The following is a 128,804-nucleotide window of genomic DNA, read 5'->3' on the forward strand; positions in this document are numbered from 1 at the left end:
CTCCGTCCATGCCTTTTCCAAGATGAAAAGCAAATGTCTTCTCTTTCATACAGTAAGGAGCTTTCATTGCCCCCAGTTTTCAGTCCAAATCCATACCACTGTCCTCTTTGACTTTGGTATTACCTGGCCCACTGTATTAGCCATCAGCCAGCTGAATTTCTCTTTGCTTTCACTGTAGCAGAATGTCCTGGCAGAGCAGGTAGCAGCAGTACAACTTCACCCTCTGCAACAGAAGCAGCCCACAACTGCTTGACTTCATACCTACATTGCATTTGCAAATGCAATGAAACACTGACTGCTTGTTTGTGTACCTCAAGTTTGGGTTTTTTTCTCCCATGGATGACCAGGCATCTGTGTCTCCATCATATGGAGGGAATTAATGAACAGATTTGCACAATTATTTCTGTTACTTGTAGCTGCTAGAAAGTGCACTCACAGTGCTGCAGTCACTTGTTATTTTTATTTTATTTTATATTAACTTGTGAGGTTATTGTAGTTTTGCACTCTAACAAACACCTCTCCCACATTTTATCCTAGATCTGGGGGTGTATTGCTCCCATCAGTTATCATAATCTTTATACCTGCCAATTCTGGTGCTAAATTCATACTGCTCAAGACTGCATTGCTACTGTCCAAAATTCCATAGCTTTCACGCAGTGAAGACAAGTGAATCTTGTAGTAACTGTGTTGTCTCTTCTACTATCTTCATGAAAACCCTAAAAGAACTGTGGACTTCAAATGTGTACCATCATGTACTTCATGTTTTCTACTCTAGCTCCATTCCTATTCAGATGAATATTGGTCTTTTTTTTCTTACACATATATAGCTAAATTTGATTTACTCTATGTCATCATAGAACGGTTGGAAGGGACCTTAAAGTTCATTCAGTTTCCATCCCACTGCCATGGGCAGGGACACCTCCCAATAGACCAGGTTGCTCAAAGCCCCATCCAATCTAGCCTTGAACACTTCCAGTGAGGAGAGACCCACAACATCCATGGACAACCTGGGCTAGTGTCTCACCAGCCTCATAGGAAACAATTTCTTCCCAGTATCCCTAAATTCCCTAAATATTCTTCCTAATGTTCCCTAAATTTACTCTTTTCCAGTTTAAAACCATCCCTCTCATCCTGTCCCTACATGACCTTGTAAAAAATCCCCCTCCTGTAGATCCCTTTCAGGTATGGGAGGCAGCTATAAGGTCTTTCTGGAGCTTTCTCTTCTTCAAGCTGAACACCAATGTTCTCTGCCTGTCTTCATAGGAGGGGTCCTCCAGCCCCCTATCATCCCTGTGGCTCTCCTCTAGCCTTTCTCCATGTCTTTCTTGTGTTGGGAACCTTGGAGTTGGACAGAGTACTCCAGGTGGGGGTCTCACAAGAGCAGAGTAGAGAGGGAGAATCACCTCCCTGACCTGCTGGCCATGATCCTTCTGCTGGATCCCAGATTAGGGTTGCCTTTCTGGGTTCCAAGTGCACATTGCCAGCTCACGTTGAACTTCTCATCAACCAAGATTTTTGAGTCCTTCTTCTCAGGATTGGTTTCAATCCATTCTTCACCCAAACTGTGTTTGTGCTTGGGCTTTCCCTGACTCAAGTGCTGGACCTTGCGCTTGGCCTTCTCGAGCTACTGGTTCCAGTACTAACCTTTGAGAAACACCACAGGTCAGTTCTCCATTTAGGCATCAAGCCACTGACCACTACTCTTTCAGTGCACCCATTCAGTCTATTCTTTCTTTGTCTAATGGTCCACTGATAAAATGCATACCTTTTCAATTCAGAGACCAAGATGTTGTAGGGACAGTGTCAAACACTTTGCACAAGTACAGTGTTCTTCCCTTGTCTACTGACACTGTGACCCCATCGTAAAGGGCCAGCAAATTTATCAGGAACAATTTTCCCTTGGTGAAGCCATGAGGGTTGCTAACATTTCCCTTGTACCTTAGCAGAGCCTTCAGGAGAATGTGCTTCATAATCTTGCTGGACAGAGTGGAGAGACTGACTGGCCTGTAATTCTCTGGTCTTCTTTCCTTCTCTTTTTGTAAATGGGGATTATGCTGCTCCTTTTCCTGTCAGGAACTTCACCATAATGCCATGACTTTGCAAATATGATGGAAAGCAGCTTTGCATCTTCCTCTGCCAGTTCCCTCAGGAGCTCTGCATATATCTCTATGGGTCCCATGGACTTTAGAAACTTCACGTTCTTTAAATAGTCTCAGACCTGCTCTTCTCCTACAGTGGGTGGAACTTCCTTCTCCCAGTCCCTGCCTTTGCCTTCTGCACTTGAGCTGTGTGGCCAGAGCGCTTAATGGAGAAGACAGAGACAAAGAAGCCATTGAATATCTGAGCCTTCTGCATATCCCCACAATACCAGGTGTTGTTGTTTTGCTACATTTCTGTTATGTTTCTCAATGTTTCAAAGTTCACACTTTTAAATCTGTAACAGATTCTTTCATAGCATTAACCAACTGCAGACCCTATGTGAGTTTTGTCAGTAGGATTTCATCGTACACATAAGGTGTCCAACATGACATTTATAGCCATTTAAGATTTCAGCATTTCCACTGTTAACATTTTTAATAATTCCTGGAGAGTCTGAGATGGTTTGTTCTGTGACTGATATTTGCTATACGTTTAAAAGCAGACATTGTAAAGACTCCATTAATTTCCCTTTTACCATCATAGGATACTCAACAACCTTTGTTCTCCTAATCTTCTGTGCATTTCCTGCCTTCTTACATGGCAAAGTTTGCTGTGCCTTTTTGTGTTCTTCTGAAAACTTGTTTTCCTGCATACCTCTTTTCAGCATGTCTTTGGTCCTAATTTCTCTGCCACCTCTCATCATTTCACTTACTTCCAAAACCATTCCTCCAGGCGTTATTAATCAATTTTTCATTAGTTTTCAGAATGTTTTGTGTTTTTTTTTTCACTGTGTGGCCTTGATGAGTGTGTAAAAGGAACTGTTCTCCTTTGTCAGGTCTAAAATTCAATGCAGACCATGGTTTTAGCTACTACTGTGTTTCCTTTGACATAATCTTACACCAGATAGAGGTAGATAAAATGAGATAAACGTTTATAGATTGAAATAAAGGTTTTTAAGCTCTTTTATATCAATGAAGGAAGTAGTCCTTTCAAATGGTCAAGGTAACTAATGTTTGTTAATTTTTAAAAGACCAAATATAGCATTTAGTCCTCTCTGCAGCAGCATTCTTTCTGGTTTTTACAAGTTTTCTGTAATTCATGGAGTCCTGAATCTTCCATGAATCATTATTTCAATCTCACAGTCATGAAGACACAAAGAGGAAGTTCATCCAGTTCTGGATGATTCCATCAGTTTTTGTAGAGTTCAGATTAATTGTATTTTTAATTAAATGCATTGTTAGTTAATTAATATTTGGATGTTTTTATGATCCTGACAAAACACAGGAAACAAATCTGGCAACCTAGGGTTGTAACAGGAGGGTGGGATGTGATAAAAAGGAATTTACTGTAGCAGACAAAAATAGCTTCAGTGGTTTAGGGCACTGCACATTTATCTGATGAGACAGATCTTCAAATTTGTCTCCTGGATTTCTGCTTAAATGTGGAAGTGCTTTGTTGTGGTTATACCCTTTTATATAATCTAGTATTTATTTAAAAACCCAGTGATTTGTCTGTATTTCCATTACACTGAAATTGCTTTTTTTCATACAGCAAGTACTTTAAATGAATATAACACTTTCTATTTCTGTCCACTCTTATGTATTTTCTATTAGTTGCCTTCCCTATACACTGAGAAACAAACCAAAACTGGTTATGCTATTCTGAACTCTTTGCAAAGCTGAAGATTAAGACTCTTATGTATTTACTAAAATGAAAACAAATGCTTTCAACCACCCCTCCTCAGCAAAATCCTTTTTGATATGCAAACTGGAACTCAGCTGAGTTGCAAAAGATATGTTATTTCACCATCAGATAGTAAATGTTTGTTTACAAATGACTGGTTTTATTTTTACACCAACATTACAATGCTTTGACAATTTTTTGTGTTAGAGAGAGTATATGCATGAATATTTTATTCTTCTAATGATAATTTTTGTGTGCAGAATGAAATGTGTCCTCAGTTCATATCTTTAACTTTTTTGCTTACTTTTATTCCATCCTTTTTCCTTTTGAAATATGACTCATTGACTCTTACTTTGGGGTTTTGTAGTCCTGACTCCTAAAGTAGTCTAGAGAAAAATGATAGATTTTTCTCCTAGGCATTGCCTAAGGATTTCAAAGAGGTGCTGCTTCCGTGAGAATATAAATTCTGTTGGTCTGGGCTTTTTGGTTAATTGACAAATCCTGAAAAATTAAAAACCTACTAATGTATGGAAAAAGTGAAACTAGATGTACCACAGAACTGACTTCCAAGGAACAGATGTATCAGCCCCTAAAGACAAAGTTTGCAAAGCATCTGTGCAGCCATTCACTATAAACCTTATAAAGATTTATTGGGTTGGTTTTCATTCTCCTTCAAGCACTGGTTTTGAAAACATATTAATTCTATCAAATTTAGGAGACATGACATTCTTTTAGCTTTCTCATATTCATTTCTTTATGTACTGTTACTTTTGCTTACCGTGTCACAGATATTTGACCTTTCAGATAGAAGTCTCAGTACATAGTGAGATGTATTAATTTTCCTAAGTGCCTTGAAAATGGTAAAATTTCGCAAGGTAAATGAAAATGCTTTTTGATGTCTTTAATAGAGTCTGTTTGCCTACAGACATGTAACTAAACTGTGATGACATAACATTAGTTATAGAAGGTTTCTATGTCTACTAGTTTGTGTTTATCTCTGACTAGGAAAATATTTTTTCTGCATAGAATTTGAAACGCTTTTCAATACAATCATTATATGAAATTAAGACAGAAATAGTTCAATAATATTGATGATCACGCTAATGATCAGTGTTTGAGATTTCCGATGAAAAAGTGGGAACAAGTGTTTGTTTGCACATGCTGTGATTCTGTTATGTAGGAAATTGGACATTGTGCAAGCCAATGAGCAAAATTATTTGTTCATCCACATGGATAACGAGGCAAAGAAAGGATATACAGCACACATCTGCAGCTGCAGCAGTCACCATAGTCAAATCAAGTGTGTATTTCCTACTGTCTGACATTGAAAATTCAATATTTACATTATTTCTTCTGCTTGACAGATATTTTCTTGTACTACTTGTCCTGGTTTATACTTTAAAGACCAAAGTAACTTATTGCGACATAAAAGCACTTCTAGTTCTATGGTAAAATTCAGGGTCTCCTGGATTCTAGAAAACAAAAGATCTGGAAGTATAAATCATTGTTTCTTTGTGCATGTTAATGCTCAGTAGAAATCTGTCTGAAATTCTGAAATTACCCCAGGAGAGCCAAGGTACTGGTAAAAGGATCAGAGATATCTTTATTAAGTCTTAAAGGTTTTTTTGGCTAACACATTGAAATATTGTTACAAATACACAGAATCAGGTTAATATGTTTCAAAGAAAGAATAAAAATTTTTCAGTTGACTGAAAATACAAGCCAGACCATTTAGTCTTGGGTATTATATTTGTGCTCTATGAATGTGAATGATGGTGTATTTTCATGTGTTGTGATACACAACAACAAAAGTCTTCAGCTAAGATCAAGATTCTTCATGTATTTAAGCAGTATGCTAAAATTCAGTTTGAGTCTTCCTAGGTATTTATGGGGAAGACTGTCATTTTCTTTACTGAATGATACTCGTGAAGTCCCTCCATTCCCATCTGCAAAGCTTTCTGATCAGTAGGCAGAGTTAGAGAGAGGCATTTTTTGGCTCAGGCTTGGTGTTATTTAATCTTACTTGTGGAGTCTTTGAGCATTACTTTATAAAGAATTATCTTCAAATAGCTAAAGCAAACTGATCTTATTGCTTAATCCTTTCTTTATGTCAGAGAATAAATGAGCCCTCTTCCTTTCAGTGACAGCAGGTGGTTCATTTGGTTCAGTGGCACTGTGGGATTTAATTTTTAGTGTTAAAACTGAAACAGATCCTGAGTTTCTCTATCTGTTAAGGTAACTGTTTGCTATTTGCAGAACAGTTGCTATGTGTGAGTGAGTGGCACATTTTATATTGCTTTCTGAAGTCAAGGCAGACAATTTCAGAATAAAAGATGGGGTGGCAAAGGGGACAAACCCCTCCACTGGGGCTCCAACTGGGGCCGCTTCTCTTCAGTAACTTTATCAATGATCTATATGAGAAGATCAAGTGAACTTTCAATAAATTTGCAGATAACACCAAATAGAGCTGTATGGATATTAGAATCAATATTCTATATTAACCACCCTGTTCACTACATAGAGATCGAATTAGATTTGACACAAGTATAAAGATTATATACTCCTTCAAGGTTCAAGAATCTCCTGAATTCTACTGCCAATATGAATCCATTCTTTGACTTGGTCAACTTCTGAGGGAGATGATTCCCCTAAAGCATCAGAGCTCCACAAAGCACTGACACAGGATATCCCAACAGCTTCATCAGGGGGATGAGGTGAAATCCACCACTGTGGAGTAAAGCTGCAGTCACTGCTCACCTTTGACTTTGTGAATGTGCAGTGCATGCCTAGAACACTAGAACAGAACTGAAGGATCATGAAGGTGATGACTTGTTTTGGAGCAGCTGTACTGCTTCCTGCCAGCAGTTGTCTGACTCTCCCATGTCAATGCCTGGTAAGGGGAGTGACAGCTACAGGGGTGACTCAGGTACTTGTGTAGCCACTGCTGATACATTGCAGGTCTGATAAGCCAGAACAGGCTTTTTTTCCTTTGATTTGACAACTGTAACCTGAGCACCCCCAGCTCTTCTGGCACAACAGATAGGAGAGCTAGCTGCCTGTGTTATGGGAGGATATACCAAAAGTGATAAAACAAGTCATGAGAGATGACCAAGAAGAGAACTCTATTATCTGGTGTGGCTGCTGAAAATCACACCTTCCCAGCTAATGAAGATAACTAGGTTGTCTGTAAAGGAGCTGTCAGTGATCAGATTTCAGGACATGTATTCTGAGAAGTGGTATGAAACCACCATTGGAAGCCCTCCCTCAAGCAGATCCTCATCACCATTCTCAAGGGGCTGCCTGGCACCTATGGAAATGACCTCATATGGCCCAGGGCCTGCATAATATAGAGAGAAGGACTGGGGAGCAGAGTGGGTGGTCTGCTCTGGTTATTCAGTCTGCTATGTCTCAATCATGCTTATAAATTTTCAATATAAATTGAAGCAGGCCTATAAAATGTATATGTTTCTAAACTAATTATGTTAAAATAATATACTTTGTAGTGTAAGTGGCAAATTTGATTTAACAATCACAGTTTGTTAAGCAGAAATAATGAGGAGTCTCTGAACTACTCATTAGGTCTGCCTTCTGTCATGTAGGTATGTAACAGAAGATTATTGGATGATTTCTTTGACCCATTTCCTATCAACTCATGTTTTAATGTATTACTTCTTATTACATGTACATTCTATCTGATATTCTGACATATATATTATCCATGGTTATGCACAAATAAACAATTTTCGTGAGTTCTTGATTTTATACTTCCAGATTTCACAAAAGAATACTTTAGAGAATTACTAAGAAATTGTTCAGATCCAAGTTCTCAATATTACATTTGTTAAATCTTATTCATTTTTCCTAAGGGGGCCCCAGTAATAATCTAAAATCTGATTAAGAAGGACATTTATAGCAGCAGCTGAACCAAAATAATATTATATGCTTAGAAAGGCTCAGGATAAGGAAGCTGGAGACGTTCAATTAATAGACAAGTTTGAAAAAAATTTAAAAATTTTAGTTCATGCTTAAGGTTTTGAGGTAACTGCAGTGATTTTGTACAATTCTTTATTTTGCCACTGATCCTCTCAGTAAGTTATTTATTTTTATCTTTGCTCATCTGAATAGATTACATCTTCTTCTTATACCTGTTCTATTTAATTTAAAAGCTCTGCAGATTGATTGTAGTCAGCCAAGCACATAAAAAACTAACTCTGTTTTCCCTGAGTGTTTCTGTCCAATAATAACAACCCATGAGTTTAGAAATAAATGCAAGTTAATATTCCCTGTATCATTATGAATAACCTGATCCATACATCATACTTTTAACAGTTATCTGTCAGTTTCTACAAAATTTCAAAATTTTTAAAGTTATTATCTAAATCATCCAGGAAAAAACAAACCAGAACAAAGCACCTATCTGTCCCTTTATGAAGATGGCATCTTAAATTTTTTAAAACATTTTTGAACAAAATCAATTTACTTGTGGGAAAAAAAACTCCAGTTTTTGTCTGTAGTATGATAGTAATTACCAAAGCTAGACTTCTATAGCACTAAACAGAAGTACTAGCAAAATAAAGGAGAAGCCTCGCCCTACAAAACAGGAATATTTAATAAACTTTGCTCCTCTGAGTTTGAAACAAGTATTCAGTAACATTTACTACCAAGAAAATTAATTGAAAACATTAAAATTTTACTAATTTCCTTATGTTTAAAATCCCATTAAGGAATTTACACAAGGAGTTAATAATAGCAAATAATAATAATAGCAAAATTAGAAACATACTGAGAAAAATAATATTCTCTATGTAGGAAACAGTGAAAGTTGTCTTTAGAAGGATTACCATAAAGTATTAATGAACAATTTAATCTAATTTTAAGTATAGATCTTGAATTTAAATAGTATTCATAGTCCACAATTCAATGGAATGGTTGCTGAGCAGAATAAAAAAGCATATTGTATATTTATTCCTGGGAATGAAGTTTTTATCCTTATTTTGTGAATTTGTATTCCATTATGGTGAAAATCTGAATTGCCTTCAAGTTTGTGCTTAAATGTTTATCAATCTGTAGAAAACACAATCCCTTATGCTCCTTTCTATCAGTAAGCAAAAGTAACTTGGTACTTGTAGTGTTTTTATTGAAGTAAGATCTAAGTGTGCCTGGCATATAGCTGGGACAGTCTAACACATCTATTTTTCTTTACCTGGAAATAACACTCACCACAAGTACAGGATAAGCTGCAAGCACGGCACCTGTGTCTTTATGTACATGTCTTAGCTTCAAGTCTCTAGCAATGCCTATCCCAGTATAGAAACCTTTATAGAAAGTCAGTCTCTATAAGGCAGTTTTGGGTCCATTCATCAGAAGAGGATCCATCCCTGTTAGAACCTCACCAGAGGTCACCATGGCAGAACCTTTCTCAGTTACCTTCTCCATAATAAGTACAAATAGAGCAGAGAACATACCAGCACCAAATCCTACACTGCAGTCAGAAAAGAAGAAATGTATGCTGTTCCTGTGGGGAAAATTCCACCATGCCCAGATTTAAAAGAAATAAAATACACCCACCAAAAATGCTCATTATTTTTACTTCTGAGACTATTTTGTAAACTCAGAGGTCTAGGAAAGGATGGCTGAATGGGAAAAGATTTAGTCACATCTCATCAATTTGAGAGATGTGCAGTTTTTTTCGTGGATTTTCCTGTTGGGAAATTGTCATCTTTATTCCTTAGAAGGTTTACAGATAATCGGTTATAAAATCAGTGTTGACCTTGGTTGTTAATAGGCTCTGATGTCAGCCAAGGCACTTCATCACTGCTTTGATGGGCGCAGCATTTTGTGAGCAAAGTGAATTACTGCTAAGTATTGAGTAAATGTATCATGTTCTTAAGACATTCACTGTGCAATAGGTGAGTACTCACCTGTCAGATACCTTTCATAATCTTTGCTCAGAGCTCAGGATACAGAGAGCTTTGCACAGAGCTTTGAATGAGATTTCCTCCTTATGCAGAGAATGTTAGGAGCAAATCAGAGAGTTTTAACTGTATAGTAGTAAGTTAATATGTTGCACTTCTGGGAAGATGTATTAATTTATTTGCACTTTGCCCTTTAGAAATGGTGAACAGTCTGGCAATATCGGTATCTTGCCCTTAGCCAAATCCACCACTCCACTTGTCATATTTGTCTGTTTGGGAGTCCCATCAGGCAGACTTCAGTTGTGCCATCTGGAAAAACATATCTGAGAGGAGCTACAAAGTCTGTCTGTGAGTAAAACCCTTGTCATCTTGCCAAGACAACACTACTAATATGTGGAAGAAAACATAGGGCCACTGAGCTACAAAAGCCTTAAGTTATTTATTGGTGACTGGCCAGTGAGAGAATAGCTAGGCCTTTTTAATGTGTTCGTGGGAAGGACAAAATTGACATCCACAATCCACAATTGACAACAGACGTAATGACAAAAGCCCTTGTTTAGTATTTTTGCACCAAAACCTGTCTGAAATGACAAAGTTATTGCTGTCTAATCATCTTTCGGCTTTCATTTTTTTACAGCCATGGAAGAAAAATACAGAAAGTTGTATGGTTGACTTTTGTCTCATACGGTTTGGAAGTTTATTTAGTCTTTCTTTGTGTGCAGACACACACCACAGGCCGCAAGATGCAGCTGCAGGACCGGTGCAAAAGACTCTTTAAAGAGTCTCCCTCTCTCTCCCTACTGACCTCTGCCAAGTTCACAGGAATTTCCATTCTCTACAGTTGTTTATCATCAATGCTTATTTTTTCAAAGGCACAGATTTTGCTTGGTAATCTCAGCTGCCCATGTTGTAAATCTGTCTGCTGCTCTTGACATGTCCCTGCAAATCCAGAAGTATCAAAAGATGAGATAGTTTTTTAAATTCAGCAGCAGCAGGAATTCAGCAGAGAGGTATACTAGAGTGGTAGTATGCAGTGGACACAATTTCAAAGAATACCCAAGGGTCTTTGACAAACAGCATTTTAACACTGGAGTTTGAACTGTGCAAGTGCTTGAGATGATGTATGCTACTCAGTCCTGAAACTTGACTCAGTTTCTCTTGCTGAGAGTCCCAGCCATGCTAATGCAGAAACCTCCCTTTTGTCACTTCCACTTTCTACTGCTTATTATTGTGTGCCTCTGCATGTAAGACTCCGCAGCCTTTTCCAATGAGAGACTGGCATTTCATTGAATGTAAGTATACAATTAGCAGCTTTCACAACTGGCAGAAAAAAATCATACCTCATCTCTGACTTCTTTGTGAAGTGAAAGTATCTTGCAATTCAGAGGGACAAGAAAATGCAGTCCAAAAATACTCTGCACATATGCATGTTTACATTAGCTGTGAATATGTTTTGTAGTCTTGATATATAGTCTAATTACATTCCATGTGGACTGTTCATTCATTAAGAACTGTTAGTTACAAAACCACAGAAACAAATTTCAATTTGGAAAGGCATTGTCAGAGCATAGAGGCTATTGGTCCTCTTAGAAGCTGGCTGCTAGGCTAGAATGCTCTGTCGTGCAACCCACTACAGATCTTTCATGGTCTAAGTGGGATGTATTTAGCCACCGACTTTGAAGTTTAGCAGGTATAATTTATCCACACAGTGCTAAACTTAGCAGCTAACACTAACTAAAATAAGCTCAGTTTTATAGTCTTGGATCAATAAAATGCCACCTGAAGTCTCTCTCTGTTTTTTTCTTTTCCTGACTTTCAACAGGTAAGAATAAAAATAAAATCAAAACCACCCAAAACCTAGCAAAACCAACCAACCATCCAAACAAAACCAAAACAAAATAACTCACCAAAACCAGAAATCTCCAGAAATCATGGGCAGCAAATTAAGAGTAAAAATGGCTACATTAAAATTTAGCAAAATAAAATTAGTCTTCTACAGAATCCTTTTAACAAAATAATGCTGGCCAAGTTGAAAAGGGGACTGTACCAACAGGATTTTGAAAAACACTACTTCAGTGGTGTAGGCTAAATATGAAATCTCAGACCAATTTCAGTGGCAAATTTCCTACAGATTATTCAGAGACAATATTTTTGCCTTAATCACACAGAGTTTTAGTCAGCATTAGGTTTACAACCGTGTCCCAAGAGGTCAGAGAAATTACAAATTGGGTAGACTTTCAAGATGACAGCAACAATTAAGCAAAGGTAGAGCACCATTGATGTTATATGTGGTTGTCAGGATGGAGAATGAATTTTTTTCCTAATCTCACAACCACTGTCTCCAAATCTAAAAAAAAAATTAAAATAAAAAAGACATATTCTGGCAAAAATACATTCTGTTAACATATTTATTAAGAAAAAAATTCAGACACTGCACTGGTAAGAGCTAACAAGGTCATAGTTTATTTTTGTAAATCCACCATACAGCATTGCAAGACTGTGGAGATGTGTCTGTCAAAACCGAGCAGTGCATGTCACAGCCACATGAAACAAAAATGGCAAAACACAAACACACTGAAAAAAGCAAAAAAGCTTGTTGTAAAGCTTGTAGTCATAAATGATCATTTAAATTGTTAACAATATATAGAACTTCACAAATTCATAGTAACACATTGATACTAGTGTTAACTTGTAATAAGTATGTTGTAAATTTGCATTGTCTATCATTTGCCACAGATCATGACATAATTACATGTAGAACTAATCTATGAAATAAGTAGAGCTCAATATGCTTACTATCCAGTAACTACAATCACTAACATCAGGAATTATTATCTCCTGAAATTATTTTCATCCCCTTCTGTGTATGTTAGCACATGTAAGTACACTTCTCTGAGTTAAATTACCTAGCAAAATTACTGGCAATATTCACTTTTAAATTATCATGCTCATCTTTAAAATCTTTACGCAAAATCCTTTGAAACTGCTTCTATAAAATTTGGAGCAGACATGAGTATTGTAAATGTGCAAATGATGGCAAAAAGGGTAAATGCAACCAGGCATAATCTGTCTATGACAGCAGCAGCAAACTTCCACTCGCTGCAGATCTCTTCACCCTCATCTTGCTTCCTGAAGCGCATCGCTATGAACTGAACTTCCTCCAGAATCTTCATCATCACTGGAAGAGTATCCATTAAAGCTTTCTTCTGAACAAGCTCAGTATCTTCTGGTAAGGGACAAGTAATCTTTCTGCTCTTGACACCCAGGTCATTCTTCTGAGGGCAGCATGGGTTGTCCATTGTATGGTAGCCACAGATGGTGTTGCCATTGCTGGACTGGTGCCCAGGGAGCACATTCATCTCCATACTGTTTATGCTCAGATGGCACTTGGGATAGCTGTATTTGCAAGAGAGGGGCTTTATATTTTCCCCAGGTTTTTTCATTCGTAAAAACCAAGCGCACCAATTCAGCAGGATGACACGGACCTGAAAGAGAGTGATCATAATAGAAATAAAGGGAACTTTTGTACATTTTAGAAGCTTTTTATGTGTTTCATGACTGTTACAGTTAGTCTGTGATACTCCAGAGGGATTCCTTCTGTGCTCTCCAGCCATCTGCTTTCAAATGCCATTTTTCTTCCCAAGAATGCCCTTTTTTGGGAACGTCTTGAACATAGTGGGTGTTCAATACCCGCATAGCTTATGAAGCTAAGGAGATGCAAAATCTTACTTTTACAAAATGGTTCTTGATGTCCTATGTTTAGCAAACAATCCCAGACCTCTGCAATTAAGCAGAGGGCAGAAAATTAGCTGCAGTGTTTTCAATAATTTCTTAGACAGTATGGAAAGAGATACACTTAAATATCTGGGGTTACCAATGTTCAGACTGCTGAAAAAAAAGCAATGCAACAGACTAACAGCTGTTTTTAGCACATTCCCCATCTCTATTGTTTAAGTCTCAATATAAACAGCCTTGGCTGGGTTTTGGGTTGGTTTGTTGTTGGTTTTTTTTTTCTTTTTTAATTGAAAGACATTTTGAAGTGCCTCTGAAGAGTTCAGACACATAATACAGTGGGGCTTTTTTTCTAAAGAAAAATCAATTAAATTGGCCAGTCTGAAATCTAAATAGTACTACTAACTGCTGTCATTTCCCTGTGCTCTGATTTATAAAGGTTGTGGACCATCAGAAGAGTTCTGTAACCTGCATGTGGCAGATCGTGCTCCACATGTTGCTTGTCAAGGCCACCAAATGTACAAACTCCAGAGAGTTAACAGATCTTCAAATATCTTTTCTGAAATCTGAGCCTACTATGATGATTATTGTTATCACCTTTTGCTGTAAAAGACGGTAAAAAGGCTGTGGAATCAATAGAATCTTGTATGAAGGGCTGCAAACTAAATCAGAAATTTCTTGTGATTATAAAGCCCTTCAAAATTTTCAGATTTTATTTATAAGAAATTGAAACTTTTCAATAAGATTGTGAGATTCTCTGCAGAAAGATGGGTGGCTTCTTTAATGACTTCATCATTCTAGTTGTAAATCAATTAGCCTGATGTCCAGGAAAGAATAATAATGACTTCTGGTTTAATTTCTGAGCCCAGGACTCCCTGTGTGATACTCTAAAATCTATTCATAAGGAGAGAGATTTAAAAAGCACAAGTTTCTTTCAACTTGAAAATCTAAAGGAATCCCATTCCTCCTGAAAGCTCTCTGGTGTTGGCACTAGGTCTTGCTGGGATCCAGAAACTCTTGCTGCACAGAAAAGTGGGTCCACATGCTAGTGCACTGAAAATTGATCAGAAGGCAGTAAACAAAATTGGTTTTCCACACAGACAAGTAGATGTGGTTTCAGTGAAAAGCAGATTTCCAAGCAGGGGAGTGCAGTGGTCTCAATACAGCCAGAGTGGTTCCAAGAGCTTTGCCTTTCTGGTTCTGCTGGTGGTAGAGAAGCAACGAGCTCCAAGCTGTGAGAAGCACAGCTGGGTTCAATGTTAAGCACCCTCACCATGCTGAGGTACTGGGGCTCCTGATCTCCAGCAGCTCTGGAAGCCAACTCATCATTGGAACTGTTGCAAGAGAGAAGTAAATTGGCTTCACCCGCTGTCTTTGTTACAGCTCTGTCATGAACTGCAGTGAGACCCTCTGTAAGGGAACCAAGCAGATAATATGCCCAGCAAACACCAGAAAGTGTTCAGTGCTTTGAAATGCGTTTTAGCGTGTGTCTGATGGATTAGAAATCAAAGGTGTTGCCCATGAGATTAGAAGCTGAAAAAAGTGTTCTGCCATAGCCCAACCATGCCATTGTAACTTCAAATAGAAAACCCAAATAACAGTTTCTAAATGGAAGACCTAAATTTAATCTTTGTTTTTCCCTTCTAATAGCAAACATAGGTGTCACACATACTGTCTGTAATTTATTCTACAGATTAAGGGAGAGCAACTTCTGCCCTCATCTGTAAATCGTTTATTACAGTTTTAACATTTTTTTTTCTTTCAGTAGACTGTCAAATATTTACCACCAAAGCTGCTTACCCATTTGGGCATCTTTCCTGCTTGTGGGTCATGATGGTGAAACTGCAGAACCAGCACTGTTACCACCACAGACAGACCAACAATGACCATGATGCTTGCAAAATACTGAGCTGGAAGTAAAAGGAGTAGTTTGTTAAGGAGAAGAAAAGGAAAGGAAAGGGAAAGGAAAGGAAAGGAAAGGAAAGGAAGAAAGGAAGAAAGGAAAGGAAAGGAAAGGAAAGGAAAGGAAAGGAAAGGAAAGGAAAGGAAAGGAAAGGAAAGGAAAGGAAAGGAAAAGGAAAGGAAAGGAAAGGAAAGGAAAGGAAAGGAAAGGAAAGGAAAGGAAAGGAAAGGAAAGGAAAGGGGAAAGGAAGGAAGGAAGGAGGGAGGAGGGAGGGAGGAGGGAGGGAGGAGGGAAGGAAGGAAGGAAGGAAGGAAGGAAGGAAGGAAGGAAGGAAGGAAGGAAGGAAGGAAGGAAGGAAGGAAGGAAGGAAGGAAGGAAGGAAGGAAGGAAGAAGGAAGGAAGGAAGGAAGGAAGGAAGGAAGGAAGGAAGGAAGGAAGGAAGGAAGGAAGGAAGGAAGGAAGGAAGGAAGGAAGGAAGGAAGGAAGGAAGGAAGGAAGGAAGGAAGAGAAAGAAAGAAAGAAAGAAAGAAAGAAAGAAAGAAAGAAAGAAAGAAAGAAAGAAAGAAAGAAAGAAAGAAAGAAAGAAAGAAAGAAAGAAAGAAAGAAAGAAAGAAAGAAAGAAAGAAAGAAAGAAAGAAAGAAAGAAAGAAAGAAAGAAAGAAAGAAAGAAAGAAAGAAAAGAAAGAAAGAAACCCCTCAAAACAAACATTTTATTTTATTTCTTGGCCATGCCTGTAGATCTATATTTTGAGAAAGTCTGCATCACATCTGAACATCCTCTTTTCCAGTATTTCATGCTGGATCATTTGAGGCCCTTGGGGCCCTCAGTTCTTACCTTTGCAGTGAGGTAAGGGCTAGAATCAGTAAAACATTTTAACTGCTTGGGTTTTGTTCCAAGAAAAGAATGTAGGGCCCCCTGCTTAGCAACAACTCCCTGTCCGCTGCCGGGATACCGAGATACTGAGCTGATCAGATCCACTGAATACCTGCATCCCCAGCTCTGGGCCACCCAGAGCCACCAGCAGAACTCATGGAGAGAATGCTGTTCTCCTGGTGTCACTGAACCCTCCCATACCACACCACTGATCCCAGTGATCCATGAGGCAAAATGTTGCTGTGTTTGAAATGGTACCCATGTCTACTCAGCATTTCTTGATTTTTCCTTCTAGGGTTTGATCCTACAACCTCTCTTTCCCATAAGCAGAAAAACATGGTCCTCCTGCAGCAGTTGGGAGAGTTGGTGGGGAAGAATCCCATGTTGCCCCCCATGCACTTCCCTGGAACCATGGCTTAATCCTCCTTCCAGTCTGATGGCTTTACATCTCTGGCTGGTGAAAGATCAAACCTATTACTTGGTGAAATATACAACCTCCAGCACCCCATATGATATGACCATGACTCAGTCTTCTCCGTCAACACTGTGAGCAGAAAACCCTGAGAGTTGCTGAAAGGATCAAGATACCATATGCACAGATAAGACTTTTCTTTGAGCCATGGGACTGCAGTCTTCACTCACCTTACCCTAGCCCCATAAAACTATGAATAAGTGAACTCTATTCCTGGGCTTCCATTGATATTGCACATAAATAGGATGCTTTCCTGTGAGCTCTGGCACGTGAAAGAAGCTGTAAAGAACAGAGCTTTGGTCTTCTAACACAGACCAGCCACCAGCCTTTTTTTGCCAGAATTTTGGGGGCCACCCTAAATTCTACAGCACTTACACAGTGCCACAAAGTCCTACCCCCACGTGTGTCTGTTGGAAAGGAGTAAATGCAAATCTGATTTTACAAAGAAGTCCAACCCTATTCTTTTGAACTCAAAAAGGGAAAAGCCCAACAAGTCTCACCAAGCACCTCTCTATATCCCACTAAGGAGATTCTGCTTACTACATCATTCCTGGCCCAGCTTGGAGGATTTAATAAACCACTTCACCATAGGCAGTCTGAGGAAAAGCAGTCCCAGACAAGAGTGTATATGGAAGAGGAGGGGCCTGACTGCTGTAAGCCAGTGGCTCTGAGGCATAATGACTGACACTTTCTGGAGGTGAAAAGGTTCATTTCCACTCTCTGCCCTGGACATCTGCCAGAGGCCAGGAAAAGAGAGCAGAAGACCTGTGTTTGGAGCCCCTCAATTTTCCTGACTTAGCAAAGTTCCCCAGGGATATGAAGGTCTGCTCTAGCCAAAGCTAAGTATTCCTCATGTATTCTCAAACTTTGATGCTGCTTTCTTCAGCAATTGTGTATGAAAGGAAAAGCTGGTCTGGATACTCAGTTGATTTCTTTCAAGTAGGATGAAATATTTGCATTTCTACAATTGGTTTTCTTCCCTTTCTTTGTCAAAGGAAGTGTGATGTAACACAGTACCTGGACAGCTGTTTTAACATCTGGGAGCTGTCAGCCTCTGTCTCAGCACTATCAAAAGATGACCAGGTGCTGTTGTAGCATATATGGATCTAACACAAGTACAAAGACCCAAGAAGTCTTTTTAAAAAAATCAGTGACAGTAGCTAGTTGCTCTTGCAAGCATCCTCTGATATCACCTCTATCAAAAAATTGAAATTCATGGCTTGCAGGTCTTCCATTGTCAGCTTTGGACCTTCTGGGCCATAATGTGATATTAAAGAAGCAATTTGAGATTATTCTAGAGGTGTTTAGGAGGATTTGCTGCTTGAGTGAAACTGGATTAATTCTGAGAACTATTAGAAGCAGATTAAAGCAGAAATTCTAAGAGAATCAAGATGATTCTAGCTGTATGATTTTGCATTGTTTATATTTCCACTGAACACTGGAATGAGAAAGGAGCATATTATCCACATTTATTAACATAGTAAATCATAGGATATGCAGAACATCTCAATGATGACAAGCTACAGTATTGCTGTTCCTATGCAATAGTGGGGGAAGGAGGAGAGTATCATGCTCAGGTATTCACAGAATCACAGAGTCAGGTTGGAAAGGACCTCTGAGCTCATCAAGTCTAACCATTGATCCACTACCACTGTGGTTACCAGACTATGGCCCTGAATGCCACACCAGCCTCTTCTTAAAAACCTCCAGGGATGGAGAATCCACCACCTCCCTGGGCAGCCCATTCCAATGCCTGATCACCCTCTCTGTAAAGAATTTTTTTCCTAATATCTGACCTAAACCTCCCCTCGCAGAGCTTAAGCCCATGCCCTCTTGTCCTACTGATAGCTGCCTGGGAGAAGAGGTCGAACCCCCCCTGGCTACACCCTCCTTTCAGGGAGTTGTAGAGAGTGATGAGGTCTCCCCTGAGCCTCCTCCAGACTAAACATTGATCAGTGATCAAGTTGTATACCTTTCACAGGTGTTCATACCTGTATTCCTTCTTTGCAGGAAAAGTCAGATTTTGAATGCAAAATGATGGACTGGTTTAAAGCTGCTATAAGTCAAGTCATTTCAGTCATTCAGTGCTGAGTGATTCTGGTGAACTCCTAGAAAGTGGGAGAAATGTCCCACAGCATGCACAGAATGAGATATTCACTGGCCCTCCTTCTGGAAATGGTCCAGAGTAATGAACCTGTGGAGGATGTAGGAAGTCTCAAATATCAACAGAGTGGCTTCCAACCACCCCTCTTCTCTCCTATGGCAGGGGCCAAGGCTGGTGCTGGGCAGATTATGTTGCAGCCTATGACAGGAGATGGAGGAATTTGTCAGAGCCCAGGGAAACAAAATGGTATATGAGAGATTACTTTGCTGGCTGTTTACTTTTGCTGGCAAAGAAACACAGAAGAGGACGTAGACAGGAAAACAGTTTCCACTGTTGTTGAGATTTGCTGCAGCAGGACACCTTGTGTTGTCCATTAATTTTCAGTGCCAATAGAAAACAAAGAGCATCATCTCAGTCCAGCTGGACCCTCATAAACATGGAAAGTCCTAAAAGAGTGAGAGACTTCAAGACCCTATGTCTACCATTTGGTTATGGTATACTTGTAGAGGGCACAGAGGAAGTGTTTTCACAATTCTCAAACTCTTCTCCTCCCACATGCTTTTGAAGAATTGAAATAGGTGTTTGAAAAGTAAAACTGTTAATCATAGAAGTGACAGTTCCTCACAACCATGAGCCCCATGTTGCCTTTTCAAACACTTCCTGTGTTTTCAGGTGTTTCACACTTTCTGCTCTGTTTAGAGCAAAATACAGATTCTTGATTCAAACCCAACAATGTTATTTTGGAGAGAGCTGGAAGAAAATAATGATTTACAGTATTTTGGAGTTACTGGGCATGATAGAGAGAAAATTATGAAGCTATGCTGGTTAGGCTTATAACTGTGTTGCCCCAATTTTGTTGCCTCAGTTTTTCAGAGCAATGGCTTTCAGCTGTGTCTGACTTTAACATGGGATGAGTTTCTGAAAAACTGACTGGGTTTAGTAGTGACTAAACATTACATTGGGAGGTTATATTTTTTAAGTCTGCAGGGTCAAAGCAGCAGTTTATACGGAGGCATTGATTTTTAAGACATTCCTACAGCTATGGAAGATGAGTGAGATTCTTGTCACTGCTTTACCAAGTATCACTGGATGGAGGTAAGCACGGCCACTGACTATGTAATCTTAAGGATGCTTTAGTCAAAGGACAGGCATGAAGGGGAAGAGTTACAACTAGCAGACTTAGGGGAACTTGTTTTTAGTGACTTCCTAATGCATGATTTCCCAGAATTAATTACAAGGCTGCTTTCAAATGGAAAACACAGCTTAATGAAGCAGGTCAGGGATATGGAGATTGTAAACAGGGAGGCATAGTGCTCTTTAAAAGAAGGAATTCAGGCATATGTCTATTGCCTAAGGAAGAAAGTCTTCAGATGTTCATAAAACCATTAACAAACCCAGATCTGATTATCCAGTGTTATTTACATGGAGCACATCATCTTTATAGAAATAAAAAAAAAGGCCCTTCCAGTTGAAATCTAAATGCCTCAAATGTATTCTCAGATGAGTTATCTAAGTCTTTAGTTTGAATGCACAGGACCTGAACTTGTACACAAGCTCTAATTGAAATAACAGTGTTTGTTTCATTTCAGTTTGGTCATTGGACCAGAAAATCAACACATGGGCACATGGATAACCCTGTAGTGGGAAGGGCCTTTCTTGCTCCTGAGGCTCGACGAGCTGCTGACCTCTCCATTGCCTCGCACAGGAGTGAGCTCTCTCTGGGTGTGGGTCCCACCTTTATTGGCCCCCTGGTCTTGCTCCTGCCCAACAGGGGGCCTGTCCTAACCAGGCACAGGTGGACTCACACCCACTCTTTGGCAACTCAAGGCACCTGTATGTCTTGTTTCTCTACATAACCCTTCTTCCATAATGCACTAGCCTTGGTACAATGCTCCAATGTGGTGGGGGCAGGAAGGTGCATGAAATCCCCATGATATTACTGGCATTCATCATGCAAGGCAAGTATGTGCATAACTGCATAGGTTTTTAAAAGCATAAAGAACAATTGTGTTCTATGTGAGCTGTATCATGATGATTTTTTTTTACCCAGAGATCAGTGCACTCAGACCAGTAACTTCTGGTGTGTAACACATCTGGAGGCCCCTGCATGTCTATATGTCCTTTTCTCAAATAACGAACTCCAGCTGTCTACTTACATAGAATTTTGATGAAAGCACTGTTAAACAGAAAAATTAAGTAAATCAAATCATGAGTGCAGCCAGACACACTTCCCATGAGGCATGATTAAGCTATACTAGGAGGGGTAACTTCAGGACACAGATGCTGCTGCATAGTCATGGTCTGAAAGTCTTTTTAAGCTACACTCCAGAGATTTTAAGTGCCAGAAGGGACCTCCAGGACCCTTTAGTGAAACAAGCCTTGTTCCTATAGTTGACTTGTGTTGGATTCTGGCCAAACTGTTGTGCTTGTAGATGTCATAGGACTTTGTGCTTTTGATCCAAATGGCTGAGCTGGTTGCTCTTGTGCATGGTTAATTTTTCAAGCAGAAATGTTTCTCAGTCTTTTCCTTTATTTAGCATTGTAGAGGAATTTGCAGAAGGGCAGGATTCAACTTTTGAAAGATTGCAGTGCCTTGCTTCACATGGATGCATGCTGCTGAAAGCTGATTTTTAGAAATATCAGGTCCCCCTAAAAAGGGAGGCTTTCCTAGAGAAGGGCAGGAGTAGACTTGCTGCTGGGCAAGGAGTAGCTGGTTTCTGATATAAAGAACCAAAGAAAGCTGAGTCAGAGTAGGGTACAAATGTATTGACACAGCCTGTCCAACTGAAGTATTTCTTGGCACTGGGACTGGTTCACTGTGGAATGGAAAGCTGTCCCATGACCTGGCAGTGTACAGGAGCAGCAGACTCCTTGTGTTGAAATGTGATGAACAGCCTGCTGTTGGTTTCTAGCCTAAGCTTTGTCACTTGTTTTTTACAGAAAAGAAGTTGTCTTGTTTTTAATGCATGTTAACACACTAGTCAATATGCTATATATAAATGGGAGTCCATCATGTGGTGATGTTGCATATGTGGAGTAAGGGAGCCTGCTCTGAGCAGCTTTAAGAACAGATAGAGAATGCAAAAGACACACCAAAGAGGTGGGGAGACACTTTCCAGAGAGGTAGGAAAAAGGGAAGTGTTTTCCCCCACCGGCTTGCTGATGTTTATTTAGGCTGTGAGGTGCTTCTTTTATTGTAAACTCAAGTTAAAGCCAAAGATATGCGACCGCAACTAAGAAGAATCAGGACATGATTTCCACATTTCTTTGCAAATATTGCAGACCTCAAAACCTGGTTCCTTTCTTGGAGTCATATTAAACCAGTTTTTCTTTGCTGCCTCAACAAAGACACTCCAAACTGGAGCTGTGAGAAATCCCCCATGTTGTTATATTAAGAAGCTAAATCAGAGAAAGGAGAACAGCAGGGTATGGACTTCAAGAGAACCAGATTCTTCTTTTAAGGGGAACCAGTAGCTGGGATCTTACAGGAGAAAGCTCTGAAAGCAGTACAAGCAAACAAGCAAGGTCTTAAAGTACAGCAGCCTCAAAGTACAAGAAAAATACCTTCTATTACTCAGAGAAACAAACAAACACATCAGGAGGTAATAACAGCTAAACTTGGAACTCATGGTGGCGCTCCAGGGTCAAAGAGGCAGGCTTTTCAGGAAGCTTGGGCGGGATGCAAAAGAAATGTTTGGAAGCATTGTCTGGTCAGTGGAGTTCGTCTTCAGAATGTTAAAACTCAGGAGCTGAGACTGCCAAGGGAGTCAAGTGAAACAGGAAGAGTTTCTATCACTATACAAACTATAAATTATTGAAAAAGGAAAACATAGGCCTGATGATGAATGGGGGGGGTGATACAGTGTCAGTGGGCAGACATAAGTTCAAGATAGTGGGTTCTTTTCCTCAGTTTTCACAACCAAGGTGTTCTATGTGCTTGGAGACATGGTTCAAGTATGAGGAAAACAACCAGCAGTAGATGAGGATGGATTCTGATTTTGAAATTTGAACCTGTCCATATCCTTGGGACCAGATAGGTGTCACTAAGATTCCTGAGGGTATTGATGCAAGGACAGAGATGAGGTAAGATCCTGGGCAACTGGAGAAAGACAGATGTTGCACCCATTTAGAAAAAAGTACAAAATGGTAATTCAGAGAACTACAGCCATGTCATTCTGACTTTGATCCCTGGTTCAAATGTTCCTCAGGGAACATTTCTTGAGGGAGAAGGTGGGGACATTGAAGGTTAAATCATGTCTGACATTCATGAAAATCACAATAGTTACAATAAAGGGTAGATCAATGCATTCCATTTGCAACAACTTTCACATGGCTTTTCACACAGCTTTCTGCTTCCCAAGGTCCTTTCCAACCTGAGCTATAGAGTGATCCTATGAAACAAGAGCTTCCATTGCACAGGAATGGTTGAGTTTCAGAGCACACAGTTTGGGTGCACCTCAGTGGGTCAAGGTTCAGTTTACTTTTAAGTTTGAACAGGGAAGCATCATATGACAGTAGTAGATTGTTTTAGATATCCCTCATCTGGACACCTGAAGTCAGTCTCCAAGGTGTTAAAAGCATCCACGTGCAATGATTATTCTTTTACAGTGTTTGACAATATAAAATCTGTCTAATGAGCAGATGAAAGAAACAGACTGTGTTTGGCCTACACAACAACGTTGAGAGGTGTGTTTCTAATACATTTGATATGCTCTAATTATTTGGGCATTAGGAAAACACTTGCAGCAATACGTGCTGCTAACGAGGCATAATCATGAGAAAAGTCTGCCTTACCTCCTTGACTCTGTGATGCAAAAAGGGTGAAAAGGAGTGAGAGGTCCTAATGGTCGAGCCAATATTCACCTGGAGCAGAGGGGCTTGATCCGTCCCTCACCCTTTGCTGATATTTGATGTTCACAAAGCTATGCTTTAACATTCAGGTTTAACTATTCATAGGTTTTCCTGGTATAAATCTTACTTTCCCTGATTTGGACTGTGTAAGTAGAAACTGGTTTGTTTAAATCTAGTGAACCTGGCATATGCAAGAGCACTCCTTTCCTAATTCCAAATAGCTATTTTTAGGTATAACACAAAGTAAAAATTATGTGAAGACAGGTCCAAGATGCATCATGTCTCCTCCCTACACAAAAAGTTTCACTCAAAATTGCATCTGCCTCTGTGAAATCCTAGGTATACGTTCAGTGATAGGTTTTGTTAGTTTTTTGGAAGCTCCTGTATGACTCAGAAGCAAAGTCCTGCTGACCTTCAATAAAAAGTACAAGTTATTTGGAGGCTTTCAGAACTCTTGCCTATGGGCCTTACTGTTCTGTAGTCTCCCTGATCCACACAGTTAGGTCTGAGGTTTTAATCCTCGAAGTGACACAATGAGGTTGTTGCTTTTTTTTTTTTTTTTTTTTTTTTAATATTCATGATGATATAACTTGTGCAAGGCTCTAATTATATCACCCACTCAGGTTTTTTTCATATATGCAAACAGAAAAGCCCAGGGATCTATTCCTAATAATGCTGAAATGCAAAACTATAGTAACAAAAAAAGAGCCAGTCCTCAAATAGGCTCTTGCATCATACATTGTATTCAGGGTAGAGAAAATCAACTTACCTATTAGTGGGACCGAGTCAGAAGTTGCAGGCATAATCTCAGCCACAAGCAACATAAATACAGTCAGGGAAAGCAGGACGGTGATACCTGCAGGGGGCGAACACGGAGGGGAAGAATGAGGAACATGAACTTTTCAGCTGCTCCTCTGATGTCTTTGCTGTTAAATATAACCTTGTCCTAATCTGCAGCTAAGCCAAACCCATGACTTCCTGTTGGTGCAGATGAGAACTTCCACAAAGTAAGTACATTTTTGTATGCAACTCTACCTGCTAGCTCTTTACTTTTCTCAGTTACACCCAAACCCTTGGGTCTGCTAAATTAATGGAGAAATCTTTCCTGCAAGGTGAAAGGAGGTTGCAGAACTGGTAAACTACATTGTTTTTCCAAAACACAGTGCAAACAACGCCCAGATGTTTATTAAAAGCTAGGAGAGACTTGCACAGACATGAGTCTAGTTTTTTTGCTGTTGCGTATAATACAACACACTCCAAAGACCTGCAGCCTGGTTTAAAATCAGCTCTTTGTTTGTCCTATCTGGGAAGACTGTTGCTAAACCTCCTGTTCTAGTATTGAGAAATCACATGGCAACTGCATGAACATTTATCTCCTATTTCTGTGTCAACACCGTACTTCAGCTCAAATAATAGAAGCGAAGAATTATTTGGGTTGGAAGGGACCTTAAAGATCACCTAGTTACAATCGATCATCTAGTTCCAATCCTCCCCTGCCATGGGCAGGGACGCTTCCCACTACAGCAGGTTGCTCAAAGCCCCATCCAAACTGTCCTTGAACACATCCAAGGAGGAGACATCCATAATTATCCTGGGCAACCTGTGCCAGTGTCTCACCACTCTCACAGAAAAGAACTTCTTCCCGATATCTAAGAAAAATTTATCCTTTTCCAGTTTAAAACCATTCCTCCTCATCTTATCCATACATGACCTTGTAAAAAACATTTCTCCAGGTTTCCTGTAGGCCCTCTTCAGGTATTGGAAGGCCACCATAAGGTCTTTCTGGAGTTTTCTTCAGCCTGAATAACCCAAACTCTCTCCAACCTTCTATCCAGGCCTCTTTGTGGCCTTCCTCTGGGCCCATTCCAACAGCTCCATAATGTTCTCATGCTTGGGACCCCAGGACTGGACAAAGTATTCCAGGTGGGGTCCTTTTCTTGTCTCTATCCTACTTTTCCTAGATAGCAATTGTATTCCCTGTAGCCTATGTTTCACTTCTTGCAAGATAGGCTACTCAGATTCACAATTGCTCTACTAACACTGAGGAAACTTCACAGGGCTTAAATGTCTTTATCCTGGTAGAATTGTGTACAAGAAGCTCTTAAAGTCTTGCCCATGTCCATCTTATGTATTTCAGGCTCTTCCCTGTGTTGTCTTGGAAGCACCTCTCCTGCCTTTTTTGACACACACACAACATTGCAGGAAATCTAATTTAGCCCTTCCTTGGCTGTCACTGTTATTTGCATTCATGAGGGACTCATCCCTTGTTGTTTTGGGAGCTGAACTTGGAAGGTGAAAATACAGTGTGCAGCTGCTGCCACTTGCAATCCTTCACTTTCTGTGTCTAAGTATGTCCTGTCTGAAAAACAGAGTTAATCAGCTGTGAGATGCACTGAAACATACTAAAACACAGAACAACAGGGATGACAGAGTGCTACCACTGCTGCTTGTGCCATTGCCAAGTTCTTTCTCACCCCAGAGTAAAATTTTAGAAGCATTAATATAGGATGTGTGTGTCATACTGAAAGCTCTTAAACCATATCCTGCAGCCAAACACATGCATAAAGCACCATGAGGTATTTATTTTCCATTTTCTAGGAAGGAATTAGCTTATTAGTGCTCACCTAAAGAAATCTTCTCCCCTGAATCAGCTGGCAAAAGGAAAACAAGCAGCGCCAAGCCGGATATGAGAACGCAGGGAATGAGCAGGTTCAAGCCATAGTAGAGAGTGCGTCGGCGCATGGTGATGGTATATGTGACATCTGGGTATGGTTCTTTACAGCATTCATAATACATTTCATTCCTCTTTCCTGGGACACCTATAGAGAGGGAAATCAGAGCAGTGGGGAGAGGTGCAAGGTTCCTGGGTACCATCATGGAACGGGCCAAGGGATTTACCAGCCAATATGTGGCACCTCCACCACACTTGGTGTGATAAACAGTGTTTCAGTGTCCTGTGGCAATTGATTAGGGAGAAAAGATACCCCCAAAACAATTACCAGGCAAAAGACAATTTGTAACACTTGTGGCCATTGATGAACACATGGATGAATAGATTAAAGGGGACAAAGGACAAGCTGTATCAGTTTAATATTGTTTGAAAACTGCAACACACCACAAAAGGGTTAAATCAGCTAAGATAACTCTTGCTGTGCCAGTGTCTTCAGCATCATCTGAAGAAACAGTGCAAGATGTCTGCTGTTCTTTGTTCACCTTCTGTGCTCCTAGGGTTTATTTTCATGCCTTCTGAGTCATTAGAACCTCGCTTAGCCAAGAAAGTTCATCTGGGTCAAATCGAAACTGTTCTAAGCATCCCAACCTCAATAAGGAAAGATTTACATGCAGTGCCCAAAGATTATCTCAGTCAAATGTTCATTCTGCCTTCCTGCGTCCAGGAAATTCTGAAAAACATCTGATATCATGTTGACTAGTCTATACAGTGGATTTTCTGTAGGACAAGTGCTACCAATTCTCATACACATTTGGCTTTTTTTTTGTTAGGAAAACCAAAGAGGATATGGCTTAAATTTCAAAAGTAATGTCAAGTTCAAGCATAAAGTCTATTAGACCTGAAGATAAGGGACATAATTATCCAATATAGCTATGCTGGAGGGTGGGCCATGATGACACAGAAACAATAGACTGTCTGAGGTGCTGTGTGGCCGGGACTACAGCAGCATAGAAAATGTCAAGGGAGCTGGAAGAACCTTGTATTTTTCATGCAATCATAGATTACCTTATTTTTGTTTCTGTGCATGGGACAGATGATGTGACAATGTGTGGATCCTTTGGCTCTTCAAAGGATCTTGCCATGGCTTATCTGAGGTGCTACTTAATACCTTGGCTGCATGAGGTAGATAAGGGCCAGTCTCTTAATCAGAGATGCCAATTTATTGGAAAGAAATACCCGCTAAAAAATAAGTAATGGAAAGTTGGGAGTGCCCTGAAATGGGCAGACTTTAAGAGGGCTTCCTTGTGTAGTTCCACAACTTCTCATAAAACTGAATATTAATCATGTTTTTTATTGTATTATTTATTAGATGCTCTGAACAGTAAAACGACTGCACCCTGTTGGTCAGTGACAGTTATCTTCTTGTCTGAAGATCCAAACAAGAAGATGACATGCACCTCCTGCAACCTTTCCTTAGGGTGGTCTAAGCTCTATCAATTTTCATTGCTCCTGAATTACATGTACATAAATAGGCTCAAAATAACTCACTAGGGGCTCACTCCAAATAAGTATTTCTGGGCACAGATTCCACTTCAAAAAATATATGTATCTTCGAAAGCACAGGAGTGAAGAGAGACAGACTGAACTGCAGTTATTTGTAGTCATTATGAACTGGTAGACACTTTGAAGGCTTTCTGGATGAAGGGGATCCATTGTGGTGTGTTGAAATTGCCAACAATTCATCTTTGTAAAAGTTGATAAGCTCATTCCACTTTTGCTGAAATGGTGTTTTTACACCAATCGGGTTTTTACTGATGCATTACAGTAGATAGGCAGTGGTGCTCTGTGCACCTACATGAGATCATGAGATTTATCCAGTATTGACAAACTGCTCACAACTGGTAGATTTAATATAATTTATGTATTCAGTTGCAGGCAATTGCTTTCAGACACAATTCAATTATTATGACTGAAAGGTTATGATTTTTTTTCTTTTTCCTTTTTTTTTTTTTTTTTTTGGTCAGACAATTTACCCACTAAATCCCATTCTCCATTTGAGATGTAGTTGGAAGTATCTGCCTCAAGCATCTGCAGGTCAATCAACCAGCCACTGTGAGTCCAGGAGCCAAACTTCAAATCACACTTCTGCACATCAAAAGGGAACCAGCGGACATCAATGTAACATGTGCTCTTCAAAATGCCTGTGGATAGAAATTAGTCAGACTCAAGTAGGTACAGGGTGCAGTTCATCTCTACATCTATCTGTCCAATTGCTCGTAAGCAACTTTCTAAAAGTCTGCATGGAGTAGTCATGGGATAACTGAACAACTGCAGGTGGAAAATGCTGCCATGAGTGGAATAGCTTCCCTTCCTGGGGCATCAGTGAAGATCCATTTCTCTTTGACTGCATACTTGAGGCAGATTGTTCAGGACACACTGTCCACTCAGGAGCAGCCCATCCTGTCTCCTGGTGATGTCTGGCAGATCACAAACAGGGCTGCAGGGCCTGGAAGGAGCCATAGAATGCATGGATGTCCATGCCCTGTGTCTGCAAGTTCTTTGAAAGGTGTTCCTCGTCAGGCCCTGCATTGCACCAACAGCCCCTTGAACATACATTGCTGTTAAACTTTGCTTTGTGTTGGTCTTGATCTTCTGTGTGTTAACCTGGGCCTTGACTTTCACTCTAGATGTCTAGTCCACTCATTATTTCATGTAACATTTTAAGCAGTTTAAGAGGTGGATACTGGGATATTGTTGCAATTTCATTATTTTCTCTTTTTTTATTTGAGAGGAGGAAAAAAAAACCAACAACCTAATGGATGCTCCAAACTTTCTTCTTGGAGCCACAGCTGTGGCTGTGGGACTTCCCTAGCACACTGGCAGCACATCAAGCTTGTAGAGTGGGGAAGATGATCTGTGCTGCCTGCATCACTGGCAGCTGGTGGCAAATCACAGTAGCCTTCACCTTACCTCACCAGTTCATCACGTGCTGCTCAGCTCAGTGGCACTGTGTGATAGAAAGGCGGCATCTGCTTCATTGGAAAATTATTTCTATTGTTGCACTGAGCCTACTTGTTTGCAGTAATGTTTTCTGTGTGCTCCTTAAAACTTCAGCTAATGTGAATACCATCTCTGAGTCTCCTAGCGAAGTAGAGTTTGATATTTTGCAGTAAGTTTTTGAGCTGCCCCTTCTGAAAATAAAACCTCCAAGACAGAAATCTTTAATTATTTTCTTTGTCTGCTGCTTCCAAAGGCCATGACCATTGTGGCAGAACCATGTGTGCACAACCATGTTCTTGCACAAACACTGCTGCTCTGGGGTGGCTGGGCTCCCTGAACTTGACCTGTACATTCCAGGGGTCTGACTTTCATGATCATGTCCATTTTTGGAGTGGCTACGTGGAGGCCTGCAAAATTTCCACAGACTGCTTTTAAACACCTTGGTTTCATTGATGAAGGAAAACTGCTTGTACATATTGAAAGCTGAATATTGACTTAAAAGGAACAAATTTTCTCTGTGCCCTACCTGGAGGAATATATTGGCAGGATCCAGAGTAATTCACCAGCACATTTGTGTGAAATGTCGCATCAAATCTTTCATCCGCACTATAACACAGTATAAATATAAAAAAACCCCAAACAACAACAAACAAAAACACACAAACAAGAGAAAAGAAAAAGAAAAAGAAGGAAAAACAAAGCTGACTTTTGAGTCAAGATGTAGCAACTGTCAACATAAAAATAATCTTTTGGTTTAATTTATTGCACAGAATGTCTGAAATAGGTCCTACACCTGTATAAAGAGATCATCCTTGATCTGTAAGTTGGCTTCTCATAGACACCACTGGCCTGCACCCAGTCATGATGGTTGCATGCTGCAATGTCCTCAAAGAAGTGAGAGTCAAAGCCATGGGATGTCTCAGAGCAAAGGCAGCAGTGAAAGGAGCAGAAGTGTCATAGTAGCTATCCAAAGCAGGATGAGGCTTTTCTGAGCCAGCTGACAGAATCAAGCAGCTCCAAGTGTAAATTAAATTGTCTGGTATACAGATATCTGATGTAAGCAAAATGGTGGACTGAGGCAATAATTGTGCAGTTTCTTAGGATGCAGAGGAGCCAAGGGTTTGCTTCAGGAAATGGGGAGAAATTGGTTTATATTTGGGGCTGAAGGGGAAAATGCATTTAGACTCTAAGAGCAGAAACCAGGTGAAATGGACCAAGCAAAGATAATTTACAAATAATAATTTAATAAATTCTGAGAAAAATAAGGGAAGGTCAAGAATTCTTGGGGGCTTGCTCCAGAGCATCTCTTGGGAAGAAATGAATTAAAAAGGGTTCACCTGGCTGATGCTGCAAAGACTTGCCTGTCATGGCTACATGACAGTCTATATTGCATGACTACACAATCTTACACACCCTCTTTCACAACCACACAAAAAAGGGGGTAAAATCATAAGGGCTAAGTGCAGAATTAATGATAACTATTAAATACATAAAAGGCAGAAAGAAAGGGTTTCATAAATGCAAAAAAACAAAAAAACAAAAAAGCCAACCAACCAACCAAAAAAAAAAAAAAAAAACCAAAAAAACCCCCAACAAAACAAACCTACGAAAACCAACCAAAAAAAAAACCAAACCAACAAACAAACAAGGAAAAGACAAAGGACCAAACAGATCCATTACCTGCTGTGAACAGAAAGGAAACCAGGTGCAGGGAGCTGCAGTATCCTGCACCCTTTGCACTTCACTCTTCACAAACTGTGTCTCACCATAAATAATTCTCTCACAGTGACAAGAGTCCAGGGCAAAACAGGGGAGGAGCAGGTTAAAGAAATGTAGATAAGGAATATTCCAGTTGGCAAGGCTGATGAAATTTACTCTTGAGAACTGAAGTAAGTGGCCGAAGTACCCTCTGAAGCATTAACAATTATCTGTGAGAGCTCGTGGAGAACATGGCAGGACTCAGTGAATTTAGGGAAGATCAAAGAGAATGCTGATTATTTTTTTAAAAAGATGAAATTATAGACACATCAACCAAACTTCAAAGATAATGTCACAGATTTGTCTAAAGCTAACTGTAGCAAGTCAATCTAATTTTCTTACTGAGTAAGAGGAGGCAGATGATTTATCTAAACTTCAGAAAGCTTTTGCCAAATTTGTTTGTCTTATAAACACACTATAGTAGTATGGACCAGGCTATACACTTGCCTTTTAGGGTCTGAAAAGGAATAGAGAGACTGAGAGGAGTAAAGCTGAAATAAAGAAGACCTGAACAATCAAGGTCACTCCAAGCCTCCTTCAGATACCTTGTCGTGAGGCTTTGGAATGGAAAATGCAGCTTAGTGAACTAGACAAATCAGCAGAATAAACTTTAGTCTTGTTGATTAGAAAGTATTAACATTAAAACTCTCAGGTGAAGATAGCTCAGTGGAAATCTAGTAAGGCAGCAAGGATGAGGTACAACATCTGGATTTTACAATAGAACAACAAAAAAAAAAAATCCAAAACTATAACGTTACTGAGAGAAAAAACAAAAAGGCCTCCTCCTGGAAAGCATTAATGAAACATATGTGTAGAGATCTTCCACACCACTCACCACTGCATAAGTGCTGGCTAGAGAGCTGCATTCAGCTCTGGAGGAGGAAAGACAGATTAGAGAGTGTTCAGAAGAGAAAAGGAATGATTGAGTTTTATAAAATATGAGTGATAAGGAAAGTAAGAGAAAATCCATTTCTTTACTTCAGGCAGAAACACTGTGGCAGAGACATGACAACAATTTTCCTGGACAGCCATGTTAACTGTAAAGAGAATATGGATTTTCTCTGCTCTAGCAAAAGGAAAGGGAGACATCAAGGAAGACTTAGATGGGCTAATAGAAAAAAATCTATTAGCTGGTGCTTGTTTGCTTTTATTGTTACAGTTTCAAGAGTAAGAGCCAAAGCCCCATGATGGCAATAGCCCCAGAATATCAGTGAAGTGTGGCTGATTTCTAGCATGTAATGTTTTGGTTCTAGGCTCCCACCAGCCTTTGCACATCTTACTTACCTGTTATACAGAAGAATGTCTGGTACCCAAATCTGGTCAGCTGGAAACCGCAAGTTCTGCACCCCTGGGTATTCATACTGATCCCAAGACAAGTAAACATCAACCCAGTACTGTTGGAAAATACATACATCAGATTAGATGAGCTGATGAAAGTATTCTAAGTTGTCTGCAATATGGGAACAGAACAGATTTTGCCAGTAGCAATAGCAGTAGTTAAATGCTCAGCTCTAATTATCAAGAAAAGTTGGCATCTACAGTGTGATGACTGAATGGTGTGAGCTGTATTTTAATTTAGTGTCTAATTAAAATACCTTGTGGCCTTGTATGTTATCCCAAACCCTCTCCTCCATGAGGCCTGCTGGTTCTGAGCTGAGGGGGGCTGAATGATTTAGATATCATGAGTACTATGTGGACCACGATTGGAGAGTCCCTCTTTGGTAAAAATAATTCAGTTTGTTACAAAGTCTGGGTAATTATTTTAATACTGACTTTTTTTGTGAGAAGTAGGCAAGTAAACTTTATATCCCAAACAATTGTTTCTAATACCCCTTTCTCCTCCCCAACACAAACTTTTAATTCAGGAAAGGCACGGGCACAGCTTTTGTGCTGAACCTTGTGACTTAGAGCAAAGCTCTATGGAAGGGCTGCAAGGGAAACAGTTACAGATGCTTTACTTGAATAACACCTCTGCAAGGAACAGGTTCTGTCCCAAATATCCTCTAGTCCTATAGGTTGGTCTGGGTCACTTTTTGCAGTAGAAAACAACTCATTCCTGCTGCAAATCCCAACAGGTAGCTGAGAAAGAAGCAGCCTGTTCAGTTGTACCCATTAACAAATAAACATTATAGTGTCTGGCTGCTAAAGTAAAAGCAGAATTAGTGCAATCATTCAAGTCTCCTACAGGCTTTTCCTTCCAGAGCTGCATCTTGTGCAAACCACTTAGGAGATGTGTTTACAAGCCAAGGAAAGACTGTATCTCTTTCAGTATCTGACCAACAGCAGACCTGACTGCAAACTCTCTTCTTCAAAGCCCTCGGAACAGAACAATTTTGCTTACCTTGCATGACGAGTGCAGGACTTTCTTCAGCAGAAGTGGGAGGAGGAATGTTTATGGATGAAGTTTGTATGGAGCTAGGGAGGGCAGTGTTCCCACTGATGTTCCTGAGCACTGCCAGCAGCAATGCAGCACAGGGCTCTGTGCAGTCCCTGACCACCCCACCACCCAGCTGAGCAGTCTCCACATGGCTTCACTGGCTTCTGTGTTCAGGGACATGTGCAGGGCATCTCTGTGCCCTGCCCTCCATGAAGCCACCAGTTGCTGTCCATTTCAAACAGAGATGGGGATTTTCCCAGAGTGCAGAATGCCTGGGCCTTATTGGGTGTCTGCCTTCTTGACAGCAAGCGGCCAACACTGGATTTGGACCCCTTGAAAAGTCTCTACTTCTGCTATGGTGTAACCATAACTTTGGGCTCTTTTGTTATTCAATTCCTACATCCACTGGTCTAAAAACACAGTTGGTTTCAACCTGCAAGGACCAACAGTACTGCCCAAATTGTAGTGTAGTCTTCTGGATTTTCTTTTTAAGGATAAAAGGAGCACTAGAGAAATTTTAAAGGACTCAAAATGCTTGCTTGTTTCACATTATAGACAAGTTAAAAGACAGTGTGAAAAATACGGGTTTAAAATTGTAGTTTATTGTTTTGTTGAGTGTATCTTTCAGTTTAATAATGTTTGTTTGGTCAGTTTGTTGAGGCGGTTTGTTGTGTCTTGTTGTTTTGGGGTGTATTTGTAAGTGTATGTTTACGGAACAAAAGCCAGAAAAACAGGAGTGGCCGACTGCAGGGGCCCGCGAAAAAGGGACGTAATGTGAAACCATTCCCCTCAGCAGCGGAGCGAAGCCCGCGAAACGTGAAACCGTTCCCATCGGCAACAGAGAGAAGCCCGCGAAGCAAGAACCAGTGCTGGGAGAGCCCGCGGTTTGGGAACCAATGATGAACTGATGGGAGACTGAGGGGGAAGGGCTTTATGAAAAGTATAAACGGCCGGCTTCACCTTATTGAAGGTGCGAGCCGGTGGTGGGGCTGCGGCCCCCCCGCCGCCCAGCATGCTGCAGCACGCTGCTTTACTTACATCTCTCTCAATAAAAAGTTTTTAAACATGTCAGCGTTTTTGACAGACAGAAATCTTGCTTTTCAGTAAAGAAGTCACATTCAGCAGTGCACTATTAGAAATTATTATTCTTATTTATTAACACAGAATACTCACCATTTGCAGCCAAGCGTTTGTGATCAACACCTGATTCTTCTCATCCTTTGAACAAAAGGAAAAGGAAGAGGGATGAGACTAGAGGTAGTAATGTTTTTAGAAAACTCATACTCCTGGGGTAAATAAACATATACTTTATGGACTAGATTTTGAGATCAGTGCAAAAACACTGAAATGCATTATACGGCTCAGACAATGGCTCTTTTCCTTTTAAAGCTACAGAACTCTTGCATTTATTATACTCATCAACAACAGAGGTAAAAATAATAGCTAAATTGCTCTTATTTTGCTGGAGACTTCTTACCAAAAGCACAAGTTTTTCCATCTAGCTAGTTGATGATTTTCAGTACCACAGAACATGCAGTAGTTGGAGAGATTTGATGTTTTATTTGCTGCTGCTGCAAAACAATGGTGAAATGGTGCTGAAGTGCTGTTCCTTTGGAGTGTCAGTGTTAAATAGCTTAGCTCAGGCTGATAGTGTTGGCCTTGGGCAAAAGCAAGCACAAGGCAAAAGCACAGAAATGCTTCCTGAGAAGGAGCTCATGTGGTGCCTGCACAGAGCAGACAGGTTCAGACACCTGCGTGCAGAGGCCTCAGGGAAGCAGCTGGGGCTCAAAGCAGAAACACAGGAGCCCTTTCAGCTCATCTCCCTGTGCTCTGGGGAGCAGCAGGGTGCCAGGCTTGCTGCAGTTAGCACGCAGTTGCAGGATGCTGCAATGCAGTGGCCACAGCAGGGATGGAGAAGCAGGGTGGCAGAGTTATTGTGGTGGGATACACCCCTGCCTGGCACCACTCCAAATGCCACTGTAGCAATCCCAGGAGCTGAGTCTGGGGTATTCACTGGGGTTGGCACACTGCATGTCCAGCTGCCTCCACACCAAGGAGCTGGGTTTCAGCCCCCTCAAAGCATCATCTGTGTCCAACGTTTACCTCTCCAGACAGCACTTTGTTTTGCCAGAGGTGCATCCTGAAGCTTGGTTTTGATGCTGTAGCTGGGGCCAAGCCTGACCAATTCAGCCAGTCTTCAAAAAAACTACATTCTTGGCCAAAGGCATATCAGAAAGCAACAATTTCCCCCTCTGGTTCAGATCAGATCAGCTTTTAAGCACATCTTGGAAGACACAGCTATGGCCAGACCACGTGACTCACTTGTCCACAGCAAAGTGGAAATGCATTCACCTTATTTTCTCCCAGACTTCTACCCCATGGTACATTGACTTGATTCCTCTTCCTATAGATGAGTTGAAATAAACTACGTTTTGGGCCCTTGAAACTCATATATATATATATATATATACTCATATATATATATATATATACTTTTTTTTTTGTTTAGAGGCAACATTTTGTTTGATAATTTTCTTCCCAACTTTCCATCACCAAGGAGAAACAGGGAACCCCTGCAGAGACCAGAGCTTAATTACATTACAAGAAAGATAAGATTGCTGAAAGACTGCTATGTTTTAACATCAAACAAAGCTGTTGTGAAACTCTGCAGCAAATCCTGTGAGGGCACAACTTAAAGTGTGGAAATATGGAGGCATCAACAGAATACAAACACTCATGGCAAGGATCAGGCAATTAATAGCCAGACAGGAAACTTCACCAAGGTGCAAGGTAATGTGTCTAGCAGCTTTGTAAGGATAATCTCCACTTGCAAACCCCTGGGTTCAGGCTCTTTCCTGAACAAGTTACTTCCCAGGCTCATGATGAAAACCACACAGTGCCAGTACTCAGTGCCTCCAGATGGCTGACCTACCCATTCATGTTTCTCTGTATGTTCATACTCTAAGAAGTACATATGGTTGTCTGCAGTTTTTAGGGTGGGAAATGTGGCAATCACAGACTGTTCTGGAAGGCATTTAAACCCTGCAGAATATACTGGTCAGGCATCTGGTCACATCCTTAATGTAAAAGATGAGTTAATGTGTTCTGTTGCTGTTCTCCATGGCAAATGTCTGTCTCACTACCACCTCTCCTGCTCCACTTGAGTCCTTCCTACTTCTACTCCTAAAAGTCACTGAACATCCAAAAATCCTGATCTCTAAAGCCACAAGGTAAACCACATCCCTGAAGTACCCTGGGATTTTTGGTTCACTCTGATACAAAATTATTGTATTTTTTGCAATACTTACAGGCAGTAAAGACAAAACTACCTTGTTCATTTTGGAAAAAACCCCATCTGCCCACCTATATCTACATTCATGATCTCTTTCTTCCCCCCATTCCTCCTCCAGAAATAGCCTCACAGTGCATTTGCAAAAAAACTACCAGGTAAGATTTGAGCTGCTCAAAAGCAGACTGAGCTTCATCACTAGGTGTGTACTTTCTTCTGTGAGGCCTCTGACTTTACATTCTTCTGAGACCTATGCAGAAACCGCTGAATAAGTGCAAGTTCCCAGGCTAACACATAAAGCAAGAACTGCATGGAGAAACCTCCTAATTACTGATTCCCTAGCACACAGGGTACTGGTACTGCTGAAACCTCAGCATAAATCTTGTCTGTGTCATGATCTCCTCTCTTCCCTCACCTGGAGCTGCTGAACCAAAAACCTAGAGAGGAAGACAACACAGGTCTGAGGACTGCTTATTGTTGGTTTGGGCACTGTGTGCAGATTTATCCTCTGCAGCCTGGCTCCTATCCCCAGGAAAAGGAAACTTCAGACATTAAACAGACCTTTGCCATAGTCCTGCGTGCAAAACCTCCTCTCCTCCTCAGAAGTCCCACTGAAGTCTGCCTCAGCAGCTTCTACTGAAAGGAGCTATCTCAGAACTACTAGATGGTATTTTATATAATTTTATACTTTTCATACAGTTTCCTTTCACCACTCTGATTCTCCACAAATCATGGCAGCAAATACGTATATCTCTGCACAATACACAACCTGTCTATCTGCAACTGCCTTTGTCCCCTTGGTTGCTATTGTGGAAGGAATTGCAAGGAAGTCCACTGGAAAATAAGAAAAGAAATACCACGCAAAGAACCAAGCTTGTTGAGACACATTTTTAATACGCTAAAGCATTTCAAGGGATAAAGACTGCCTTGGAAAGATATAAAAACCTAAAGTGAAAAAAATACAAAGCTGGTAATTAATGGAGTCATCAGAGTGTTAACTGATCTGGGAAATGAAAGCAACTCACGAATACAAAAACTGTGTTTCAGGGATCCTCAAAGGCCAGGTCTTTCTCATCAGACCTTCCTGGCCACCAATGATTCCTCAGGTGTCTTCTGTATATGGTGAACAAGATGCTTGTCTGAGTTGCTCATTAAGTCCTACCAAGATTTTGTGTTAGCCAATCAATAAAAGGTTTACACTTGTAAGCTTCTTGTGACCTCCCTGTAAAGTTTTTTTGTGTACCGCCAAAGAAGACTGAACACCATGACCAAAAAGATGGGCTACAACAGATCGGTAAATCTTTTCCTCTGCAAAATGAAGGATTTTCCTCATCTACTTTGTACCCTACAGGGAAGGGGAAGAGGGGACCTTCCTTCTTTTGTTGGCTACCTGAGAGCCACAGGAAGAGGCATAAAAATGCAATACAGACCTGGAAGGATTATGGGTTTCCTGCATTTGGAGATGCCTTATGTCAGAAGCCTTTCAGCTGTGTCACTGGACCTACAAGAAAACTCCCTTTCACCTGACATAGTGAGTTTAAACCATGTCTGCAAAGGAAAACCCCTAGGGCTGACTTCTCTATTTCACAAAACAGCTTGCTCTCCTTACCTGCCCTCCCTGCTGCACTGCTGTTAGCTCCTTGTTCAAAATCAGATGCAGATTACTTTGGTAATCAGCTTTGACTCATAGCAATTCATCTGCCATGTATTCCAGGTAGTGAGAAATTTATGATCTTGGGAACACTTTACCTCCTTTTTGTAGGGCTATTGTGCTCAACATGTTTGTGCTGCTTCTCAGATTTGTTCTGCTCAAAAGAAAGCTTGTCTATTAGGGTTCTCACAGGTTTATCTACAGCACAACAATGCTCTATATGGTCTTCCCTGTCTTGTTTTTGATAACAGCAGTCAGCAAGTGAACAAAGTCTAACCAGGGCTTTGGGCTGCAAGAAGAAACATGTCACTTGAGGATGTTTTCATGGCCATTCAGAGTTTATTTGCATCCTTACCTTGAAGCTGCTGAGCTTTCAAAGGCGGTTTGGCTTTAAGGACAACAAAACACAGAAGATGTTATTCCCATATTAAGTATGGGAATAGACGCAGCCTGATGGTTCCTTCTTATTGCAGGACAGAACAGAAAGTTTTTTGGACAAGAATCTGAATTTGCCAGAAATGCCTGGGTTGCAGGAGCATCAAGGTTCACTTCACAATAGGCAACACGTCCAGGCCAATTGTTATTAAGTCTCTTCTAGAATGACCCTGAGGAGCCTGGCCAGTGGAAGAGTGCATACTGCGGCTGCTCAGGAGGTTAGGGCTGTTGGACTCTACAGTCTGAATCCATCCTCTGTTGCAGCAAGAGGCTTTTAAGGGCAGAGATAATTATGGTGTTGTCAATCCTTGCAGGTGTAGTGGTTTACTGAGCCACCTAATTTTGCATCCTGTAAGGAAATAGTTAGGCGTTTGGACTGGGCTAGTTGCCTTGCCTTTCCAGAGCTGCAGAGCTCCCCCCTAGAAAAAAACTACAAAAAAACTCCCCCCTAGAGATGCTTTTTCAGCACATCACTGGAAATTTTCCAGAGCTGCAAATGTTTAGCTCAGACAAATCAATTTGGTTTTGGTATTCAAAAATTCTGAAAAAGCTAATGTGGCCACCAGCTAGTGCAATAGTTGCCTTGTAAATCTTTCCTGCTTTTTTCTGGGTCACTTTCTTCCCGTTCTGTCTCCAGCCTGACTCCAGTAAATCCTCTTCAGTGGGTATCTGCTTATTTCTACAACTACCTTTTCACCCTGTTACACACGGAGAGTGAGTGAGTTATTTTGTTTGTTCTGATGCACATGTTGTGATGTGAATGTTTTGGTTTATTCTTCCTTTCCAGACTCTCAATCCAAAGCTTACAATGTATGTAGGTCTGCCTGCCTTTTGCACCACTACCTGTCAGTAGGTTCTTCCTTGCCAGGCCAACAAAAAGATAAAATATAACTTCCCTCAGCCACACAATCACTTGGGTCATAGAAAATGGACAAAAAACTCTGGTTCAGTAGTCACATCACATGGTAATGTCATCTCTGTAGCTAAGCACTTTTTAATAACTGACTGACAGGTACCATTAATCCTTGCCCTCTCACAGAGCCACAGAACTGGGAGTTGATCAGCCATTTATTTATTGCAAAACACCGATCAAAAAAGTCACAGGTAGGCTTGTAAAGTTAGTTTTGGTAGTAGAGGCATTGGTATTGATAGAGGATTTTTATCACGTATATCAAAAGGAATTGATGAGGCTTTCAAACGCTCGTGCACTCAGTTTACAACTGCAGCAGGCAGTCCTTTCCATTGCTGAAACACTCATCTGCCCACAACCAGCAGCTGATTAACTAAAACTCCCCTTAAATACATTGTACAATTGAAGTCCCACAAAAAACAGACAGTTTGAGGGAAACCCAGGCTGCTTTGGCAAGATTCAATAGGTATCACTGGACAGTATATATTTTAGGAGTGTCATTAAAAATTTACAATAAATTTTGCCATGGTAACATAAAATTTTAAAAGATACCTGATGCTTAGGTTCTCCACCTCAATATTTCTAACAAAGCACCCCCAGAGGGAAGAAGGGAATCAGAGGGGATGGCCCAGAGTCAAGGTGAGAGGCTGGGGAGGGATACAAAAATACACTGGAATAACAAAAGATGAACAAACATCCACTGACACCTGCTGAGCATTCCTTTGCCCATCAAGATGGAGATAAGGCCAGGCCAGTGCTGCCAAGCCAATGTGTATATAGTTAAGAACTCCCTGCTGACATGACCTTCAATGACAGCACAGGCCTGTGAGTACCTTCCTTAAGAAACTAATTTTATTTTTGCAAGACACAGCTTCTCAGCAGTGCCTGAAGATCAGGACTGCTGTGAATTGTGCCTCTTTATAGACTCCAGCACTGGTTTTGAGACTGTCGGACCTCAAGTCCTTTGACAAAGACCTGCAAATTCCAGGGACTCCCACATGGCTATGTTGTCCTGGGGAGAGTGTAGCCACAAGCTTTGTCCCACTACTCCACAGATATTTCCCAGGGAAACCCCAGGAGCTGGGTCAGAAGCCCTCTCATGGCTTTCCATCACAGTGCTCTCTGACTTCTTGGTTGAATCATAGAATCATAGAATCATAGAATTGGCTGGGTTGGAAGGGACCTCAGAGATCATCGAGTCCAACCCTTTGACCACCGTTGCGGTTGCTAGACTATGGCACTGAGTGCCACATCCAGTCTCTTTTTAAATAGCTCCAGGGACAGAGAATCCACTACTTCCCTGGGCAGCCCATTCCAATGCCGGATCACTCTCTCCGTAAAGAAATTCTTTCTAATATCTAACCTAAACTTCCCCTGGCACAACTTAAGACCATGCCCTCTTGTCTTGTTGAAAGTCATCTGGCAAAAGAGCCCAACCCCCACCTGGCCACAACCTCCTTTCAGGTAGTTGTAGAGAGCGATGAGGTCTCCCCTGAGCCGCCTCTTCTTTAGGCTGAACAACCCCAGCTCTCTCAGCCTCTCCTCATAGGGTCTGTGCTTGAGTCCCTTCACCAGCCTGATTGCCCTCCTTTGGACCTGCTCCAGGACCTCAATATCCTTCCTGAACTGGGGGGCCCAGAACTGGACACAGTACTTGAGGTGTGGCCTCACCAGGGCTGAGTACAGGGGCAGAATCCCTTTCCTGGACCTGCTGGTGATGCTGTTCCGGATACAGGCCAGGATGCCATTGGCTTTCTTGGCCACCTGGGCACACTGCTGGCTCATGTTCAGCTTCCTGTCAATCCAGACTCCCAGGTCCCTTTCTGCCTGGCTGCTCTCCAGCCACTCTGTCCCCAGCCTGTAGCGCTGCAGGGGGTTGTTGTGGCCAAAGTGCAGGACCCGGCACTTGGCCATGTTAAACCTCATCCCATTGGAATCAGCCCAACTCTCCAGTCTGTCCAGGTCCCTCTGCAGAGCCCTCCTGCCTTCCAGTGGATCGACACTCCCCCCCAGCTTAGTGTCATCTGCGAATTTGCTGATGATGGACTCAATCCCCTCATCTAAATCATAAATGAAGATACTGAACAGAACTGGACCCAACACTGATCCCTGGGGGACATCACTAGTGACCGGCTGCCAACTGGATGCAGCCCCGTTCAGCACCACTCTCTGGGCTTGGCCCTCCAGCCAGTTCTTAACCCAGCACAGGGTGCTCCTGCCCAAGCTGCAGGCTGATAGTTTTTTCAGGAGGATGCTGTGGGAGACGGTGTCAAAGGCTTTGCTGAAGTCCAGGTAGACCACATCCGTGGCCTCCCCCTCATCCACCATTCGTGTCACCTGATCATAAAAGGAGATCAGGTTGGTCAGGCATGACCTGCCCTTCCTAAACCCGTGCTGGCTGGGTCTGATCCCTTGCCCATCCTGCAGGTGCTGTGTGATTGCACTGAGGATGATCTGTTCCATAACCCTGCCAGGCACTGAGGTCAGGCTGACGGGCCTGTAGTTTCCTGGGTCCTCTTTCCGGCCCTTTTTGTGGATTGGCGTGACATTCGCCAACTTCCAATCATCTGGGATGTCCCCAGTGAACTGATGTACCTGTTTGGCTCCTGGGATAAAGAATGTTATGCCACCATCCAAAACTAGTTAGTCATCCATTACAATCCCAACTCATCCACACATAACATGTAGGTGGTTTATATACTCTCCAGGGTAGACAACTCATCTCAAAATAGCCATCCATGTGTTTTGTGCACAGTCGGCAAATATTCCAATAAACAGGTTGAGACACAAAGTGTTACGCCAAGCTATGCATTATTCATTGCCTTTTTCAGCATTTGAAAACAGAAGGAAAGCAGTAGAATGGAAGCTGAGAAAGGTCCCAAATAGGCCAACCCTGAGCATTTCCTAGAGACTCACGTTCAGGTTGTGTGCAAGGCTGCCAGTGCTTGTTCTCCTATGTTTGCACACTGCTGTGACAGCACAGGGGGATGTGTTCCAAAACTCCGCTAAGCTCCTAAAACCTGTGATCAGGGATACAAAATGAGGGGAAAGGTTTCTACTATGGAGCTGAATTCACTGTCACTCAGGAGTTACACTCAGAGAAGACTGTTAAAATACTAACCTTCCAAACACTTAGACACTAAGAAATATGAGGTTAAATGCCACCCCAACAGCTTTGATTTAACTGCTTTATTGCAAGTGATAGCTTTAGAAAAGTATCTGAAGTGCACTTTGCCCATGCCAGCACCAGCGAGGCATTGACAGAGGATTCTTATTGCTTGGGATCCTTCTGCCTTCACAGAAAGGAGATGTAGAAAATGTTTTCCATCTCAAGCAGCTAAGTGATTCTCCAAAGCATGCCTTCCTTTTCTTGCCATTACTATTAAGTTCCTGAGTGATAATCATTAAAATCTCACTTCAAGTAAATTTTGCTTCTGTGCACGTCAGGGAGCTGATGTAAAACTTCTAAAGTACCTTAAAAATTCTTGATGTCTCAGACTAATTACCCAAGATCAAGAAATACCCATAGGCTCAAGATCTATATTCCCACATTTACAAAAAGCATAGCACAACCTTTTCACCGGACAAGCCGAGAGTTGAGGAGTTACTGTGACATACCCAAGTTGGATGACCACCAACAAAAAACACAGAAGGAAATCAGCCATTCTTTTGTTAGAGCCAGCTTGAGAGAAAAAAAACTGCTGAAGTGCCGCTCACCTAGTGAGTCCCCACTACTCTTTACCCTGAGCCAGGCAGAAGCCAAAGAACAAAAGCTCCAGGTAAAACTGTTAATTTTCTCATCATGCTTCATGCAGATATGTACTAAAACAATTAATATTATCATAGACTGTACTTGAATACGTAAGTCTAGCAACCTTTTTGTAATTTTACTGCCAGGAATTTTACTAAATACTATTAATGATCATGAATTGGTAATTTTCAGCTTTTGTGGTGATGTCCAGTCTGTTTTCTTTCTCAGTCGGTTTTTCTTTCTTTTCTTCTTGTCCACTCTGTTTTTCATTATTCTCACTGAATTTTCTCTTGCAAGATAAGACTGAAACTTCTGGTGGAGAAAGGTTACCTGGAAAGCTACATGGTTTAGCAGAATAGGTCTGTAACAGGAGAAGCAGAGTAAACATAGCTTGCAAAGGCTATGCTGGAAGCCCACAAATAAAAGAAAAGGGGATGGGGAAGTAGAATACTAGGGGAAGTAGGAGAAAGATACTTTAATCTAGAAAGGTTGAAAGTCAGTTCCTCTCTTGCTAGCATTTACCAGTGCCCTGTATTTAAATAAAATTCAGAGTACTTGCTTCATAATCCTTTCCTTATCACTTCTCTCTCTTTCATATACTATGTTTGAGTGGTCAAGCTTACGTTGTTAAAGTTATCTATCTGTAAAGGGTTTGTACAGGATGTTCTACTAGGATTACGGTTTAATCTAGTGAGCACCGACACTATATTGGGAACAATATATGAGCAGTGCTTTTGTGTACTGGTATATTTATATTTGTTACCTTTAATCACTTTTCTGTTGTTCTGGGTTTGCTACATAACAGCCAGTGCAGAGATTTGGACACCTGGTGGTATTGTGATGAAGGGTGGGAGGGGGTGGCCTAGCAGCTGTGAAGCCAATTTTGGAAAGGAGAGAAGAATTAGAGCTAGAAATTTAACCCCTCAACTTTCTGGCCATTCAGATCACCTGCAGAACCAGCCCTAGAAAGGCTCTCTCCTAGAGGACTGGATTTTTATAATGCTTATGTCCTGGCTTGCCCCAGGGCCAGTGCAGTTGGTTGCCGTCCTCCTCTGTCCCTGCAGAGGGACCACGGCCAGCACTGGCTGCCTCACAGCACTGCAGCACCTTTTGCCTCCTGCCACAGGTCACCAAAGAGGAAACAGTGGAAACAGTGTATGCACTACATTAGAGTCTGACAGAATGAACAAGAAATTTTTCAGCACTAAAAACACAGAGCTGTTTTCACAAGCAGTGGAGTTTAATATTGCCATTCTTGATCTCGCAGCTTATGAAACAAAAGCAAGGAAATCAGCTGCTGAAGGCATTCAGATATGACAGATTATGTGAAGAAACTGGAACTATGAGGGCTCTGTCAGACAGAAGGTACCACAGGGCTGAGCATCACCTTTCTCCTGCTTTCTCACCTTCACCTTATGACACAGTCTACTGACCGGCAGCCTCTAGCTTTAGCAGTTCTTACTAAAATGGAAAACTCTCCAGCAAAGAACTCATTGCACACCAGTTCTTGGGAACTGAGTTTAAGCATCCTGCTACCTGAGGAACAGATCACCTGAAAATTGAGCGGGCTGATGAGGACATCTCTGATGTGGAGATGCCTTCATTTAAAAGTTGTTCTTTCACCTAGCACTTTCTTATTTAAAAAAACAAAGCAACCCAAACTAATAATAAAAAAACAAAACAGCCCACTCAGGTTTGCAGTCTCTGATCTACAGAAAAAACAGAGTATGCTAAAGTTAGACCCCAACAGTTTGGTAAGCTCTTAAAGAGAAGATAAAACTGCTGGGCTGCTATGCTGCTTATAGTGGTAATGATTGCAGCTCAGTGCTCAAAGTATATGCAAAACTTTTCCCTGCACAGCAAAGCATAGATGCATTTTTCAGGAGAAACCCTGAATCTTTGTTCTTTCTTGTCCCACTGAAGTCTGAGACCTTGCCATGCTGCTTCCAAAACTTGTCAAGAGCTTTGATACACTGCTGCAATAAAGTCTTTGATACACTGCTGATTTTATTTGCAAACATGTCATCAGGATTGGGATGATTCTGTAGTCCTTAGGAAGTACAATCATTTTACACACTCTTCAATCAAATCAAGACAGTAGCTAACAAATATTCCAGAAATAGTGTATGCTTTGGGTTTGCAGCCCAAAAAACAGAAAAATGTAATTTTTTACTTCTAGAAGTGCGAACTGACTCATGGGTGGTCAGGACTTTTATCAGTATTTCTGTGCTTTCCACTAGGCATCTGTAGCTCCTCTTTCCAGTCATTACACCCTCTGAAATAGGAAGAAATTTTCACAAGAGCACCTGAACATTGATGTGGCACTGCCTACTCAGGCAGCCTCTCAGCTGCTGGGATGATTTTCTAGGTCAGTGGCAACTGGAAGGATGAACATGGAAGAGCAAACTACTACAGGACTTTGTCAAACAGCCTGGCCCTTGGGATATCTCTGCAGAAGACAACACTGTCAGAGACAGTGTGGCAACTAGGTCAGACTTTTTGCACCAGGCTAATGAGTGTGCTTAGCAGTATACAGCCTCTGAAAGGAAACATTACAGTTGTTACTGGAAACCTCAGAGATGTGTTTGCTTTTAGAAGGGCATTGCCAGGTGCCAGGCATTTATTATTATCTCTTCAGTATTGTGCATTTGTAACGGTCTTCTTAAAATTATGTTCTTTATTCAAAGGATTTTTTAATAATGTGATACATGTCTGGACATAGTTTCTTCTTCATATTCTTCTGCTGGTTGACTGCTTGGTTTCCTTTTCTCCTTGTGCATTTAAACTTGTAGTTTGAAGAAACATGTGGCTACAAGTCTAAGAAAATAAGCTTTTTCAGTGAGGTTGCAGTAGTAGTCATGCACTCACCCAAAAGTAATGGTAAATACTATCACTAGCAGAAAAAAAATGAAGACTGTATCACAGAATAACAGAATTATTGAGGCTGAAAAGACCTCTGAGATTATCAGCTCCAGCCTATGAATCTAACACTACCACATCAGTTAGACCATGGCACTATATGCCAAATCCAGCCTTTCTATAGAATATATATTTTTAAATACCTCACCAGTATTTCCACATAAAGGACGTAGACTCTTTCAGATAAGGTCCCCTGCAAATGCCAACTGGTGCAATTAAAGCTATCATTCAGTGAGACAAATGGCTTCTAGTTAGTAGGTTCCTACCACATTGAGCCTAGGGAAAAATGCTTGCATTTTCTCTACTGTGAAAAATGTCATGCCTCATTTCTTAATTGCTCTAGCATATACCAGTTCACTGAGCGCTTAAGACAAAATTATTTTGTTCCAAGCTCTCTTGGATGTGCTCCACACTTGCTTGGGTTGTCAGGGCCCTCTCTTTGTGGGAGAGATACAGGGAGTGCTGTCTCCTTCCAGTGAAGAGTGGAGAGCATGCTCCAGGTGGAAGTTGCCCTTAGAAACTGCGTAGATGTGAGACAGCTCATCTTGAAGTTATCCTTACACAGGAAGTACAAGGCTAACTGAACAGAGACCTGCTGCTAAACATGGGCTCTAACTGTCCCTCTCTAAATTTGTTTTCCCCTCATTTGTGTCTTGTGTGATAATATAATTTTGGAAAAAGTCCATATTCTGATGACAATACGTCCTTCATTTGCATCTGCCTACAACTGTAACAAGAACCTTTTCTTCATGGCTTCGCGTATGATGACTGACTTTGAGCACTAAAAACCACACAGATCCTGTGTAGACAAATACGTGCTGGTAGGAGCAGAGAACCTAATCCAAGCTAGTCATTAATTGACATTTTCTTTGAATGGATGATGTGAGAAGGTGAGCTATTTGTCACTACTATTTGGCAAACCACAGGTATGTAAGATTTGCCTTTCTTCTCCGTGTTGCAAAGTGAATCTAAGTTTTTACCAGTGCTGTTCTCAGTAGGATGACTGCAGAAGATTTCTTACATTACAATACATTATGCGTAGAAATGAGGCATTTAGATTATTTCCTCCCACAGGGACAGCAGTCCATGTCCACTATCTCATGTCCATTTCAATAACTACTTGCAAAACATCCCAGTGAGCCCAGCAGTACTGGTGGTAGGTCTGGCATACTCACATGAGCACACAGCCCATGTTTCCTTCCCAGGGACATCAGGTGACCTCAATTTGGGGCCTTGCCTAGCATCATGCTCTTTTATGGTATGCTAGATACACAAATCCTCAGAAAGAGCAGTTTTGTGCTTTATTAGTCCATACAACATTGCCAAGACTGTGATGCTGTCTATCCTTCTCTCTGAGTGAGAAGCAACTGTGCACCATTTGCTTTGTTTTGTGCCAGGTAAGGCAGCTGAGGAGGCAGAGTACTCACCCCCAGCCTCTCATCTGAGTAAATGGAGAGACGCTTGGTTTGCCTCATGATGTATCAGCTAATAGAGGCTACCTCTCCTTTGTACATTGCTTGCTACTCTTTACATCACTGTGGCTATGGCAACCCTCCTTTTAAACATTGTCTTTGGCAGCTGAAGCATCCAGATGCTTTAGTCTGTCCAGCAGCCATGGAGGCTGAGAGGCTGTACCCATGCTCACAGCCTACTTGCTACTGGCATATTCCTGCACTGCTGCCTGATTTAGGGACCAGTGGGAGCAGTGTTTTCATAGAATCATAGATAATGCCAAGCTGGAAGGGACCCATTAGGATAATCAAGTGCAACTCCTGTCCCTGTGTAGGGCACCTCAAGAATCACACCATGTGCCTGAGAGCATCATCCAAACGCTTCTTGATCTCAGGCTGTCTTGGTGCCATAACTGCTTCTTCCCTGGGGACCCTGCTCCACTGCTCAACTTCCCTCTGAGTGAAAGATTATTACCCAGGTTTTGTGGATTTTCAGGATGGTTGGTTTAGCCACTTGTTGGTATAACAATAACCCTTCTACTACAGAGACTCAGCTGCCAAGGGATTTTTTTCCCTCTCCAAAGAAGACAGGCACCTCTTATCATCATGTAAGATAAACAACTCAGGTGAGTCTAGGCATTTTTTAAAACCAATTAATGCAGTTTGAATGACCATAATCACAAGACAAATAAATAATGTTTTGAGCTGATTAACCTCTATCATGTGTAGTGTGTGCAGAGATGGAGGGAAACAAAGCTTTGTTTCTGGTACATATGACCATTTAGATTACCTCTTTCCTATTTGGAAGGGAAGGCTGGAGTTAAATTTGTTGTAATTGACACTGACATAATGTAGATAAAATGCTAAAAGAAATTATGATTTCTCAAAAGGTTGGGTTTCACACACGAATGTGAAACTCAATTGAGAAACAGTTTTATGTAACTCCTCCTGACTGACTTTGGAAATGTACAATCGCAGCCTTAAGGCTAAAAAGTCCCCTTTAGCACCCCCAACCGTAAATTACTGCAAGAAATTGTCATCAGAAAAAGAAAAGCTGGAACAAGATCTCTGGAGCTAAGATGCCTCTGTTAAACCTGGAACTGCTTGCTAAAATGTACTCAAATTAGATGGAGGATTTCTCTTTTCTTTTGTTCATGAAGAGGATTGTGAGCTCTTTCCATGAATGAGTGACCTTAGTTGAGATATCTCTCTTCCAGCTCAATGCAGTAGCTAACATTTCAAAACAGAAAGCTGCTTACCCTGCCCGAGTGGCTGCTGCCTGCCCCCAGGAGCACCACAGCTGTCTGGACCTGCCACTTGTGTGGCACAATGCTGGTGGACTACACTGTCAGGGTCCCACTTACTCCCTCCCTTAGGGACAGCACCTGGTGCACTGTGTATTTTCAGAAAGACTGTGATAGCTTTAAAGAGTTTAAATATTTGAGGCCTCTGACAAACTGGTTTGCAATTGCATAAAGTTTTGCACATTTCTCTCTATATTCCTTGTTCTTTCCATGACAGTCAGTGTATTGGAAACCAGCCCATAAAACTGACAATGGAGAGGGTAGGATGACAAAAGGAACATTAACATCTTTAGCTGTTTGCTGTGTTGATGGGGTGAAGGTGGCCAGAATTGTTACCCTGGCTTTTTTTTCCCAGGTAGATAAAGAAATTCTCTTTATATATCATGGGTTTTCACAGGATTCTCTTCATAACAAAAGTGATTTGGTTATATTATATTGAAATTTTCCATGGGTTAAATCACTAATTCCGAAAAAGCATTTTGCAATTAGAGGGCTGTGAGTCTAGGTTTTGCATTTATATATTTCTAACCTCATCTTGGAGCAGGGTCTGCTCCACCTTGGAGCTGCAGTGCATCAGAAACACATGATGGGAGAAGAGGCCAATGCCATTACAATGTCTAATGAAAAAGTGTAAGTGCAGTGATGCTAGCTTTGAATGCTGAACATGGTCTTCAGTTATTGCATCTCATATGGCTCTGAGAAGAACATACCATTAATAATTTGTAGTAACACATGCCTTCTAGTTTATTGAATATTTTTTCTTTTTAAATCAAATGGAAACAGCTACATAATTAATCTCCTTGGAGCTCATGTTGTATCAGAAATGGCCATGCTTTTAGGAGGATATTCACTCCTCCAAAGTGTTAAAGCATGTACTCCATCATTTAGGAAAGACGCTGAGCCAAAGCAGTCTGCTTTCATCTCTGATAGCCTAATTAAGAGGAAAAGTAAGGTCCCTAAATGAGAGATCAGATTTGTTATGCTGAATGGATGGAAATAGAGAACAGAAAAGTAAGTAACTTACCACATCAATTATCTGCAGCAAAGAAAGCTGGAGCTCAACTACAATGGGTTGGGAGTCATTCATTACAGGTCGCTCAAGACGATTGTAGTTTTTCAGCAGTTCTCTGTACAAGCGTCTCTGGCTTTCACCCTGCTGAGAGACTGTGGGAAAAGAAAGAAGGCAACTGTCATTTGGGCTGGTCATACTGTCCGCATTGATTGGTTGTTTTGTTAGAAAAAAACTTCCTAATAGGTTTGTAATTTGAAAGCTTTTGGTGCTATAAGTAATTGTCCCCCTCCCTTGCTGCCTCTTTTGCTGATGGTCAGTGGAGATGTGGGTCCAAAATCACCAGACATCTTCCTTGGAGGGCTGTCAAAGTGCTTTTATTTGAGACTGGCTGCTGGAAGCCAGTGCTGGCATTGCTGAAACATTCTGTATGTCTACACAGCATAAGTAAAAGGTGTTATTTCTTGGACCTGATATGTCAGGCCCTTTCCTGTGTTCAGAATACAGTAACAAGACTTCTTCATACCTTCTTCAATTTTGTGTGGCAGTCTTTCCTAGCTTTGGGGCTACTTCCCTTGTCTTTTTAACTTCCAATGGCAGCACACTTCATTTATGTATGTCACCTAATGAGCTGGTGGTATGAAAGCTAGAGTATTTGACAGCTGTGTATAATGATACTGGACTTCTGGTGTTACATGCTGAACTCTGCATCCGCATATTCAGCACAGAAACTGTCATGTAAACACATTAGCATGTTAAATACAAGCAGAATTACAGCCTATGCTTAAATTGCAAGATACCCCTGTTCCCCAACTTTAGCTGTGAAGAGCAACTATCTGATCTGTGTGGTCAGGTCTCCTTGCCTCAATGATTATGTATGCAGCAGGGTAGCTTTCATGGCTAGGGGCTCTTTCCATGAGAAACTGAGAACGTGGCTGGGACACACTGCCCAGGATCCTGGGTCCCCCAAAACAGTGTAGGTCTTGGTACTCTTGTTAGTGGCAGCCTGAGTTCTACCTAAAAGCTGTACATAAGACAGTGAGGGTCATGAGCTGCAGGTGCCCTGAGGCCAAACCCGTTCTGTCAGCATGAGTGTGTATTTCCTGTATGTCCTGAGCAGGCATTCTTCACTCTAAATTATTACTCTGGTCTCGAGCATTTTTTATCTACTGTAGCTCGTGGCCTTTGTGTGTGACTTTAACTCTTAAGCAAAGCTCTGTACAGTGAGACCAGGACTTCTGTCACAATGGTGATTAGTGTCCTTTCAACAATGCAAACGAACCATAATAAACAGTTCTGCCTCCTCCATGCTCTGGCTGTGCTCAGCAAATCTTGCAAGCCTTGAATAAGCTAATGCACAAAAGAATTTTCATGCTTTTTAAGGCTAATGATAAACTCAGCTTACAAATAGTTTGTAAGTTTGTTTAATTCATGATCCCTTCAGTTTTCTTGATAATAAATGGACCTTTGTGGACTTCCATTATGACGGTGCCTGGTGAGCAAGGAGGAAGAGTATTTTTATCTATTTGGGTAAGCTATACCAACACATCATCTCCCTGGACCCTCTCTGCTATTGCTCCCCATGATGCCCATGGCATCTGGTCCAATAGCCCTTGCTGACACATCAGTATTGGATGCTGGTTTTTTCACCATCAGCAAAGATAAGCTCTGGCTACAGTATCTTTCCTTTACCAGCTCAAGTAAGCTTTCCTGCAAGGTAGTGATTTAGGACCTGTGTTATGGCCTTAGTACTTGCTTTCCAGTGCCTCAGCAGACCCCAACTCCCTTGTAAGATCTTTCTGTGGAACAGAAACCAGTGAAAATCACTACACATTGCTCTATGGAAAAAAGGCACTGTGTTTGGAGCAAATTTGCTTTCCTTTCACTCACTCCACCACCCTCCCCCCCACTCTATTCCTGTGCTTTAGGGAAAATTTGACTGCTTGCTCTCATCTCAGGAACTTATGTAATATTTGACTTTAACCTTCCTTTTTAACTGGCTGCCTCAGTTTTCACAAGAGAGAAGTGCCCTTCTAAAAGTCAGCTGGGCTGCTAAAGTGCCCTGGTACCATTCCTGTCACTGTGCATTAAAACAGCTCCTCCCCAGGGAGGTCTGACTTGGAGAGATCTAAGCAAAACTCTTTGCTGTATTCTCTGGGAAGCCATCTTTGTACTGTGTGCTATAAACATGCTGAAGCCAGACCCCTTGCCATGTTAAACGTCATAAGCAAATCTGTCCCACTACTGCAGTTTTGCACCTGATTTTCCATTTGTTTTTCAGCTGCCTCCTCTGCAATGTGATCTCTTGTATCCAAAATGTATAACTTAGTTTTAGCTGATCTATTCTTAACTAGCTGAGCTGGCATGAGTGACCACATGTTTGTGTGTTGCATGGTTTGGCTTACAAAATGACATAAGAGCCAGAAGCACTGGAGCCTTTGGGGACATCCTGGCAAACAGCCATGGCACTTGTAGGTACCACGAAGACTTGGCTGGTCTAATCACTCTGCCAAGTCTTTGCTACAGCTTCTTTGGAGAAGAAACTGAGGTCAGTGACAAGTCAGGCTTGTGTTTTCATAGATTTTTCTCCTTAAATTGTAATCTTCAAATACTTTCATACTTAGAGAGATTTCTGCTTTTTTTTCTCCCCTAATGTTTGGGCTAATGCATTATGACACTACATCTCTGTGCTAAATGGAATGTTTGCTGATGATGGAAAAGTCTAGATCTCTCAGGATTAGTGGTAGAATAAGCTTTACCACTACCTATGCCTCAGTTACGGAAAACTACCCAAAAGCAGTAGCACTGTTTCATCTTTTAAACTAGACTGGAAGCTGGGTGTCAATATCTGTTACCAGGTGAGCCTTCCCAAAGCAATACCAGCCTATGTATGTTACAGGAAAGTATAAATAACTGCAAAAGGGCATGATGGTTTCTAGATAAAGGATCTTAGAGCAGAGAACAGAGAATCAGTTATGTCCCACTGCCTCAGGCAGTATCCCACTTGTTTCTGAATATCTTTGAAGGAGCAGGTAAACACAGAATCTCACCAGAAATTGAGAGGAGTATATGATGTTTAACTCAAGTTTATCAAGACTTTTGACACATCTCTGCAAACATCTTCACAGACATTTGTGTATGTGTGTAAGTGAACAGTGAGGTGGATTGGAAAGTGGCTGAAATGGCTCAAAGGGTTATAGTCAGCAGCTCAAAGTCCAGCTGAAAGTTAGCCACTGGTGGAATATTCCAGGGGCAGATATTCAGGCAAATACTGTTTAACATCATGAACGGCAAGGCAGAATGCACCTCAGCAAGTTTTCAGATGACACAAAACTTGGGAGGAGTGACTGCTGCAGCACACGGTTTTGCTGTCATTCAGACTGACCTCAAAAATCTGGAGAAATGGCTTGCAGAAACCTCATGAAGTTCAGTGATAGTTCAAAGACTTGCATCTAGAGAGGAGTAACCTCAGGCATGAGGATAAGCTGGGGGCCCACTGGCTGGAGAGCAGGCTGGCAGAAAAGTCCCAGGGATCTTTATCAAAACCATGTTTACCATAAACTGGCAATGCACCCTTGAAGCAAAGGCCACCAGCATTCTGAGCTGCATCAGAACAGCCTCAGCAGTACGTGCAGAGAGGTGATCCTTCCTATCTACTCACCACCGGTGAGGCACATCTAGAGTGCTGGGTCTAGCTTGGGGCTTCTCAGTATAAAGAAGACATGAAGTAATTAGACCAAGGACTATGTTGTCCCTCATGCTTTACTCTCTGAATAATCCGAAATGGTTCCCTAAACTACTCCTGGAGCTGGCAGGTAACTGAGAGGCACAAGGCAACCAATCTCCTAGTGGTTTTATGAAATGTTTTTCTATGCACAATGGATGGATTTAGGGCCTACAGCTCTTAAATCCCTTTCTGAATCTCATTTCAGGCTTTTGTATTTGCAGAGAAATCACCAAGAAGCTCACTGATTGGTCAACATGATCTGTATATTGCTGCTGATCTCCTGGAAATTCATGCTATGGCTGAATTTCATCTTTCTTTCTCGTCTGAAATCGCTGAGAATCAGACAGCAAGGGAACGTCATAGGACCTGTTTCTCCATGGGTAATAGATTATCTTTAAGGGCCCTTCCAACTGTAACTATTCTACATTTTTGTGATTCTACACAAGAAAATGGTGGTCCCTCCAAAGGAATTACTTTGAGAACAACAGCTCTCTTTCCTTCCACATGCTTGGTCTGCAGGAGAGAGTTCATCCTCCTCATTAAATGCAGTCATGTTGCAATGTGCCAGACATGTTAAACTGGAAGACTAAGACTGAAACATGGGATGACTGTATATTTAGAAAAAAAAAATTGAAGATACCACCTCAGAGCAAGCCTAGCAAGTTAACAACTGCACCCACATATCTGGACAAAATGTGGATTCATAGCTATAGGGAGAGAGGCATCTCTGATGAGGCTTGCATGGATGGTGTCTCACACCATCCCTCATTATATCTATAAAGGAGTTTGAATTCTCTGAAACATTGCAATTAAATTTGATCAGTCTGGTAATGGCTGATGCTCTAAACGAGCAGCTGTGCAAGCCCAAGCTCAAGCTCAGGCTGAACTCTTCATATCCTATTGCCAGTGATGGCAAAGAGAGCAGACTCATTTTGCCTGCATGTTTTATCATAACCTAAGTTATACAAATCTTGGTGTAGCTCAGATATCTGCTCTGGCTGCAAAGCCAGAATTAAAATAAATATCTCAAACCCCTGGGCTGGAAAAAAAAAGTAAATTGATCGAAGACATAATAACATAATAAAAAAAGGAAAAAGCAAACGGAAAAGGGAAAAGAAAAAGAAAAAAGGAAAAAGAAGAGAAAAGGAAAATTAAAAAGAAAAGGAAAATGGAAAAAGGAAAAGGAAATGGAAAAGGAAGAGAAGCCTGACTAATACAAGAAAGCCCTTCCTCCTTCCTTATGTGCTGTGTAAGACTCCACAGGGGCTGTTTGCACTGGGTTTTTCCTTTACAATTTTGCTTGGCTTATTGAGGAGTCAAAAGGCTCAAGACACACAGTTGCTGGCTGAAAACAAACCTCTTCCACCTTCTTTGTCTGGGTGGGTTTCTCTGTGCATGGGTTGCTTATTCCCTGCTTGAGTGTCATTCCATCCACCGCACTGTGCCACCATAAATCCTCCTTGTTTCTTCAGAGAGTTTGGGTAAGCATTTGTTGGGGTTGGATGCATTGTCCAGCAGGAAGGGCTGTCGAAATTGCAGGCCAGACCATCCATTCTCAGGAAAACAGGAAAACTCCTTTCCTAGTAGCTGTGCTGCCTGTCTGTTCTTAACCAGTCAACTCTCAGGCTCTGCTTTGCATGCAGAGTTTCCTGAGCTACAGGCCAGCCCTTTCCAGTTCCCCCAGTTTGCTGCAAAAGCAATCAGCTCCTTAACTGAGCTTCCCTGCTGTGGACGACATAATGGTTTGCTGTGCACAGTAAAGAATAAATAATGAAATAATAACAAGAGGGTAGATGAAAGTGCCTGGATTTCCAAAATGTTTTTAGGCATCATACCTTTATTTACCATGCCATTCCCAGTTCATAGTGTTCCTTGGTTTTACTTTCATAACCTCTGAACATTTTGTTAGGCCAGATGCAAGATGAATGATTAATAGCTTTAGCTCATTTCTTTGTCAGAGGCCTGAACCTTACACACAAGTTATTGCTTTGTTGATACAAGACTATGGAATTATTGTTACCTAAAGGACCAGCAGTTTCAGACCAAATATCACATTCTTCCCATAGCACTTTATGTTTACACACATGCATGTTAACATGTGTCTGAATTACAAAACAAGTTTTTTTTCCTTCCCTTCTCAAAAACAGTTCCTAGAGTAATTTGCCTACACAACCTCATTGTAGAGTAAGTTAAAATAAACAGCATACTCCTGGGTCCATCATGGTGTTGCTTTTGAGTATTTTGTCCCTACTACTTTATAAAAGGTCCTAAACTGCTGTGATACTGTGGTTGTGGTATATTTTCATTCCCTCCCTACTTTCTGCAGGTATTTCAATTTCACCACATCTATGCAGTTTTTTGCTACATAAATTGTTACTTTGCCACATTCCTTCATTTTTGGTTGTTGCTTGTTTATTTTACTGTTTCCTAAAAGAAATTCAGTGGAATTCTGGTAATTATACCAAAAGATAACCTTATATTTTGTTGTGTAATGGTTTAATACAATCCTGTTATAATTAGAACATTTACAGAGCAAAAAGACATTAGGAGAGCCTATGGGCATCATCAGACCTAAATCCTTGAACTTCCAATTATTTTCCTAACAACCTTCAGACTCTTCTGCCATATCTCCTCTTCTGTTGTTTATTTTCTTCTTATTTTATTACTGTACTCTTACAGGGATGTTTTTTTAGCTCTTTCTTTAGGAATACAAATAGAATGATTACGCAACACACGCTATATGCTGCTATGAATTATGAGGGAAGTACCAGGAGTAGTATCAGAGAAAAAACAAGTTGTTTCACAGGCAACTTAATCAGCATAAAGAGCTGGAATGGTAACAGCACTTACAAAAATGTCACTTGTCCTAATGCTTTGGTAACTGTAAAAAAACACCCACCTTCTTTTGTATATTTTGCAGATTTCTGAAAATGTAAACCATATCACTGCCATATGTCACTTAATCTCCCATCTGCTTTTGTTCTTATGTTCAGCTTGTTGCTTTTACTGGTGACTGCAAATGCATTATTTCTTTCCATGTCCTTCAATTTAAAATGCATGTCACCACCCGTTGAAGAAAGAGAGCTCACATAAGAAACAATGGAAACACATCAGCTGCCTCAGCCCTGTGTATGTCTGTGTCTGAGTGTGCGTGTTTGCGTGTTGTGTATTTGAATAGTCTTGTCCTTTAATACCTCTTTTTAATCTACTTCCCCCTGGGTAATCTTTGACTCTAATCTTTGGCTCTCTCTACACAGATTGTTCCTGCATCTTACACACAAAACTAATTAGGTACTCAGAGAAATGTGCGAAATGCCAGGTTTTCCTAGGCAAAAAGGACTTTATCTTCCTGATAGTGGTCATTTCTGTTCTTTCGTAGAAGATAAAAAGCTCCCAGTTAGAGATGGGTATTGAAGGGTATGCTAGAAAAGGTTTCATCTCAAAGACTTTAGACACATGACAACATGCTAAAAAGAGAATATAGGCCATTACATAATGAAAGGATGGGATTATATTTTTGGTCCTGCTGGCTTGGTGCAGATGTTTTAAAGACTGAGATATGTGTGCAATGTGAAGAGACACATAGTAGCATACTAACAGTGGAACGAGTCTCAAATGTATGATAGTTATCTAAACTACCTTATTGCTCCAGGTCAGACACATAACTGGCTACAGGCAGAAAGGAAAAAAAATTAAATGCAATGCTAGTTTACATTAGCTCCATACGATATAACTGTAATTACTAGAATACTAGATGTGGAGGTAGCACAGGGGGAGGGAGTTGGAGCAGTAGTGAAGAGAGGGACTCCCCTTGCTAGACGTATTACAGAGAAATGTGGCTGTCTGAAGGTAATCCTTGCCTGCTGTCCTGGGATTTGTGGGGAGCAGTAATGGAAGCCAAAGGAAAGAAACAAAATCAAAAGACACAACTGAGATACCGGTGATATGGTCATCAGTGTACTGGAGTGGGCAGCTGACCTTCCTGTCCCAGTAACTTGCAGATCAGATCTTCACATCCCTACAACTCTGCATCTTTCAGCACCCAAACCAGCAATCCAAGGAAAAGACATTCTTTGGAAAGCACTGTAAACTTCACTAAGCAAGCGCTGTCAATAAGGTAGCCATGACATTCTGCATATAATTCACATAATTTCAGAGTCAGGAGACCCTTTAAGTATTACAAGGAATCTGTACCTGCTCATCAAAAGCCTGCTTTGCACCATGTCAGATATATCTGGAAAAGCCATATGTGAACAGACAGGTGTAACAATGATTTCAGTGGAAACAGGCAAGTCTGGCTAGAGCTGAGAAGATGATACATAGGAAGAGGATTTTTTTCTGTAAACCTAGTGCAAATAGTAGCAGTGAGACAGGCTGCAATGAAATCTTCAGTATACTGTGCAACATAGTTCAGGCTCCACTGCACAAGCTGAAAATATTTCAATATAATTAGAGAGACGCCCACAACATGGTCAGCAGGATGCTGGAACAAGAGGAAGGTAAAGTAATCTCCCAGGAATAGAAAGGTAAGTAGTTCTGGACTCAAGACATGAAAAAAATCAAAGATTAAAAGATAAACTTACTTAGTTCTCTCAATTATTATTCCTCAGTCACAAACATGCCCTTACTAGGCAGAGAAAGCTTGTTCCTTTTTTCATTGTTCAGAGGTGAGGGAAGGATCTTGCCTCAAAACTATTGCCTCAATGTGTTGTTACCAAAGCAGCAGAGATATTGTTTAATTTCTCTGGGCAATGCAGAGGACAGGTCAGAGTGGAAATGTTACAGACAGCAATATTGTAAAAATGAACTATCCATTGTGCCCAAAGATGTTGCAGTGATTCCTTCCCCTTCTTCTGCAGTGCTGGTCAGTAGCAACGGTTATGATTCCAGAGATGGCTAATTTCCTGAGCAATCAACTTTCACCATGCATCAAAAATCTAAGCAGCAAAGATCATGAGAATGCAATAGACAAGGCTAGCAATGGCACATCCTTCCTTCCTTGCATGCTGCTTAAGCTTTCAAGCCTCAGCTTCCTGTGAGCAAAGTGAAAGCCTCACTGGCTGCAAGACACATACAAGGCACAGAAGTCCAAAGAAAACTTTAATCTGGAAATGCAGAGAAAGCTTGCCTTTCCAGTAGCAGAAACTCAAGTGCTGAATGCTGTGAAACATAGTGTTAGAGGCTCGTGAACAGGATGTGGGCTATCCTGATAGAAATTCTGACTGTATCTTGAGTGGCTGCTTATTTATCCTTCCTTTCAGAGTGCAGTACCAAAATTAGGAAATAGGAAGACATTTTCCCAAATCTGAAATATCTTCCCACTTGGGAAGTAAAACCTATGTAAAACATCTGTTGATGAGACTCAGCCTTGTTTTAAGTAGCACTGTTGAGCTTTCTTTAGGCCAGAGTAAACTTGCTGCCTGCCTATGTGTAAGATGCTGTGCTTCTAGCAGGCTGGTGATAGTTTGGAGGTTTGGGCAGCAGAAGTGAGTGCCGTCAAGACATCTTTTCCAAGGCAAAGAAGACTGAGGTTTTGGTGGCTCAGGTCTTCAAAATAAAGGGAGATATACAGTAAAATTCTCTGCAGGGAATCTGAATTTATTTCATAGTTAAAACAAAAGCCACTTCGAAGACTGTCTCAATCAGGTAAATGACTGGCTCTGAAAAAATAAGACTTGTGGAAAATCAAACAAGGTCTGTGAAGATCTGACCTAGGATACTTGAAATTTTAAGTGCTTTCTTTTGGCTGATTCAGCCCAGGTTTACTAATGTGCATATGAAATGTCTGTATCGTGAAATTTACTGCTTTTTTTTCCCAGACTGTGAATGTCATAGGGTCTCAGTGGCAGCTGTGCATTAGTTAGCCTTGATCAGCCTGTTTTCAGAATGCTAGATGCTAGCATCATTTCCTCAGGAACATGCCTCTAGTCTTGCTTTTGTGAAAATACGAAATATGGGACTTTCCTTGCAGCCTGCCAGCTAAACCTGCATTGACTGGGTCACTGATCCTGATTAAGCACAGAGTGAAAATGTGGTATTTCCAGACAATGATGGTATGGGGAGCCTGATTTTGTTTTAACATTACTATGTTGATTTTCTCATTTCAAATGCTTCTGAATCATCAGTGCAAAAAAAACCAAAATTGGTGCCCTGCACGTCCAAGTGGAGTATTACTGTCAACCTGTGACACAGTAGCAATGCCTGCAGATGCAGGATGTTTTGTCTCTGAGAGGGACCAAAATTAGCCTGGAAAGCAGGCAGCAGAGTAACCCTATGCTGTCTGACCTCACCTCTTGTATTCCCCCACATACAGACTTCCTGAGTCTGCTAGACCAGCTTGACGCAAAGGATAAATTATGTGCCCACTTGGGAAGGGGCTCCTGTGGAGAAGGATGTCTCCTCTCCTTACCCACAGACCTGCCTTCAGTCTATTCTTTATCATGCTGCTCTCTCATTGTCACTGTCAAGGCAACTGCACCTGATGACGGTGGAAGTGCTGAAGTGCTTGGGCTAAGATACTAACCCAACAAATTCTGCATACAAAGTAAACGGAAACTGGGGGCCCTAATATCTTTAAACACTACATTAGATGGCTTAGGCTTTGAAGCAAGCACTGCTGTAGAGAGCACACTGCAGGACAGCTGTTTGGATACATTCGAAGGCCAGTATTTTGCTTAGCATTCTTGAGGCTGTCCAGGTGTCTTTTATGAATTGTATATGAAGACTAAACAAGAATATCACAGCCATCACAGAGTGTTAGGGGTTGGAAGGGACCCCTAGAGATCACTGAGTCCAACCCCCCTGCTAGAGCAGGACCACCTCATGTAGGTCACACAGTAACATGTCCAGGTAACTTTTGAAGAGTATGTTCAATTCAAAGGTGTTGCCTGTTTGCTACTTGAAACATGGAAAATTGCAAACCATCCAACAACTGTTTGTTTAATTTTTATCTTATCTTCCTAATGCTACAGTTGCTAAAGCTAGATTTCAGCTTTATTATGACTTGTCTAAAATGACACAACATTCAAGGGGATGTATCATTTGTCATGACCTGCTCTGCAACTTTGCACACTCAAGATGAGCAAGTTTTTCAGAAAAACAAAATAGGGCTAAGAATTACAGAACATATTTTCTGTATGACCTCCTACTTCTGTTTTTTTTTTTTTTTTCCCCAACCCTACTGACTCAGAGGTGCATAGAGCAGCATCCTGCTCTATAGCCAGCCTATATTCAGCATCACTGAGACACACTGCATGACACACGATTAGCTCTACCTAATAAAGCCTTGCCAGGGCAGCATAAGGCATGCACTTAACCTCTTGAGTGACTGGAATGGAGGCCATGAGATAACAGGCCACTGGAGCACTGCATGTCCAGGAAGATGTGAAATGACATGCCTTTCATCATCTTGGGGATAAGAAAGCAAGGGAGACCTCTTTTAGTTGCCTTCAGCTGCCATGAGGAAGGAGTCTATGATGAAGGAGCGAGACTCTTCTGGGAGGTGCACAGGGACAGCACTAATCAGATACGAGTTGTGTCATGGGGCATTGCCAGGTATCAAGGGAGCCTTCTTTCTCTGAAGGCATTCCTTATCCTTGAAGATCTTCCCAGCTTGACTGCCCAAGAAACAAGCCTGCTCTGAGAAGAGGAACGTCCCTTCCAGTCAAACTTTGTATGTCCCTTCCAGACAAATTTTTCTACCAGTATACCCATCTGTATAGATCAGATCCTCTCCCACATCAGCTGCCACAAACATATCTTTTCCAATTTAGAACTTAATTTTCTGTCATTGCATGGTGGAGGTCTGGAGATGTAAGTGACCAGAGATACTTCGCCCTTGAGCCATAGCTGAACTTCAGGGAACACAGTCTTTTCAGCCCAGTCTTCAAACTGGCTTTAAGCTGTTCAAATCCTCCATGCAAAATGAGATCATCTCAAGTATGCACCTTCCCTCTAAGTTCTCTTTCTGTTGTAATAATGACAGAAATGAGGACTGTGGTTTTCTCTGAAACATTCCTGCACACAGTAAGGATTGCACACATCCATTTCAGTGCTTTGGTAACCACAGCTTCTCTAACTGAGCAAAGCCAGTTGATAGCAAGGTAGGACAGAGTCACCTGCATCACACTGCTGACATGCATAAGTAGTGCTGACTACAAGTTCTCTTTCCATTGCAATTTATTGCCTTAATTGCAAACCCTTGTTGGGAAGACTGTTATTTATAGCCACATCATCTGGTTTTGGTCTCACTCTAGATATCAGCTTCTTTGCTCAAGTACTTTGCTCAAACTTCTTTGCATAAAGTACTTGGTAAGCAAAGTACTGCTTTCAAGCCATGCTTGCTCAGGATTGTGTCCCAAAGCAGCAATAAATCCCTGTCTGACTTCTTCATTCCTAGGGATGCTACTGACTGCCAGTGATTGCCCTCGCCCTGCTTGTCTCAGGCAGACTTGTTCTGTTCCTTAGGTACATTATGCAGGATGTCTAGGCAATAGGCATTGTTGAACAGCCATGTCAGAACTGATGAAAAGGGGGCTGATCGACTTTAATTACACCCTACAGCTGGAGATACTTCATATCTACGTCCTTGCTTCTAATATACAAATGAAATTCTGTACTAACCCTTTTTTCAGGATGTATAGTGAAATTAAATGGTATAAGTTTACACATGTTCCCTTGGGAATCACAGGCATCATGTTCAGATGGAAATAATTCCTGGTCTGTGACTGAAATTAGCCCTTCTTAGACTCTGGAAAGTGTTACTCCATCATGTAAGTATGAAAAGTGATGCTGCTGTTCACTATTCTCACAGACATAAAGTAGCTCTTCACTGCTCAGAAAAACCTATGGTTGCTGATAAAATAATCCAATAAATTGCTACCATCATTAATTCACATTCCCCTCCATATGTCTTAGGAGAACACACCAAATGGTACGGTGCTCTCTTTCACATGCATTTTGTGTCTGGAATGGCAACTTCTGCTCTGGGACCATCAGAAGATTCCCTGTGCTGAGAAAAGGCTGAAGGCTCCCAAAGCACCACCTGGCACCATCCCAAAGAGCAGATGAATGTCACTTTCTTATGCACTGTATCTGCTTCTGGATCCCTCCCTACATTCAGAGTGCTATACTAGTAGGTGCATGTAACAGCAGCCCTGGTGATGTCAGGGCTGAGGTGATTTCTATGGTCCTTTCCACTTTTTCTAGTGAGATTTGAGGAGAGTTAACCCAAGAATATTTAACCCAGATCACTATCAGCAAACAGGCATGCAAATACCTCCGACTTCCCTGGAGCCTGGCAACTCCTCAAAAGTTGGGCCATCTCCACCATTGCAGCTGTGCCCATAATAACAGAGCAGCCTCAGAGCTGTGCCAGTCAATGCACACAGAAGATTTGTGACTGAACAGGCAGTCTGGTTCACAGAACCGAAATTTATCTCCAGAGGCAAGCATGCACAACTAGTTACTGTAGCAGCCAGCAGCTCACTGGAAATCTCCTCAGAGATTTGCCTAGGATTGTGCTAGTCGTAAATGTATTGACGTATTTCTGCACTAGTGTTCATTGACCGTAGACCAAAGGGACACACATAAACAGACGTGTGCTGTGGCAAGTACAGGCAATTCCTCCTACTCCAAGTGTATATCATCTCTTAACACAATCTCAGAATCCAGAGTGAGCAGACTCTGCTGTCTGTTCTACCAGATGTTATGGTAATGGCAGCAATCTGGCAGTAATTTCCCATTTCTACAAAGTGCATGTGGGGCACCTTTTTATCCAATATTGAAGAAAAGACCTACTTCTACGAGCAAAAGTCTTCCTGGTATCTTTTCTATTTTAAACGTGCATCAACTGCATTGTTATCTTTGAAACCATGTATCAGTGGAGTGATACACTTCAGAGTAAGAATACAGAGTGTAAGAAACTGAGGTGGATGGAAACCAGATTTCAAATTAAGAGAATGCACAATTCTAAACTAACTTGAATGCCTAATTCTAGTCCAGTAGGATCTCAAGGTGAAATGCCTTCACTTAAATTACCAGTAACACTACATTGTACTCTATTACGGCAAAAGACTTGTCACATCCATTCAACAGTATCTCTTTGGAGTAAACCAATTTGATTAACATAGCTCACTGCAGTTCCCTCAGTTCTACCCAGCTGAGGCCCAAAGTTTTGGCTCCACATATAGGTATTTAAGTAACAGCCTTGGTTCTTCCTGCTACACAGCTCTCTCAGAATCACAGAATGTCTCTGGTTGGAAGAGACCTTCAAGAAAATCCAATTCAGTCCATGACCAGCACTGTAAGCTCACCGCTAAACTATGAGCCTAAAGACCAGGTCTGCACACCACTTAAATGCCTCCAGGGGTGGTGACTCCACCACTGCCATGGGCAGACTATTCCAATGTTTGACAACACTTTCAGTGAAAAAATGTTTAATATCCAGCCTAAACCTCCCCTGGTGTAGCTTACATCCATTCCCTCTGGTTCTGTCACATGCCACCAATGAGAAGAGTCTGTCTACCTCCTCGCTCCAACCTCCCTTGAGGTGGCTGAAGAGAGCAATAATGTCTCCTCTCAACCTCCTTTTCTCCAGACTAAACACCCCCAGTTCCCTCAGCCGCTCCTCACAGGACTTGTGCTCCAGGCCCTTCATGAGCTTTGTTGCCCTTCTCTGGACACACTCCAGCACTTCTGTGTCCCTCTTACAGTGAGGTGCCCAGAAATGAACACAGCACTCAAGCAAGATGCAGCCTCACAAGAGCTGAGTACAGAGGGACGATCACCTCCTTATTCCTGCTGGCCACTGAGTTCCTAACACAAGCCAGGATGCCAGTGGCCTCCTTGGCCACCTGCACACACTGCTGACTCATATTAAGTCAGCTGTCAACCAATACCCACAGGTTCCTTTCCAACTTGCAGTTTTCAAACCACATATCCCAAAGTCTGTAGCTTACCGTGGGGTTGTTCTGACACAAGTGCAGACCTGGCATTTGGTCTTATTGAACCCCAAGTCATGGTCATCATAGTTCACATTAGAGAAATTGTAGCTTGGCAGCAGAATTTGGCCTTTTGGTACTGTCTTAACAATGGTACTCTTGCTGCAGAAATATCACCTCATGGCATAGAAGTAAAACAAGAACATTATCCTTGCAAGCTTTTGCTCTTACAGGTCATCAGTTGTGCTCTGATACGATCACTAGAGCTCATCTAAATAAGCAAAGCTTGAAATGAGTGTAATGCAGAAATTAAAATCTGTATTGTGAGTGACTCAATGACAAGCTGTTTTGCACTGGCTGGATACACCAAGCCAGGAGGAGTTACTTCATAGTTAACATATTTTAGCTGGTTAGCTCACTTGCAGCATTGCCTGCCATAGGATTTGTCACATACTGCTGAGCACTTACATTCCCACCGGACTGCAGAGGAAGGGTTCTGATCTCAGCTTGACTTTGCCTTTGTTGGGCTTTTTAAAGCCACATGGACTGAGTATGACCCTGGTGTCAGGCTGCACAGAACAAAGAAACTAAGAGGTCTGATTGTGCTCTACGTGCATGTGTGGAACTTCAGTGGTCTTAAAAAAAAAAAAGAAAAAAAAAAAAAGGAAAGCACAGTAATTAGAACACATGGGTTAACTGGAGATTAGAAATGTGCACGCTTAATTTCCCTGGATTTTCAAACCCAGCAGTTGACTGTGCCCTGAGTTGAAGGAACCACTCCTCAGAGATGTTGTGTATCCATGTAATCACTAGGACATGTTTCTCAGGAGGAGAATTCCCTTACAGGGTCATCTGCATCTTGGCTCCTGGATTGTGCCATGCTCAGAAAAAAAAAGCAGAAATGTGTCTGATTGTCCCTTTTAATCTCTACCTGGACCAGATTTTTGAAAGTCTCTCTGCCTGAGGTTGTTATGTAGCTCATGGGAGTCACAGGGTCCTTACATCCTCTGGGTACTCCTTCAAGCACTACATCTGGACTCAAAGAAATATCTTTGAAATATATCATGTGGAATCCAGGGAGGCTAAGGATCAGTTTTCTGATTTTCCCTGATTTCACCCATATCCCAAGAAAGCATCATTAGCTCTATACTCTTCAGGAAGGAGGGCTGCAATAACTGGACACGGATGACATATCTATCAGGGCTCTTTACACTTATCAAGTTGAAATAAAGCAAGCAGTCAAGTTAAAGTAAAAAGTTGTAGAAAGGATTGTAAAAAATGACCAGTTTTTCATGTTCTGTTTTATTTTGTTTTTTACTTAGTCCTTTTTACAACTTCCCTGTCAAAGAGCCCTGCAGGGCTTCTTTTCCCCCATCTATTCTTAGGAAAAGAAAAGAAGGAAGGGAAGGGAAGGGAAGGGAAGGGAAGGGAAGGGAAGGGAAGGGAAGGGAAGGGAAGGGAAGGGAAGGGAAGGGAAGGGAAGGGAAGGGAAGGGAAGGGAAGGGAAGGGAAGGGAAGGGAAGGGAAGGGAAGGGAAGGGAAGGGAAGGGAAGGGAAGGGAAGGAAGGGAAGGGAAGGGAAGGGAAGGGAAGGGAAGGGAAGGGAAGGAAGGGAAGGGAAGGGAAGGGAAGGGAAGGGAAGGGAAGGGAAGGGAAGGGAAGGGAAGGGAAAAGCCCACCAAAGTATCCACAAAGTAGAAGTCAAATCAGTCCAACTTAACCAGAGGTTCATTGTATTCTGCATTAGCACTTTTCTGTAACAGTGCATGCTTGTAAACTGTTGGTAAAAGCACCTAATAAAAAGATCTTCTGAATTATTTAGAAAAGCAGTTTGTGTCTTTATATACCACTCAGATAAAGTAAGCAAACCCTCCAATGAATTAGTGATTATTCAGTATTTAAAAGGCTGTATTTACATGAATCACAACTGCTCAAAATAGGATTGCACGCAACATGAGTCCTACCACACGTAGCTGCCATCACCTACCTGTTAGTTAAGCTCCTGAAGTAGAACATAAATGTATTGCAAACAAAGCTAGCAATGTTCTTTATTTAGCAAGGTGGGGACGAGTTTTTCTGCAATACCATTGCTACATCAGGCAGATGAAATAATTAGATGCACGGATATTTTGCAGATTTAAATAAAGTAATGAGGAATTATCCACATGGCATGAACAGTCCAGTGCAGCATCACAGATATGTAAGTTTCACATACCCATGAGCTTCTGAAATATGAGGACCACTTTCTCTGCTTTCAAAAGAAAAATTTTTTGCTTTGCATAGATAATGGGTAACACGCATGGTCCCTCACACCTGGAATACTCAATTTTACAATATTTAGTTGTTACAGGCATGCATGTTTCATATAACAAGCTCTTAGGGAACAACAGAAACACATTCTGTGTAGAATTCTGAACAACTTTCAGAACTGGGAATATTTCAAGCTCACTTCTCATTTAAAAAATTCATTATTGTTAGCCTTGCAATCCTCCATGTTTTGGAAGAATGACACACTTCCTACTTTTGTAACTTCAGAAAGACAGAAAAATTTATTTTGAAGTTGCCAACTTATATCTACTACTCCCTGGAAGAACTCCAAAATAATAACTATTTGTATTTATGCACCTACAAATCCTTCCAAATGAATCATGTAAACAGTTGAAAATTCTCTTCTTATAATTTTTCTGTGTAGAATACCACAACTTCACCCTCAGACCTACAAGGATTTTCATGGCCAGCCTGGAGTGACAACTTCTCATTCCCAAAACACACTGACAAATTAAATTTTGTAAGGAAAACAAAAGCATATTCCTTTTGAAACATAAAATCTTAATTTAATTTCTGAAGGGGAAAATTACTCACTTTTCATTTAAAAAATTTTTTAAAAATCCAAAACCCAAACCAAACCAACCAACCAACCAAACAAAAAACCCCAAACCAAAGCCCCCAACATGTACTTTCTTAAAAGAAGGTGCCCAGGATTATAAAATCTACAAACTTAGTCAAACTTCCTACAAAATGAAGTGGGATCAGCACTGGACTGTAGCAAATAATAAAGAACAAGCAGGTGAAAGTCCTTTTGCAAATATGGTTAGTGTTTAAAACATGAAAAAAAAAAAAGAAAGAAAAGAAAAAGTTATTCACACATAAGCTTACCTTTAAAGAGCAAGAGGAACAAGGATGCCCAAAGACATAGTCCAGAATAAACATATCCTAAGCACTTTTCTGTAAGCATTGCCAAAATAGGCTGGCTATCCTTCCAGAGCAGTAGGTGAAAGAGGATGAAGCCTTGGAGACAGCCCGCAATGACTGATGGATTTGGCAATTACCGTAATAAGGCATCAAACCAGCTTCCCACCAGGAGAGAGAAGTGCATTTGCTCTTGCGCTTCTCCAGTCCCCCAGGAGCCAAATCAGCTCAGTGCTGGCTCAGTAAATCCAAAAGAGAATGGTTACTTTGCTTGGGACTCAGGCTCCCAGGAACTCTGAGCCTCTTCTTGGTCAGACGCAGACGCTAGTGACCCCTATGCACAGCTGTGTGTGCACGGGAAGGAGGGGGAGCACGCTGCCGGGGATACGCTTTCCACATCCCCACAGATAGTACCTAACTCCAGACAGCACGTCTGCAGCGTGTCCAGTGCTTGCACTCGAGTGCCTCTAGAGCTGTTTCCCAGCAAAATGAGTTTGTGTTCCTCTCTGTTCTCTCTCGAGTGCCAGTGTAACTTGCAGCAAGCACCTGTGGCACGGTCCCACTGCCATGCACCTGCCTTTTGTCTCAGCAGAGGGGGCAGAGGAGATTCAATAATGCAGCAGCTGGGGAATGTGAAACCAGTCAGTCTCCTGCACTTTTTGATGCCTCCTTCCTGTGATCACTTTTACCCTTTCCTGGGTGTCTTCTTCCCCAGATGCCCACTGCTGCTGGCTCCCCTCCCTGGAATTTTCCACAGACCCTGTCTCCCTTCGTCGATTTCTCTGCATTCCCACTCCATTTTACCCACCAGCAAGGCAAAGGCAAGGGAAGGCAAAGGCTTGAATACATTTAATGACATCCATCACTCGGGCCTTTTTCTATTATTTTGCCTGTCCTGCACATTCACCCACTTCTCTTTTCACTGAAACAGGTGGGGGACTTTGTGCAAGTTATGACCCTAGGCTGGTATTTCTAAAAAACAAATGCATTATGTTAATCAACATTTTATCTAGCTTTATGTAATAGGTCAGTTACTTCTCTGGTTTGGTAAGCCATGCAGAAAGCTGCCACACACAAAAGGCAATATTTAAGGCAACACAACACACTAAGACCATTGCAGAGTCTCTCAAGTTTTGTTGTAAAGCAAATCCAAACCACTTCAGTAAAACTGAGATACATGAATCACCTCCTCCTGTCTCAGCAACCAGTTTTTTTACCACTGTAGGTTTGGCTTCTTCTTCTTTTGCATATTTTTGATGTAAACATGGTGAAGATTATTGTAAAGTGTATTGTAAACCACATTATGATGAGAAACTTCAGGAACTCACTTCCTTTTCTCCACTTAGTTAACAAGACATCCTCTCATTTCCCTTCCCTTTAGCCTTTTACTCTGCAAGAGACTGTAATGTGGTCCACTTCTCAGTTCTATGCAGTTATAACAGTCTGGACAATCTGTAAGTAGCAAGGTGGAAGACAAGTAAATAGGCCAATTGAAGGGGCTGTTGGTTCTCCAAATGAACATTTCCAAATGTTGTAACTAGAAAATTGTACCTTGACTGATTCCCACTGTTTAAAAGCCTCTTTTGAAGCTGAGTCACTTGCTTTGGCAGCCCTTGTTTAGTTGTAGTCACTACTTTTATGTATACCCAATATCAGCCAAATTCAAAATGATGACAAAGTACAAGAGTCAGGACAGAGGAAGACATCTGCTCTGCCTGTAGGTATGTGTACCAGATGGGCAGCGGTGCTTGTTTGTAAGATTATTTAAAACCAAGTTACAACATGTAGCAGGTTCATAGAATCACAGAACCATAGAATGGTTTGGGTTGGAAGGGACCTTTAGAGATGACTTGGTTCCAGCCTTTTTGCCATGATTAGGAACACCTTCCACTATGCCAGGTTGCTCAAAGCTCCATCCAGCCTGTCCAAGAACTCTTCCAAGGAGTGGGCAGTCACAAGTGCTCTTGGTAACCTGTTCCAGCATCTCCTCACTCTCATAATAAAAATATACCTAATCTAAACTCACTCTCTTTTAGTTCAAAAACATTGTCTGTTGTCCTGTCACTTCTTACCCTGGTAACAAGTCTGTCTCCATCTTTTTTATAAGCCTGCTTTTATACACTGAAAAGCCACAATAAGGCCTCCCCAGAGGCTTGTCCTGAACAACCCCAGCTCTCCTGGCCTTTCTTCATTGGAGAGGTGTTCCAACCCTCTGATTGTTCTTGTAGCCATCCTTTGGATATGCTCTAACAGGTCCATGTCTTTCTTGTACTGGGGAACAGGGATGGATGCAGCAGTCTAATTGTGGTCATAGGAGAGCAGAGTTGAGAGGCAGAATTACCACTCTTGATCTGCTGGCCACACTTCTGATGCAACTTAGGTTACAATTGGCTGTCTGAGCTGCACTGAGAGCCAATGTCTAATGTTTCATCTAATGTATTCCTGAAGTCCTCCTCTGCAGGGCTGCTGTCAATTCATTCACACTCCCCATCTACACTAACTGGGTATTGCTCCCAGGTGCAGGACCTTATACTGGGCCTTGTTGAACTTCATGAGATTCATATTGGCCCACTCTCCAAGCCCATAACTGTTCCTCTGTCCCTCTGAAGGGAATCTCTTCCCTCTAGCATGTTAACTACACCACTCAGCTTGGTGTCATCTACAAATTTGCTGAGGGTACACGCAGTCCCACTGTTTATGCCATCAATAAAGATACTGAACAGTCCAGATATTGGTCCCAGTCCAGACCCCTGAGGGATGCATCCTGCTACTGATCTCCATTTGGACTTCAGATCCTTGACTGCAACTGTTTGGGTGCAGTCTTCTAGCCAATTCCTTATCCATATCCTTGTCCATCCATCACATCTGTATCTCTCCAGCACAGACACAAGAATGTTGTGAGAGATTCTACCAAAGATCTTTCTGAAGTCCAAGTAGATGTTATAAGGGAGAGAGACTTATGGGTTGGAAACTAAACTACATACCTTTAATGAAATAGCAGTGATGAAAAGTGATTAAGTACATACAAATATACACAAAAGCACTATCACATTCGTCCTCCCTTTTCCCACATGAATGTTCATGTCACCACTCAGGCTGCAGAACAGGCACTGGGAAAGCCCCAGGCTCGGCTCCTGTAGTCAGTGGCAGATAGAAGCTGGAGGCAGAAAAACATGGATTCAAGAGGACAAGGATTAGGATGAAACACAAAAGCTTCCAGGATTCCAGCCATGGACAAAGAAGAACCTGACCCTCATGATCTCTCAAATTTATACCAAGTATGATGTGTATCGAATGGGATCGAATATTCCGTTTGGTCAATTTTGGTCACCTGTGTGCTCAGATCCTCCCTAAGGGAGGACGGCATGCATGACCCCTTTACTCCCATTCTCTTTCTGGAGCATAAGATGTCTTCCAGAACTGAGCAATGACCTTGGTTCTGCATACCATTCTCCAGCCATAGCTATAAACATGCAGTCCTAGCAGCAGTGACATAAACTTGCTGAATATTTCAGCATGTGCAGCTGATTAGAAGAGACGTAGTTGAAAGTAAAATTACAAGAAATAAAATTGGTTCTATTGGCTCAAACTGGGGCAGTAGGATTGCCACTGGGGGACAACCATTGTGAAATGTGAAGGCATACTTTTGCATGAAGATGTCAGGCATGGTTCTTGAGTTTTTACAGTTTGGGGATATTAGAAACAAGTTTATACCTTGCCACAAACTCAACCCATCAAGGGCACCCTTTAGCAAGGTCAGAACTATGTATTGACAGGGTAAGGTGTCCTAAGACAAGCCAAAATAGGTACAAACATGATTACAGACCAGGAGTTATGTTCCTCCTGGAGTAACCACATCCTCTAACACTATACCATGAAATTATGCTAATTGAACTGCAGTCCCACCTCAGGGCTGGCTGCTCACTAAATCCAATTCTTTCGCTGTCACAGGGGAACAGTGATCAACTCACATGGCTTAAAACCAGCTTTAATCAGTTTACTGGTTTCTCAGTTACATACAATTATGTTGTATGTAACTTGTCAAACTTGTATGTAAGTTGTCAATCAGCTTGTACTTTTAGTCTTCTAAGAGGCTGTGGGCTACAACTACAGAGAGCAGTGGGTCAGGCCTTACCTTAGTTTGTGTCCCAGAGATCACCTAGCGGAGATTAGTGCTCAAAGGCAGAGCAGAAAAGTCAGCTACAGTTGCGCCCTGTGGCAGGAAGAGAACAGGCTCATCACCATCCTGACCCAGGGTTAGCTGTCCCCAAGCCACAGCAACAGAAAAAAGCAGAGCCCTGGAGTATTATTTCCCTTCCAGGTTTAGGACTGTAGCACACAACTACTTCATTTTGTGCTCCAGGCACATCTGCCTCTGCTCCTAAAGATAAGGGCTTTGAGATATTGCTGGCTTATGGGCAACCATCTCTACAATTTACCTGGAAGATTTTGGGGTCATTCACACTGCCCCGTTCTCACACAGCTCAGCAAGGGCAGGGAGGGTACAAATGGCTGCTGGGGACAGAGAGAGACAACCCTTAGCCTCTGCCCACATAGGGGGCATTCCTTCCTGACTTCAGCTCTACAACAATTTGACTTTTCTCTGCAGGCAGGACAGGGGCACGCAGGTGTTTTACAGTCCCAGTGAGGTCCCTGGAAACAGGAGGGCTGGGAGCTGGAAGGTGGCCCTGGACCAACTCCGCAGCACTAGGATGCTGAGCTGCAGATATCTCTTCAGCCAACACGGGAGGCAGATCGGGACAACCCCAACAAGTGCCATACCTTGTCTTGCTGTTGGTTTGGAAAGTCAGGACGTCTCTATCTTTGTTGAGACACACAGGAGCCTTCTGGCCCCCGAGAGTTCAAGACTCTGTAAGAACCTTTTTTTTCAGGTCTGTTGGGAGCACTCACCAGGATGCAACAACCATCTGAAGGCACCAGCCAGCTTCAGGCCTCAGGCCTCAAGCCTGGCAACCCTGGCAACCCTTAAGCCCTGGCTGGTGCACAGAGGGCATTTGGTAGCTGGAGTCAGAGCCCTGATGTGCGTTGGGGGGCATGGCAGAATTCTTGAGCACTACAACCAGGCATTTGGTGCCTGCAAGCTTGAGGGGTTTTAATTGAAAATAAATCACCTTCCCTGCCTGTTTGCTCCCACCCCCAGCCCCTAAACAGACATTTGCTGTGCTGTGGCTACACAGCAACTGTCCTTCCTACCTCCTGCACACTGCTGTTGCAAGGTGTTTCTCCTGTTGTTGTGACCAACCATCTCTACAATTTACCTGGAAGATTTTGTGTTCTCACACAGGGCTGCATGAAGGGTTCCTCTTTGTTTCAAAAGCTTTCCTTATCTTGTGAATAGATGCCACTGTAAACCTCTGTTCCTATGCTTTGAGCCTTTCATCCTATCCGTCTTTGCCCAGTGTCTCCAGCATGGGATTATCCACTCCTTACAACAGGGCTGGAAACTTTTCCTCTACCACAGCTGAGAAGCCCCACTTTGATACTTGACTTACAAGAAGCTGGGCTGAAGAGGTGACTGGTCCACATGGATGGCAAATCTACCTATGTTACTCCTCACCTGCAGGCAGGAGACCCAGTTCTACATTTTCTCACTTCAAGCCTGCAAATGCAGCCAGTTGGGATCCTTAAGGTTTGCAGTCCAGCTGCTTTCTGTGCTCCTCAGCCCTTAATCAGATGCCAAACTTAGGCTACAAGTGGATCCTCGTAAATGCCTGGGCTGCTTTATTCCACAGCCATTTAACAACTCCAGGTGTCAGAGCACATCTTTGCACCAAATATATACCCTGGAGCCTAGAAAATCATACTGAAGAATCATCCATTCTGATTCTGGTTATGGGAGTGGTGGACAGGTATCTATGGATGCTTTTTGTATCACACACCTGTGGGGAGACACAAGCAGGGGGCAAGCCCTGATACCACAGAGTTCAGCTGTCAGCAGCTATGGCCAGGCAGGTGAGGACTGAGGATAAACGTAGGTTGAGGTGCTGAGGTCTGTGCCACTGGGGATGGTGGAAGTGCAGCTATCAGGGGCTCACTGGCCACTGGAGTCTGGGCACTGTCTGGCCAAGATGGTGCCTCTGCTTCTGTACAGTGCAGATGCAAGAAGCTCTGTCCTAGAGTCTGCTCTGGCTTTTCCGGCCATGTGGCAGGGCCCCAAAACCACCCCTGCTCTCTACTGATTTGTGGAAGAGTGACACACTGAGATGCATCATCACTTTATGACACAGCTGCTCTGGCCCCAAGCTTTATCCCTTCTTCCTGGCTTTGCCTGGCAAAGACAGCAGGAGAGACCAGTTTCCCCTGATACCTGCATGGAGTGGTGGAAGGGAAGGAGTCCTTCCTGTGGTTTGCAGGGGAAACGCATGGTGAAGCCCAGGACATGGCGCTGGAAGACAAGCTCCTGAAGGACAGCAAGACTGGGGACTTCCTCTTACCTGTCCTGTTCCTCATGTCTAGATTTCTTTCCCCATCTCAGTGCACAGTTTCCTGTATTAGGAACTCGGTGGCCAGCAGGAATAGGGAGGTGATCATCCCTCTGTACTCAGCTCTGGTGAGGCTGCATCTTGAGTGCTGTGTTCAGTTCTGGGCACCTCACTGTAAGAGGGACACAGAAGGGCTGGAGTGTGTCCAGAGAAGGGCAACAAAGCTCATGAAGGGCCTGGAGCACAAGTCCTGTGAGGAGCAGCTGAGGAAGCTGGGGGTGTTTAGTCTGGAGGAGGGTGAGAGGAGACATTGCTCTCTTCAGCCACCTCAAGGGACGTTGGAGCGAGGAGGCAGACAGACTCTTCTCCTTAGTGCATTGTGACAGGATTAGAAGGAATGGATGTAAACTGCATCAGGGGAGGTTTAGGCTGGATGTTAGGAAACATTTTTTCACTGAGAGGGTTGTCAGGCACTGGAATGTCCTGCCCAGGACAGTGGTGGAGTCACCATCCCTGGAGGCATTTAAAAGGCGTTTAGCTCTGGTCCTTAAGGACATGGTTTAGTAGCCGACTGTGCTGTTAGTCAAAGGCTGGACTGGATGATCTTGAGGTCTCTTCCAACTTACAACATTCTACGATTCTGTAACTCCTTTGTGTTCCTCATTCATTTTTCTCTCTGCCCCAATCTGTTTTTCTCACTCCCTCTGTTTTGGTTGCATCCCAGTTTCTCTCTCAATCTGACAGGCTCTCAGACTGTTTCTTCATTCTTTTGCTCAGTTCCTCATCTCTGTACTTCTGCCTCCATCCATCTTTTCCTGTCCTCATCTCCCTTTCACTCCTGCCCCTCCTCCATCAGTCCTGGTCCCAATGTCACCTTCTCTACCGCGCTTTGCCTCCCAACATCCTTTCTGCCTTTCCCGGCCCCCCTTTCCGCTGTCTATCCCACTGTCCTCACGCCATCACTATCCCCCCCAAAGTCCCATCCCACCCACCCCTCCTGGGGCCGCTCTCCACCCTTCCCCTCCCGCCCTGGCTTGCGCAAGCGCACCGCTACCCCGCCTCCGCAGCGCGACCCTTTGCTGCCCCACCCCCCCCCCGGGTGCTTCAGTACTGCGGGCAGAGCCCCGCGCATGCGCACTGACCCTACCTTCCGCAGCACCCGTGCCGCAGCCGCTGTCCTGCGCATGCCGGGCGCCCCCTGCCTGCAGCTTCTCCTCTCTACACCCTCTCCGCGGATGCCCCGCAGCACCCCCGCCAGCTCCCCCACGCCTGCCCGCTGCCACTGGACGTTCGTACCGCTCCCCCACGCCTTGGTAACGAAAAAAGAGGCTGCCTGCTGCTGCCGTCCCTGCCGCTCGCTGCCGGGCTGCGCGGCATTCCCGTGGATGGGAATCACACCGCAGCCGCTCCGCCTTCCCACCCCCCCCCAAAAGCCGCCACCGCTCCCGCCTGTCCGCAACGCGGCGCTGGCGGCCGCAGAATTGCGGATGCGTGCGGGCAGTGACTGCCGTGCCCGGCGTCCGCCCCCCAAGTGGCGCTTCCGAGCGTCTCACGGAGCGGGATTCGAGACAGAGACCCGGAGTCTCCGAAGCCTCTCAGTGGATGATCAAAGGCTTCCCCCAGACACCCTGGGACCTTGCTCTCAGGCCTGAAAAACACTTTAAATAAAACGCGGGTAGTTCCAAAGTTTCAACTAATACGGCCCAAGCAGCCCCAAACGCCGCTCCGGTCTCCTCAGGCCACCTTTGTTGTTGCCTGGGGGTGGCCTGAGAATCTGTCCCAAAGCTTCCACCAAACTCCAAATATCCCCGGACATGTCGTAGTTCTTGCTGGCTCAAAGCAACCCAGAACCCTGCCCAGTTTTCCTCAAAAATTATTGTTTCAAGGAAACTTTGCCCTAGATAAGTGCCTTCAGAAAGCTTCCCAAAACCCAACAACAGGATCTCAAACACTGTCACAAAGTCTCCCAGCAGTGCTGAAAGCCCTGCATCCTCCCCAGTGGCCTTAAAGAATCCAAATCTCATTCTTTCCTCCAGAACCCCAAGGGAAAGACCCAGAAATACCTTAGGTTGACCCTTCTAAACCCGTGACCAGACCTACTGAAGACCCTTAAATCGTCCCTAAAGATCTCCACACCTGAACTAGGACCCCCAAGCATCCCAAAACTTGCTTCAGGTCCTCCAGAGGTGTTTTCTAGACCCCAAACCCTGTTCCACATTCCCCCAAAGCCTGCTAAAATACCCCAAGGACCCTGAAACCCAGCCCAGTGATGGAAAAAAAGCAGTTTCAGACCCTCCTGAGATCTCCTAAACACCCCTGAACACTGTACCAGCAATCCCAGCACCCCTAACTCTGTGCAAGTTCTCCCAAAAATCTCTGCACTCAGCTTCAGTTCATTATAAGACTTCCCCAAAACCCTAACACACTGTGTTTCAGGTATCCCATTTGCTCCAAACAATACCCAGATATTCCTAGAGTCCCACTGTCCTGCCCAGGGGCTCCAAATCACCAATCAAAATTCTGCTCCAGGACCCTCAAAGACCCAAACCCCTGTCTCACACAATCACAGAATTATTGAGGCTGGAAAAGACCTCTGAGATCATCAAGTCCAGCCTATGAACTAACCATGGCACTACGTGCCACATTCAGCCTTTCCTTAAACACCTCCAGGGATGGTGACTCCACCACTTCCCTGGGCAGTCCATTCCAATGCCTGATCACCCTCTCTGTGAGGAAGTGTTTCCTCATATCCAACCTAAACCTCCCCTGGTGCAGCTTCAGGCCATGCCCTCTCGTCCTGTCACTAGGGAGAAGAGCCTGACCCCCACTTGACTACAGTCTCCCTTCAGATCCTTGCAGAGAGTGGTAAGTTCCTCCTCAAGTCTCCTCCAGGCTAAAGAGCTCCAGCTCCCTTAGCATCTGTTTGCAAGACTTTCCCCTTTGTCCCTTTACAGCCTCGTTGCTCTCCTCTGGACCCACTTCAGCACCTCAGTGTTCTTCTTGAAGTGAGAGGACCGATACTGGACACAGTATTTGAGGTGGGGTCCCATCAGTGCTGAGTACAAGGGTAGAATTACATCCGTTGTCCTGCTGGCCACACTGTTCCTGGCCAGGATGCCATTGGCTTTCTTGGCCACCTGGGCACACTGCTGGCTCATGTTCAGCTTCCTGTCACTCCACACTCCCAGGTCCCTTTCTGCCTGGCTGCTCTCAGCCACTCTGTGCCCAGCCTGGAGCTCCCCATGGGGTTGTTGTGGCCGAAATGCAGGACCCGGCACTTGGCCGTGTTGAACCTCATCCCGTTGGAATCAGCCCAGCTCTCCAGTCTGTCCGGGTCCCTCTGCAGTGTCCTCCTACCCTCTGGCAGATAGACACTCCCCCTGCTTTGGTGTCATCTGTGAACTTACAGAGGGTAGACTCAATCCCTTCAATCCCTCCATCATCAAGAAAGATTCTAAATAGAACTGGGCCCAGCACTGATCCCTGAGGAACACCACTGGTCACTGAATGCCAACTGGATGCAGCACCATTCACCATCACTCTCTGGACCCTGTCATCCAATCAGTTTTTAACCCAGTCCAAGCAGAAAAGATCTTTCTTTTCTTAGTAGTAACCTATAGGTGATGAGAGCAGCCCAGCAAAGGTTTGCGTGCACATTGAGGCAGGTTGCAAGCACTCATTAAAAGCTGTGGCTTCTGGCAGAGCCAGGGCAACTTTCCGCAAGACAAGCTTAGCTCAGTGCCCTGGTCTGAGGGGTCTGAGTCAGTGCAGTTCCTGTAGAGGCAGCATGGCCACAGTAGGGTGGGGTCTTCAGTCTCATTTAAGGGCAATGCAGAGAGCAGAAGAACGTGGAGGAGTGGCTTTGTGCCATGTGTAACTCTGCCAAAGCTTGGAGTCCCTCCAGCCTATTGAGAATCTCAGCATTTTAATGTGGTCTTCCTGCTAGAAGAGGATGTGCTGCAGCTGCCTTCCCTGGATCTCAAGGAGGATTGTTCTTCTAACATGGACTTGACAGACTGCTTTCAACACTAGGGTCTGCTCATTTTCCACCAAACAGGGTCGCAGTGGGCATAACATTTTGCAATTACCTGGCAGATTCTGTGGGAATTTTCTGTAAATTTGATATGTGATCACAGCTCCCTTCAGGGGAGAATATTTGAGCAATTCAGTAAGCCATATCAGGGATGCCTCTTCCTGGAGCCAGTTGTGCTGACGGGGGAGCAGCTGTATCAAAACTTATCCTACCTTGCTCTTCTCACCTCCTCACAGGAGTAAAAACTATACCATAGTTTTGGCCATGTTTTCTTGGGTTTTGTTTGGAGTTTTAAAACATTTATTTTAAACCAGAAGTAACTCACCAGATGGCACAGCTTCACAGGGTGTTGCAGTTCTGTGGTAGTACTCACCTTCAGCCACTGGATGTAGCTGTCCTCCCTCTTTCTGGCTGGGGACCGCTGTGCCCCTGACAATAAAAAAACCGAGGCTTAAAAACTCAGGCGCACAGGAGTGCAACTGCCACAGGCCCTTGAAATTCCTGAGAAGTGATGGAGTGATACCAGTGATAGATTTAATCGAGGATGCTTACCCTATAAATTTTTTATTTTTGGATATGAACCTTGTTAAAGTTTATTTGTATCCCTCCTCCAAGCAAAGTATCCTGGCATTTATTTTAGGGGTGCAAATGGAAGGCGCCAAGATGGAACAGGTAGGAAGTGCTGCCTGTGAACAGGAAGGGCCATGAGGATGAAGAGTGCTAGGCAAAGTAGGTGAAGCAGTAGGTATACAAGGGTTACCCATCGAGATGGAGGGGCTGCAGCTTTGGCTGCAGGAGCTGCTTGCACCATTACCGCATGAGGAAGCCCAGGAAAGCCTGGGGACCCCTAGCAAAGAACAGCTCCTTTACAGGCTTGCTGGGAGGACTGGTCAGGGAGCCAAAGTCCCCTTAGACATTAAGCTCTCTGGCCTAAAAGATCCTGTGCCCCTGGGAGGCCCCCACCAATGGGAGGAAATGTTGTTTGGAAAGCAGACTCTGGCTCTGGCTGGAGATTCCACCCTGCTGTGGGTGGACAGGCCACCCCTTCCTGAATGACATTGTGAGGTCAAGGCTCTCAGAAACAGCATTCCCTGAGCAGGACATCCCTTTTGCCCACGCAACTTGACTGCCTATTATCTTCCTGGCACTTTCAACCAAGTATGCCTAGTAAAGGACAGGGTGGGCAGGAACTGCTTGGCCTTCAGGCTGCAGCACATCTCACCCCCAAGCTCACATGAAATGGGCCTTCCTCTGCCAGCCCCACACAATACCCAAGAGAGGCTACAGAAGAGGGCAGAGACAGTTGGCTGTTCTGAGGGTCTGCAAGAAGCCTGTAGGAGTATCTCACCAAGCAGGGTTGCTCTAGAGACACATGGTGATAGTGTCCTGTAGAAAACTTTTGAACTCACGTGCTCCAAGAGCCTCAAGTCTGGCTGCTGTGCAAGAGGAAGAACCCTTCTTGCAACAGAAGTGTTGCCTTGGCCCCAACTGCTCTCAGGAAGATAAGAATGCATCTCTGCCTGTGTCAGAGGGCTCCTCTATAATCCACATCTGTGATAGAAGAATTTGAATGGCTTCTATATTTCCTCTGGGTTTACACAAGCAGAAGGTCTCCAGTAAGACTAGACAACAGCCAGGACCATCCACCTTTGCAGGAGGCTTTTTGCAGTGCCCGTTTTCCAGTGACCCCTACAGACCTATTGTTGAGGCCTCTGCTGGGATTACTGGTGTGACAGGAGACTTGTTAAGGCATCCAGACCATTCCTTTGACAGTGGGAGGACATGGGCCCACTACCTTGCATACCAGGCCCAAACCTTAACAAAGTTCCTCTGTCGTATTAAGATTTCAGCTTCTCTCACTTTCCATAGGTTTTCCAGAGAAAGGCACATCTAAATGTGAGCCATGAGTAAAGCATCACTGAGTGTACAGCAGCAAGCTGACTTCAGCTTGGTAGTAATTACAGACTAACACAGCAATTTGAGCTTCTTTTGCTCTAAACACAAACATGAAGCTGGTGAGCCAGCAGAAAGGGCTGACTGTGCAAGGTAGGTACTTGTGTGAGCTGCCCAGCCTCACTGTTAGCAGTGCCATAACAGCTCCATGGTGTGCTGCCAGGGCATGACAAACCATAGGCAACCTGCTGCTCCACTACACGTCAGGAATTCAGAATTAGCCTCACACACCTATATGTCTGATGCATTAGTAGACAGAAGAATCTGCTCTGTCAGGTATCTTTCACATGCTTGGCATTATGGTTTAACACTAGGATGGTGATTAAACAAATGACATGCTCTCCATTAACCCTTCTTACCTCCCCTGTAGGAAAAGGAAAGAGAGCAAAGGAGAAAGATTGGTTAGAAACTAAAATACTCAGCTGTAATGAAACAGTAGTGATGAAAAGGAACATTATGAAATAATATACAAATATATAAAGAAGTGATATCACATTCCTCCCTTTCTCCCTCCAGTAATACTTGTGTCACCACAAAGGCTGCAGGACAGGCCCTGGGGAAATCCCAACTGGGCTTCTGGGGAAAATGGCAGTCAGAAGCTGTATGCAGGAACACACAGATTCAGGGATGCACAGAGCAGGATCAAAGGCAGTTGAATAGACCGAGTCCTCCCAGGATGGCAGCAATGGACAAAGAGATCTTGATCCCCATAATCTCACAAATTATACCAAGTATGATGTGTATGGGATGGAATAGTTTGTTTGGTCAATTTTGATCATCTGTGTGATCCACTTCTCCCTAAGGGGGGGGTCACAGATGTGACCTCTTTACTGCCTTTTTCTTTCTGGGTCATAATGTGATTTTCAGAGCCAAATAGTAGCCTTGGTTCTGCATATCATTCTCAAGCCATACCTTTAAACATCAAGCATTATCAGTCTCTAGAAGCAGACGCTGACTGAGAAACATGCTGGTTATTTCAGCATGTGTAGCTATATAGAAGAGACTTAGTTGAAAGTAAAACTACAGGAAAGAAATTTGGCTTAAACAAAGATAATTGGTTAAAGATTTAGAGTGTCTTAGCGGGTACAAGACAGCTTCTCTGACCTGGGCAGTGGCAGATTTTGGAAACATTTTTTAACAGTATTTATTTGCTTCTGTAACATATCCTTCAAAATAGAGGTAGCTGTAGTTGAACTCACTGATAACTTCACACTGTCATTTTAAAGATCTAAGGTACGGCTTCATACCATCATTTTCAGCACAGCTTAATGCACATGGCAATATGCAGGCTTCTGTTTGTTAGCATGTGTTTGTGCTATGTAGCAGATCTGATGCACCCTTGCATCTATAAAATACTCCATAAAGTTTCATACAGTAAGAAAGAAGATTAATGTTTTCTTAAACCACCCTTTATTACAAAAATCAAACATAAGCATTTGTAAATATATAAAATTATAAAGTACTCAGTGCTTCTTGCTTTTCAGTACAGTAGGACTCAGGATTGGCACAAAAATTTGATGTAAATCTGTTTAGTGTATTAGGTCCAGGACTGCAGAACTGACCAGCTAGTTTTGCAAAGGACAGATGATTTCATTCCTCTCTCAGGCTGAAATTGATTTTGTTTTACCTCAGTTTCAGACCTTCTTCCTGCTCCTTCTAAAAAATTTCACTGTTTACTCCTGAAAGCAAGGCTTGAGCTACAGGAAGTAGCAGGTTCCCTGAAAGGATGCAGGTAGGTGTTTTACAAAGGCAGAGATTTCCAGTTGCTAATGGAGAAAAGAATACAGGCACTGAGAGAGCTCCTCTGTAGTGTTCCTCAGTGCATCCTTTGCTTTGGACTGAACAAAGCCAGTCACAGGTCTAATATGCCTCAAGTTCACTGAACTAACATGTACTCAGATCCCCTTGTAAAATGCATGAAGAACCACCAAGTCCCATTCATCTCGATTTTTTACCCCTGAAATGTTATAGGGTAAAAAGTTCTCAGGTTGTACACCAAGACCTGGACACCAAGGCAGGACACTGGACTGCTGTGGAAGTACTGTAAAATGAAAAACCCAGTTGCAGCCATTGCAATTGAGGGTAACTGAAATTCAAATGGGATCTTTTGCGTAACTTCCCCTCTCTTCTAAAACTGAAGAACGTCTGTCAGTTGCAGAGAGAATTGGAAGGTGCTTGTTGATGTTTTTTTCTACTCGGTCTTCCTCCCAAAGGCCTTATCATCTGCAGAAACTTATGATGAGTCCCTGCATTCTCTAAGTGGTCACCTTTGCCAGTTCTCCTGCCAGCTTCCACTACACCAGGCACTCCTGTGGCATTTCCCAAAGAATGAGTTGCCTTCTCAGTGTTCCTTTATTGAAAAGATTTACTTGGCCTATGGAAGGTGCAGTACCCTATTTTTACACCACCAGGTGTGTTTTCTTGTGGAAAACTTAAACCACTGGAATTGCAAGGGAGATGGAAGAAAACAGAAGCCCAGATAAAACAAGCTCATTCTGAATGTCTCAGCATCTGACAGGGCATAAGAAGGGTGAGGAAACTGCTGTATTTATTGTCTGCTTTTTTTTTTCATATGTGGCATTGCATGCAAGGCTTTTCTTTTCCTGTTTTTATGAGAGGACAAACTGGCCCATTGTAAGAGACTTGTATCGCAGATCACATTCTTACACTGTCCTACTGCAATTGAAGTATGGTCCAGTGCCTACCAACCTGCAGCCAAGAGGCACACTTAACTCTAATTTTTGAGTGAAAGAGTTGTTAAACAGAAGTTTTCCACTAGGTTTGTGATGAGTGTCTTCTACCCCTCTGAAAGCTTCATCCCTGGTCCAAGTACATGAAAACGAAAAAATGAATGAATGATGCTCCTTTCCTTTGCAACATTTCTTTAGCTTGAATCAAGTCAGATAAAGATCCCCATTATCTGCATAGTTGTCCAGTCTGACTTTGACGATTCAAGCAGCACAGTCTTTCTTATAGCCCAGACTCACAAATAAATACAAGATTGACGAAAGCACAGCTAAGATGCACCATAACTCTACTCTAGCCCTTGCTCATTGTGCAACAGGACCCAGATATCCCAGTGTGCCAGCTGAGCATTTTCAGTTATGGTCCCTGCTCACAGGCCTAAGTCGTTCCCTTACTGGGCCCTTGGCATCCTGTATTTGGCCTGGTTAAGCTTCAGGAATATCTGCTGTTGATGCATCTTCTGCCTTGAGCAAATCACCCCTGTTCTTCTCAGCATGGAGTCGCTTGTAGTCAGTGTGGAAGAAGATGACATAGGAACAAGCCATAGCACTGCAGAGGCCAGCCAGCACCAATACTGGAGCTACAGGGAAGATATAATTTTAGGCAGTGAATTCAGAACTTCCTATGGGTGCAGAAGTCTAGAGGCAACCTCCCCAGCAACTGCACAGCCTGTTTAGTGTATTAGGTCCAGGACTGCAGAACTGACCAGCTAGTCAGTTCTCCCAAGGGCTATTCCTGAGAACACTGTGCAGCTTGCAGTGGGGCAGTGCCAAAGCTTTTCTCATATAATCATGTCTCATGACATAGGAAGGGGATTTTGCTGAGAAGTGGAAGGCTCTTTTCTTGCATAACCCCACAGGTTGGAGGTTTTACAGAGTGTGTTTGTAGGAGTGTGCTTCTGCATGTATGTATACATTGGTGTTTTGGGGTCATGCTGCATAAAATTACAAGAAAAACTGAACCAAAACACTTGAGCTTTGTAAGAGAACAGGTCCACATTGGTAGCACTTCTAGTTACACTATTCCAGAGCACAGTGTAGGAAATGCTCACCAAAGATAAACCTTTAATTAAAAAATTGTGTTGAAAGACCCTTTTCTGAAGAAAAAGGAAAAAGAAAAAGAAAAAAAAAGTAAAAGTCTGTACAACAAAGTCTGGAAGAAGTTACATTCTCCTTCCAATAGTGTCTCAAATGAACACCTTCATGCCTTTCTCCTACAGATGTCCCTGCATGTATCAGACCACGAAATGAGTAGGAATGGATATCTAATCACAAAATCCAGCTCTGATGTGATGAGCCAGGTTTGCAGGCTCCCTGACTGTAAGATCTGGAGGAGTGTTGGGGTTACATGGGGTGCAGCTGAGTGTCCAACATCATTTCCCATGGACATACTTACTTGTCCAGTCCAAAGCTCCATCCTGGTCGAGGGCACAGGTGGAGGATGGATCCTCAGAGACGCGCATGGTGAGGGCTTGTAGCAGAATCATTAAAATCACACCTTCGATCTGACTGAGGGGAGAAGACAACTTGCAGTCATGGCACCTGCCCAGTTCATCAGCGCTGGAGACAAGCCCAGCTTCCCCAGTGGGAAGAAAGTGAGGCCCCTATCTGAAGAAGGGTCGTTCTAGCACAGAAAGCTGCTGCTAGCTTCCCCTGGCCCAGGCACTTGATTCACTGGCCCTGGCTCACAGGGTGTCCAGACCAGCCTTCCAGCACACCTCCAGACACAGGATCAGTGTGGTAGGACTACATCCTCCCTCTGGAAGCAGACAGCTGTTGAACTACAGCTGATAAGGAGCTGAGTCTTAGTCACTGGGCAGAGAGTTGGAAATACTCCTCGCTGCAGGGCTGAGGATGCAAAAAAGTCAGACTATGACTGTAGCCTCCTCCTCATTCATAGCTGGCTGGCAGCAGCAATAAATCCCACAACCAGTAAGAGACAACAGCCTTCAAATGCCCTTCTTTGGTGTTTCTTGCTGACATACACACATGGCACCAGGAGGTCACGTATGTCATTCCTTAGGGCTCCAACAAGTCACTCCTGCTGTAGTCCCATGCCAACCCTAGGCAACTAAACTGATCACAGGAAGGACTGTCACTGTTGTGCCCAGCTGCCCTGTGAATGATGAGCCCCATCTCTCTGAGCAGAGCACAGACCCTGAACTGCTATGGGAATGGGAGCCCCTCTCAGGCATACAGCCCCCACCTGCTTCAAAAGTAGGTGATGCTGGGCACGGTTAAATCCCACTTGGTGCCAGACAAGGAAAACCATCTTCCTCCTTGCTTTTCTTATACTGGCTCCAAATAATATTCCTTGCTTTAAAACCTTAAGCTCTTCAGTTCTCTGGCTCAGCCTGCCAGCTCCTGCCTTATGGTCATAGGCACCAACACCAGAGAGAAGTGCATCAAGATAGCTAGCACTGATGCCCATGCTCTTTTTTATCTGCACCTATACCCCACTGTGTGTGTCTGAACCCAAGCTCAGTTGTCAATTGAATTACCTCCAGCTTACCTTGCAACAAAAATCAGGCCTGTAGATGTGCCCTCTCCCACAGGGTAGGAACACTCCACAGCCAGCTCCATGGCAATGGGATAGATGGCAAAGCCGAAGAAACCAAAAAGTGAGCTAGAGATGGCCAGTGTGACAGCCTGATGTCTGAATCGAGAAGCCTGTAGGCAGAAAAGCAACACCAAAGTCTCAAAGTGTCACAAAGACTCAAAGTGTCAGCCCTACTGCACACAAAGTCTGAACCTATATCCTGCAGGAAATCCCAAGGGCTCACTCTTCCCACCAGTAGCTTCCTACTTGTTTATCTCTTTTACCTCCAGCATTCTTGAGTCAACAAATAGCTACACAATGATTTATCTGTTGAATAAAAGATCAGGGGGAGAGAGGATCAACAGAATTACCTGAAAAGCATTGGTGTGCTTGTATTACTATGACTTGACTTCCTGATCAGTAACTTGCCAGCATTGAGTTCAAACTATCTCCAGCACCAAGTAAAAGACACACCTTCCTCCCAATGCAAGCTAAAGTTTCAGAAGAGGTGTTTTCATTGGGTTATATATGGGAGAATTCGCCAGGTTGTTGTATCTCCTTGATAAGGAACACTAATCCTTTCCATGCCAGACTCATTTTTGTAATGCTGGTGTTTTACCATTAAAAAAATAACCAACCAACTGAAAAAAAAAAACCAAACTCAATCCACCTAAAACATTCACACACTCTTAGTGAAGTGCCTAGAAGAGCCTAGTCTCCAATTCTGGAGGAAAGAGCATGGCTTCGTTCAGCCAGTGCAAATAATGTCAAGGGCATAAATCATGCAGTCAGTGTTAGTACCTCTTTCCTTAACCATGCAATAAATCCCTGCAGAGTAACACGAGACATCTGTCCTGGCATGGCTGCAGCAGGCTTAGCCTAGTTAATTGGTAACGTCACGGAAAACTGTGTGCCTACAATCCAAGTTCAAAGCATCAAGGCAACAAGCAGATTTGAATGTGTGTTTTTTTGTTTTACTACTTTGAATGTGTAGTTCATCTTCATGGGATGAAGGGGAATTGAGGGAAGGGGAGGAGGGAAATGTTTAATTATTGTTCCTGGTGCAGCCTTTTACCTACTCTGTGCCTTACCTGACCCCATGGATGCTTACTTGTATTCAGACCATTAACCCAACAAATACCAGAGAACTGGAGGGGAAAATGCAAGGTCTACTGTAGGCACTTTTTCCTGTACTGAGAACATTGGTTTTTCTGTCTCTTCAAAGCTGTATTTAAAGTCTGGATTTTTCAACACACAAGAGAAATGTACAGCACAAACCTGATGGGAAAGCAGTGGCCTGCAGCAGTCTGGGTCCTCTGCAGTGGTAGCACCCCTGCCTCCTGCTCAGGATCCTGAGGCAGGGATGGCTCCCTTTGGCAATCACTGTGCTTGAGTGCAGTACTTGCACTTCAGCCACATGGGTGTAAAATCTGCATTCCTCTCCTGGATTGATTTAAGTTTCTCCCTTTTCTGAATCTCCCTTGTCATGTCCTCCTCAAGGAACTATTGCAGAACCAGACACATACCCAGTACCCTTCTGCTAATCTTACACTCCTGGCAGCCACCACTGTTAAAGACAGGTGTTGGGGAAACTATGGTGTTCTTGTTCATTTTTGTAAGATGGATATTTAGTAAGCCCATTTATTTTTGGAAAGAATACTCTCAGGGCCAGTAATAAAACATGGTGACCCAGTGTAAAGGAAGTAAATTGCTAATTTATTTATATCCTGAAGCAGTCTGTCTCAGGCACCAAAGTGACAGTGAAGAGTTGTTCTTTAAAACATTCCTTGCCCAGGGTGATAAACCCAAAGCGTAACACGTGGCTCGATAAATACTATGACAACAAATGACCTCGCTTTGAGTTGATGATTTATTGGATGGCCACAGAACTAAGCCCACAGGTATGGTGCAATGCAAAGGAGAACTCACCACAGCGAACATGATACTGGCAAGGGCACTCAGACAGAAACAAATCTTCGTGGACTCTATGAACTTCCTTGTCCGGTCGACATACATACCTAGTAGGAAAGCACCCACCAAGCCACACACTGTGAACAGTGCACCATTCAGACCAGCAAATTCCTGGAGAACAGAGAAAAAGTAACTGTGAAGCTAGAGAAGTTAGGAAATAGGTTTTAATGTTCCTGACCATTCTCTACTACTAATGGGCCACCCACTGGGGAAAGCTTCCTCGCCTGTTGCAATAGCTGAGGCCTCCTCAGGGTTCCAAGGAGAAAACACCAGAGCCCAGGATCTGGTACAACCATGTGGGGTCTCAGTGGATGAGCACATTTGTAACCACAGGCAAGGGAGGCTTCATACAGAGCAGCAGCATCAAATGCTCCAGCCCAGGTCCCAGACTCTTCTTGGCTCCTTTGGTGTAGTAATGTGGCTTGTCCACACTGGTGGTAACACATGCAACTATTTTGGGACCTGCTTCTGTTTCTACTTGTGTTCCTGGCCCTTTTCTTACCCAGCATCAGGGACATGCTCTAGTGGAATGCCTTGCACAAGGCTGGCAGACCCAAAGAACATTAGATGAGACACTACCTGACTGTAGCAAGGGTCTAATTAGAGGCAGTGAGTGGTAGTTAGGAATGGGTACATGCTCTGCTGCTTACAGTGACTACCTTTGCTTATTCCACTCCTTCAGGCCTGTAAGAATTCAAATGCAGACACAAACTCTGAAAGAAGGGAAACTAACAGATTTGGGTAAATGTTTCTGGGAGCCTCGGGGGCACACTGGAAGGAAAGGGTATCTGGAATAACTTCTGTGGGCTAAAGGGCCAGGGCAAGCCAGTCACACACACAAATGCATCCTGTTGCACAGGCTGCAGATTTCTGACTGCTTTCCAGTTAAAATCCAATGGAGTGTGCAAATGTGACCTGGCTATAGAGCACTGAGCCAGATATCAAATCTGGGAGTTATGAGAAAGTGGACAGAGATCAGATGTGTAGATGTGCATATGTAACAGCCTGAGAAATGTTTTAAGAGGACCTTCATGGGGATAAAAGCAGCGGGACTGAAATGCTGCCTGAGGGGAAACACAGGAACTGGGGCAATCCCTTGCTATTGAAGGGAAAGAGAAGAAGAAACCAGCTGTGCACACACTGTGCACAAATTTAGAAGTGGCATCTAGTCAGTGTCATGGGAAGAATGGGGAAAGGTTGTCACAGTACCTATGACTTCATCTGCTGCCCTGACTTTGTGTAAGACTGTTTAAAGAGGAAAAGGCTCTTGCATCAACCTGCCTTCAGCTTCACTTTAGGGCCTAACTGGGCCCTATCTTACTCTGAGGAAGGAGTCAGAAATCTTCACAGATATTGGTGCCTTGGAGTGGCTTAGAAAAAAACATAATACTTTTTATTTTCCTAAAAAGTGCTTGATGAGTAAGGTTTTTCCTTTTGTAAATGGGATCCTGCCTGGGCATGGGCAGTAATGAAAATACAGATCATCCCACTATACTGAGAAATTGTGCTCTGGATTAATGTAGTACTTATTCTGTATTAGATAACGTAAGCAAGTAAGATACGAGATAGTGCAGTATATTCAGCTGTCTTCATTTTCTCTGAGTTCCTTATCGGGGAAAATAATTTTGATTGTACCATAGAGGATGTGGACAATGGGGAGGAAAGGAGGCATACTCACATTTGAATACCCCTTTTCACAAAGGATCTGTTCCAGCAGAGCTGAAAAGCAGGTGAACATCCCAATTCCTCCTCCAAAGCACACTGCCAGGATGATATATGATTTGTTTCTCAGTAGCTAGAGAAAGAAGTTAACACATTATTTAAACAAGTGCAGAGGAAAGAAGGCCTGGGTAACAGTAAACTTGATGGTCAGTGGCTCTGACCCCTCCATTAGAAATGTTGACAGGACAACTCTGTGATCACTAGAGGAGTCTAGCTCTCCTGTCACTTCAGCCAAAGGACAAGTTAAAATGGGAACCTAGTGAAGAAGAATCACTTCAGGGCCCAAATTGTTCCTTCACTTGGCCATGTTCTGTCCTACCTGTTAGCACATCTGCCCAAAAGGCTCAGTTTGTGTGGTCCTTTTGGGTATGCCCAGGTGTGCCTGTTTGAGCTAGGTGAACAGCAGCCAGCCCACTGCTGAATGATCAGATTTTTTCTCTTGCAGCTTTTCTGTGAGCAGCGTCCCTCTGAGGCCCTGATGAAGGAGGGGATCCTGGTCTCCTTCAGGTGGCTATCCATGGCAGGTTTGGTGGAGTGGAGTTTAGAGTCTGCTTTGTCACCTGATTCTTCAGTATATCCCTGCCAGGCAGGGCTCTATCCCTCACTCCAGCACTGGTCTCTCTGTGCTAAAGCACTTACCATTTTGAGCCCCGTGAAAAATGGCTGAGAAGTGGAGTTAGTGGCACTGGCAGAAGGAGGCGTTGGAGGAGCCTTCTCATGAATCCCCACAGTTGCTAGTACACAGGCTGTTACTGCTGGGATGGCATAAAAACCCAGCTACACAATACAAAATAAAGGCATGTTACCAGTCTTTCCAGCTCCACTGCCTCCAAATAAATAAATCAGCTGGACGCAGATCAGCCCAGCAGGGTGATTAAAGCAGTTTTTATTTACCATCAATGGGATGTGCTTTCCTTCAGGTACTAGTGCAGGTGACAGCATGTTTGCTATAAAAATACCCAATGGATTGGCTGGAAGGACATAAAACAAAGAGACACATTTTTAATGCAAGCAGTCAGAACCATGTTGTCACTCCTACTGCTAGTCAGCACTAGAGCTGTAGTGTGCAGCAAAGCAAGACAAACATAAAGAGAAAACAGGGTGGAAACATTTGGAGAATGCTGGCTGAAATAATCTGTTTCCTCACACTCATGAAGCCCATTCTATAAATCAGTTTCCTGACAAATCCTAACTTCTGTAGACTTATTTTCACCTATGAATTACAGTGTTCTCATTCTCAAAAGGCTGCCTGAGCAAACATTAAGCTGAAGGGACAAGATCAATATAGATGAATCCATGTCATCTGTCCTGAGGTTATATAGTAGTAGTAACAAGAAGAGGTGCTTTCCCTTCTTTGCTCTTCCTACACCATTAAGAATGTATATATAAAGGTAAGATCCCCCTGAGCTTTCTTAAGGGTGAACAGTCCCAGCTCTCTCAGCCTTGGCTGGCATGACAGATGTTATGTAACCTTAATAGCCTCAGAGGCTGTTAATTGCACTTACACTCATATGTTCATATCCTTGGCCTTCTTTGCCAAAATGGCACTAAAAGCAGGAAAGCCCTATGACAGCTCTCTAAGGTGACACTGGGTCTTTCTTGACACCTATCAAGCAAATACATCTCTTCAGTGAAGCCCACACTGGCATATGAGTTGAACTCTGCTACCAGCTACAAAAATTACATGGCTGAAGAGAAGCTTGGAAACTTGTACTGAAGTAGGGGGCTGCATTATTATGGCACTGGAGTTGAGCAGTGTGTGAAGCAGCACTCCTGGGACGCAGCTTGGGAGCATCCAGAATTGCAGGAGACAAAATTTGAACTTTAAGATGATGTTCTGCAAACAAACAAACAAGTTAAGTTGATTTTCTACTAGTGTGCAGAGATAGGGTTAGGAAAGCTGAAATCAACTTGGCATTCAATCTGGTGAGAAGTTCAGCAAGAGAAAAAGTGAAGTCCTGCACCTTGTGAAGACCAACCCCACCAGTATCACTGGCGGACAAGTGGTAAGTAGCTCTGCAGAGAAGAACCTGGGAGGATAATAGGGGTCCTGGTGAACACCAAATTCACCATAAGCCAGCAACACAACCTTATGATAAAGAAGCCCCTCAGCATCCAGGGCTAAATTAGGCAGAGTGTTGTCAGCTGGAGGTCATCCTTTCAGTTCAGCACTAGTGAGGCCACATCTGGAGTACTGTGTCTAGTTCTGGGCTCCCCAGTATCAGAGAGTCATGCACTTACTGGTCCCTCAAATACAGCTCTGTCCAAAAGTCTCATAGATACGTGTAACAAACCAGTGCTTTCAAGGCCCTGCAGGACAGGAAGGCATTTCCATGACGTGGAGCAAGAAGTGGGCATTAGCCACATCCAGTGGCTGAACGCTGAAAGAACCTTCAGGTAAGCTTCAACATCTCCATCCTTGGAGACAATCAAAACCTAACAGACCCTGGGCAACCTGCTTAAGCCAACAATGCTTGAGCAGAGGGTTGGATGAGATGATCCAAAGAGGTGCCTTTCAGCCTTCTATGTTCTATGATTTTTCTGCATTTACATTTGCATCATTTACAGTGCTATAGCACACAACCACCATAGCATTTCTGCTCTGTACTAGCCTACAATCCTGGTGAAATATTACCTACTTCTAAGCACATGAACACAATTAAGAAATAGCTTCCAAACATGTGTATTAAAGCTTCTCCACTGGGGTAAAATGCATCTGTGAATTGTAGGGGACTGAATGAAATCTACTGCCAGGTGTTTTCATGAACTATCAGCATGCTGAAGCAGTTCTAGAAGACATAGGTGAGGAGTGGAAATGTAAGTGTTGTGCTAAACTTAAAAATACTGAGACTAATTGAGTAATTACAAAGTTTCAGCTGCCTTCTCTTTCTGGGAAGAGAAATTATATAAATCTAGACTAAGAATGGAAAAAAGATCACTGGTGTTAATGAACTGTCCATAGGACCTCATAGATTAGCGTGCAGTTCTCAGCAGGCAAGCTGTGTCTTTTGTGGACAGTGATGCTGATGCACTGAAGCTCTGCAAGGTACAGAAACTGGCATGCTGACAGACTGCAGGAAATGAAGAATCCCAGGGATGAAGCAGAGGCCACTTCAGTAGACTCAAGTAAGTCTTTTGTCTCCTGACACAGGCTAATTTCTCATGGTATTCACAGAGGATCAGTTCTTGGCTGCTTCTCTACACTGCTTCTCTGCGAGTAAGCCTCTACAAATGATGGGGAAGACCAAGATACAGTGAATACACAAGGATACAGCTGAGTCACAGTGATTTCAGCTGCTCAGCAGGGTTCTGGGTGCAGGGTTCATTTTTGTCTGTATACAAGCACAAAGAGGCCTACTTAGAGGCACTAATAGGGGCTCTGGGGATAGTGACAGGAGGCTGTAGGGACAGTTTCTGTGTGCAGAACTGACAGGGACAGTACAGCAATGCTGAGTGACACTCTGGCATTAACAGAGCAAACAGGTATTGATAAACTGGAGCAAGCTAAGAGGAAAAGCTCATGGGAGCAACAGGGAGAAATGGAGATGTGGGAAGAGGCAAATGGAAAACGTGGCTGAAAGATGACAGTGCTGGAGCCATTCAGTCTTTCCTAGACAAGGAATTGGTGACTCTGTCCATAACTACCTGTCAAACAGGTGCAACAAGACTGAATAGCTGGGGGATAATAGGCATAGAAATGAGAAGTATGATGTAGACATTTGCCAGTTGGATAATTAACCACTGCAGTAAATTACTATGGCAGTGGCTGATGTTCCTTCTAGGCAGTATTTAAACCTCCTTGAAATGAAACTTATTTGGTACAGCACACAGTAGTGGGTGTAACCAAACATTATTAATGGAAGCCCTCCACACATCAATATGCAGATCCTGCAGCAGATAATAACCAGTCAGCCCTCACACTGATTTCTCAACATGCCACAGACTGAACAGCTTCATGTCTTAGGTTTCCAGTGTTTTTCACTCTTCAGTTTTAGTCTTTCCCATAGTTAGATCCATTTGGGCCTACAAGGTCTGAGGACACTATTTGAAAGAAATGCTCTTTGGCTGCTGTGATTGGTCTTTTGCTTAAAAAGAAAGAGCTGTCTGTGGGCTGGGATCCTTGAGGGCAGAGAAGAACCTGATGGCCCCTGGTACTACTTGAATGGCTCCACACTACAACGGATCTCCTTTTCCAGCAGGGAAAGTGAGGATCTAGCTCAGCCCTGGGAAAGAACGTGAGCCATCAGGTCTACCCTATTTGAGGGAAGACAATGAAAAAAGAATATGTTTGTTCTGACATCACAAATCCATTCTCACTAAATAACAGGGCCTAAGGTTTGCAGAAACACTGGGAAAGCTGTGCAAGGGGGTCCTATACGGCCCTTTTCCCACATCTGCCCATTTGGCACTCCAAGGCAGTAGGGAAGGAAGGCAGATGACAGCTGTTTTGAGGGGAGGGCAGGTGGGGCTCCCACACAAATGTGCACTGTAAGAACTTCAAACCTGCAGCCAGGGCACCAGGTTCTGGGGCACATCTCAAGTCCTTGGAAAAAAGAGGAACAGATTTCTTCTGGCTGATGGAGAAAATGTCACACGGAGGGAGGAAATAGATCTGTCAATTGCAGTATACCATGTCTAGCAGGGCTCAAAGGAGCCAGGAGATGAATGACTTTAGAACAAGTGTATCTGATGCCTCCACTCCAGTTTCCCAGCTTCCAGGCACTCTGCCAAGGCAGATGTGGTTTCTGCATGTTTAGTCCTGCTGCATTTAGCATCCAGTACATGTTTGTGTGACCAGCTGAGTATATTTTTTCCGTGTGTGCATACATACCAATTAGGAACACATGCTCAGCCTTGCTACTGGACAAACAGGTGGACAAAATTGCTGCAGCACCCTCACATCTATCAGATTAGAGAATCTGACATATGACCACTGGAATCACATGCAATTCGGACACTTTCCTAACAAGCTGCAGAACTAAGGCCACTACAGGCTTTAGATTTAGTAACACTGAGGGCTGTCACCAACCTCTGTGCTATTAAGGCACAGATGATCAGCTCATTGAACTTTTTGCATCTGGGTGCAGCTAAGTCCCATTTCTTGCTCCCCAGAATGGAAATGCCTGTCTGTCTTGCAGGGCCTTAAAGGCACTCTGACTTGTTGCACATAGTTATGAAATTTTTGGGTGTACCTGAATTTGGAGGGGCAAATGGCTGCAGTACAGAGGGATTCCTTTTTCTCTGAAAGGCAGATGAATGCTAGCAAGTTCTGGGAGGTGGCAGTACTACTTTGCAGCTATCACTTACACATTGATGCAATCATATTTGCTGTTGCTCTCTGGTGGTCTGGGAACCACAGTGCTGCCAGTTTTGTTGGTGAAAAGATGATAAGTGGCTGTGCCAGTGCACAAAGGCACTGCCCAATAAACAGGTACCAGTAATTCTGGGAACCCAAGCTCAGGAACTTCAGCACACTGAACATCCGGATGATGCTACCCGTCCCATTCAGCCATGAACTCAGGATCACCTGCAGCAAGCAGAAGCAACCAGGGATTATGTGCTGAAGCCTGAAGGGGAGAACTTGATACAATAGAGTCTCAGATACATTAGAGACAATGGGTGCTGATAACACATGGAAAGTTGCCTGCAGATCACCCCCCCCCCCCCCCCCCCCCCCACAGGTCACTGCAAGATGTTCCTCATCCAACAGTATGCAAGTCACCTGTCACCTTAAGGAGCAAGGCAGCTGTCCTGGCCCCACATGAGAGCTAGAGCACAATATAGCTTATGAAGGTATGAAGGCAGCAGATATTGTTGTGAAATTGAAGAGAAATTAAAAGCTCACTAATTACACTCTGTTAGCCATCACCTGCACTTTGCTGCAACAATCCAAAGATTGTGGCAATGAGTCATCTAGCATATGGATTCTTCAGCTGCTCTTCTAGACCACTAGCATGCCAGTGTTTCACTATCACATTCCACAACATTCTTGCTTCTGGGAAAGAGTGTGTGGAGATCCCAAGCTGGCTTAGCACAGCCCCAGCTCTGAGTGAACAGGCACCCCTTGCTTGAAGCCTGCTCTGCTGCTCCTTAAGCTGGCTGTGCAGATAAAATATCTGTGCTAGTGCTTGTTCATAGCAAACCCTACCCAACTATAAGAAGTTCTTCACAGAGTTAGCTCATAGCATCTGTCCCTGTCAGTTGGCTAAGACAATAGAAACAGAAGGCAACTAGGGATATAATGTCATTCTGACTTTTCCCACTGCTCCCTACTCCAGAGGTGATGCGACAGCTGTTACTGAACTAGGACAGGGCTTCCCACATGCTCATCCTCTGCAGCATTTGGCAAGACTCCCATTCACAGTATGAATGTTTGTGCTTTGTGCAGCCACTGCTATCTCTAGGTAAAGCATCCTCAGGGAAACAGAACAGTTCAACTCACAGCACATCTGAGCCCCACGCTGTCAAGAACCCATGTTGCCACCAGACCAAATGGGATTGAGATGAGGAGGTACACTACTGAGAGCCAGTTGACCATCTCCAAGGAAATGTGGAAGTAGCCAGCTGTCTTATCAGCCACAGGAGCAAATGTCAGCCACAGCTGCAGAGTAGAGAGAAAAGATGGGTAAGCAAAGCCACTTCAACCAGAAAAGAAATTCACTATCCCCTCACAGACTCAGAGTTGTAAAGGGGTTCATTATCTTAGTCTCTCCTTGAAAGTAGGATATTAAGGCTGGTAATAAAAATTCAGTTTTTGCAATTACACATCCTGGGACTGTTTTACCACTGCTATCATCATTTTCTTGGCCCATCCATTTCTACTCCATCCATTTCACCACCTAGTCCAGCCTTTAGGACCTGGCAGAAATGTAAGTCAGGCCTTTTGTTTGTCCCCAAGTTAAATATGTTGGCCCCTGATGCAAACCACAAGCAATCCTTCTTTGTTGACAGAAACACAACAGCAGCCAACATCTTCTTTCTGCAGCTAAGTGCCTCTTAAACTTAGCCTTGTATTTATGGTTGTATTGGTAACCCCTGGATATAGTTTTATAAGAACAGCTTTGCTAAGTGTCAGCCAGGAGACACATTATTTTATGCTACACACACTAAAAGTTCTACACACACTAAAAGGTTAGCAAGTGGCCTAGAAATGTCCATTATTCAATATATTAAAACAAATAACAGGAAAACACAAGAGGTACTTTAAAAGGTACTTTAATAACTACTCGTCTTTTCCTTCCAGTGCCATATTTTTCACTAAACCTTGTTTCATGCACTGGTTTCATAAGGTCTGCTTTTGGTTTCTTCTGGGAATGACAAGGTTAACTTTGATCCTGAGATCATGCCCACAAGGAAAAAATTAGGGTATTAAATTAGGTACCCCAAATTTGTGCTTTTCAAAAACACTGGTCTAACCTGAGAACAGGTTTCGATGGTGTGGATGTAAGATACTCCACTGTTAGAAGATGATTTTGACACTGCTGAATATTCAGGTTGATAAAATTTACAGAAATGTGAATAAAAAATTTAGCTATTGTTTCCTACAAAAGAACTCCACCCACTGTCTCTTTACAGATCCCTTTCTCTGCCATCCCAAACTTCCTTTTTACAGCCTGCATCCTGCAGACAGCATCAGCTGTGGCCTTAATGGGTAACTGAAAAAAGCCTTCAGTAGCTTCAGAGGAAGGTGTTCCTACACTCTGCTACTTGTTATCAGTCAGAAGTATTTACTTCTTACACACTAGAGACCATAAAAACTACCACATTAAATGGAAGCACAAGGGGAAATGGGCTTTTATTCTCTCTTAGTGTCACTGTGTGAGAATAGACACATGCAAATAATTTTTTAGAAAAGCTTTTCTTCTAGCAGGTATGCAGTGAGTATACAGCAGTAACAGAGAAGTTTTGAATGTATTCTCAATGTCCTAGCAAGGACTTCTAGCATAAGGCCTTTCCTCTTCTCTCAAAGCAGATGATAAACCAAATCTCCAACATTCAACAGAAAGCTCACATGGCTCACATGCTGGGCTCAGACACACTTATGTGGGATCAGTCAAAGATGTGGTACGGGATGGATTTGGTTTACTCAGCTTCTACAGCCAGGCAGATGGAGATTCTGGGCACCAAAGGAAATTGCACTCATCTTAGAGAAAGAGAAGGCTGTTCCAGATCACTGTAATTCTTATAAAGAATTTTAAAAATCCTCAGAAAAATAGATTATAGTGGAATTATGCTATTGGCTTTCTCAAGAAGAAATTTCACTCACCTTTGTTTTTCCAGAACTGATCTCCATCAGTCTGGGATGGGAATTTAAACCTTTAATGCTAATTTAACTGTGCTTAATGTTAATGCTAATTGTTGCAAATATCATTAAGGCATAAGCACTAGCTTTAGTATGGGACAGTAAGCTGCTGCTAAACAAAACCCAGCTGTGTATTTCCACCGCTAGCAATTCCATGTTCCTCATGGCCTTCCAGACGGGGTGTGTACCAGGAAACTGTGTATTTAAAGCAATGATACATTTTGCAAGCCACCCTCAGGTACATCTACACCCCTCCTGTTTTTCCACACCAGACACTCACCCCTGTGTGACTGATGGCCAATGATGCCACAAGGCAGAGCAAAGCATTTTGCATTCAGTGGCTGTATACATCTAGGCAAGATGAGATTAAGCATGTTGGCGCATTTCTATTAGATGAAGTAAAACCATTTCTTCCTGAAAACCAAGAATTTCTGATGCCCTGTATTTCTATGCAAAGGAAAAGCTCCAGTTATACCATGTGTGTGAGAAAAGAGAAGGTGGGGAGTTGCAGCCTGATCAAGTCTGAGTTTGTGCTTTAAAACAGGAAGCAGCTTTTACATGGGTCTGGAGAGAAAAAATGTTTCTTTCTCCACTCAGACAGGAGTTGTTTACCATGTGTTTCACTGTCAGACAAACTCATCCCTCTTCTACCTACATCTTCTAGAGGTTAATTTCCTCAACCCTATTGCCTTCATTGTTTTCACTTTCCCTCCCCCCACACCGCTAAACTCTTCAGGACCTATTTTACCAGTGGGACAGTTTCCCTCCACCCATTCCAAGGGACCCCACCACTCAACCTTCCTCCCACTTGTGCAGGAGGTTACTGATGGGCCCCGAGCCACCAGTTCACTGTCAGCAGTGGTAGAAAGGTTATGGCTAAAGGCAGGTCTCCATGCAGACTCTACATTTTGCTGAGCATTAGGTGAGCTTCAGAAAGCAGCATAAATAAACACAGGCTCAGCATTTTTGGAGCTCAAAGAGGAGTAATGATACACTGATGCATCATGCCTGTAACCAGGCACAGCCCTGCCAGAAGCAGCATCAGAAATGTTTTTCATACAAGATAAGCTGTTAACCAGTATCCACCCCACTCACCAACAAATGAAGATTCTAACAGTGAAAAGCAAAATCACGTGCAGAATGGCAAGTAAATTCAGTCAGGCAATATGGGAATGAAGCCATTTTGCCATGCCAGTGGTGACATCAGCTAGCACACATGTCTGGCGTAACGTATAGCTGTGCAGTGTAGCAATGCCTCTGTAATACCTTTTATGTACAGCCTAAAAAGAATGAGCCAAGGGTGGTGACTTGGATGAAACAGGACCTTCTACTTTCTCACTGGCAGAGCTCACCAGCCCCCAATCAAGAACTGCCTGCAGCATGCCCAGTCCCAGCATGCTGCCTCCGTTGCACCCGGACACTGCTTTGAAGGTGAAGTAAGGTGATTTCTGAGACACACAGACTTGCTCCTCCTCCCCTGGGACTGGTCTGTGTAGTCCTTACACCAGACTCCCCATCTTCAAGCTCAAAAGGACCACAGAGTCTGGAAGCAAACAGCCCCTGACCTCAACTCATACTGACACAGCAGCATAAGAAGTAGGAACAGGGACCTGACTTTCATAAAGGCCAGATCCCTGCCAAGATGTCACTTGTAGCCTTTACAGGAGGACTAGCAGGACACATCAGCTAGGCAGCAGCAGCCATCTGTGCAGGTCTATCTACAGGGGCACTGCTGGAGCAAGCAAGTGTGGGCGAGGAGCATGTGCACCCTGTCCTGGAGCACGACCTGGAGCACTTGTGCTGCTCTCCTTCCTTTCCCAAGTACATTAAGCAGTGGTGGAAGTCCTCAAGGCTGGTGAGTCAGAAACTACCAAGCCAAGCATGAGCCACCTCCAACCCTCTGCTGCCCTCCTCCTCTCCAGCTAGCTCACGCTGACAAGCACAGAACAGGGAAGGAAGCACTCTCAGTATCATTCTTCTGTGCGATTCTCTTTCCCCAGAGCTAAAGCAAGGAAAAAGTCCCTCCCATGAAACATTAAGTTCCCACTTGTTCAGTTTCACAGGAGGGTATAAACAGGGAAGGAGGTGTTTGTCTCAGCAGTTTGCTTCTAAGGGAGCTGTCAGCATTCCACAGATACTCTTAAAACACTAAATCTTCAGATTAAAAAACACACTCAAAACCACAGCATCAGTGTGACAAAATAAATCTGGGGAGCAACCACAGGTGTATTTATGTCACCCTCACCAGGAGTGCTGCAAGAGACAGCTGAAGAGCAATCATCTAGGCTTAGCTGTGGTCAGCCATTCTGCCCAGCACTTCAAGCAGAAAATTACTTATACTGATACCTACTTATAGCTTTCTTAAGATAATTCAAGGACTTCTAACACTAAATTACCAGCTAGAAACTTCCAGAATAGCTGTATTTAGGAAATGCAAACCAATCCCTAGAAGGATAGTGCCCACTTTGTGCAGCAGGTAAAGACAGAGGCTTTTTAACTCTCATCTGCAATAGAGATTTAAGTAAAGGGCTATTATTTATTATTGGTGTAAATACCTCCCTTATATAATATTTACCTCACTGTGCTCCAGTTAAAAAAAGTGATTTCGCATGATGACGCAGGGCACGAGGAAGTAGGGATGAGCGTCTCTTTCATCAACGCATGGTCTGGCCTGGCTTTGCTCAAGCACCATGCTAAAACAGATGAAACTAACAAATAGTGCATCCCCAGCCTGCCCTTGCTGCATGAACAGGTGCACTTTCCTGCAGCTAAGTTGCTCCTATCTCTCCTTCCTGACACTGATGGTCTTTCCCTCTCTGGATTATCTTCTGTAGCCAGCTGTCTTATCTTGCCGCTGTTAGTGACACTGAAGGACACTAACAGAAAGCTGCATGTGTGCATGGAAGTGAGGAACACAAGGCATCATCCTGGAAAGCTGGTCCAGCACATGATGTGATCTTGTCCCTTCCAAGTCCGACAACTCAAACGTCATTTGTTCTCACCATCTGCACTTTGCAGATCACATCACACACGAATACACAGAAAAAAGTGCTGCATGCAACATCTGCAGAGGAACTGAGGACACATCTTAATTTGCAAACCAAAAGTGCTGCATCCAACATCTGCAGAGGAATTGAGGACACATCTTAATTTGCAAAGCAATTTTCACACCATAGACCTGGTAAATTAATCTTCCCATCTGGAACTTTTAAACAGCGACCAACCACTTTGATTTCATGGCCTTTCAATCACTCCCTTCATCTCAGTGTGATTCTTTCTTATCAGGAACATTTAAGAGGAACTTTAGCACCTAGAAAGGTTTGGTTGCAACTTTATATATCAGTATACTTTCCATTCCATACCTTTGCCATAGCTTAGAAGCAGTATTTCTACCTGGGATATTTACTAAGCACCCAGTGGTGAAGTTCTGGCTTGAGTTCATACTGAGAGAAAAGAATACTGTGGACAGTCAGGAAGGTGGCAAGGGTCCAAGCAGTACAATCTTGCAGTGGCAACCTAAGTCAGGACACACTTAAACTTGAAGATGCATCAAAAGGACCTTTTAAAGTAACTCCCCAGTTTCAGCGTTAAGGTTTCAGTAGTCAGTCTGACAAGACATCCTAGAAAGGTTCTTGTCCAGCTTCCTTCCACCCATGCTGTCACTGTTCACTTCTAGCAGGGTGGTGCTTCCTGCAATATAATGTGCTTGTCAATTTAATTGCAAGCAAGCAGCATGGGCTTCACACTGGTTTTCTGCAAGACAGTTTTTTACAGTCTTAAAAGATACACTGATATTCACTTGAAAAGGTGCATTCATTTTTAATTTTCCATTTACAGCCAATTTCTCACTACATTTTCCATTTCTGTACTCCAGCACTCTTACATCACAGAACTCCTACTCTTCCTTCCTAGCATTTAAACGTTTGTAGTATGTGGTCTTGGCTGCCATACAGCCAGCATTTGCAGCATGGTAGTCCTCAAGAACATGAATAATTCTGTTCTCAGTATGATAGTTATCACACCAATGACAAAGATTTGGGCTTCCCTCTTGGACAGTAGGACTTGGTAAAAGGAAAACCTTATCTGTTTATCTTGACAGTTACTATCTTAATTTTAATCCGTGCAGCAGGTAGGGTGTGATCCCAGATCCCTTTTTCCAAGATCTTTCAGCATAAAGTACCTACAAGCAATAGGCATACCAACCAGTACAAACCAGTATCTTTAATGCAGAATCACTCCTATCCTGTTCTGTACGTGCAACAGGTTCCAAGGAGGAAACGGACTTGTTCCTTTTTCTGACCAGACAGATCTCATGTCACGGGGCAGCAAACTTTGTCTCGTCTGCCCGAGGAGTTTCAGCACTGTTCTTTTGTTCTTAGACCCCCACAGATGCTGAATACCTTCTGTGCCTCCCCACGGCCTGCGAGGCATATTCGTCAGCAATTTCAGAACACCGTCCCATCCATCCCAGCCCGGCTTGACGCTGCGGTACTTCCTGCTGCTCCCTCCCAGACGGCACACACCCGCCCGCCCCATCCCGCCCTTGCTCCGTCACCACTCCTCCCTGACTCGGATCCCACCGGTCACTAAGCGAGGAGTGCGGGCCTAACTTGAGACAAAAAGCGCAATAGAAAAAGCCTTTGGTTTGGGCCCTAAGGCTCGGCCAGGCTGAGGCTTCTCCGCTCTGTGCGAATACAACCGAGTGCCGATGCTTCAGGGATGAGGGGGTGGATCTGAGAGAGGGCATTGGGGCAGAGCCCTGGAGATGGCCTGGCTGCTTCTAGGAAGAGCCGGGAGGTGATTTTGGCTTAGGTGTCACCCCATCCTGCCTGGGCAGCAGCAGCCTGAATTGCTCTTCAGAGCTACGGCACAGGTGGGCCGGAGAGAGGGGCTGCTTTGCCCCGCCTGCTCTGCGCCTTCTCCCGCGCTCACGGCTGCCGGGACACCTCGGGGCTGACGGCAGTCGCCCCTTGGCCCCCGTACCCCGAGGCGGAGCAGCCCTCGCCCTTCGCATGAGAGTCTCCGCCGCCCGGTGCCGCCGCGGCCCGCGTACCTCCGGCTGCGGGGGCTCCGCCAGCAGCACAGCGGGACCGGCTCCCCGCGCACTCACCATGGCGTTGGAGCAGTTCAGCAGGCAGACGGCGGCCAGCAGCACCCACCGCCGCCGGTAGGTCTTGAACTGTGCCAGCTGGCCCAGGCCGCGCTCCCCCAGCAGGGTCGCCGCCTCGCCGCCCTCCATCGCGGCTCAGCTCGGCTCGGCACAGCACAAGCACAGCACGGCACGGCGCTACCCTGCCCGGCCCGGCCCAGCCCCGCCCCGCCGCTCTCGCCGGCCTCCCCGGGGCGGCCCCTGCCGAGCCACCGCCTGACGCCCGGCACGGCCCGGCCGGCACGGTACAGCACGGCCCGGTACGGCACAGCCGCTGATGCCGGTGCCCGGGGAACCGTGTTCGTCCTGTCGTTCTTAGAAGAGGGGCAAATCCTGGTGTTTCGAAACGCGATTGCTGAGGTCCTCGGTGAAGGGAACTCTTTATCGCATGTGTCGTTGAGACGACAGCATCACTAATGATAGCTGATGGGTCCTCGTTACCCCAAAAGCTACTCACGACACCGCCTCTATCAGAGGTCATTTACTGTGAGCAGTTCAATCCAAGTGCTTTAGACATATTTGCAAGCATGGTCAGGGGGAGTTGTCCTGCATGCCAAGTATTCTCTTGGAAACAATTTTAGTTGAAATTTTCCATCCCTGGAAGGGGGGCGGGGGGAGGGTTGGGGTCAAAACCCCCACTTTGAGTCTGCTTCGCAGGGTAGAGAGAAGCATGTGCTGTTTGTGCTAGTGAGCAAGCTGATAGATTCTGCCTTACAATCTTCCTCAGATGGAATTGGAGGTTGACATTTAGTAGTAGCAAGTGGTACTGCTAAGGTAGTAGTAATGATTGACCTGTTCCATGTCTACAAATGCCTGACCAAGTTTGTTATTTACAAGATGGTGATGAAAGAGCACTGCTGTTCCCGTGCTGTGGGCTGATACACAACAACTTCTGCCCTCCTCTGTAGAGACCTGCCTTGACCTGGGTTGTGCGCATGAGTTAGCTGCACTGCACACCCGTCAGTGCTGACACGTGGAGACACACTTGTGCATCAACGTGCTAGAAAAAGGCTCATGTGTAAGGGACAGCAGAAAGACCCAGTGGTCAGTGCTCACCAGGACAACCATTGTTCCCCACCTCACCTCAGTCTCTCCTGTTGGCTGGCAAGCCTGGTATGAAAATAGACTTCTTTGAGGCTCTGTCTGCTTGGTCTGTCAACCATGCCCATTCCTTTTTTTCTGCTCAAATATCTGATATTATCAAAGAAGTCTGAGAAATGCTGGCAGAAACCAGGTTCCCCTTATGACTTCTGCTCTCTGCTGTCCATTTCATTAGTAAAGTATAAAAAAGACCCAAATTGCACATATTTGTAGATTTATGTTGTGTGAGCATGTACACTGAAGGGACCGTGCTATTCAACTTGTACACTGGACTGCCCCTGCTGTTAAAAACAAACAAAGGAACAAACAAATTTGTTTTCTGTCAGGGAGGGAAATGCTGAGGCAGTAGGTATATGAAAGAAGATTTTCATAAGTGGGGCAGCTGAAATGTCTGTAGCTTTGTTGTAAAATGGGTGTAGAACAACATTAGTGTTGGGAGGAGGATTCTGCATCCAGAGCATCTGTCCAATACTGAGCAGTCATGGTGGGAATCACTGGATCGTTCAGGTTTGAAGAGACCTTTGGAGATCTCCTGTCTAGTCTTGTATTTAAAGCAGGGCAAGCAATGAAGTCAGACTAAGTTTGCTTAGGGCTCAATCTGGTCTTAAAAAATTCCGGTGATGGAGACTGCACAACCTCCTGGGCAACACATTGTATTTCTGTACCAGGCCTAGGATAGAAGCCACAGTATAGCCTTCAGATAGAGTACAACTTATTAACAACAACCCTCTGACCCACTATAACTGGTACTTAATGGATCCACTTGGATATATGCCCAGACCATAATGTCCTATTTCTAACAGATATAACAATACTGTGGGAGACAGTGTTGAAAATGTTGCTAAACTCATGGTAAATGATGTCCCCTGACCCACAGATCCCATCCTTTTATCAAAAAAAGGCAATCAGACAGGTTCTTCAGGTATGATTTATCTTTGGTGATCTCATGCTGATTGTTCCCAGTTGGCTACTTCTCCTTCATGTGTCCACAGATACCATCAAGAGAACTTGATCTGCAAGCAACCTGCAGTTGCCTGGGCTGTCCTTTGAGTGCTTTTTGAATATAGGTGCAACATTTTTTCAGTTGGCAAGGCTATGCATGGCCTCTCAAAAATGATTGCAAGTGGCCTTGCTGTGGCATCAACCAGCTCTCCCAGTACACTTGGAACCCCTTCTGGTTCCATGGACTTTTGTACACGAGTCCTGTGTTCTCCAGCAGTCCGTGATTCACTGACAAATGGCCATCCTACCCCGCTGTGAATCCCAGGCCTAGAGCCCTGGTAGGCCTTACTGGTGAAGATAAGGTGAAGGTGGCACAGAGATCCTTAGGTTTGTCTGTGTCCACTCTTACTAAATCCGTTTATTCAGTAACCTCACGCCATTTTCTTCAGCCTTTTACTACTAATTTGGCAGCCAAAGCTTTCTTGTTTCCCTTGACATGTGAGTTGAAACTCCAACTGAGCTTTGGCTTTCCTGACACCATCCCTACATGCCTGGGCAATGTTTCTAAATTCCTTCTTTGTAGCCCATCCCTGCTTCCATCTCCTGTACACCCTTCTCTTTCATTGGAGTTCTGCCATGACTCCCTGCCTACCCAAGCTACTCTGCTGCTGTCTCCTTTTTCCTGAATACAGACATGACATGTTCTTGCATTTGGTTGAAGCTCTAGAGACCGTGTCACTGATGGAGACAGTGATAGAGTGAAAGGCTGTTGCTTCCCCTGTTGTGCACTGAAAGAGGCAGGGAACAAGATGTCCTGAGCTGCAGAGCTAAGAAGCCATATATCTTTGGGGTGCATCTTCGGGGTGCATTGTTGGGTTGACTGGCATTAAGTTGCAACCTTTCATCACAGTTGGGGCATTAGTAATATCCCCCAGTTGCACATATTATCTCCTTGTTGCTGACAAGGTTTTCTATGCTGAGCTGCTAATAGGTTCTTTTCTCCCTTCCGCCACAGATTTTCAGGAAACTGTTGGAACTTTGCTGGTTTTGAGAAGGTTGTCCCTCTGTCAAGTTCCATTGGAATTCACTGGCAATAAAAGGAAGGGGAAGGAAATAGGCAGACATACAAGTTTTGTGCATGCCTTACTATATAAGTAAGGTAGCCCAGGTAAAAATGGTGCCTGGAAGTGTAATTCAAGACCTTGTAGGCTCATTAGCTGCAGAGTGGAATTATGAGGGTGGAGGTGGAAAAAGGAAGGACTGCTCAAACAATTATTTATGTATTATTTTAATCTGGCATTTCCTAATGTTCTAGAGTTTAAATGAGCAAGCCTTAATTAATGTTAATTCCACAAAAATACAGTGAAGAGTGCTGTCCCCCATCCACTACTGTTCTGTCTTTTAGCCTAATATTACAAGCACAAAGAGACCTTCCCAGGAACTCCTGGATTTTGGTTAATCTGGGCCTTTTAATGCAAGTTAAAGTGTGTATTTGTATGGTTTGCAGAAGAGAAGGGTCCAAAGACTCATTCTGCACACCTGGAGGCCAGTATCCTGTTTGTTTTCATAACACACTCTCAAAAGTGAATAGGAAGAAACCAGTAAAATCTTAATTTCCAAGACTGTCATGATTCAAGTCTAAGATTCTTCATGGAGCAGAGTTTTATTTTTTAAAAAAGCAAACCAAAAACCAAATAAATGAAAAAAGGTAACCCACTCTTATGCTTACAGAGTGAAACAGTGCAAAGGATCTCCCAGATTGGAAGAGACTATTGCATATGCAAATTCTGTAAAACTGGCATGTATGGAGAGAAAACAGGAATGCAGAAGTCACTGCACTGGCATGTTCACAGACTTCTGAACCAGACTTTTTCCTCCAGACTTGAAGATTAGTTGCTTGCTTGGTCAAACGGAGCAAAACAGCCCAGTCAAATAATGAAGTGTCTTAGGAGACAGCACACGTCTAGTACAACATGGAGTCATCTTTGCTTGATCCCCCATACAATGGCAGTGTTCTGTTCAGAAGTCATCAGAGATGTCTTCAATACACAAGCAGCTGCTGTATTTCAGGCACAGTGCTAATGAGACAAGCCAAGACAGTCTTTTTCTCAGAAACATTCCCAGATTTATCCTTTGTTCTCTGCACAAAGAAATGTGTTATATCAGAGCTAAAGAACAGCGTAAGCATCCACAGATTGTAAACAAGATTGGATGCCTGATGGTCCCAGAAAGCAACTGCTCTAAGTCTAAGTACACTGTAGCCAAGATGAAGGTGAGAAGATATGATTCTACTTGGAAGTGAGCTATCCAAGTAGAGCACATGAGGGGCTTTGTTAAATTTACTTGGCAGGGATGCTGTGCAGGTGCCATATTTATTGCAGTTACATAATTATTACACATTACAACACAGCTTTGTTCGTCTTCCCAGAAAGTTCTGCTGCCTCTGGACAGTGTCTCTGTGTTCTGCCCTTCTCTCTCTTTCCCTCTCCTTCCTCCTTGCTTCTCCTTCTTTTTGTAAGACAAAAAAAAGATTGAATGATTTTTCCATCCCTCTCCTGCATGTTTGGCCACCTTAGTTCCATTTCTGGTACTTGGAAGACTTGTTTTGTGGTAATTCCAATTTCTCTTCAAGTGCAGTTCAACATGTGACTGGATGCAGACTGTTTCAGCTGGACATTTACCTGGAATGGAATTGCCTTCCCAAAGATTTATTTAAAAGACCAAAGATAATGTTGCCATTTGTGATTGCTAGTAACAGAAGTTCTCAAAAACTTTTTTTTTGTTTGCCTTTCAGTAGTCAGATTCTAATGTATTCCTTCTGCTTTATACAGTTTTACAGATACAGAGAACAGCTACAGTATACAGATTCGGTGAGGTATATAAATATAGACTGGCAAATTTCAGACACGTCTGCATGAAGCTCTATAAGCGCATTTCATTCTCTTCTGTTTTGCCTCTATTTCTGCATACCAAAAATTCCCAGCTTAATCTCTCTGCAGAAGAATACAGAGGACACACAGTATGTTCACACACCCACACCCTGCAACACATGGAGGTATGCATGTTTACTTTACTTCTGGCCTTTTGCTGTCAGTCTGTGCAATTTCAGAAGAGCAATTCTATATTTTCATTACTTAGTGGCTGCAGGATTTGGCATGTGAAAACTCCAGAGAAATTCAGAAGTAACTACCCTGTTTAAGAGGAGTCTCAGCCCTTTTTTTTTCAGAAATAGCTGTTGACCAGAAATGACTAGTAAATCTACAAGGAACCAAGTGAGCCCTAAACCAGCTCAGAAGGATGAGAAATGGTGCAGTGACTATATTGGCAACAGATCGTCAATTTCAGAATTAATTGGAACTCAGATTATATTATTTACCCACAGAACTGTAAAGCATTTCTTTATGAAGGAAATATTAGAGGGTTTTGGGGGAAAAGCTGCACTTCATTCTGCAAACTTTGCACACTCTTTCCCATTAAAATTTTCTATTCTGGATTTAGTATTTCCTTAATATAATGAAGGATTATTCAGAGGAAAGAATCACACAAAGTTCCCCTTCTGTTGTTCCCTGGTAACACCCACCCACCCACCCACCCACTGCCTTATTTCCTGGTGGCTTTTTTATTACCACAGCTTCCCCAACTGCATCCCTTCTTTTTTTTTCCCCATCAGACATGTGTTTTTCAGTGCTGACTCAAGAGTGCAAGGAACTATAGTTTTGCTCATCTTGAAGCTGCATACTTTGTCTTTCTAAATAGGGACTGTCCCTTTGTCCTGTGCTTTGGTTTGGTTTTATTCTGGATTTTTAATCATGTCAGGTTTTATGGTATAGTATACTCTGCTTACTTTTTTTTTCTCTTTTCATTGCTAAGGGAGTGATCTCTTCAGAGTTTTAATATTTTCACATGAGAAGCTGTCCTGACTTTTTAGTCCATTTTGCTTTGGAAAAGGGGCCTATGCTTATATGCTACCTGCATGTACCCATTTTCTTAGTCCCTCTCTGATAGTTTCATACCTGCTGGCCAGACAGTCATGCTAGATGGTAAAACCTGGAACCTAGGATGACAGACTGCTGCTGCTGTGTGCAAGGGAAGGCAGAGGGAGGTCAGGTACTCTCCTCTGGCCATCTCTCCAATATTTCAGAAGCAGAGGTAACCTGGGCTCTTGTTCCAAGGCAGCCACAGCACATACTACATCTTGATTCCTTGTCCACTCAACAAAGAAGAGCTTGGGGTCATGGGAAGCAATCTAAGTGTTACAGGGAGACAAAAAAAGAAAATTAATGTCCAATGGATACTGGCAAGAAACCTACAGAAAATACAGCTTATGTAGAGAGGTCAGGTGGTTTGTATTTTTATTACACCGAACTAGACAGTAAAAAACAGCAGGTTAAAAATATGCCTTTTTATCTTGTTGCATTTTTCATTCTTCGTGACTCTTGGTTTACAGGATCACGGTTTCTAAGAAAATGTGCAGGACATAGTTTACGTCCTATTTTAAATCTAGTAGACTAGGATGGATTTCACAAAGATTTTGTTTTCTAGTTCCATGCTGAACTTAACAGTTTCATCACACCTTAAGCAAATACCCAGTTCTTTCTACAATGCATAATTGACACATCTGAAAGCAGAATTAATTTCTAGAGATCCCAGTTGTTATAATGCTAAATTCCCTTTACAGCCTGGCAGAATCACTGAAGTTTCTCTTGAAGTAGATCTTAATTCACATCAGAAATTAACCACTCAGAGGCTGATTTGTTTTCTATTCTGTGGTGTCACACATGCTAATATAGTTGAAAATGCAATTACACCATTTAAATGTTTTTAGTAGCACAAGGTTTAAAATCAGACTTGTTACAGATAATTTTCAATAGCTTTAGGGAGTAATTACCATGTCAATAAATGATAGGCTTTTTAAATCCTGTGGCTTCAGTGTAGGAAGCTGGAATAATCATTTGACTTAGAAAACCTGATATACTACATACAATGCAAAATTCCTGTGTAAGAGACCTGAATGCAGTTTTCATTCCAGCAGAAATCTTGTTCAGATTTAACCATCATTATGGCCTTACTGTACTGATACACAGAGGCAGCATAAGGAGTTGTTTATTCAAAGAGCATGGGATAAACTTCATAGGTCAGACGCCAGTAAAGATAATCCATGTAAAACTTACGGCTTGTAAAACAAATGTGAGCTGCAATAATAAAGCAAATGCAGTCAGCCATTCAAGCTAATGTTGCAATGTATTATGCTGACCCATTACTAAAAGAAACAAACAACTACGTGAAATAATTTCCTAAAATCTTAGCACATTAATGTTCTAAAATCCATCTGTGAACATCCACATGAAAGACGCAACCAATTGCATTTTTAGCTGGGATCCCTCACTGACTGAAAGGTTACCAGTAAGATTCTATATTTTTAATGTAAAGGGCAAGATGTGCCCACTCATTTCATAAAGGTGAGGTTGCTTACTTTTTACGTATGCACTTAGAAAATTAATTCCACTGTTGGGGAAAAATGTGCCTTGATCTTTTCCTATGTCAAAAGTCCAGTGAATTATAACAGAAGATTCTGTTGCCTTTTGAGACACCAGATTTCCACATTAGAAGAGATAACTTCCTTCTGACAATATATCAGCTTTGTCTCCAAGAACAGTCAGTATGAGCTCCACAATAAAACTGTTAAGTCTGCCTGCTTACTCAACAGCCAACAAGGCACAAGGATTTTGATTGCTAACATAAGCTTTCAGTCTGACACTGAAATCTTGAAAGAGGCCCAGGAACAACAACAAACAATGAGTGGAGAAGGCTGCACCTTAAAATTCACTTTCTTCTTCACAACTTCCTTTCTTTTGCACCCCAGCTAGGGCAGAGATGATGTTACTCCTGTATTTTCAAGAGGCCTTTCTGGTGAAAACTTTACATTCACATTCAGTCATTCAGTGCCATGAGAACTATATTTCACTGCAGAGAGACCTGGGCTGCAGAAGGGTATGGAAATCTTAACTCCTATTCACAGCAGTCTCTGCATTGTTCCATATGTTTTTCCTTGTGGGTGTTTTTTATCCAGACTCTTGCTTTGCATAAAAATTGTTGATGTATTGTTTCCTACCCACATCTCTAAATCACTGTGTTCAGGAATTTTATCTCTTGCTTCTACTTAATCTGAATCAGCTTCTGAAGTGTGTTTGTTCAATTTATGTCCAGCAAGACTTGCTGGGATAATATTTTTATAAGCATCCTTTTGAACAGGGTTTGCATAGAGCACAGAATGACATCAAGTTCTTTTTGTTGCAAGAACATTAAAGAATATAACAAATTACATCAGCTATGTTTATGTTATTTCTGCATATAATCTGTGCAACTGCCCTCTGAAATAACTTCAGAGAAGAAATGTATTTGTTCACATTAACAATGTACTAAAGAGTATGGAAAATTAACTGAGGCTCAGCTTGTTCTACACCAAACTGAAGGTTCTGTTTCTGATGTGCAGCCTGTTTTTCCTGCCAGTAGTTTGCTGTGGGTGGGCATGGGAGGACGTTTGGAGCGTGGAAATGTTATTGCAAAGGCAAGTCAGCACTCCCAAAGTCAGAGCTCCCAAAGCCTGTGATGTTTGTGAAGGTTTCTTTTGTTTGTCACACTGGCTGCACTTGTGCCTCTTGTCAATAGTCCTGCCCAGACAGTGCAGCTTCAGGCCTTGAATCATGCTGCTTGTGAGCCTGTGGACTTTAATTTTCCCTGCCTCAGCAATATATCCCATATGCTGATCATAATCACTTCACTGAATCCAGCTGATGGCTTAATTGGCGCAAAGATCTTCTTCCCATATGCAGAAACAGCAAGCAAGGAGTTTCTCAAGAACTGCTTCTTCTGCAAGTGTAGTTTCTCTTCTTCCATAACAAGGTAAAGCCATCCTCATTGTCATCACAGACCTCCAGAGGAGCAGCTTGTGTCACCTGAAAGACAGCCCATCTCGGATGGAACCCTTTGTTTTCTGGGCTTCTAAGCTTTGGAGTCTCCTTCATCCCTGGAGAATCCAGGGAATGTGTGGGGCTTCAGCTTTGGTGGCACATTTCTGCTCTGCAGCACAGCACCCTGCGTTGAGGTGAGCACCTCACCATTTGCACACCCTCTTCAGCGCGAGCTCCTTCTAACTGACTTCAGCTCAGCAGGAAATGCTTGGTCCTCTTCCACTCAGCCTGTGCTGGAAGAGGTTTTGCTGCACCCCGATGTAAAGCAGGGGCAGAATTAAGTAGATGGGTCCTGACCTGGGGTTTGCCTGGGGCCCTCCCTGCCCTGTGCAGGGAGCACAGTGTGGCTGCTGACAGCATCTCCTTATCACCATGGTGGGCATCACAGAATCACCACAGAAGGGCTGATGTTGGCAGGGATCTCTGGAGGTAGCCTGGCCCAAACCCCTGCTCCAGCAGAGCCACAGAGAGCCAGTTGCCCACGTGAGATATGAAAGTGAGTTGGAATTAATTGCTGCAGGAGTTTATATTAGACTACCTGCAATTAAAGGCAGCCAGTGTCTCCCAGAGCAGTGTTAAACACTTTGCAGACAGTAATTATATGTGGCTTCTCACTTCCCCATCATGTGGGAACTGACACTAGAAGACTGTGAACCATAAGTTCTTGCCAGTTAAAAGAAAGTACTAATCTCGTTTTCAGTTTCTCTAGGGTTGTTTGCAAGCACCTCCTATCTAAAATTCAGTAGGACTGAGTTTGAACCATGAGGTTTTCTCTGCTAAAATGGTTGATTTTAGTTTCTCAACTTTAGATCTTACTTACAGTACTTAGAATGCAACTGTAACTTTGAAAAAAGGTTCCAAGAGTAGTAGCTTATTGAAAGAATCTACAATGATTTCTAGACACTTTTTTATCTAAAATTTAATCTGTGTTTTTGACAGAGGCATTTTGAAGACATTTTCAGATTAATTCTTCAGTCCTGAAAATAGTTCATTTGAATGGAAATGGATACCTTTTAGATAACTGTACAGAGACATGTCTCTCTGTAGTTTCTGAAGGGTACTTTAAAAAAAATGAACTAGAAGATTTTTTGCGATGTTTAAGAATTAGTATGGTGTGTGTAGATGAACCAAGGTGGCAGTGCTAGGCAGCCTTTCAGTTGTTTTCTATCAGAAAAAAAAAACCACTGTCCTGAGCAGAAGGCAGTGGAAAGTAAATTGTTTAATTATGCAAGACTCTAGATCACTGTATTACAAAGCAGCATCTGCCAGTAATGAAAAACAAAAATAGTAAATGCAATCATTTAGGGAGTTTCATGGTGCAGAATAGATAACAAGCTTAAACCTGTCACTTTTTTCCCTCTTGAAAAGCCAAAGAAAATTGGACTGAACTTCAGGTATGAGACATTAGAAAGAAACACATCTACTCCAACATCCCTTGAGGACAGTTTTAAATGGTGTTCCTCTGCAGAGCTGGCATACTGTTAAGGAACTATTTCATATACCTTATTCTGTGCCATTGCTCAACATGAGCCAGCAGTGTGTGCTTGCAGCCCAGAAAGCCAGTGGTATCCTGGGCTTTGGTCAACCTGCTCTAGTGGGAAGTGTCCCTACCCATGAGAAGGGTTGGAACTAGATGATCTTTAAGGCCCCTTCCAACCTAAACTATTCTATGATTCTATGGTTCACACTTCACTGTCTCTTTCTGGAAAAATCAGTGTCTTATGTGCACAAAATTCTGACCAAAGGCTTTTAGCAGCTTTAATGCACTACAGCTGCCTAACCTTGCTTCTGTGCCACCTCATCCCCGTCCTAGGGATCTTTTTTCTTATAGCAGCACCACTGAGTCTGACTACTTCTCGGGACATGTGTCTAATTTGGGCTTTCAGAACAGCAGTTGACTCCATGATAAAAACAGATGCCACAGAGATGAGAATGGTGCTGGAGCACAGCATGTCTGGCGAGAGGTAGAGGGGGATACCTTTGTTCAACCTGGAGACAAGAAAGGAAAAGAGAGTTCTTTTGTATGTCTTCAACTTCCTTTAGGTTGAGGGAACAGAAAAGAAAGAGCCAGATTCTTCTCAGAGTTGCAGAGGGACAGCACTGAAGACTCTCACTAGAGACCAAAGGAGCTCCTCCTTCCCCAGAAAGATTCTTGACACAGGAAGACACACGCAGAGAAGCCACGGGATCTCTGCTCCTGTGAATCTCCCCAGCTCTACTGGACAAGGCTGGGAGCAGCCAGACCTCCAGAGGTCCCTTGTGAATAAAATTATTCTATAATACTGTCTCTCAGCTTCCTGAACATTGCTTCAGCTCTCCCTGTTTTCCTGAAATACCCTCTGTTAGCATTCCACAGCTAACAGGGATAGCACTCAGTGCGCTGCCTCATAAGTACAGACAAGAAGAAATAATTTGTTGTGAGACTTCTTCACCCTCAAGCTGTAGTATTGGTGACAAGTGCCCTGGCCTCAGAGCACTGAATACATTTATACTGCCTGTTCTTTACTGAACTATGCTTCTCAAATTTATCCTTATTTCAGAAGTTGGTTGTATGTTAAATAAAATAGACTTTTAATGTAACTTGTTACAGCCAGCCAAACAAGGTGGGATTTGTCCAGGCATAAAGCTTTAAGAAAGCTTTTTAGGATGAAAGGAAGTCTGGGGCCTCTGTATGTAAACCAAAATGATGTGTTGGCTATAGGAGAGTTTTAAGAAATGTTGATGGCAAAAACTGTAGCAGCAACACCAATTACAAGCAGGTAGGGAGGACCAATGTTCTATTCTTGGTCTAGCACAAGAGATTTATGAAAGTGTTATTTGAAAAAACAAAGAACAGCTTAGTGAGGGAAGGGACAGAGCTGAAATCCAACAAGAGCATATGCTTTCAATTTGTCAAAAAAGAGGAATACTATCGGATTGCTCAAAACATGAAGGTTCTGCAGAGAAAATTACAACAGAGCTAAGTAATAATGTGTTTCCCTTTATAAACAGCTCTTCTAAGAAGTACCTGGTGATTTATATCTACATAAGGGCTTTGGAATTATACTCTATTTCCAGGATCTTAGACTTGTCTTAGTCCACTGAAATCTGTGGTCTGAAGAACCTCCCCCATGCACTTGGAAATATGGCACAGACAGAGTTGTTCTATCAGTGGGACTTAGGTACTGGGGGAAAATGGCTAAGCACAAGAACCCATTCACTGGAGGCTGGTGGGAAGGAAAAGAAAGTGAGCAAGAGCTGTGATATTCTGTCTCTGGGCTGGGACCTGTCCCAGATAGGGAAGCACAGCCTGAGAGGTTGTCCTATGACCACGAAGAGAGGGGTACCTCTGGAAACCCACAGTGGAAATGGATTTCTTTGCATCTCTAAGAAGATCTAAATGAGGCTGAAAAGTGGATTTTAAGGCCATCTGAAAACTACGTATGCTACCAACTCAGGGTGTGCCAAAAATCTTTGTGAGACATTTTTTCTTTCCAAAGGGAGAATCATTCACTGTTTTGTACTAAGGATTTAATGTCTGTCTGGTGTAAGATATGGGGCTAATGAGGAGGAATTACTTCTGAGTAACTCAAGTATAGGTCTCTTTGGTCTTGCAGAATTTCTTTATGCCTATGCTTTTTTAACCATAGATGAGCATTATATGTATCTCAGCTAATATGGTAATTGAGCTAGTATTATTGGCCAAACAGGACATTTTAATGAATCAATGGATGGCTTCTCATTATGCAAGTGACACTGTATTCTGGACTGAGAAAAGCCATATGGGAATTGTATATTGTAGCATGCAACAAATCTTTGAATTAATCAGTGTTGTATGAGCCAGACTGAATCTTTAAATAAATAGGTATAGATCAACATCAAAGATTTATCTTCAGTAACTGATTCAATACAGATGTGCAGCACTCAACAGTACTATCTTTGCTGGAGCTTTGTGCTCCACAATGGGACTGTTCCCACCCACACCACACCAAAGTGAAAGGTCCTCCTGTAGGAATCTTCTGGGGGACCCATCTCTAAATGGGAGACTAGAACAGCTGCAGTCCAGTGCTTGGTTAGATGATCCCAACATTGTCCTTAGTCCGCGCCACAGCCCATTAAGCAGATTGCCCACTTCAGCAGACTGGAGGTAAATGTGAAGATTTGACACTCTCTTTACATATAGCAGATATTTTATTCAAATATATTAAACATTGATCAAGTACAAGACGTTGTACTGACAAACTTGTTTATGTTGACATTGGTAGCTGAATTTGATTTCACAGAGTTCTTGCTGAAGGAGCCAAAACCCTCATCTTACCCCTGTTAACTGCTCACTTTCTCTAAAGTCCTTTACTATCAGCTTACTTTTCACCCAGGTTAACAGTGAGGACTAACTTTCAAGAAGAACCAGAACAATGCTAGTAAGCTAGCATTTGAAGTATTAAAAAAGGCAGAAAAATGTCAGGGAAAAATCTAGGATTTCAAGGTAGGCTAGTACAAATGTTGGTACTTAGCTCTGCTTGCAGTTTTTTGCAAGTGGCCTAAGCAATCTTCTTTGTTCTCGGGAAAACATGGCACTCTTTAATTTAAGCCAAAAACTTCAGAGAACCTAGAATGGTGCTTAAGAATGGAAGTAGGCTGCTAACTTAATTTCCCTTCTCATTAAAAAAGAATAAATTATAGACCAAAATACTTCAAAAGGATCTAAAGGTATTGATTTAAGAAAACAAAACCAGATGCTTGACTTTCAGAGTGAGCATGCAATACTTCCTGTACTGCACCTCTTCAAAACACCCCAGATCATTAGTTACTGGGGAATAACATCATCTCCAGAGTTCACAAAAGGGATAAAAGTGTTCCTGACCATGACTGGGTATCTCAGCAAACTAAGATTTTAATCAGGACTCAAGGAAAATGACAACACTTCTAAATTTTATCTGTAGTTTTCATAATGTGTGGGTGATTTGGCTGCCTCATTAATCTTGGGAAGAGATTGTTAATCAGTGGATAATTGTTATGTGTGCCACTAAGTCATGATTCATGTTTGCTCCTTTATGAGAATGCTGGATTGAAAGAAATTGCATGTCTGAAATTAAGCTGTAGTCTTCTCACTTTGATCCTTGTTTTCCTAAGAAACATGGCTTATGCAAACAGTCCCTGTCTTTTCTCTGCCTTTCCAAAAGCTTGGCTTTCCTTAGCCAACCTCCAGAATGTCCATCAATAACACAGTGACCTCAGTCTCTACTTGTCACAAGGTCTGTAATAGAAGGGGGCTGGGTCAAGGGGTACTGTATTACTGTGGCCCTCTTGAGGGAAAGATTTGAAGTCCTTACTAAGCCTGTGTGGAAGAAGGGGTACTAGAGCCAGGGGCTTGACTTCCTCTTTTACTTACTTCAAGTGAGTGCATGACACTGGGAGGCAGGTTCTCGTCTTGTGCACCTTCATGGCCACTACAAAAGAGTTTTTAGATGTGCAATTGCAGATCTCCAGAGGAATTACTTGCATTTATTACTTGATTTATTCCAATTTTTTGTTTTGATGTAAATAGTTGTGCATCCCAGTGTGCAGCTACAGAACAGGACAGATACTGCAGGCATGAAGGGGATGAAGAGAAGGAAGTTGGCAGACTTCATCCAAGTCTTAGGATTCTCCACAATAAACTACTGCTAAAAAGTTATCTTAGTCATAAATCTGGAAGTATTGGAGGGGTTTGTCCACCGAACTGGTCAAAGGCTAGCTAAAGCTCTAAACTAAAGCTCTTTAAAAGAAATCTGGAAAAGTTCAACCCAGAAATCCCTGGGCTTTATAGTGGCTGCTCATTAGAATGCATATGTGCTGAAATGTGCTTTCAAAACTGGATGTAAGTTCACAGTTTCAACTGTACCTTGGTGCAGTGCACCTTGGTTAGAAAGTAAAAGAGAAAGCAACGCACCAGTGTCAGTTTGGAAACACAATCCGAATGCAACAAGCCAGATGGCTTTAGGTCATGGCACACAATCTTGTGCCAATGCCATATAACCTTCCATGCTCAGTCCCAGGCCACATGCCAATCAAAAGGGATACCTGAAACTGATGGATGGGGAATTGGCTTTTATGCATAGGTGCTACATTATCTGTAAACTTAAGGAGAAAAAAAACCCAAATCCAAATCTCATATGGTGTGTCTTCCACTTTCTCTCTTCCTTTCTTTCTGCCCCTCCTACAGACTTTCACAACACTTTATATTAATTCTTTCTCCTCTTCTCTGCAATATTCTTCTTTCTCTTATTATTACTTTAAGCTTAATTTTTACCTGCTTAGATTCTGTAGTAGATCTCAAAGTGTACATTTCCCAGTCTCCCTTTGCTCCTCTCGCACAGCCCAGTGCTTTGCTCATGGATGTTCGTCCTCACTCCCTGATAACACGGACCCATAGATGTATCTCTCCTCCACTTCTCTGCCTCCTTGGAGTCTTTATCACTTGCTGCTCCTCCCTTCCTCTTTAGCCTTCTAAGGTTTTGCCCACTCTTTCCCTCTGTCATTTCTTATCAGTAGCCGAGGCTCCTGACCTCTCTCCAGCCTTCCTCCCTTACTTCTGGTTAGCAATGTACCGTATCCCCTCACAGAGAAATTCAGACCCTAAACCTATGGAGTTTTTCACTGGTACTGGGTTTCTGTGGCAAGGCTACAGTAGCAGAGGGGCTGTAGGAGGTTTTGTGAGAAGAGGCCAGGGATGCTCTTTGCCAGACCCACCACAGGGCACAGCTGAACCCCTCTGCCAATTCCTGTTTAGTGAGTATTACAAACATGTTAGCTTGGCTATCCCTTTCAGGCCAATGTAGGACACAAATAAGGCCATAAATCAGTACGGATTTTTGCTGGAGTGAAATGGTGCATAAACTAACTCGTCCTGCTGTGAGAAGAGGGGATGCCTCATAGCTTCTTTCCAGGCAAAATGACATTGACACCATAAGAAGTGGTAACTGAGGCTTGAGTTTGAAGGAAGGAGGGAAGGCTGATGCAGTTCAGGAGATTTGGGAAATTGTGTCTTGTTTGGAAAAGGCATTATTTGTCTTTATAGATCTCTCCTAGCCCAGAGGCAATGGAAAGTTTCTGCTACAATCTCCTGTATTTTATTTGGCAGTGTCCAGGCCCTTAATGGATAGCAACCTGTAAGCTTTTTGGCCATATGACTATATTTCACCTTATTAAGCATATTGAATGTCTACCTAAGGTTGCAGTTTCAGAACTCATTTTCAGATAGGTTACTGGAGACACAAGCTTGTCAGCAGCGCTTGCCAATGGCTCAAAACACATTTCAGAACATGGTTTCTACTCTCTGCCTTAGCAACTGGCTTAGCAGCTGGTTCTGCTGGACTTCCCAGCTTCAACCATGGTTTCTAGCTGTCTGTCCCTTGGTAGTTTTGCTGATCTGTTATTTTCCCAGAGAAGTCCTCACAGCTGTCAATGGAAACACTGATACTTATCTCTGTAGTAATAAAATTGTCAGGAAGTCTTGTAGTTGTGGTAGCTTGTCTAGGTTGTTTGTGGCCAAATTTCTTCAGTATCTTGAAGGTTCAGGTGACATGCAGCACAAGGTATACCTTTTACTGATCAGCCCTAAGTCTCTTTACCATCTGGGGAACAATTTTTAGTTCTCCTACATTATCTAAAATCTTCCTCAAAGTTAAGGTTTTACAAGTTATTTTATCTTTTTCTTCATGTCCTAAGGGTAATAAAGCCTAGGAAACTGAAGGAAGCCCACCTACAGCCTCCAAAGGTAATCCTTTTCTTCTCGCTTTTTCATTTGCAGAACTACAAAGCCTGATGTGTACTCCTGATCTTAGAGCACACAGAAGTTACAAAAGCAGATCTCTTCTTTCAACCTGAAAGTTATTAGTTGAAACATAGCTGTCCTTAAAAGCCCATGAGGCTGAAGAACTTAATCTTGTATTCTGAAAAATAGTATTTTAAAAACATTTTATGTTGAAGCAGATAAGTTACCAAGCATGTGACCTATGACCTAGTATGTCCACTGACAATTATGCTCCCATTCAAAAAGAACAGCAAGTGCTTGCTGACAGCAGAGCTGCTTTGGAGACTGAAGCTGAGGCACCCTTGAGGAACTGAGGAGCTGTTGGATGTACTACATGTTGGTGCAGTGGCAAGCAGAACTCACTGGAACTCTGACTGCAATCAAAGTAATGAATAAATAAAAATTTTCTTTTGTTTCAGGTCAATGTACATGTACACAATGGAGTGGTGTTTTCACCACTCCAAAGAAGAATTTAAGCATGAGGGAAATAGGGAAGAGCCAGGAAGAAAGGAGAAATGTTTGAAATAAGCTTCTTGAGGAAGACTAATTGTGGCACTGGCTTTGAGGTGCACATTACTTAACGTGCTTGCCCTGGTTTATAATATTGTCTAAGTTCAGGGAGTAGATTGTAGGAAACCTGTGCATGACTTGGGTATAAGACTTTATTTTTCCAGCAGTGCATACAGAAAATGTATAAGTATTTAATAATTTAAATATAAAACCCACAATTATTTTTGTTGCCCTAAGTAATTTACCTTCCCACAGGGCTGACATGAGCAAGCAGACAGCATAGATGGCTTTGCCTAGGAGAAGGCTCTGCAAGGGATGGCAAATATGGAGATGTCTGGCTGTGGGTGGATGCAGAGGTAATGGTGGCCCCTCTTGTCTTCTAGTTGTCAACCCTGCTTCTGCATTAGAGGTGATCTCTCCCTTACTACAGATTACTGACTGACATGCCCATTTCTGGTCTCCAGTTACTAACTCTAGTAACCAAAATTAAGGTATTCAGAAAGTGGGCTGTGTATACTGTTCCCACAGGCTGTGAGTAGGCACCAAGGTTTAGTAGAATTAAAGCCTTTTGTCAGGAGAACAATTTTTTAAAACTTTTGTATGGGTATGCATAACCTTGATACATAGATACACATATCCTTGTCTCCAAGATACATAAAGAACTGTTATTTTTTTGTTATGTATTTAAATGTCTGAAGTAATACTGTTAAATAAAGAGTTGGACAACTATAAAAAGGTAAAAGCTTGGTACCAGCTTGAAAATCAGACTACTTTAACTAAAGTGTATTTAATGCTTTCAAAAGCAGTTTTTATTCTCTTTTCATCTGTAAATTTTGGTTAGTTTTCTTCATGGATTAGGTGGTTAATGAGGTGGTCAATATGTAGTACATGTGGCAGATAGCTGTTTTCTTTTTAGCCTCATTCCTCATACAACGAAGTATTATCTGGCTTACAGGAAAACTGTTTCACTTTCTTGGCTGTGAAATGTTAAGTTGGTGTGATTTCTACAACTGCTTGAGCTCAGAAAAGAAGAGAATAATTCTGATGCCCTGGCCAACCAGCCTTCCTCTTAGAAGGGGCGATTATTATCACAATGTTTTTAAGGCATCACTGCAATACCAACTTCATTTTCACTGCCCAACAATCCTGCAAAATTCCAAAGATGGTATGACTCTATGGCTCATATTTTTTAATCTTTCTGAGTCCTAAAATTTTAACAACTTTCAAAATGTCACCTAGGACAAAAATAGCATGCTAGAGAGTGATGCTGATTGGACTGGTTAGGTTCAAGGTGTATGCAACATATTTGTTCATTTGACTGGATGTTAGACATAAAAATCCATAATCCTTCTATTTCCCTCTTTCTGTAGTTCAGGGGTTCACAAATTACAGGGGTTGCTACTAGAGGTACACAAATCATTTCAGAGTAGTTTTGTGCCCTACCAGACTGCACCCTTCTTCCTCATGCTGGCTTGCTTAGTAATACTTCAGAAAATCTTGGAAACCTTTGATCAGACCAATTCAGCCAGCTGAATGAAAGATCAGTCATTTTTCCTCCTCCTCATCTAGCTGAGAGGTGGACGCACAGAAGTAGTAGAGCCAGAATGGTAGAGAAGATCTGTGGAAACACTGAGATTTCAACTGGGGTGTGCCTCAGTGCTGATCTACTGTTTCTTTTCTTGGGAAAGATTGTCTTTTCCCTGGACACATGCTACACCTGGTACATGGCAGCCAGGCTCTACTTGCTCTTGGCAACCAGAGAACCTTAAAACCACTCTCCCAAGCATGGCATTTGTGTCACCTCTGAAAAAACCAAACCAAAAACAAAAACAGTGCAGCTTTCTTCCTGCTTGTGCTAGGGGTGAAGACTTCTTACTCCCTGACATCCTTAACAAGTGTCTGGAACACACAAGGGTGCAGGGCAAGCTAAGGTTCTGCTGGAGCATATGTTGCGAAATGTTCATTGGATGACTGGACCTTGTCCTTAATTACCTCTCGTTTGTCCCTGTTTTAAGATAATATTCTTCTTAAAGAAAATGGAGAAATACTACACAGTAGTATATAACAGGGAGGTGGAGGACACAGCTTATCAGAACACAGCTATTTTTATAATGGACTATGGTGTCGTCAGAGTGTACCTGCAGAGTGAGGTGGCTGTTTGTTGTGCCCGGTGCAGCAGTAATTTGCCAGTGCTGCAAGTAGCTGTGACTACAAACTGAACATACGAATTCTTGAAGTCTTAATGGGTTTTCGTGCACTTTTTTTTCTGCTTATGTCTCTCTGCTGATTCCCAGATCAACAGCATGCTTAATCTCAAGGGTTGCAGCAGCATCTTGAAACAGCTGCCTTCTAATACATCAGCAGAAACTTCTCTGCTATTGACATTGATATGACAAGCTTCAGCTAATCATCAGGATGTCCCCATATTTTTCTCTGCCACAAGAAAGTGGATCCTAGACTTGAAAATCTTCTGGTGGTCTTTGCTGACTCCATGTCCAGCTCCATGTGGGTGAGTTACCAGATGAGTACTATTACCAGGAAGAATACTTTCTAATAGTGTACTGGGCATTTTCCAGATACTTTGAAGACAATTTATAAATCTCTTGTGAATACTGTTGTTAAAAATTCTACAGGGAAATCTTGCAGAAAAATGTAAAGCCTAGGGCGAGAGGCCCAAGAAGGCTCATACAAAGCCTAGAAAGGAGTCTGTGAAAGACCACAGGCATCCCCAGAGAAGCTGGAGATCATAGCATGGGCTATATGTGTCTACTTGTGTAAGGACTGATGTGCTGCTTCAGACCACAGGACAATAGGTGATACAGGTTGTTGTTTATTCTAGAGAATGTTAATTGAAACTTCAGGTTAAAGCTCCTGTATTAGTGAGACCATTGCAGAAAGCAGCAAAAATGGTTTGTGATTCAGCTAGTGTAACAAAAGAAAATTGTCTGGCTTTATTTTACAGTTGTGTTTTAAAAGACACTATAAAGAAACCTCAAACAAATTTGTCTTTAGAAATGGAGAATGAACAACCTAGGAGATAAAAAATGTAGTGAGAAGATACAACTGAAATTATATAACTAAATAGCTGAAATTATACAACTGAAATTATAAGGGGATTTCAGAAAGAAACAAAAGATGCAGAAGTAGAAGGGCACTGTACACATTAATCCACAGTGCACCATAGAGCAAGGAAAATTCTAGTGAGACCTGGTCATAGTAAACGTGTAGCTAAAATTAGATGCTTGCAACAGAAAATCAGGATGCAAGAATCATACACAGCAGCTCCACATGCTGGAAGAGACAGAAACCTTGATTGAGAACTGTCAGATATGATCTCTGTGGGCTAACAGGTTTTCCCACTGAAATTACTTTAATCCCATAAGTGAGGGCTACTGTCACTCCATATGATTGCTAAACCATCCCTATCTTGGAAATCTACACAGAAGCAACTGGTGATTATACAAAACTCACTCAGGGTGATGAAGGCCCTTTTGAAACAGGACAGTTTCCTGAAAGACATGTTGGAAGGTAGATTCCCAAATGTATAGGCCCCCTTTTCCAAGGTAAGATCAACTGGATTTACAGATATGCTTGTTGTCAGCCTGGCAGATACTTATTTAGCCTCCTAGGACTGAGACTACACACCTCCCCTTAATTTTCACAGTTCCATGATGGAAAAAATATCACCTCAAATACTTCAAAACTTTCAACTGTCTTTGGTGTGCCTCCCTTAAATGCATTTCAACTAAACCCAGGCTCTACTAGTCTTTCCTCTTAGGTTCTATCTTCTACACCTTTTTATCCTCATGAACTTTTTCTCATTTCTATCTTCAAGTATGGCATCTGACCTGTAGTACCAACAATATAGAAAAATTGTATCAGTTTTATACACTGTGAAGTTAGCTTTAAGGTTGAGGGTTTTGGGGGTTTTTTTGGTTGTGGGTTTTTTGTTGTTTTTTTTTCTTAAATCTCCACCCTCAAGATAGAATGCTCTGTAGCTATAGTCTTTTGAGTGTCCCTTTCCTGGATCCCCTAAGACCCTGCTGCTGATCCTACTGCAGCTGCTGCACTTTCAGGAGTATGGGCTCTTCATACTGACTGAGGTACTTGGTTGGTGCCCACTTTCATCACTACATACAGATGAGACGCTCATTTGCTTTACACAAAGTTCCAGAGGTTCATCAGGAAGATACATTCCAAAATGCAAACAGGCAGGATCAACACTCCCATGTAAGTCACCTGTTCTCACTCCTTCCCTCCCTTTCTTGTATGATGTAATTGAAGGAACTTTACTGATGAAAAAAAGATATGTATTCAGTCACTCAGGAGATTCCCAGATGAAGCTCTGGCAGGAGATTCCCAGATGAAGCTCTGGCTGATGTTCTGCAGGCTCCTTCATTTCTTACTGTTTGTTCCAGCTCAAGTGTGCTGTCTGAGGTGTCTTCTCATCTAAGTGAACATGGTGAAACACATTATACACTGCATGGCTGTTTGCACTCTACCTGCTCTCTCAAGGGAGACCTGATCAATATTCGTGGTATTCCATGCTGTGAAACAAGAGTTCTAAAGGGGAGGAGTAGATATCTGTTTATGCTTCTTATCTCTCAACTCATAACCTTCTTCCACAATGCAACTCTTCTAAGAACCAACACCTGAAATTTCAGTCAGGGTACATAGAAATATTAGTGATCAGTGAAAAAGAAGTGACTAGTAACAGTAAATGACTGTAGACTAAAGTGTGCATGGCACAGTTTGTGTAGAGGAATATTTGTCTATCACAATATGTATATGGTGGAAAAAATTCAAATATTAAATATATATGGAGGCGATATGCTTGCATTGGAAGAAAAATGAACCTCCTTGTTTTCCTGGATAACCTTTACAAATAAAATCTGTCTGCTGAAAGACAAATTTTACCCCAGGGAAAAAAAAAAAGCAAGCAGCAATACTGGAAATCACCAAAGCTCTATCATAGATTGGCTTTGGTCAGGAGAGGATGGCCAATATCCAAGAGAAGAGTGGCAACTTTCTTCCTGTTCAGAGGAACCAGATACAGAATTGATCGTGTACAGAAAACTTCATGGAGCAGCAGCTGTCGCATGAATTATATGCTGACCTATAAGGAATATTGTGACTTGAAAAATACTTGGAGGGTTGAATGGGGCAACACAGCAGCAGAGAAGTGTGAGCAGGGTGGATACATACAGCTGCATCCACTTGATTAACATGGTTTCTAAGCCTGTCAGGTTTATGCACTGGTCTTGCACCAGCACATGGGAAAAGAAATCAGGTACCTGAAGTGATGTGAGCCAAGCACACCTTGTATAAAATGTGCCTTGGCCCATCACAATGAATATGTAGCATTCTGGCAAGTTTCGTTGTGGTATCACTGAATCATTTCACATCAAAACTGAAACTCAGATTAAAAGAAAAAAATACCCAAGTGAAAGGACATTATGTATTGCATTTTTATAGCCTGGAGCCTATCTTCTTTAAAAAACCCCAAACCAAACAAAAAACAAACCAAAAAAACCCCAACCAAACAAAGAATGGAAACCCCCAAACCAAACCAAAAAACTAAACCAAACCAAGCAACAATCCAAACAAAAAACCACAACCCAAACCAAACAAAAAAACCCCTTGCCCTGCAATTTAGTAGCAGCACATACTGAAAGTTCAGGAAGAAATTTTTTTTAGTCCTTTTTCCAAATTTCTGTCAATTTCCCCTGTACCCTGTTCCTCTTCTCAGTATTTTCTTCTGATTTTCCATCTCTGCTTTTGATTTTGTACAGCTTGTCTCTGAGGATATCTGAAAATTAGTTTCTGGAATTTAAGTGGTGATGCTGGTGGTTTCTACATGTGTAGGCGATCAAAAATCTCACCAGTGTTCTGTACGCATGGGATCTGGTATGTTAGCATCCAGATGATAACTGATGGCCTTAAAGAACTTGCACCAGTCATGAAGGTAAGTTTCTCCTTGTCTTTAAAGCAGTAACTACAGCTGACTATCAAAGGGACAAAACATTGACTTCCACACAGCAGGAAGTAGCTGACAGCTTTTCTCTTACTGGAGCAAGCTCCAAGTTCTAAGACCACATGCAGAATTTTTGGAAAATGAGTATGGGTTTTTGTTTTGCTTCTCCCTACCACCCCCTGCCCCTGAGACTGTAAATCTCCTCATTTAACAGTAAGGATACGGCTGAGGCTTTTTGTGTTTACAAAACAAATCCTTAAGGGATCTCAGCTGTGTTTATGCAAGAAGTTAGCAGTAGCAAGCAGATACTTACTTCCTGAGTCACTAAACTCCCCTCTAGTTCCACTTTTCTATCTAATGTTTGTCTTCTGAACAGTTAAAGGTCTTCTAGTGAGGAAGGATACATGACGGTAAGCTCCTAATTACTAACTCTCAGTTGCTGCCAACTCTGCCAACAGCCTTAATCTTTCACTTACCAGTGGGAATATTTCTAAGCCTAGAGTTACATTAAATGGCTGATATTTGCTAAAATAGTATGTTTCAGCTTTTCCAAATGATTGCTGAATCACTTTGTTTTGTACAGTTGAGTACAAGGATTTGGCTAGAGGGCTTGATACTTGGCTTTCAAACCAAATATCAAGGATTGAACAACTGAAGAGCTCAGGTGAGATGGGATGACTGAGCGTATAGTTAAATACCTGTCTTGGTTTTAAATCTCTCTGGGTTTCATGGTGTCCTACCATCATAAAAGAATGTTGCGGATCAGAATACAAATAGAACTAAAGCTCACTAAAGGCTGAGACTGCATGCCTTGTCAATTCTACAGCGGGGACAAGAGGGAGAAAGATATCAGCTGCCCAAACCCTAAAGGTTGAAGATTATTGAAAGAAAAAGGAGTATCTTACTACTTTACAAATTAAGGAGGTTGCATAACAGTTACAGAGTTAACTGCTATGGATTATGCTTAAACTCAGCTAAATATATAAGAAAATGTTGATTAATACTTCATAATGTGTCTGAATTTGTGGGGCAGTGAACCTTCAAGTTTCCTCTGATTTAAAGCTTCCCAGCATAAGATTTGTACGATGAACTATATTTCCCTGGTTGTCATAGTATTTCTGGGAGAATGTGGGGTCCAAGTCAGACTTCTGTCCACAAACTGCATCTCTGGGTTTGTATTTATTAGAGCTCATCACCTGGTTAGTGAAAGATCTGGTTAAAAGCACTTTCCTGAGAGAAGGCTGTATGTCTGTCTGTCTTGGAAAGAATGGCTTGTCTTTTGCAAGCCCAAAAACTAGGATGCAAAATGAGGAAAAAAATGGTTACCTAGTAAAGAGAAGACTGACTGGAGGTTGTCAGATATGTCACAGTAATTTGAAAAGACTAAGGGTATGGAGAGCTTTGTCTATTAAAATCAAGAGCAAGAGGAGTGAGGTTAGAAACTGGGAAATACTTTCTAACAATCAGACCAATAAAGCAAGCCTACGTTGCTGAACCTATCTGAAAGCCTCAAGAAAATGGACACTGAATGTCTTCATAACTCATCTGTCAGAAGCTTACACAGTACAGATAACACTGATTGTATCCCTTGGTAGATCAAATGACCTTTTGTGGTCCTATCTCATCCTCCTAGCAAATAGTTGGGAAAATAAAGGAGGAAATGAGCTTCTGAGGCTAGCAAAGCACATGATGGGAACTTAATGGTAGTACAAGACCCCTTAGCAAGCAGTTGTGCGTACGGAGACATCTGGAGCTGCATGACAGCAACTGCACTGGCTACGTGAACCAAACCTTTCATTGCTAATTCAACAGATGTTTTTGTGTCCATAGGGGATGGTAAATCCTATATCCTCCTGTAAGGGACTTCTAGATCTTTGTTTTTCAATGAGCGCACGAACAGACTACATCTCTGAAGTTAGTTTACTTGTTGTAAAAGCATCATTAACAGGTGTGGTTCCCAGTGGTTTACAAGCAAGAATGAAGTTACCATTCAGTGATTAGGATGTTCATGCAGAACCTATAAAGTAGAAACAGCAGTGTTCGATTTTGTAAAAGAGGAAGGAAGACAGCCTTCTCTAGCTGACCCTTCTTTTAGCAGGGATGCTGTCCTGGGCCACCTCCAAAGATCCTTTCCAAACCTGTCCGTTCTGCAACACTATTATAAAACGTTGTGCACTATCTCTTCATTGCTAAGAGACTTCTCCAGTCATTATCAGGAGAAATGAGGCTTATGTGGGTGGAAGCACCACAAAGTCAGTCAGAAACACCAGGGATGTCTCACCAAGATTTTAAAAATAACTATTCCATTCCTGAAATATCATGACTGACTTAATTCTAGAACAACACTTGTATAGAATTCTGTTGTTATTAAAACACTTGAAGCAGTTACATTTCTCTAAACCTACAAGATCAACAAGTTTCTAACATAAATATGGATATTCTTGAAGGAAGAGGAACTTGTGCCTTGCATGCCCAGGAACTGAAATTTCAGTTATCTGCATGCTAACTTTGCAAATGTTGGTTATGAGGAATGTTCTATACTCTTGATGCAAATGTTCAGTGCAGGCTAAGGTAATAGAGAGCAAGCCTGCAAAATACATGCATTTGGGGGGAATGCAGTACA

General features: G+C 42.7%; 2 protein-coding genes across 2 annotated transcripts; both read right to left on the minus strand.

Annotated features, from left to right (window-relative positions):
• Positions 1 to 12,218: 12,218 nt before the first annotated feature.
• LOC103537530 (neuronal acetylcholine receptor subunit alpha-7-like) lies at positions 12,219 to 68,144 on the minus strand. The gene is made up of 10 exons (XM_030467502.1): positions 68,021 to 68,144; positions 50,214 to 50,353; positions 34,653 to 34,697; positions 32,387 to 32,496; positions 29,871 to 29,950; positions 28,378 to 28,545; positions 26,298 to 26,492; positions 24,443 to 24,529; positions 15,270 to 15,379; positions 12,219 to 13,222 (listed from the first exon to the last, which is right to left on the minus strand). The coding sequence occupies exons 1-10, from the start codon at positions 68,097 to 68,099 to the stop codon at positions 12,701 to 12,703; spliced, it is 1,536 nt and encodes a 511-aa protein (XP_030323362.1). The 5' UTR covers positions 68,100 to 68,144; the 3' UTR covers positions 12,219 to 12,700.
• A 13,739-nt stretch (positions 68,145 to 81,883) lies between these two features.
• On the minus strand, positions 81,884 to 103,028 carry SLC49A3 (solute carrier family 49 member 3). The gene is made up of 10 exons (XM_030467994.1): positions 102,871 to 103,028; positions 95,901 to 96,059; positions 94,766 to 94,985; positions 90,353 to 90,429; positions 90,098 to 90,235; positions 89,415 to 89,531; positions 87,695 to 87,847; positions 85,739 to 85,896; positions 84,623 to 84,735; positions 81,884 to 83,807 (listed from the first exon to the last, which is right to left on the minus strand). The coding sequence occupies exons 1-10, from the start codon at positions 102,997 to 102,999 to the stop codon at positions 83,653 to 83,655; spliced, it is 1,419 nt and encodes a 472-aa protein (XP_030323854.1). The 5' UTR covers positions 103,000 to 103,028; the 3' UTR covers positions 81,884 to 83,652.
• Positions 103,029 to 128,804: the final 25,776 nt, after the last annotated feature.

The sequence above is a fragment of the Calypte anna genome, chromosome Z (assembly GCF_003957555.1).
Source record: "Calypte anna isolate BGI_N300 chromosome Z, bCalAnn1_v1.p, whole genome shotgun sequence".
Classification (NCBI taxonomy): Eukaryota; Metazoa; Chordata; class Aves; order Apodiformes; family Trochilidae; genus Calypte; species Calypte anna.

Bases quoted from the DNA above. Each gene is read 5' to 3' on its own strand.
- SLC49A3 (XM_030467994.1), bottom strand. From the start codon at position 102,999: ATGGAGGGCGGCGAGGCGGCGACCCTGCTGGGGGAGCGCGGCCTGGGC. The intron at 96,060-102,870 runs GTGAGTGCGCGG...TCTACTCTGCAG, and splicing joins TGAACTGCTCCAACGCCATG to CTGTGGCTGACATTTGCTCC. The intron at 85,897-87,694 runs GTGAGTTCTCCT...TTCTGCCTACAG, and splicing joins CCAGTATCATGTTCGCTGTG to GCTTCTCGATTCAGACATCA.
- LOC103537530 (XM_030467502.1), bottom strand. From the start codon at position 68,099: ATGCTTACAGAAAAGTGCTTAGGATATGTTTATTCTGGACTATGTCTT. The intron at 29,951-32,386 runs GTAAGTAAGATG...ACTGTGTTATAG, and splicing joins GACATTCTTCTGTATAACAG to TGCGGATGAAAGATTTGATG. The intron at 15,380-24,442 runs GTAAGTTGATTT...TTTTACTTCCAG, and splicing joins TGACTCGGTCCCACTAATAG to CTCAGTATTTTGCAAGCATC.